The sequence below is a fragment of the Adiantum capillus-veneris genome, chromosome 5 (genome assembly GCF_014529385.1).
Source record: "Adiantum capillus-veneris isolate H3 chromosome 5, ASM1452938v2, whole genome shotgun sequence".
In the NCBI taxonomy this organism is placed as follows: Eukaryota; Viridiplantae; Streptophyta; class Polypodiopsida; order Polypodiales; family Pteridaceae; genus Adiantum; species Adiantum capillus-veneris.
In genome coordinates this window covers 150,869,661-151,013,839 of record NC_140935.1, presented here as the reverse complement: position 1 = coordinate 151,013,839, position 144,179 = coordinate 150,869,661, and the positions used below count along the sequence as shown (strand labels likewise).

General features: G+C 42.6%; 2 protein-coding genes across 2 annotated transcripts; one reads left to right on the top strand and one right to left on the bottom strand.

Moving 5' to 3' along the window:
* Positions 1–46,079: 46,079 nt before the first annotated feature.
* Positions 46,080–47,034, top strand: LOC147458290 (uncharacterized). Its single transcript, XM_086511799.1, has one exon. It carries the CDS (start codon positions 46,177–46,179, stop codon positions 46,858–46,860), a length of 684 nt encoding a protein of 227 aa, XP_086367925.1. The 5' UTR covers positions 46,080–46,176; the 3' UTR covers positions 46,861–47,034.
* An 8,066-nt stretch (positions 47,035–55,100) lies between these two features.
* Positions 55,101–123,948, bottom strand: LOC147458289 (uncharacterized). Its single transcript, XM_086512957.1, has 5 exons — positions 123,517–123,948; positions 122,997–123,297; positions 122,760–122,918; positions 122,321–122,619; positions 55,101–55,628 (listed from the first exon to the last, which is right to left on the bottom strand). The coding sequence occupies exons 1-5, from the start codon at positions 123,703–123,705 to the stop codon at positions 55,425–55,427; spliced, it is 1,152 nt and encodes a 383-aa protein (XP_086369083.1). The 5' UTR covers positions 123,706–123,948; the 3' UTR covers positions 55,101–55,424.
* Positions 123,949–144,179: the final 20,231 nt, after the last annotated feature.

The following is a 144,179-nucleotide window of genomic DNA, read 5'->3' as shown; positions in this document are numbered from 1 at the left end:
CATGTACCAGAGACAGTAATGTAAGCTCACAGGACACTTATGACACTTTGTTGCCTCTTTTCAATGGTGGAAATACCAATGTAAGTTCCAATGAGGCAAATGTACAACCTATGGGGGTTTCTGAAAATGTTCTAGATCAGCCTATTACTCATGCAGATGTACATGATGTACTTGATGAGGAAAGGGCTGAAAATGAGCAGGCTAGAGGTATGCCAAAATGGCTGGTGCACACTTTGCGTGACAGTGAATTGGATGCACCTTTGTCTAGTCGTACTCGTTCAGGCTCTCGCCATGCATCTTATGCATCAGATTGTTATGCTTTGGCTGTGTCTAGTTTACATGATGTTGAGGAGCCTCTATCTTTTGATGAAGCACAGAATTCAGAAAATTGGATGGCTGCCATGCAATCAAAATATGATGCACTTATAGAGAATGACACATGGACTTTATGTGATTTGCCTCCTGGCAAAAAGGCCATTGGTACGAAGTGGGTTTACAAGTTGAAACGCAAGCCGGATGGTGAGATCGATCGCCATAAGGCTCGACTTGTTGCAAAGGGTTATGCACAACAAAAAGGCATAGATTATGAAGAGACTTTTGCTCCCACTTGTCGTATGACTACTGTGCGTTTTCTATGTGCATTGGCAGCTCATTTTGGTTGGGATGTATATCAATCAGACATTGTTACTGCTTTCTTGAATGGTGACATATTTGAGGAAGTTTATGTAACGCAGCCTCGCGGTTTTGTCATAAAAGGACAAGAGGACAAAGTGTGAAAATGTAACAAGGCTTTGTATGGGTTGAAGCAATCTCCTCGTGCTTGGTATGAGAAAGCTGACACTCATTTGGTCAAACAAGGCTTTCGTAACAGTCCAACAGAAAGCACATTGTATGTAAAGCGTCAGGGTGATGTACTTCTCATCGTGGTTCTTTATGTTGATGATTTGCTGATCACTGGACCAAATGAGAGACATATTGCTGAATTTAAGGCTGATTTGAATGCTACTTTCAAGATGAAAGATTTGGGGCTATTGCATCATTATTTGGGTATACAGTTTAAGCAGTGTGATGGTGGTATTGCCTTGTGTCGTAAAAGTTACATAGAGACATTGCTATGTAAGTTTGGACTTGAGGATTGCAAACCTATTGCCACTCCCATGGAAACAGGTTTGAAGTTGAGTCTACATAATGCTGGTGATCCTGCTAATGTCACTCTTTACCAAACTGCTGTTGGCTGCCTCATTTATGTATGCAACACGAGGCCGGATATTCAGTTTGCAGTCTCACAGGTCAGCAGATTTATGCATAGCCCAGGGTCTAAGCATTGGCAGGTTGTCAAGAGGATTTTCCACTACCTGAGTGGCACTTTACATCTTGGCTTGTTTTATCCCAAGGGGGATCATTGCCGCCAGACTTACATGCTTTTTCAGACTCAGATTGGGCTGGTTGTTTTGACACACGAGTGTCCACAAGTGGTTTTTGTTTCATGCTTGGCAGTTCATGTATATCATGGTTGAGCAAGAAGCAACCTACTGTGGCCACTTCGAGTTGTGAGGCTGAGTACAGGGCAGTCTTCATAGCTACGGTTGAGTGTGTGTGGCTCAGACGCCTTATGGCTGATTTGGGTGTTGGACAGGACACTGCCAACACTATCTACACTGACAGCCAGAGCGCATTGGCAGTTGCGAGGAACCCAGTTTTTCATGCTCGCACAAAGCACATTGAGGTGCATTACCACTATTTCAGGGATAGGCTCTCAGCAAGAGAGATCAGCTTGGCTTATGTGCGAACACAGGACAACCTTGCAGATCTTTTCACAAAGGCATTGTCTCGTGAGAAGCTTGAAGCTTTCCGTAAAGCTTTGGGCTTATTCCCCTTTGTGGACTGATCCTGTCCTCAGGGCATGGCACTTCCCTTTACTCATGTGCCAGCTCTCGTTCACCGCATCACTCTAGGGGGGATTTGTTACCATATACATGTGGTAGTGACGTGTGTGAACACACTAGGACCGCCGGGGCATTTTTTCCCTCTTTAGGAGGTTTTTTCCCCCGTGCATTGTATATACGCCCATCACGCTAGGGCTATCTATCTTTCCATTGCACAATAAGTAACACACTCTCTATTGTGTGCCTTGAGCATCCTTCGTCTTCTCCAAGCTGTGTGTGTTTCTCGGCAACCCTAATTCCAACACTTAACACAATAGCGGTCCATTCCATCCTCATAGATTTTGTCCTTAAGCACATTTTCAAATTGAAACTTCAACTACAAATTTTTTATGTCAGATGCAGCTTGAGAAGGACCCACCCCCATGGAATCTATTTCCTGAGGGTTCAACTTGTTGGAGTCCTCAATCATTAGGCTGTATGATCTTTCTGACGAGGTGTCAAAAAAGCTTTCCTCTACAATGGGTTCTAAAGGATGCAGTGGTCTTTGATTCACGCTACCTTGGTCTATGATGTTGGGATTCCTATTCTAGTGCAATCTTCCTAATCACAAAATCATGAAGAATTGGTATTGCAAATCCAAACTAGACTACCTCATTAGCTAGCGTGAATTCCCCATTTTAATCTTACTTGTTGGGTAGTATTCTCTAGTATCTGCAATCTGTCAAAAAATGCTTGATAGCTTTGATTTTATAGCCATTCTTATCAGTTCTAGCTTTCAATTGACAAAATTTAATGAGGTTTTTCAATAGCACACAATTTTACTCACAACATCAACAATTCAAGTCTAATTTCAATTTTGAAAAAGCCACCAGGTTCCTATGGACTAGCTCTCTATGTGGTAAAATTCTGCTTTTATTCTGATTCAGAGGAACATGGATCACGATCCATGTTTGGAAGCCAAATTGACTTTTGTTTATACCATCAGATTTAGCATGATTAGTAGGTACTATGGCATCTTTTTTTTTGTAAATGGACCTTTGGATTAGAAATTAGGTCAATTCTGACACTTTGCCAGATTTCTTGACAAGTTTGGGCTTTTGGTCTGGTTTTTATATCCAAATTTAGTTTTGAAAAGGCCACTAGACTCCCTGTGATGTCCTCTAGCTATGGTGCAAATTTTGTATCAAATTGTGTCACAGGAACATGGATCGCGATCCATGTACCTCAGTGCCAGAATGTATTGAAACTTGACACACAACTAATCCTTGGTCTACTGATGCTGGCTATATGGTTTTTGAGTGTTTTGGAGTTTTTTAGGTCATCTAAAAATCAAATTTTGGGTCTATTTCAGTGGTTTCCCCTTTGATCTGTTTCTTGCCCCTTTGGCCCACCATTTGATCTTTTTTTTATAAGAGTTCTTTGGAAGAAAGTACTTCAAATGTTATCACTTTTCTACCTGTCAAATATCAGCTCAAAATTCCAAAAAGGTACATGGATCGCGATCCATGTTTGCCAAATTTTGGCATGACCTTTGGTGAGTTTGTGATAGAGGATATGGTGATGCTCTTCCCTGAATCTTTTTGGATTTGACCCACTTTCTCCAAGTCGGAAGCAAGATTTTGTGTCTGCTTTGCGGTTTTTTGCAAACAACTCCTTTTTTGGTATTTTGATCAGGTTTTTTCACTTTTTTGTTGTGGCTCCTTTTGGAAAAGTTGTTCCCTTGGTAATCAGGAGTGCACAGGTCAAATTTTCCTTACAAATGTCTACCAAGTACATGGATCGCGATCCATGTTGGGTACCATCTGGTCATGATTTTTTGTCATGCTGGTTCCCTGCTTCTAGTTGATCCCAATTCTCACCCCTTTTTGAATTTGGATAAGTTCAGTTTCTCCAAATTTTCAAGATTTCCTCTGCTTAACCCAATTTCTTGATTTAAATGATCTTTTAGCACTCTACTTCTGGCCAAACTCAAGGTTGTGATGCATGAGAGTCTATTCTAAACAAAGGAAACAATTTCTACTCATTTCGCTAGAAAGGTACATGGATCGCGATCTATGTAGGACAGACAAACTGAAAAAATTCTACACAGTCTCTGTCTCTAGCAAGCTTTTATATCCCCTTTTTGCAAGTTTTGTTGGGTTTGATTCAGCTTTGAGGCTCTGACCATCAATTTTTCAACTTTTCAGAGTTATGGCCTTCAACACCAAAATAAGGTTTTGGACAGCTTTTCCCTGATCCTTTTGGCCCAAATTGATGGTGGAAATTGTTAACCTACTCTTATAAATTGAAATAGATGCACAAACATAAATGAATTTAACAGTACAGAAACGACAACGAGGTGTGTGGTGAAATAGTCCTTTCCAAGCATGAGAAAATCAAAGAACAAAATGCTCTTTTGTACTTCACTCACAGCTTTCTTTGCTCATAAGGAGTAGCACTGGCTAGTCTCGGACTCAAGTCTCTACTAAGCACTAAACCTACGTCTAGATGCTTTATTGTCTATGTATAAACAGAATGGGTGTCAAAAGCTTTGAAAGGGATTTTTTGTACAACTGAGTCACTCACCACCTAAGAATCGACTTCCTCGACAGCGGCAATAAGAGTGTCAATCTCACCAAAGTGAACTCAGAGGGCTATTCATACTATGACAAAAGCAGTGGGCGTGGGAACCCATCTCTATCAAGAAACAGGCATCACTATCGACCACCACAAAAACGAGCGAGACTACCATCTCAGTAGTCGCCCTGGCCTTGGGAGCGAGTTTGTCTCCTTGGGGGCAGGCCGAAACGGCCACCATCAGTCGCCATCTCCCCAAACTCATGCTCGGTGATGTCTTCTTCGCTGTCTACACGCTACCATGCGTTATTGCATGAGGTTTACACACTCAAGCTAATAGAAGGTGAGGCTTTTTAAAAAAGAAGGAAGGCCGACCGCCCATTGTCCAAGGGTTTATAAAAAACCTATTAAAAACTAGTTCACACCCTTCCTCTCCTTAAAGCTCCTTAGGCTCGACCATCAGCCGCCCTTTAACCTCCATACCATTTCAAAGGCATCCCTTCCGGACCTTAAAAAAGGATAAGGGTTTGAACTCTCACCTTGGCAAGATTAATCTTGGAACGGCTTCCTTAACCACTCTAGCAGGAAGGTCTCATTGGGATCCGAACCCAGGTCGTTGTATTCAAAGTCCAAAGTGCTAACCACTACACCACAAAACCACTAAAAAATAAAAAATAAAAAAATCTATAAATATCATTCTCATTGGATCTCTTACAACCTTGTTTGTGCAAGTTTTGTCGAGCTAAGCCGCTTGTAACTACCTCTGTTTCTACCAATTCAATTTTACGGTGAACAATAACATAAATTGCCGATTGTATTGCCATTATTTTTGAGATACGAGAGATTGGATGCCGCGAACTCGACCGACTCACAGACCAACCATCTAGCCGCTCACTTTTTCAGCAATTTCCTCGCACATCGCCATTCTGGACTAAACGCCAACGTAATCTCTCTCACTTTTTTTGCATATTGCATCTATAAAATCTCCATATAGCCATTTTAAATTTCAAAACGCATATTTTTTTTATAAAAAAAAGAAAATCAAGCAATCATGGCACGCCTTCCACAAGCACCCACAATTGTTGAGCAGCTTGCCAATCTGTAGCAATCTCTCACATATGAACGAATGCGAAGGCAAGAGCTTGAAGATAAATTATTGCATTTTGCACGCATAGAATTTGCATTGGCACCCTAGCAAAACAAAATTAGCACAAAAGCCTTCACTTTCAAGGATTTTGATCTTACCCGAACGTGAAATGACAGATGTGCATCAAATCATCTCACCAGTAGCGCTGCACTATGGTGGAACGTCACCAAACAACAGGGGAAAATACCATGTAACTGGCATGCATTCAAAAAGCTATTTTTACCTCAATTTTTTCCCACATAGTATAAAGCTAAAGCACAACGCTAGTGGGATTTAATCCGACAGGGTCGAAATAAAGATGTTCAAGGCCATACTAATCATTTTTGGAACTGTTTAATTCAATTGCAAGCTATTGAACATGTCAGTCATAGGAAAATAAAGCGTAAATATATCTTTGGCTTAGCACTACAAATTGGTGTTGAGGTCTGTATGTTTGAACCGGATTCACTGTCAAAGGATATTAATTTGTCCCTTAATGCAGAGAAGAAGAAAGGTGGACAACCCTCTCACACCAAACAAACTGCTAACACTAACCGTAACAAGAGAGCTTCTTTCTCTCCTAACTTTGACAGGAACAAACTTCAAAGCCGTACCTTTTTCAAGAGATGCAGATTTGATAATTCTTCTACAACTTCCCAACCTCATAGCAACAGCAACAACAACACGCAACAACAAGGCAACCAAAATTCTTTCAACCAACATCCTCGTCAAAACTCTAATGGTAATAAAAAGGTGAAGTGTTTCAAATGTTTTCAATATGGTCACTATGCAAATAAGTGCCCAAAAAAAATCCTAAGAGCAATGGCCAATCCAATGGAGTTAACCGAAATCCAAGCCAAAACCCTTCAGCAAAAATCGCCCCAACGGTGCTACTCTTAACCTCATCGAAGATGCTAATCCTGACGACAATGAAGTGGAAGCTAATTACGGTGACGAATATGATCTTGAGTATGATCACGATGACAACCCATCTTCAGGTACTCATATATCTCCTCACACTTTGTTTAAAGTCTAAGGCACAGTCAAGGGTGAAAGTGTCACCATTCTTTTAGACGATGGCAGTAGCCATGATTTTATTTCTACACGATTGGCACAACAACTCTCTCTCTCTTTGAAATTTCTTCACCTCACAAAGTCAAAACTATTTTTAATAATCAACATTTTAATTGAAAAACCCAAGTCATTGTTGAAGTTTGCATTGGTGAATTTACACAAGTGACGTACATTTTTGGTAGCACCATTGCAGGGTCTTGATATGATTTTGGGAATGCCATTTTGTCATGAATTTGATCCGCTGATTAATTATAACACAAGTACCATGTCTCTCACTCATAATAATAAAAATTCCTCCATCTAAGCAACACTAGGACATAAAAAATTTCCACTCCTTTCTTACTCTCAAGCCAAAAGAGCCATTCAAAAAAACAAGGAAAAACATATCTAGTGTTGGTAAATCAAATGTTTGCTGAAATCAAAACCTCACATAACTCTTCATATGATGATTTTATCTCACAAGTTCACAAATGTTTCATGCATGATCTACCACTTGGAATACCCCCTTCACGCCCAGAAGATCACAAAATAGATATTATATTGGGGAGTGAACCTCCTTGTAGAGCACCTTATTGTGTAAATCCAACTGCACACAGGGAGATACAAACTCAAATCGTTGACTTGCTTAATCAAGGACTTATAAGACCTAGTAGTTCACCATATGGAGCTCCAGTACTTCTTGTTAAAAAGAAAAATGAGACTTTTCGTATGTGTATTGACTACAGGGCTTTAAACAAGATCACCATCAAGAATAGGTTTCCTATTCTTAGAGTGGATGATCTATTAGACAAACTAAAAGAGGCAAACATCTTTAGTAAAACTGACCTCAAATCAAGGTATCACCAAGTCAAAATGTTTGATTAAGATGTATACAAAATTGCTTTCAAAACACAAATGGGATACTATTAATATCTTGTCACGCCATTTGGTTTGACAAATGCACCAGCCACATTTACACGCATGATGAACATAATTTTCATTGACCATCAAGATTTTGTGATTGTATTCTTTAATGACATTTTTTGTATTCAGTAAATCAGAACAAGAACATAAAGAACATTTAACACGTGTATTTGTACTACTTACACACAACCACTTGTATCTGAATCCTGAAAAGAGTTCATTTTTCCAATTTGAAATTGAATATTTGGGACACATTGTATCGGGCAAGGGAATCCATGTAGACCGTAAGAAAACTGAAGCCATTCAATCATGGCCTAGGCCCAAAAATTTGCATGAACTTTGTTCTTTTATTGGTGTATGCAGTTATTATATGAAGTTTGTATGTAACTTTGCTTACAAATCTCATTACCTCACTCTCCTGTTAAAGAAAAATTCTCCTTATGTATGGACTGATTTGCAAAAAAGTTCCATTAACGCACTCAAGAATGCTATGATAAATACACCAGTACTGCAGTTGCCTATTCTTTGTCGTTGTCACTGATGCTAGTGAAAAAGGTATTGATGCAGTCCTTATGCAAGATAACCATCCACTCACATTTGAAAGTCGTAAGTTTAAACTATCTGAAGCAAAATTTAGTACATATGACAAAGAGTTGATTGTTGTTGTAGATGCTTTGAAAATTTGGAAACACTATTTAATGGGTGTTGATTTAATCATCAAAATTGATCAACAAAGTATCAAGTATTTAATGTCTCAACCCTTAATAGATGATAGACATATGAAGTGGGTTGCCTTCATCCAAAGTTTTCAACCCAACGTGATAAGGAGAATGTTGTAGCTAATGCTTTGAGTCGAATACCCTCTTTTAATAATCTATCAACCATTACGTGTACTTCATTTGATTCAGTGCCTGACACTTATGCACAAGATGATGATTTTAAAACCACATGGTTGCATATAACTGAGATCTCTGTCGACACATTTTTAGAATACACTATGCAAGAAAACTTTCTTTATTTCAGACAAAACTTGTGTGTAACTAAACCTTTTTGTACATTGATCATTGAAGAGTTGTACAAACCACCCATGCTAGACATAGAGAATTTGATGCTACTTTTTAAAACTTATGTTGTGATTTCTTTTGGCCTACTATGAAAATTGATGTTAAACAGTATGTTTCAACTTGTTTAATTTGTCAAAATGTCAAAGTAGCAACATGTAAGAAATTGGGACTTTTACACCCTCTCCCTATTCCTGAAAAACCTTGGGAACATATTTCAATGGATTTTGTCACTGGATTTCAGCTTACTACTCACAAACATGATATGATTTGGACTATCATTGACCATTTTTCCAAACAAGCATACTTCATTCCTTGTAAGAAAACACTCACAGCACATCAAGCTACCTTCTATTTCTTAAATTTGTCTTTCCACATCATGGTTTACCTAAAGTTATAATATCTGATCAAGATTTCAATGATTGTAGTGCTTTTTAGACTACTGTTTTTGGAAATCTTGGAACCACACTTGATTTTACTTTTGCATTCCATCCTGAGTCTAATGATCAAAGCGAAGTTACTAATCGCACCATCATTGACTTTTTTAAAGCTTATGTTTCTTTTCAACCCAAGAAATGGGATAATTACCTGCATATTCTATAGTTTGCATATAACAACACCACTCACACTGCCACATGTAAATCTCCATTTGAAATTGTTTATGGTCATTCTTTGCCTGCTCCTACTTCCCGTCTTTCCAATATTGTGCCTGCCCCCGCTGATGATTTTACTGTCAATTTTCATGATATTTATACAAGTGTGCATTCTGCCACTCACAAGAACTTTACACTAAGCATGCTGACAAGCACCGCAAGGCACACCACTTCAAAAAAGGTGATTATGTTATGCTTCACATTGAAAAATGAAGGATCAAAAGTGTTGATACTAATGTTTTTGTGAACTTGCTCCTTGTTTTTACAATCCTTTCAAAAAATTTGTTGTGATCAATGCTGTTTCATTTTGTTTAGACCTACCTTCACATTGGCACATTCACAATGCTTTCCACATTAGTCTTTTAAGACCTTTCAGAGGACCCCTACCTACACATCACATTTGTGAGGATCCACCTTCACTTGTGGATCAAGAAGAACAACTCATCCCTGCACAAATAGTTGATCACAAAACCACTACCACACGCACTGGCATGGTTTATAATCGCTATCTTTTCACCTTTAAAGGCCACCCTTGAGAGGATGCCAAATGGATGCCTGAATTTTTTTTTGGCAACTTCCCAAACCTTCTCCACACTTTCCATCACTCACGGTCCAGTTGATTCTTTAGTGAGAAACTAAGGACAATTGCTATCCCTGGTGGGAGGGATGTTAGGAGACAGGCAACTCACGGTCCAGTTGATTCTTTAGTGAGCAACTGAGGACAGTTGCTATCCCTGGTGGGAGGGATGTTACAAGACTGGGCACCCTCCTATTGCATGTGGTTAATTGCAATTGGGATAGCTAGCTTAATGGTTCATTATGTGTTGTCTATTTAAATTTTACTAACAGTGAGTGCATTGGTTTGTAGATTGGAACTCTGGGAGTTGACGAGGAGGCATCGGCAAATAATAATTCTCTATCATTTTATCCTAGCACGGTATTTTAGAAAATAAGCCACTATGGCTCCTTTGTAAGTAGGACAATGAGAACCCACCCTAATAGGGACATGCAATAACTAGTGTGTACCAATCATAACTAAAGTGGAACTAAAGTTTAAAAGAGGGACCTCCATTTTGGTACCAATAATCAATCAAAATAGCAAATACCAACTCCACAAGAGAGGTGCCTTGGAGTTTTGGGCTATGATTTTAGGCCTGTCTTGTGTAGATGTTCTCAATTTTCCATTTCGCCTCTCTTAAGCTATTGTGTGTTGTTGTGTACTCCTTAATTAAGTCTACATCTTCTCTTCCATGTTCTTACACCCTCTTACAGCTTGTCTCTATCAATTCTATGCTTTTAGTGTGTGTGTGTGTGTGTGTGTGTGTGTGTGAGAGAGAGAGAGAGAGAGAGAGAGAGAGAGAGAGAGAGAGAGAGAGAGAGAGAGAGAGAGATAGTCTAGGTGTGTGTGTGTGTGTGTGTGCTTGGAAATTGAGAAAAGAAGATGGCAGGTTGATGGTGATGTTTGTGAGCAAGTGTTGAATTGTTTTAAGCAACTAGTCTCCCCACTTTCTCCCAACACATACAAAGTATGTTAATTAGCATACTAGTTAGCAATCCAAGTATGCTAGTTAGCATACCCAATATGGTAGTTAGCATACCCAATATACCTGCAAGCATGCTTAGCTGGCACGCCAGATATGCTATCTTGTATGTACAATATGATAACTAGCATACCCAGTATGTTAGTTATCATACCCAGCGTGCTAGCTAACATGCTAGTTAGCAAACCCTATATGCTAGTTAGCACACCTAGTATGCTAGCCACCAGACCTTGTTTACCTCAAAGCATGCTAAGTTGGGACACCAAATATGCTAGTTAGTATGTTCAATATGCTTACTAGCATACCCAGTATGCTATGTAGCATACTACTACTATGCTTTGAATGCTTATTATAATTCTATGTATGCTAGCTAGCAAACCCAATATGCTAGTTATCATACCATATGTGCTAGTTAGCATACCGTGTATACCTCAAAGCATGCTTAGTTGACACACCAAATATGTTTGTCAGAATGTTCAATATGCTAATTGGCATACCCAGAATGCTATGTAGCATACTAATACTATGCTCATAATGCTTATTTAATTATATGTATGCTAGCTAGCATACCCAACATGCTAGTTAGCATACCTAGTATGCTAGTTAGCATACCTAGTATGCTAGTTAGCATATCCTATATACCTCAAAGCATGCTTAGTTGGCACACCAAATATGCTAGTTAGTATGTTTAATATCATAACTAGCATACCTTGTATGCTATGTAGCATACTTCTACTATGCTCAGAATGCTTATTATAATTATATGTATGCTAGCTATCATACCCAATATGTTAGTTAGCGTACCCAGTATGCTAGCTAACATGCTAGTTAGCATACCCAATATGCTAGTTATCGTACCCAGTATTCTAGTTAGCATATTCGATATGGTAGTTAGCATACCCATTTTGCTAGCACATAGAACCCCCCCCCCCCCCCCCCCCCTGTTTTGGTCACAAAAGAATCGAATACCACAAAATTTGTTTCTTAACATCTCAAATTTAAGTCAGGACAACTTTGGACATTGAAATAGTGATCCGGATCCCTCGTGAATTTTACAACGAGTGTGATGTTTCTAACTCCATAAAGTTACATCACAAAAGAATACACCTAAAGGACATTCTACTACTGAGCCTTTTAATCGTGGCCAAGGCGCTTGTATTTATGATTCACTCATTTTGCTTTTGCTCAACCTCTTCTTTTTGCATCTGCTTCTCTACTCTTTCCCTGTCCAGCCTTTCCCTCTCATGCCGCTCAGCTTCTAGGTTAGCCTCCCTTTGTTTCTGACGCAGCTCATCCTTTCACGTGGCTTCATCCCTGGCTCCATAAAAAGAGCCAATCAATCAAAGTGCATCCCAAAAACTGTTGTCGATGCTCAACAGTCTCGTGCTCGAACTTGGGACTAATAAGCCTAGTTCCTTCATCATTCTAGCACACTTTGTATGTACTATCATAAATGATAATAGTGTTTTGGGCCCGAAATCTGGATCGTTCTTCCAAAAGAGCTATAAATTCTTGAAGACCGTAGGCTTATCCCTAATATTCCACTCGGGATAGTGCAATGGTACTGTGCAAAACCACCTGCCAGCCTTGACTTCTGCTCTTTGAATACACTATCTAGAATTGCATTCACCTTACTCGGCATGCTGGTGCTCCATATAAAAACATGGAAAAACCAGAGGCACCAATTCAAAACTTTGTGGCTATCTTTGCGACAAAACACTGTTCATTGAGTATCGTGACTTTGTATTAACCATTTCCTTTGCATATACAAAGGGCTTTTCACCATACTCGCCTTCTACAACACTGACTAGTAGGCCATTCAAATCAAGTATGATAGCCCGCTTATCATTTCCAAAGGCTTTGGCGCCCATATTGGGTCCGGTAGAGGATACCACTCAGCATATATAACCTCCCCAAAGGGATGAACATAATTCAAGTACTCCATAAATTTTGAGAGTCGTAGATCGTAGCGGTTTAGGTGCCTCTCAATCTCAAGTTTTTCTCTTTTAAGCCGCCTAGCCTTGGCAATTTTCCTTTTTTGTAGATTTTTGCAGTCAAGGGAAAAATTTAAATCATGCAGGGCATTTTATGCCTTATTCTCTTCCCCTACAAGACAACTCAAGTATCGAATGAGAAAGCTTAAAGGACAGGAAAAATATATTGGATTGTTGGACACATATATTTACTCCCAAAGACCTTCTTCATTATAAATTTTGAAACAATTCCATGATGCCACAAGAGGTGAAGTAAGCTACATATGAGGGTATGGGCATAATGATGATAGGAATGGGCACACTCAATAAGGACATAATAGTTACGGGCACAATAGCTTGCTAGTATTATAGATTTTGGGCAGGATAGATCAGGTTCAAAAAAATTTCTTGCAAGCTCGTGAGGAGGGGGCTTCTAGGGCACACTCAATAAGGACATAATAGTTACGGGCACAATAGCTTTCTAGTATTATAGATTTTGGGCAGGATAGATCACGTTCAAAAAAGTTTCTTGCAAGCTCGTGAGGAGGGGGCTTCTTTTCACCTTTTGTGCTTTGCATTATGTCTTCCACAATCCTCTTAGGGGCAGCAAAAGTGTCCATTGTACCCTCTCCTGGTACCATTTCAACACCAGCATTCCTCTTCGACTTTGCAATTTTCACAAAACTCCCCAAGGGGCTGTTGTCACCAGCATCCTGCGCATTGCTTGGGTTGTCAGTCCTCACGATTTCCTCTAAAACACTACCCACTGTTTTCTCTGAGGTGCTCACTGTTTGAGCTGCAGTAGAGCAGGCTTAGCACCCTGACAACAAACCATGACAAAGTCATCATCTTGCTTTGATGGTTGATTGTCTACAGCACTACCGAGATTCTCCGCATGCTCCACTACAACATCCACCCCTTCATTCATGTTGTCCTGCTCATCAAGCTCCTCAACAAAGGGCTTGTCTTGTTCAGTCATTTCTTTGCCAAGTTTCTTGTCACGCGCGTGGCCCACATCATTGAAAGGCTTTGACAAACCTGCAAAAAAGGTACCTTTTATTAAAACCTCTGAGATCACCCAAAATGCTAAAAACTACTTTAATGATAAGAAAAATAAATTATTTCAAAGAAGATAAGACCTTTATATGCTAACTAGCCTAGAGAGTATGCTACTGAGAATTATTAGCAATGAAGATGCTTGACCCTAGTAAACATACTAGTGATTGTCAGTACTATGTATGGTAGGTATTTATACAGTGTATGCAATCCCAAAACTAGTATGCTAGTTAGCATACCGATTTTGCTAGCTAGCATATTAAGTATGCTTGTTGAGTATGCTAATTAGCATATATGGAATCCTCGTAAGCATTCCAAATGTGCTAGCTAACATATTCAATAGGATACTTAACATACCTAATATGCTAGTTAGCATACACAATATACCTGCAAGCATGCTAAGTTGGCACACACCAAATATGTTAGAAAGTATGTAAAATATGCTAACTATCATACCCAATATGCTATGTAGCATACTACTACAATGCTGTGAATGCTAATTATAATTCCATGTATGCTAGTTAGCATACCTTGTATAACTACAAGCATGCTTAGTTGGCACAACAAATATGCTAAATAGTATGTTCAATATGCTAACTAGCATACCCAAAATGCTACGTAGCCTAGTACGACTCTGCTCAGTACCCAATATGCTAGTAAGCATCCTAGTTAGTAAACCTAGTATGCCTTTTATGTTAGGTAGCACACCCAGTATGCTACTTTGCATGCTAGTTAGCATACCTAGTATGCTTGTAAGCATGCCCGATATACCTCCAAGCATGCTTAGTTGGCACACCAAATATTCTAGTAAGTATGTTAAATATTCTAACTAGCATACTCTATATTCTATGTAGCATACTACTGCTATGATCATAATGTTTAATATAATTTCATGTATGCTAGTTATCATACCCAATATGTTAGTTAGCATAACAAGTATGCTAGTTAGCATGCCCTGTTTACCTCCAAACATGCTTAGTTGGCACACCAAATATCGTAGTTCGTATGTTCAAATATGTTAACTAGCAACCCTGTATGCTATGTAGCATACTTCCAGTATTCTCAGGATGCTAATTAGAATTCCATGTATGCTAGTTAGCATACTCAATATGTTAGTCAGCATACCCAGTATTATGTTAGTTAGCATGCCCTGTATACCCCAAGCAAGCTTAGTTCGCACACTAAATATGGTAGTTAGTATTTTCAATATGCTAACTAGCATACCTTGTATCTATGTAGCATACTTCTACTATTCTCAGGATGCTTATAATGATTCCATGTATGCTAGTTAGCATACCCACTATGTTAGTTAGCATATATTGTATGCTAGTTAGCATACCCAATATAGTTAGCATACCTAATATGCCAGTTAGCATGCTAGTTAGCATACCTTGCATACGTGCATGTATGCTTAGTTGGCACACCAAATATTCTAGTTAGTATGTTCAATATACTAACTAGCATACCCAGTATGCTCTATAGCATTCTACTTCTATGCTCAAAATACTTATTATAATTCCATGTATGCTAGTTAGCATACCAAATATGCTAGCTAGAATGCTTAGTTGGCACACCAAATATGCTAGTTAGTATGTTCAATATTCTAACTAGCATACCCAGTATTCTATTTAGCATACTACTACTATGCTTTGGATGCTAATGATAATTCCATGTATGCTAGTTAGTATACCCATTATACTAGTTAGCATACCCTATATACCTCCAAGCATGTTTGTTTGTCACACCAAATATGCTAGTTAGTATGTTCAATATGCTAACTAGCATACCCAGTATGCTATGTAGCATACTACTACTATGCTCATTAAAATTATATTTATGCTAGCTAGCATACCCATTGTGCTAGTTATCATACCATATGTGCTAGTTAACCTTATCACTATGTTGGTTAGCATTTTGAACATGTTGATTAGCATACATAGCATTTATGATTATCTTATCAGTGTTTGGTGGGATTGGATGTTCTTTCCCTACATTCTTGCACAACCACTATGCTGGTATCCTCTACTGGCACGTGGAAGCCCTACATTCAGTCTGAAGGGAGCAGGCACCTGCAAAGCAGAGCAGGTGATAGCTATGTTCACAAGGCAGCTTGACCATTGCAACAAGGATTTCCTATACTTCAAGCGGCATACCATAGCCAGTACACTGGTCCTTCCTAGCATCATCATGCACCCCTCTATCTGTTGTAAATTTGGCAATGGAAAAATTACATAAAGTAGTGGCAACAAAAAAAGCCTTGTAGCCTAGATTGCATATGCACCCGAAAAGTGCAGTAGACTTTCACTCGCCTGCACTTTGGATTCCTTGACCTCCACCTTAGTCTACAAAAAAGGTAAAAAGAGCATCGTAAGTCATAGGTTAGCTATGCACAAAACCAAACATAAAGTGCTAGTTTGAAAATCATGAACATTTACCAGATAAGAGGTTATGTCAATGTAACTATCAAAACAAGGGTGTCCTCATAGTGAGGAAACTCCAAATCATCGAGTGTCTCTTTCATTGTTTTTATTTTCATGCATTCAGATCACAGCTCTATGTTAAAGTCTGCAGATCATTGGCAGCATCATGCACCTTCGGTCGCATCACCGCGGCAACTATGACTGGCCTTCGCATTGCTTGCTTGCAATACCCTTGTGGCTTCTAGCTCCTATTGTGCATTTTCTGAGATTCTTTTTAGCATCTTGCAATTGTGTTCTTAGATGAAGCACAATTGATGCTATGTGTTGCATATCCTCTAAGCCAAAAAATGAAAAGCTTTCCGCCTCTTGCTTAGTGCTACAATGACACAATGGTGTGCCCTTGGAAGCTGACCTATTGCTCATACCTACCTGACCCGAGTTGTCCTCCCTCATTTCAGCTAATTCATCCTCATGTTTTGGAACTTGATGTAGGGAATTACACATCCTCCACTTGTTGACATGGCCCTTGTAGTAGCCCTTCTCAGCAAATATTGCACAACGAACTCAGCCCAATTGAACTTCATGGTTGTATCGTCTACAATCAACACAACACTAAATTATTTGACAAATCCCTTTGCAAATGCGGATTTGATCTCCATGTTTGTTGGACCCTTCTTATAGTGTAACTGCATCACATGCTCATACATGTCGTTGCAGATGCAGCTGCATTTAATGTGGTACTGGCTAGGATCCTTCATCTGTTTGAGCACACTGAATCATTCCACATCATTGAGCTGCTCCCACCTCACCAATTTGGGATCCAAACCAGTCATGGAGAGGCTATAAGCAACATTAAAATCTTCCACAATTACATAGAATTTCTCCTACAATGGGATATCCACCTTGGGATCTTTCCATCAAACTGCACGCATGCAATAGGAACCTTAGCAAAAACCAAAAGGCTACATGATCAAGAGAGTAGAATATGAAAAAATACATTCCATGTACATATGTAATGCCCGTCTCTCTCTAGCTTGTGAATGGTAAATCCACTTCTCATTGAGGAGCTGATCTAGGATTACATGTAGGGACACTGAACAAAGGAATACACACACATAGGGAGAGAGGGAGAGAGAGAGAGAGGGGGGGGGGGGGGGGGGGGGGGGGGGGGGAGGGGAGAACCTGAGTTGTGAATTCCTCCCTTTTCCTGCATGCGTGAATTGTGACATTGGGGATCCCTGGGAATCAGGCAACTTCACTCTTTTGCGAGGTGGAGGAGAAGCAGTAGTAGACTTGCTCTGCTATGTTTCTTAGTTGGTAGATGGTCGGACGAGTCCTCGGAGGTCTCTCATTGGTAGTCGGAGCCCTCTCTCTCCCTTATAGCATGTTGAGCAGCAATTGCTTTGGCAGAGCCCCCAGGTCTCTTGCATGTGGCCCCCATGCCCTGCTTCCGTGTGTGCTTCACCAATACACTTCATTCAATAACATCCCTACCGAAAATAACTGCTGAGAATGGAAAAAGGGAGCTTTGGGTCACCAAGTTAAAATTTGAGCTCGAAAAATGTCCCACCGCTCAACCTTACATGATTGCACCCCACTCATTTTATACTTATCCTAAATATTGTCCTTATGCTTTGCACATGCTAACTAGCACAAAAAGCACGACACGTTAACATGCTTACACCCTTTCTTGACTTTGTCGTCACCATCCAGCAAAAAAGGTCAAACCTCAAGGAAGCTAATCTCGGTTGCAATCAGTGAGGGGGTTATTCCATTTGCTTGTTGCATATTCTTGTCTACACCTTCTTAAAGAACTTTCAAATTTTCTAGCCTCCCCCATTCAATCGCAACAGGCTCAGGCGTCTCTCCTTGATGCTCCGCTCTCAAGATCTGCTCCGCTTGCAATCAAAGTGTTGATGAGTTCTGTGCTCACAAAAGTGGTTGCTATATGGATGGGAGCTGCAAAACCTTTTGTCTAAGCTTCGTCTGCTTCAATATGTGCTCCAATTTTTAGTAGCTCTTTAACCACATTGCCTTGTCCTTTGGCTACAGCCTCCCATAATGGTGTTTTTCCATTCACGTGCACTGCGTTTATTTTTGCTCCATATTCCAACAATATTTCTACTCCGCATTCCATCTTATAGTTACCTATGGATGTGGCAATGTGCAATGTAGTCAAAGAGATACTAAACAAAGCATTTCAAAATGCTTTTCATAACATATGTATGTATCAAAGACACCTTGCTAAGGATATCCTTTAATGAAGAACATCCATGCAAGCAACAATGGATAAGGTTCTCTCCTCAAAATTCTACTCTTTGAAAATTTACCTCTCAATGTTCAGCATTGTCATCCATGTTCATGTTCCAAACTGAAATCATGACAAAGAGACGTCTAATGAATAATGATATGTTGCATGGTGCAAACCAAACACTACATTGCCACCACAAAAAAACTAAGACATGGCTATGCATTTCACTAGGAAGGCACTATAAAGTGGGGGGATAATTAGCTCTTGAACATTGGGACCCAACCCCTTCCTTCTCTCATACAAAATTTGGCATGTTGTATCAATTTATTTGGCCCTATTAAAAAGAGAAGGATATCACCTTCTGGCTCAGTTAGATGAATTTGCACAATAGTAATAAGTGTAGCACCATGATAGGCACTCTCTGGTTTCTTTGCATACAAAATCTTCATAGGAAAGTGAAAAGGCTAGTAAACGTACCCAAAAAGTTTCTCAGAATCAAGTGTAGCTGAGGTGACTATAAGACTCAAACCCTTTCACCAGCTTACTAGATCCTTTAGTAGCCTAAACAAGACATCGATTCATGTGCTTCATTAAGCATGATAGCAAAATACACTAAGCTGGCTATCCAGAAGCACTTCTCACAAGAGCATTCCATCTTTCGTATCATTTGCAATCCTCAATCGCATAAGAAGGATATCACCTTTTGGCTCAGTTAAATGTATCTGGATAACATGCATAACTATAATAAGTTCACATGCAGCATCTAGATAGTAAGTCTCTGGTGGATTTCCACATAAAATTGTGATTTAAAAAATTCTTCCAGAATAGTGAAAAAATTACAATAAAAAACTCAAAAACATTCTCAGCATCAAGTATAGCAGAGGTGACTATAAGTTGCAAACCTTTTCACTGCGGTACTAGTTCCTTCACCAACCCAAAGAGGACATCAATGTGTGTGTGTGTGTGTGTGTGTGTGTGTGGGTGTGTGTGTTTGAATTCAAAGTCCCATCATTCAGAATCATATACTGAGAGACTTAAGTACTATTTGCAAAAGCATATTGGGTAAAGAACAAAACAAAGAAGAATTTCTTGATATATAAAATTCATTAGAAGATACTTTGATACATGACAAAGTAGGAGTTTAAGCCAGAACTCCTACCAGGTGAGAGCAGGTATCTTTACCTGCCAACCAACCACAAGTACAATTAATTAGAATTAATTTGTACTAAATGGGTGACAGGTATATCAAGCAATCCCCACTGCTTGTTATCGATGTCACACCCAGACCCCAACCTTACTCCTAAACATATATTATGTTTTCTTTTGCTCGTCTATGTAAGTAAGGTCTATTGCGGTCTTTGAAAGATTATATGGGTTTACATGGTTTGGAGATAGGGTCCCTAATTGCTACTGGCTTGGTTTTCTTTTGCCCATTATGTGCAGCCAATGAGCTTGTCCCGAATCTGTTGTAGCTTAAAAATGTCCCGAGTGTGATGCTCATCCTAGCCGTCTGCCTGTATCCCTGTTTGTCAGCAATAATTTCACACATGTAGTTAATATTCTTATGTACTATACCTGATTGTTGCCCCAAATACTTGTGTATGAATCCCTCCTTCTATGGTATATACAGTTACCTTTCAAACCCATATCTTTATAAGTGTCTTTGATTTGTGAAAATTTTGGCAACATTTTGTTTGTAATATCTTTCTTTAAAAAAAAAAAAACAGTTGTACTCATTGACTTATGCCCTCACAGGAGGTTGTCATACAAAATCTTTCATATCTTGATACATATTTATACCACTGAGTAAACTTTAAATGGAAATCTTTACATTCAAGAAAAACCTCCAAAGGAACATTATATCCTAACACCTTTGTGTTAGTACTTTGAAAAAGAAAACTTGTAAGCAAAGCCTTATGTACAAATTTCCCTGGTTATTGTTTGACATCACCATTTGTGTTATTCCTCTTGTATATGCTTATTATCCAAGGTAATGCACACCGTCACTATTACGCCCTTCAATGGACACATTTTTTTGCTGGATATTAGCTTTATAATGCTGCCTTTTATCATGCATGTTTTATTTTTAATGTTACACTACTCATATTCCCTTTTGCATATACATATGTGAAAAATCTCAAGTGTGTTATTTGTATATGTGTGTGTACACACGCCTACGTATATATGGACTCCCAAAAAAATGCTTTTTTTGTATATTTATGACTATGACCAACACTGTTTTTCATTTCTATTTGTGTTACCTTGTGATGGTGGTTCATGTTGGAATTAGGGTTGTAGAGAAGCACACACAGCTTGGAGAAGACGAAGGAAGCTCAAGGCACACAATAGAGAGTGTATAACTTAGTGTGCAATGGAAAGATAGATAGCCCTAGAGTGATGGGTGTATATACAATGCACGGGGGAAAAAACCTCCTAAAGAGGGAAAAAATGCCCCTGCGGTCCTAGTGTGTTCACACACATCACTACCACATGTATATGGTAACAAATCCCCCCTGGAGTGATGCGGTGAACGAGAGCTGGCACATGAGTAAAGGGAAGTGCCATGCCCTGAGGATAGGATCAGTCCACAAAGGGTAGTAAGCCCAAAGCTTTGCGGAAAGCTTCAAGCTTCTCACGAGACAATGCCTTTGTGAAAAGATTTGCAAGGTTGTCCTGTGTTGGCACATAAGCCAAGCTGATCTCTCCTGCTGAGAGCCTCTCCCTGACATAGTGGTAATGCACCTCAATGTGCTTTGTGCGAGCATGAAAAACTGGGTTCCTCGCAACTGCCAATGCGCTCTGACTGTCAGTGTAGATAGTGTTGGCAGTGTCCTATCCAACACCCAAATCAGCCATAAGGCATCTGAGCCATACACACTCAACCGTAGCTGTGAAGACTGCCCTGTACTCAGCCTCACAACTCGAAGTGGCCACAGTAGGTTGCTTCTTTCTCAACCATGATATACATGAACTGCCAAGCACGAAACAAAAACCACTTGTGGACACTAGCGTGTCAAAACAACCAGCCCAATCTGAGTCCGAAAAAGCATGTAAGTTTGGCGGCAATGGTCCCCCCTTGGGATAAAACAAGCCAAGATGTAAAGTGCCACTAAGGTAGCGGAAAATCCTCTTGACAGCCTGCCAATGCTTAGACCCTGGGCTATGCATAAATCTGCTGACCTGTGAGACTGCAAACTGAATATCCGGCCTCGTGTTGCATACATAAATGAGGTAGCCAACAGCAGTTTGGTAAAGAGTGACATCAGCAGGATCGCCAGCATCATGTAGACTCAACTTCAATCCTGTTTCCATGTGAGTGGCAATAGGTTTGCAATCCTCAAGTCCAAACTTACATAGCAATGTCTCTATGTAACTTTTCTGACACAAGGCAATACCACCATCACACTGCTTAAACTGTATGCCCAAATAATGATGCAACATCCCCAAATCTTTCATCTTGAAAGTAGCATTCAAATCAGCCTTAAATTCAGCAATATGTCTCTCATTTGGTCCAGTGATCAGCAAATCATCAACATAAAGAACTACTATGAGAAATACATCACCCTCACGCTTTACATACAATGTGCTTTCTGTTGGACTGTTACGAAAGCCTTGTTTGACCAAATGAGTGTCAGCTTTCTCATACCAAGCACGAGGAGATTGCTTCAACCCATACAAAGCCTTGTTACATTTGCACACTTTGTCCTCTTGTCCTTTTATGACAAAACCACGAGGCTGCGTTACATAAACTTCCTCAAATATGTCACCATTCAAGAAAGCAGTAACAATGTCTGATTGATGTACATCCCAACCAAAATGAGCTGCCAATGCACATAGAAAACGCACAGTAGTCATACGACAAGTGGGAGAAAAAGTCTCTTCATAATCTATGCCTTTTTGCTGTGCATAACCCTTTGCAACAAGTCGAGCCTTATGGCGATCAATCTCACCATCCGGCTTACGTTTCAACTTGTAAACCCACTTCGTACCAATGGCCTTTTTGCCAGGAGGCAAATCACATAAAGTCCATGTGTCATTCTCTATAAGTGCATCATATTCTGATTGCATGGCAGCCATCCAATTTTCTGAATTCTGTGCTTCATCAAAAGATAGAGGCTCCTCAACATCATGTAAACTAGACACAGCCAAAGCATAACAATCTGATGCATAAGATGCATGGCGAGAGCCTGGACGAGTACGACTAGACAAAGGTGCATCCAATTCACTGTCACGCAAAGTGTGCACCAGCCATTTTGGCATACCTCTAGCCTGCTCATTTTCAGCCCTTTCCTCATCAAGTACATCATGTACATCTGCATGAGTAATAGGCTGATCTAGAACATTTTCAGAAACCCCCATAGGCTGTACATTTGCCTCATTGGAACTTACATTGGTATTTCCACCATTGAAAAGAGGCAACAAAGTGTCATAAGTGTCCTGTGAGCTTACATTACTGTCTCTGGTACATGACAGCAAGGGCTGAACAGAATCTTCCACAAACACTACATCCCGTGAAACCAGAATACGTTTTGTTTGCGGATGATACAACCTGTAACCTTTGCTTTCAGCACTATAACCAACAAAAATACATTTGACAGCCTTATCATCCAATTTTCTGCGCTACACTTGTGGCACCAAAGTCCATGTGTCATTTTCTATAAGTGCATCATATTCTGATTGCATGGCAGCCATCCAATTTTCTGAATTCTGTGCTTCATCAAAAGACAGAGGCTCCTCAACATAATGTAAACTAGACACAGCCAAAGCATAACAATCTGATGCATAAGATGCATAGCGAGAGCCTGAACGAGTACGACTAGACAAAGGTGCATCCAATTTACTGTCACGCAAAGTGTGCACCAGCCATTTTGGCATACCTCTAGCCTGCTCATTTTCAGCCCTTTCCTCATCAAGTACATCATGTACATCTGCATCAGTAATAGGCTGATCTAAAACATTTTCAGAAACCCCCATAGGCTGTACATTTGCCTCATTGGAACTTACATTCGTATTTCTACCACTGAAAAGAGGCAACAGAGTGTCATAAATGTCCTGTGAGCTTACATTACTGTCTCTAGTACATGACAGCAAGGGTTGAACAAAATCTTCCACAAACACTACATCCCGAGAAACCAGAATACGTTTTGTTTGCGGATGATACAACCTGTAACCTTTGCTTTCAGCACTATAACCAACAAAAATACATTTGATAGCCTTATTATCCAATTTTCTGCGCTGCACTTGTGGCACCAAAGCATATGCCAAACAGCCCAAAACACACATGTGCTCAATAGAAGGCTTTCTATCATGCCACGCTTCATATGGAGTAATAGACTGCAAAGCTTTTGTAGGACACCTGTTAAGTACATAAATGGCACACATGATGGCCTCAAGCCAAAAAGAATGCGGTAAAGCTTGACTTTTGACCATACATCGTGCCATTTCCGTCAGTGACCTGTTTTTCCTCTCAGCAACACCATTTTGCGGAGGCGTATAAGGCACTGTACATTGGTGTTTTATCCCACGACTAGCCAGAAATGCATTAAATTCATGAGACATATACTCCCCCCCTCGATCGGAACGGAGGGTGCCCATAGTACATTTCGAGATATTTTCAGCCATAGCCAGAAATTGTTTGAAGCACATAAAAACTTCGGACTTCACTTTAAGCGGAAATACCCATGCATGCCTGGAGTAATCATCAATGAAAGTCACGAAGTACAGGTAATTGCCCAAGGACGGAGTTTGCATGGGCCCACAAACATCACTATGCACAAGCTGCAACCTGCATGTGTCCCGAACTGAACCATCCTTTGGAAATTTAGAACGCTGCATCTTACCCAAAATACAACCTTCACAAGCATGTTTGACAGGTGCTTCAAGAGGTGGCAAAGAAGCAACCATATCAGATTTTCGTAAACGCAGCAAACTGGCAAAATTCAGATGACCAAAACGTGCATGCCAAAGTTTTGCATCTGAAATAGCCCTTGAATCTACAACAGCATTTGCAAAATTTTGTCCACACTTGTCATACAAAGTGAGCTTATACAGCCCACGACACAAAAGCCCAGATGCAACAATTTCATCACCAAAACTGAGATCATGAACTGTACATCTGTCATCCACAAATTTGACTACAAGTCCAAGTCTAGCATTGCGGATACAGACAAGAGATTCTTCTTGATCCCAGGTACATAAAGTGCATCAACAAGTGTGAAGGAACTGCCATTAGCAGCAGTGAGCACAATCTTTCCAACTCCCTGAACTGGATAAGAGGCGTTGTTGGCACAAGTGACTGAATTCCCATGAGGGACAGACTCGAGAGAGGTAAACAATTCACGATGTGAGGTAATGTGCTTTGTAGCACCACTGTCGAAATACCACACATGTGAATTTGCAGCAACTGACAAGCATGCATCATGGACAGCAGGATTGTAAGTGCACTCTGCGCTAAAAGCCCATTCTGCATCAACATCAGCATTACAGTCTCCTTTCACAGAAGACTCAACAATGGCTGCATTTGTAGTGGAACCAGCATTTGCAGTGGAACCACCCTCTTTCTTCTTAGCCTCTTTGGCCTTCAACTTAGGACACGACTTGATCAAGTGATCATTGGCTTTACAATAATGGCAACGCATCTTCTTTTTGCCCTTATCACCAGAATTACCAGACAAAGTGCTGCCAGCAGAAGCATTAGGAACATAATTTTTGCCACTCGCAGCAGAACCATAAGAAGTGGCTGCATTACTGTTACCACCCATTCTTTGAGAAGCAATAAAAGCCTGTTCAACTGCACGCTGTCTAATCCTGTTTTTTCTGGACAGTGACTCTTGCAACAGAAATGTGCATAATGAATCAAACTTGACAACTTCAGGATTTCCTTGGGTCATCAGTCTCCAAGTACTAGCAAAAGTCTGGTAGGAATCTGGTAAGGCATCAAGAACAGTCTGCACTAGGGAACTGTCTGAAATGACTTCACCTGCAGAAATGAGTTGCTCATTGATATCCTTGACACTAGCAAGGAAAGTGTCCATATCATCTTCCTCATGCATAATCTTCGACTCCAGCTCTTTACGCAGCAAAGCAATTTTAGCCTCATTGCGGCTTGCATAAAGACCTGCTAAAATATCCCAAGCCTATTTTGCAGATTTTGCTGAACGGATGTGAGGAACAATGGTGCGCTTCACAGACAACGCAATCAATGCATGAGCCTACGCATCCTTAACATCCCAACGAGCTTGTTCTACCGTAGGCAAAACAACTCTAACAGCTGCAATTCTTGCAGCAAGACCTGCAACATCCTCAACATCGCCTACATCCTCAGAACCAGGAAGTACATCAATGCCCTGCACAATGTTCCAGACACCCTTTGACACAAGAACATGTTGCATCATATAATCCCACATAGGGTAGTTGTCCCCATCCAACCTGTCCTCAGCAGCAAACATCTTGAACACATCTGTATTGTTGTTGTCAGCAATGGTAAATGCTGCACCTGATGTGAAAACTACCCGAAAATAGGAGAAATGGAGCGGGAACAACCTGTGCTATATAGCACAAACCGTAGAAGACTATAAGGCACATGTTATGCAAAAAACGACACTGACAGAAATTCTGCACAAAATGGCGAAATAGCCTGTGCAGTACTGCCTGTAGTGGAAACGAAGGCCGAAATGAGCCCAAATCAAAATTCTGAGCAAAGCACACTCTTCGAGCTCACCCAAAATATTTGTCGGCCTGCGAACGCTTGCCAAAGCTCACTGAAATCGGAGAAAGTGAGCAGGTGTGTGTTGGAGCAGCTGGCGACTAACCCCGGGAGGACATGACCTGCTCTGATACCAATTGTTGGAATTAGGGTTGCAGAGAAGCACACGCAGCTTGGAGAAGACGAAGGAAGCTCAAGGCACACAATAGAGAGTGTATAACTTAGTGTGCAATGGAAAGATAGATAGCCCTTGCGTGATGGGCGTATATACAATGCACGGGGGAAAAAACCTCCTAAAGAGGGAAAAAATGCCCCAGCGGTCCTAGTGTGTTCACACACATCACTACCACATGTATATGGTAACAGTTCATAACGTATTGTTTTTACCTCTTACGTGCGCGTCCATGTTTCCGGAGCTACTTCTTTGTGTACCACAACTGTGTATGTGATTATGAAAGATTCTATCACTTATCCTTATTCATGTTATGCAAATGGAAATCACCTACCCTCAGCACTAAAGGGCACGGGCACTTTAATGAAGCCCAAGCGGTGGGATCCACGGCAGTGAAGTTCGGACACGGAGATCGAGACGCGAGCAGTTGTAGGATGCCAGGGTAAACTAGGACACCAAAAGGTAAACTTGGACAAGCAGGGGGGGCTGTCCAAGTTTATTTATCATTTGCCGGTTTGCCCATATGTCAACTTCCCCGCCGCGGGCGTAGCGGTTAGTGCATTGGGCTTTCATGGTGGTGGCGAGGGTTTGAGTCTCCATGCCCGCGATGGGCACCCATTTTTTTCCACCCTCAATCCCCCTCGAGATTCCCCCTTTCGACCTGCGCCACCGATCCCATCTCTTTCTACCCGTGCCCTTTAGTGCTGTGGATCACCTACACTAAGCATACAAATGCTTTATGTGCTCTACTCAATTGTGTACGTGATACTGATAAAAAACATGAATTATCGTCCGTTTTATGATGTATTCCGTGTAGTCGGAGGTATTCGTGTTTCCCTTTGTCTTCTCGGTTGGTGTTTCCACCAGTCGCAAAGCATTTGAGGTGGTCTAATATTGCACAACAAGTAGCAAAACCCAATCCTTGCAATGGCGTTTTCGTATGCTAGGTGTGTTTGCTACACAATTGTAGGCTATTGTTAGCGTTAGATAGCAGTACTGTAGTGCTACGCAATTGCAGGCTTTTGTTAGTGTTAGATAGCAGTATTGTAGTGCTAGCATTTAGATAAATGTATTGTATTGATTATCAAAAGCATAAGGTGTATTCGGTACTTTGCGATAGCACGTAGTGCGCAGTTTAGATGCTCAAGGTGAGCCCTAGTGCATGCGCTCCAGAAATATCTTAGCCTTTCATTTCAAAGCTTCTACGCAAGCCAATATATAACCATAGTAGGGATTCGGTGCCTTTACTGCTCTTTGCTAACCTCTTTTGTTTATTCTGGGCAAGTTGCACTGCTCACTGGGTATGCCGTAATTTTTGGCTTGACCTTACCAGATTATCACCCCTAAAAAACACTACAATATCATTGAAACTATGGAAAAAAATAAAAAGGTACTTAATTTTACAATTTACTCAGGGCAAGCTGTCCCATTTGGAATTTTATAGCAAGACTTTCTATTAAATTTTGAAAAACCGCATATTGTACATTAACTCGGAATTTCCAAGTTTTTTTTCTTTGGGCTATTATGTCCATCGATTAAAAATACCCTGCTATTTTAAAATTTCATTTGTTACTATGAACGAGGATTTTTATTTACTCAAAAGTTTGTACATTTTTTTGTTGTCTTCCACTGAAGCATTAAAAATACAAAAACAACTGTTCCAAGCCGGAAAAAAACCATCCGGCTTGTTTACTTATCACAAATTTCAATTGTGTACTACTTGGAGCCATACTTTGCTTTCACTTCCGTCCATGAATCTTCTGCTATTGACGTAGTTGCATGTGCCATGTTAAAAGATAATTATTTCTCTAGTGTCATGTCATCAATATTTGTGTCCTTCCTAAAAAATAAGTAGTGCTATATTTTGTGCATGTGTGTGCGTGTGCTTGGTACAATGGGTTGATTATGGTAATTGTCCAATATATTGTGTAGTGTGTGTGTGTGTGTGTGTGTGTGTGTGTGTGTGTGAGAGAGAGAGAGAGAGAGAGAGAGAGAGAGAGAGAGAGTGTTTTGTGTGTGCATGCATGCTTTACGTGCACGAGGACTTGATCAAGCTAGAGTGCTACCGAGCAATTTTAGCACATGAAAATTCAATACATGCAAGGATTCAGAGTCCCTGGTGAAGACGTACCATATTGAAGACACCACAACAGTCGCACAGGTAAACGTCCCCCAAGCTTGCTTCAGAGAAGAGGGGAAACTCCCATGGTTTGAAGAATACATGCACCACCACGGCATTGTCATCGTCAACATGTCTTTGTTTTGAATCTTGCCAAATCATGTGTGATTGCTCACACCCAAAATCCCAGATAGTGCCTATCTATTGCGAGATCACTCATGCTCAGCTATTACAGATTTGTTGCGTGCTTGCCAAAAAAATCCATATGCAATTCAATTTGCCACCCAAAACAAAGAAAAGGGGGGGAAATTGAGCAAAAGAGTGCAACACATAGAGATCTAGCGAGTCTTCAACTCAAGGGGCCTACGGCTGGGTTCACATGATCCTGGAGGTAGAGAAGTGTGGTTGAAGTTTACCACCACCTCGTCTGAGCAACGTTGCGGGTGGAAGAGCAATAAAGAGAGAGGTGTGAGAGAGAGGTGAGAAATTATTCCGAGAGGGGGTTGAAACAACTTTGGTGATCTTAGAGGAAAAGAAGCTCACATTGCTTCCAACCAACTCCAGCCACACAAAAATCACACCCCTATGTGCAAGTTTTCCACTGCATGGTCTAGCATAAGAGCGGGTTCAAGCTACTCACGGGTTTTAAATCTCTCTATCATGTTCCTGTTTTTCCTACTCGCGTTGCTCTTGAAGCTTGATACTTGGATCATGTGATGACAAGTGGATATAAGCAAAGCTTGGGATTATAGACATTCTACTTAGCACAACCTAGATCTACTGCATAGTATTCCACCAATGGTTAAAGATGCCTCTACATTTTTGGGTTGCAACAACCACCACTTTCCTTGCTCAAAATCTGGCCAAAAGAATGTAATTTTAGCCAATTACAAAAAGACCTGATTTTTACAAGAAATGCATGGTAAAATCCCAGTTTTCAAGAAAAGGAAGATATGGGCCTTGCCCAAAAAAAAAAAAAAGATATAGAAGACACACTTAAAACTCTCCCAGTCTTTAAGATCAAATGTGAGAGATTTGCCAGTTGCCTTTTGAGATTTGATAATTGCCCCCTTCCAAACCACCCCCCGCTCCCCACTCTCTACCTATGGTAGCTATCGAACATAAGTGGGGGTTACCCCTATTGTATACGCTTATGTTGCTCCTATTAAAAACCCCTCTTCCTTACACTCATGTGATACCATACGAAATTACATAGTCAATCCCCTAGGATTATCTCCTAAGGAGGAATCTCTATGGACCCTAAAAAGTTGGAGGTATTAAAAGGATGGCCTATACCAATGAATCTAAGAAGCTTTAAAGGCATGTGTGCATACTATAGATGCTTCATTAAAAAATTATTGTTCATAGCACGGACATTGCATGACTTAACTAAAAAGAACGTTAAATATGTATGGACTGCAAAAGAGAATGAATCTTTTGAAAATCTTAAAGTAAAGCTTATCTTTCAACATGTATTAATATTTCCAGACCTCTCAAAGCCTTTTGAAGTCCAATGTGATGCTTGTGGCAATTGCATTGGAGCTATGTTGCTTAAAGAAGGGCATGGCATAGCATATAAAAGTAGGAGATTGAATGACAAAAAGAAGGACATATCTGCAAAAGAGATGTTAGTTGATTGTATGACTTAGATTCATGGAAATGTTATTTCCTAAGCACTCCTTTTATTTTGCACACAGATCATCAAAGTCTTAAGTGCCGCTCGGATTGGGCCTTTGTGTGCCTCCAGGTCGATACTACGCTTGGAAGCATTTTCTCGTCCCCACACACACACACACACACACACACACATATACACACACAATCCCCCCTAGATGACTCGTAAAGGAGCAATGGTGTAGCTTATTTGCATGGGAGGAGTGAAGAAGCACACTAAAGTGTTTTGACTAGATCCATTATGAGGGTGTCTCCCCCGATGCAGTGAGCTTCATGCTTGTTTTGAAAGCGTGTGGTAGCAAAAGAGCAAGTGTTAAGGGTGAAGAAATCCATGCTAAAATGGTGAGAGAGGGGTTGTTGGAAAAGGTTGGTATCCTTGGTTGTGTTCTAGTAGACATGTAAGCAAAATGTGGTGCACTTAGCAAGGCAGAAGACGTGTTTGAGGAGCTTCTTAAATGGGATGTGGTTTCTTGGACTGCAAGAAATTGGCAGCCATGACTTTGTTTTTCGTTTGCTCAAGAAAATGATAGAAGAAGGTATAGAGCCAAACATCGTGACACTTCTTGTTGTGCTTAGTGCGTGTAGCTACTCTGGTCTAGAGGATCGTGGGCAAATGTTTTTTGAGAATATGAAAATGTCTAGTACGGGACCCACCTTCAAGCATTATATTTGCATTTTGGACCTTTTTTGGCCTAGAGTCAAGAAGTTAAGCAAGGTAATGGACATGATTAAGAAGATACTGTTGTCATCTGATCATCTCCCCATGTCGTTTGCTTTGTTGGGTGTTAGTCCCTTGATCCCATTTGTTTTGATCATTGGTGCCTAAAGTGGGCTGTGGCATCGAACCCTCTCATTAAGGGTCGAGTGGGCATTGTTGACAACTAATACGCAACAAGCCTGGTTACTTGTCGGGTTTCAACGAGCAGGTTCAAATCTCTACTCATTTGCTTTGAGATTTGGTGCCCGTAGCGGGCTGTGGTTTTTCTCCCTCGCATTGGGGGCTGATTGGATCTTTTGGGCAGAGAATCAAGGCTGATTATTACAGGGATCTGTGAGCAGGCTTTTGAGCCATTCGATACACCTGCGGGGTGTTCTACAGGTGCCCTGATCGGCTATTGTGTGTGACGCCGCCTGGACTTTGAATAGGCAGCGTGTACTGATGCTTATTTGGGAGTGTTGAGGCAGTTGGCTGAGAAGCGTCGAATCCCTTTACATATGCCAGTTGCTGTGTATTTTGTACGAGCTAGAGAGCTCCTGCTTGCATTTCGTTTGGTGATAGAGCCCTGCATTGGCTCCGCTAGTTGAGATGGCTAGACTCTCTCTCATCTTCTATAGCATTGTATTTGGTTTCAAGTGTTGCCAGCCACTATAGACCCAACCATAGATTTGTGTTTGGGATTGAAGGGGTCAATATTATGGGAATGGTCAATATTATTGACCATTCCCGACCTTCAAGAGTCGGGCGGAGGGGGACCAAACACTGCAGCAAAGCCACACAGAAGTAATACACTGCAGCAAAGCGACACACATCACAACACAGTGGAGGAGCACTGCAACGACGCACATAGAGCCATGCACAATTGCAGGCGCACAAAATTCCGACAGCTACGTGTCAGTGCCTCTTTGCATTCCATGTGCTGATATGGAAGCGTATTATTGGTTGTTGACATTGAAAATTATGCAAGCTGACGTGTCAATCATCAAATAATTGTTGCATTCGATTACTGTCAGGAATGTGAGGGGATTGAATGGTGGAGATCTCCTGCCCCCTGACGCCCGACCTTGACGGGCCCTTCATGTATTGTTTTGATCAGAGGAACCATCGTTTTTCTCATGCTTAAAGCGCCCATCAATGTTGGTGATGTTTCCATGGGTGGATGGCTCCATGATGATTCTGAAGCTCTCTCGGATGAGTTGGACGAAGAGTCTCTCATCCTCGGAGACCTCCATTGCATCAAATCAACACTAGCGGATGAAGACCAAGTACGTGTATCACTTGTGCATGTTTTCAAGCTTGCTTTCTTGATGTGTTCAACTTATGATATGTGACAAACCATGTGATAGACCATGTGACAACTTCTAATGTGCAATAAACCTACTTGGATACCTCTGTGATATCATAACCTGTGTAGCAAAGATGTTTAGTTCAATTGAGGCTATAAAGTGAGCTTGTGTATACACTCAATAATAAACCCCCAATAATCATAGTCTGCTTATGCAATGCTCTTTTATGCATTGAACATCTAAGTGGGATATATCATCCCTATTCTACTAATTATGCAATTACAATGAACGCTTCATTGGCTAATCCACCTTAGTCTTTTCACTTGTCTCCCCATTTTTGTTCACTGTGAGTTGCGAGAGGGTGTTAAAGTTTGTGCTATCTCAAGTGAAAAGCCCAATGTGATCCCAATATTTATTTTGGCTTTAGGTATTTATTTTACTTGTCTGCCAAGGGTAATTTACTAAGGTGAGTATATAAATACACCTAGTCTCCCATTGTAAATTATGTTAATTTCATTGCCAAGGTTGGTTGGTTGGTTGAGAACTCTCTCTCTCTCTCTCTCTCTCTCTCTCTCTCTCTCTCTCTCTCTCTCTCTCTCTCTCGTGCTTAGAGAAGAGAGAAGAAGAGGAGATGTAGCTTGTCGACTCCTATCACAATTGTGTGATAAGGGTTATGAGTCTTTATTATTTTATGTACAATGAATGGTCAGTGTTAGTTCCTAGTTAGTGTTCAGCCACCCAACACTTTGGCATGGCACATTGGGCTTTATCACCCCAACAACCTCCCACTTAAAGAACAATGTGCCTTTAAGTTGGGATGACAATGTATATATACATACAATTTAGGTAGACAATGATCATAATCATCTACCCAATGCCCATGAGTGTGCGACAATGTGCAAACCGCTTTGAAGGTAATCCCTTTGTTAGAAGATCGGCAAGATTCTCACTGGCACTAACTTTGGCAAGTTGCAATTGATTTTCCTCAAGCACCTCGTGAATGAAGTGATACTTCACATTCACATGCTTTGTCTTTGCATGAAAAACCGGGTCCTTTGCCAATTTTATAGCACTTTGGCTATCACAATGTAACACAGGTATCTCAACGTTGATTCCCAAGTCTCCCACTAGATGACCAAGCCATATAGCTTTCTTGCAAGCTTTCAAAGTTGCAACATATTTAGCCTATGTAGTAGACAAGGTAATGAAATTTTGCAAACAAGATCCCCATGAACTGCACCTTTAGTGAGTCCAAAGATATAACCTAAAATCAACCTTCTCTTTATTAAGTCTCATACATAATCTACATCTATGTAACCTATTATACATGTAACAGACTTGGACACTCCAAGTCGAGATTCTACCGCGACACCACAAGAATTCACTTCAAAACACTTCACAGTTTGCAATTGATTCGACACTAGCTCGGCGGAGTTTCGTGCCTAGAGATATTGGCCCCAAAGACTGGCGTCCCTTTCGGTATTTCTTTTTGTATTAATCTGCAACTCAAAGTACAAGGGAGTGGTCGAGACTCACTCTCAGACTTTGTGTCCAGATGCTCTGAGAAGTGAGAGGCCTGTCCACTTATTTAAAGGTTACAAGGGATGCCAAAAGAAGAGCCCCAAAAGCTGTGAAATCAAAAGCTCTTCAAAAAATAAAGCAAGGCTCTCTCTCACACACACAAGCTCTTGCAAATTGCGTAGCCAGAAAAGTATATCCAAAGCTGTCGTAAAAACTGCAAGCTGGTTTCCATAAAAAGCACCACAAAAAGCGGGCATCCGTACGGCAGGCCACGTCAGCATTCCGGATTCCTCGGCGTGAAATGTGGTGACTGTACGGATAGTGCCACTTCAGCAGTCCGTCAGTTCTTCCCCAAGATTGCAAGCCAGAAGGAGTGTGTGTGTGTATGTATCGGGAAGCCAGCAACCACGTCACCAGTTTGTGACATACCCCCCTCTTGAAAGCATTGTAATGGCCCTAGATTATGCCTGCAAAACAAACAGAATCCATAAAACGACTTAGCAGACACTGATTGTTAGTACCGACGCACTAGGAACACACATCTAGTACATGTACCAATCGACAGTCACATCACACGACATCACATGGAAAATCACATTCAACATTCATTCGGATCTCAGACCATGATTTATCGGCAATGCAATTAGCAATCGCATCTAGATCCACTCAGGACCTCAAAGATGCCTGATTGATTAATCCCTATTGCAACCATGTCTATCGAGATCATTCAGACCAAAATGCTACTGTCATTTTTTTTATCAATTCCTACACTTAAACAAGTCAAGAACAAGTCAGTGTCATGTTCGAGAATTCCAATTCATAAAGTCATACAACAGAATACTGTCAGCTCTCAGTATCCCTGAAGCTCAAAGAGACATCAGTGACTCTAGTACCAAAAATCGAGGCATCTGTTGACAAAGGAGCGGAGTAACTCCCCTCTTGTGCATACCCACTGCACCAGATATCCCGCCAAGCTGAATTCGGGGTTCCATTTGAAATAGATTATGGTAAACCAAAAGCTTCAAGGTAAAGTTTAACAATCTGGGGAGTATCTGTTAGATCCTCCTCCTCCATCCACTTCGCATCCAATGCAGGATAGTTCTTGAATTTAACCAAAAACCACCTTTTCACTTTACCCTTAATCTTTATGTCCTTATGTGCCAATATCTGTTCTGGAACAATGATCTCCTCGTTTTCTTCCACTTCGGGTTGCTCATCAGGCTCTGCATCTTCGGGCGCATCACCTTTAAAAGGATTTAGGAGACTCACATGAAAAGCATTGTGAATCCTCTAAGTTTCGGGCAGCTTCAGTCGAAGGAGACATCATTTATCTTTTTGGAGATCTGGAAAGGTCCATAGTATCGCATACTAAGCTTTGGAAAAAGCCTCTTCTTTCCCTTTTTCTTTCTCAGGCGTGCCTTCTCAAACCGTAAGAGCACTGAATCGTCCTCCTTCAATTTCAAATCGCGATGATGGCGATTTGCTGCCTTTTTTTGTCTTTCTTGAGATTTTTGCAAAGCCTCGTGGACCTTGGCAAAAGCCGTGTCCAAGTCGCGCGTGTATTCATCCGCTTCAAAAATCGTATCTTTTGTGCTTAGGAAGGGTGGAATCTTCGTAGCACCTTCAATAATCTCAAATGGCGCCTTCCTTGTCGAAGAGTGTATCGTGTTGTCGTAGGAAAATTCCACCAAAAGTAAATACTTTTCCCATTGAGTCTTCTAATCCGAGATGTAAGACTTCAATAAATCTAGTACCACTGAATTGGCAATCTCAGATTGCCCGTCAGTCTACGGGTGGAAAGATGACGAGAACTGCAACCGCGTGCCAATGTTCTCCCAAATAGCCTTCCAAAACAAACTCCTGAATCTGGGGTCCCTGTCGGAGAAAATCGTCTCGGGCATGCCATGTAATGTAAAGATCTGGGCCACAAACAGTCTCGCTAAGTGATCTGGCTTGATTGTTTTCTTCACTAGAATGAAATGAGCTTGCTTGCTGAATCTATCAATAGCAGTCCATATACCATCTTGACCACTATGCTCTCGGGAAATCAAAAATGCAATCCATTGCAATACTTTCCTAGGGGCGGGTGGGTATGGGCAAAGGCTGTAACAATCCCTGTGCTTTATGCCTGTCAAACTAGACCTTCTGGCATACCAAGCACTATGCACAAACTCGTCCACATCCTTCTTGAGTCTCGGCCAAAAGAAGTATCTCTCTACCCCTTTCAAGGTGGTAGCAATTCCATGGTGACCCATAAAAGGTGGACAGTGGCATTCGGTCATAACCTTTTCCCACAACGGCTGTGTAACGCCCAACATGGTTTTCCTCATCAAGTAGCCATCCCGAATGGAATATCCCGCTATTGTCTCCCCATCCCGTATCCGTGTTAAAATGTCTACAAAATCTGTATCTGTGGCATACTAATCGACCATATACTTAAATCTTTTATGATGTATCGCGGAAATAGCCAGAATAAACGTCTTCCGAGTCAAAGCATCTGCAACCAAATTCTTATGTCCCTGCACATGGACAATTTGGAAGTGAAATTGTGACAAGATGTTCGCCCACCGCATCTGCCTTTCCGATAGCTGCTTCTATGACAAGAAGTAGCGTAAACTCTGATGGTTTGTGAAGATAGTAAAATCCGCTCCAAGTAGTTAATACTGCCACCACTGAGTAAGAGCATGGATAACCGCCAAAATCTCCTTCTCATAAATCTGTGCTGTCAATTTCGGCCTTAGAAAAATCGGCTCTCTCGTAGGCAATGACATGGCCTTCCTGCATTAAGACCGCACCCAGACTATGACCACAAGTATCACAATATACTTCAAACGACTTCTGCAAATTCGGCAAAGTAAAAAAGTGGTCCTATAGTCAAATTCTATTTCAATTCCTGAAAGGTAGTCCCTTCTGTGGATCCCAACGAGAAAAGGACTCCTTTCTATGTCGACAAATGCAAAGGGGTAAACAACCTCTGCAAACTTTCTGATGAACCGTCGGTAGTAAGAACATAAGCCAAAGAAGCTTTCAACTTCATGGACATTCTTCAAATCGGGCCAATCACAGATAATCTCTATCTTGGCCTTGTCCATCTGTACTCCAGCTGCTGAGACAATGAGTCACAAACAAGTGTATCTTTGGGCTCGGCTCACACGGTAAGGTGGCCGGTTCGGTGATGTGATTCCAAGTATCATATCAATGGTATGATCCTCAGGACAAACTGGTGGCAACTCGCTTGGCAAGCCTTCTGAAAAGCAATCGGCATGAGTGTGGAGAAAAATCTTGGTGTTCTTTGTTCGGGTCAAAACATATTTGACCTTCATTCATCGTTTAGTTCTTTCCAAAAAAAATGAGTAAAGAAACCGAAGTTCATCAAGTACAATCTCTGAGCCCTTCTTTTGTCAAAGTCGCTTTCTTGGCCCGGTAGTCAACCACGGCATTGTTCTTGTGGTACCAAAGGATTTCGAGTAGGACGTCACAACCTCCCAAGGAAATTAGGTAGAAATCCTCGTGCCCTAAACACTCCTGTCATTGCAAACGAAGTTTGCCAATGATCGGTGTAATGGCAACATCCCGTTGTCTGGGTGCCGCTAGAACTACCTCCGCCTGTGGCCTCAGCCTATCGCGTGTAATTCCAAATCGAGCCGCCAATTCAAGTGAAAAGAAGTTGGCCTTGGCTCCTTCAAAAGAGCTTCCTGATCTTTCCCTTTGCTCTAAAAATGGCAAAGTTTGTACTTTCATTCATTTGATTCGGTTAGGGTTCCACGCAATGTGATACTAGTTCTGTATTTTTATCTGCCTTTTCTGCCACGTCCCTCAGCTGCTTTGTAACTTTCTGGCCTTTCTTCATCCTGTTCATTCGGTGCTTGGTTAGGGCACTTCACGGAGATATGCCAATTTTCTCCGCATCCAAAGCACTTCCCCTCTTTGATGTAAAAAGCTCTCTCTTGAGGAGTGAGTTTGGGTCGTGCAACCTTTTCTTTCTTTTCTGGGTTGCTCTTCCTCTTTCTACTTTCATTTTTCGAAGACCGTTTGGTCCTTTGCGTCATGATTTCATATGTGGGGTTCGTCAAACTGCCTGAGTGAATGGCAAAACCCCGTTTCGCATGATTCATCAGTTCCTGTATGGAATCTGACTTTTGCTCTAAGCAGTGATCTCGGATCTCTATAGGAAGTCCCAAGGTGAACGCTCAATCTGTTCTTTGAACGAGATCTTCTTAATGAAGAGGCGGGTAGAAAAGAGCTCCAGAATCTCTCACAATAAGCATCCATTGTATCCTTCTTGGTCATCCGAAGATGGTTCCAAGCAGTTTGTATGTCTCGTTCGTACTCTCGAGTTAGCCAAGAAGAAATAAAAATCCTTTTGAATTTCAGCCATTTAATTGGCGCCATCTTATTTAATAGAAGCATGGACCACCAAGTTCGAGCATTTCCCTTGAAGAAAGAGGTAGCCCTCCGAATATTAGAGTGCTCTGAGTAACAGCCTCCAGAGAAAGCTATGTCAAACTATTGTATGAAAGAAAAAGCCTTCGAAGCATCTCTATAACCAAAAACGTGTCAAATTTAATTGATTGTCCACCTTCTTTAAACTTTCTTGCTTTTATCTTCCAAAAAGTCATACTGAATGGCTTTATAAAAATTCTTCTTCTTTGCATAAAAACTGTTGTCGTCAGAGTCCAAACTATTCGAAGACGAGTCCTTCGTAAAATTGTCAACAATTGGGCGAGATTTAGACTTCTTTGCCTTTTTCTTGTCCTTTCCGAAGCTTTGCTTTTTGCTTCGCTTTTTGCCCTTTCTGTCTTCTTTGCTCGAGTCAGAGGAGCTAGAAGAACTCTCTAAAGAAGATGAAGAAGAAGAACTAGGTACTCCTTCAAATCGAACACGCTTCTTCTGCTTTCTTGCCGATACAAATGTGGACTGACGGCCCAAATAACCCAGGAAGTCAATTTCTTTCTTCTGCTTTTTGTCGTACTTTTCTGCTTTGTTCTGCGCGTCAAAAAGCTAGGCAATTTGTGCATCAACCACCTCTTCTTGCTCTGTATACATCCTTGGAGTAGGAGGTTTATTCAGTGCTGGTTTGAGGGGTGGTTTTGTGGTCCGCCACTATGCACCTCGTCAAAGCAGGTCTGGCTCATAAATTCTGCAAATTTCGGGTCCTTCGCAAAATTTAGCATCATCTTTGTTGCATCGTCGATCAATCGTCGACGCTCCATCTCTTGAAGCTCCGCCTAAGTAGGCCGAGGCAAGCCATACTTCTTGCATGAATCTTCATCATAATCTCTTCCCGCATTTCTGGATGCAGAGGAAGTCGACTGATCTCTGTCTGAAGTCATAATTGTCACGTAAAAAGGATTCAAAGGTGAAGATGATGTTATTGTATTTGGGGATATGAATGCTCACAGAAAAACATCGCAACATGGTACTCAACAATTTGATATGCCATACATTTCAAGGGAGTTGGAGGAAGTTCACTTGTATGATCGTTCTTCAATGGATGAGAAAGAGACGGATCACTATGGAAAGTTACTTTTACACATGTGTAATAGCACGGGTATGCTTATTGCCAATGGTGTATCTTTGTGGAGTGGAACCAATGGATTTACATATAGGAGACATAATGGGGATAGTGTGATTGACTATATGCTACTCTCGGAAGCTATCATGTATCACATAAAGAGTTTTATGTTTGACCAATGGACCCCAGAATCTGACCATCGCACCTTATGTATTGACCTTTCATGTGGAAAAGCAACTAAGCAGGATAATCTCAGCCAAAGGAAAGAGAAATTATCACTATGTATGGATTTCAAACAGGCACCAATGTACATTGAAATGTTTGAGCAAAAATTATGGATGAAGAAGCTACAATATAATGAACCATTGAAAACTAAATGGGAAGCTTTCAAGAAAGTTATTTGCTCTTGTGCCGAAGAATACTTTGCTATAAAGCATCTCCATGGTATCAACAAAGATAGATCACGCAAAAGGTGGTTTGATAAAGAATGTCAAGATGCTCGAAAGTCCTTGATAAAGCTTGACGCAACTATGGTCAAAGACAACTATCAAAGTCATTTGCATAGATACAAGGCATTGATTCAAAAGAAGAGAAGAAGATGGGAAGTAAAGCAACAACTTTTTCAAGTCCAAGAAAAGACACCTGCACGTGGAAGATTTTGGAGAAACTTGAGGGGCAAGCGGGTTGAGAATTTTGGTAACTTGAGTCTTGTGGATATGTACGCACATTGTAGGCAATTATATGAGCAAGCAAATGTTGAAAAAATGTCATTTTATGGTTCACTCCCATGTATGCCCTCTTTTTTTACTATTGAGGATGTATGCGGTGGGCTTGAAAAGTTGGCCACTCTCAATGCGGGAGATCTTCAAGGTATTAAGCCAGAGATGATCAAATGGACGGGAGATTTTACCCATGAGTTGATGTGTGATATGTTCAACCTTGCACTTCAATATGATATGCCTTATGATTAAAGTACTAATTGGGAACTAAGCCTTTGCATAAAGGAGGGGATGTAAAGAATGTAAACAACTACCGGACTATAATGATTGGATCTCTTATGGCAAAGTTGTTTGGGTGCAAAAATCATGGATATGTTAGGTATAGGTCCACACACATCATTATGCACTATCTTCAACAGAAACATTGTTGATCTCTTAAATCTTCACATTGCTTCCTTTCGTCTCGCCTTCTTCCTGCTTCGTGTCTTTTCCTTTCGACAATCTTTCTTCATGTGGCCCTTTTTGTGACAATGATAGCACTTGATTTCTTTTCAGCCACATGATTTTCTATGAGATTTTACTCTCTAATTCTACTTGCCATTCTACCACAAACAAAGAGATCATTGCTACTACCACCAGAAGCATCAAGATTCTTCCTTTAACTTCTTGAGTATGCAAAATGCCCTCAACATCAACACGTGTTAAATTATCAACACGTGTTGAGTTACTTATGGTTGTGCAAAAAGTATCTCAACTTTCTAGCAACATAACTAGCAAGAACATTGCTTTGATAGAATCTTTAAAATTGACTCCCTACATAGAAAGCTGACTGAAAATTGTGTTGAACTTATTGAGATGGTTTCACATAGGTGTGCCCTCATCCATCTTCAAATCAACCAACTCTTTCAATCAATAAACCTATGATGCTACACTTTGCTTCTCATACAAGTCGTGTACAAGTCACATAGCTTTTCCACATCTCATAGCTAGTCTTTTCCTTGTTTACATTGAAGTATACATTCCTTGACAAACTCAACATGATGGTGGACCTAACAAGTTCATCCAATGCATGCCAATCTTACTCTTCTATATCCTCGGGCTTTAGCACGTTCATCTTTATGAGTCGCATCTGCTTTTTCTACACTAAAACATTGTGAATTTGTTCCTTTCAAAATGGGAAGTTAGTGACATCTAACTTCTCAATGTTGAACAAAGAGTTGTATCATGATGAAGCCATCATTTGACAAGGAAAAAGTGCTAAACTAAACAAAATGATAGAAGTGGTTTGTTTGATTTAACTGGCCCACAAGATGTTACATCAAATACGCATGTATGATAGAAATTGCAGCAAAAGTCTATAATGAAAACCTATAGGCACAATATGCAAAAGAACCTACAAAAGTAGACATTCAAGATGTGTACTATACGTCCATGCTTATCATTATTGTGAGTCTCATTGAAAACATTGCCATGTTGCGGATTATCGTGGAGAGATAAGGTAAGACGTTTTGTAGGGAGTTGTAGGGGGGCCTTCCGATGTTGTCACAAGGAAGAGCTTGGTGAGGATGGGTTGCTCTACCAGGTGCAAGATGAGGGGCATCTAGAGCCAAGACAGAAGTGGGCTACTTGTCTGCATGAGAATAGGACAAAAAGGAGAGTCTATAGTTTTCCAGGCTAATGAGAGAGAATCTCAAGGACTAATGAATTGGGTACTAGTAATGTTTCCAAAGCAACATATAACATTATGTGGAGATGTAGCTTTATCTTTTTTTTTTGTAGTTGTATCTTTTAAAGATGACTAGAGATGAGTTGCATATTATCGTGATTACAAACAATTTGTTGGGGTTGTAAAGCCCAATGGTTGGGCCTTGAGCGGCCAGACACTAACTAGAAACGAGCACTAATCATTCATTCTACATAAAACAATAAGGGCTCATAATCCTAGTAGCGTTGGGCGGCCTTAGGACAGGTTAGGGGGATAGCCAATTTGAAGGTTTTCATTCTTCATTTATGTTTTTAAGATTTGCTGATCTTAAATATTTGTATCAATAGGTAATAGGTAATAGGTAATAGGTATTAATAGTGTTGGGCGGTCTTAGGACAGGTTAGGGGAATAGCCAATTTGAAGGTTTTTAGATTTTATACTAAGATGTAAGTTTTAAACCCAAGGGGTCCACCTTTCAAAAATACCTATAGCAAGTGCGTACACGAGGTATTCATATACCCCTCTACACACACCTAGATTAAAAGACCACATGTAGAAGTCCATTGTTCCTAGCCTTCTAGACCTGTTTGAAGCAGCAGAATCTGACAATATGTGTTGCAATAAGCAATGCATAAGACATGTTCTTTGGTAGTATCGTCCCCTCAAGGCACAAGTTGTGCTTAAAGTTCCTTGTACATTTTTTGCAAAGTTAATATAACATTTGTACTCACAATTGTGAGTATGGCCCCCAAAAAACCAAAGAAAAAGGTGAAAATTCACTATGGCCTACATAAAGCTATTGAAAAGAATTTCATAATAAAATGCTTCTTTGTGAAAGAAAAAAACGTGACATTAGTATTTCCGAACATGTGGTATCACAATAAATATTATGTTTTTTGAAACAAAAGTGTGACAACAATAAACTATTTAATTTACAATATATTACAAAAGCATAAAAAATAAATGTTTTGACACAATACTCAATGCCCCTATTTAAAGAGAGGTACAACAGCCTCTCACAAGTGCTTAAAATAAATAATTAAAAAATTTATTATCATTAACTTGCCATGTGGCATTAATCAAAAAGCTTTAACCAATGGTTTAGATATGCACCCAAAAATCCACCCTTCACTAAGAACTACCTATGTAGTCCAAAAACATGTTCTTTACTTAGTGGGGTGCAGTGAAAAGATGAGCATGACGGCCATCAAAAGTAAACCGATGTACATGGTTGCATTCGTTGTCTATCACTCTCCTCATGATTTTATATCAGCCCTAAAGTGTGTGACCAAATAATACCAAACCATGAAGTTGGGTATTGACAACCTGAAGCGTCTTCTTTTTCAAGTGGAGCACCTAAAAGATACCATCCAAGAAAAGGAAAGAACCCACATCATAGCAATGGGCAAACCCAAGCTCACCTTGCTCATCTTTGCCAAGGAAAACAAGGTGAAAGTTCACTATGGCTTACATAAGGCTATCGAGAGGGCTTTAATAATTATAAAAGAGTTTTTAAAAGTGATACTAGCATTTTAAAACATTTTTTGTCACAACCAAAGTATTAGATTATTGAAAAGAAATGTAACAATGAACTATTAAAATTATAATATATTCAAAAGGATGAAAAAATGATAGATGGAAAAACACTCGGAGGCATTGTTAAAAAATTGAGAAAAAAACAAAAGTGAAATTGGATGGAAAAGATTTGTGCGTGACCCAATACCAGAGGGAGGTAAACAAATGTCAACACCCTCTTCCAAGGACCTAAAAAAAAATGGTAAAAAAAAGAAAGTTTATCATTATTAGCTTGGCATGTGGCACTAATCCACAAGCTTTATCCAATGGTCGAGAGATGCACCCAAAATCCAACCTTTTATTAAGTACTACTGATGTAGTCCAAAAACATCAAAAGACAACAAAGCAAGAAAAGAAAAGTCCATAGACATCTTTTTATCAAGATGTACTCCAAAGAGTACTCTTGGTTGGTTATCCACCTTCACCCACTTGAGTTAACAGATATGCAATACACAAACAAGAGATAACTACAGTAGGCTCTTAGCATGGGGTTGTGGATGTATTTGATACTTTTATATATATATATATATATATATATATATATATATATATATATATATATATATATATATATATATATATATATGCTCTCATATAATGTGAGAATTGCTATTAAAAAAATCAATATGCAATACAAATCTTACATCTTGATTTTTCTTTTTTCCTCTCTATCCTTGAGAACGTTCATTTTTTTAAAAATGTGACCTTATCGTTCATTTGAAGGGCAAATTTTAACGTACCTTTCATTAAGCTATATTCACGCAAAAAATTAGAAGGGCTACTTGAAGATTTTTCAATATCCTATCCATGTTTTGAAGGATATAATCATTTTAACTATACGTTGAAGGGTAAAAGTGCTTCTGAAAGGTGCCGAAGCTTTAAAAAATGAGCCCTAAGTTAAACGTTGATGTGTCTAAGTGGAAGCTCAATTCAAACCACATTTTATTACAAACTAGTACAACCGACGGGCTTTTCTCTCTCTCTCTCTCTCTCTCTCTCTCTCTCTCTCTCTGCATCACTGTGCTCTCGGAGCTGCAGGCCACACCCGCCGTTTGAAGGATGTTCTAACGCGTGACAATGAAGGGAAACCGGAATTCCCTCCCCCATTATCCCTACTATAGATAAACCATGTTGATGGTTGATTGTGAAGTGTGTATTGCTGTGATGATAAGTGTAAAAGATTATCGGCCAATACCTAAGGACATGAAAGTGAAGGCAAACTTTTTGGTAGAGAGATAGCCCATGTGTCCATTCCTACTTCTCAAAATACACCTAAAAAGAAAAGGAAAGAAACCGACTTCAACTTCCCACTATAGAACAATCAACACTAAGCCTAAGGATAATCTTGCATCCAAAACAACAAAAGCCCCGCCCCCCAAAAAATAAAAATAAAAACCCTCCAAAACCTTAAGGGAAAACTTGCAAAGAAGAGGAGGTCGAACACACGTACTTAAATAATTATAATGATAAAAAAAATTGTAAATATATTGAAACTTAGATTGTATTATCTAAACAAGGTGAATAGTCACAATTGTCTACGTATTATATTGGGAAAGTTTATGGCCTCCAACTTAATCACCATTGTGACCGAATATGTACGCCACTATGACTATTGTTATTCAGTCACAGTGGCCCACGTTTTATACTAAGAGAGTATTTATGGCCTCCAACTTAATACCCCTCTTCAATAGTAAATAAGATGGTGAGAGGCACAAAACTCACCTGCCACATGCAATCACTTCTGTTATGGAGTACTCCTTCATTTCCTTTTGGTTCATTATGCACGATAGCTCCCTTGTCAGCCAGGGTTTGATGATTTATGCTAGGCTTCTTTTTGGTTGGGGTGGCTCCCGTATCAGTCTGGTCTGTTTTGTGGGGTCTTTTCAACCTTAGAGGTTGCCAATGGTTGTACAGGTTTTGAGCTTTCCGGGCTGATGGATATGTGGTTGGTTGTATGCCATGGCCCAGTTTGGGATGCAGGTGTTTGAGACAAAGGCTCTTCACAACAACTACCAAAACTTTGAAACATGTGAGAATGGTCCCATTTTAGGGTCAAGAGCTAGAGGTGCACTCTTTGGACCATCTTGGATGTTGAGATATCAAAGAGATCCCTCATAGAACTTAGCCTAGAGGGCAACCTCATAGGCTCTCTATTATCTAGCCCATACAATGTGTATTGCCCCACATAAAATAGAACACGATCACATAGGTTGCTATTAGGCAAGGCCATGAATAGGCAAAAAAATAGATTCAAAAATGGTGTGGAGACTCAAGACTACGATGCATGTCGATCTTGGATCCCAGGAGCTAGTGAAGATGTGCACTCTGCCTTTGGGGAGTGGGTTGAACCACCCACTAGACCAATGGCATGAGTCTCAATAGCGCATCTTGCTAGCTTGGATTTGTTTGGTCTATGTGCATGGTACTGCAGTTTTAAGTACAAGATAGCAGTGGTTTAAATCGGGTGTATGTGAAGGCCATCTTCTGTGCTCTTTGGTGATCCACGGTCACCATGGGCCTAAACCACCACCCCCCCCCCCCCTTTTCTCTCCTTCTTCTTTTTCGTTCCTTATGTGTGTATTTTGTATTGTGTGTACACACACATTTACACATGTTATATATTTGTGGTAGTAACTTTGGTACTTTGGTAAGGTTAAGGACTCACTTTTTGTGGGAACAAGAATTGAATTTTGTGCTGCCTGCATATGGATTTGGTAAAAGTGTCGTGGTTTTCACTCTTGGAATCCTCGTGTGAGTGTTGGCAAAAGAATGGTTGGGTTCTGGCTTTTGAGGAGCCTTTGTAAGGTCAAAAGAGGGCGGGGGACCTATTATATCTACAGGGGCCAAAGGGGAAAGATTAAAAGGCGCATGTTATACCTAGCGTAACAAAGAGGAGTAGCGTGTCCCTCCCTCTCTCTCTCTCTCTCTCTCACACACACACACACACACCCACACACCCAGGGAGCAATGGGGCAAGAGTACAGGCCTCTCTTCGAGTTGATCATCGAAGAGTCGCGCAGGAAAGCGTGGGAGAGCGACAGCGGCCGTGTGGCTGCATTCAGTCCTCCCTCTTCCACAACAACAGCACATGAACATGCAGAAGCAGCAGCTGCAGGAGCTCTCATGAATATGGCGCGCAGCTGCAAGCAGCAGCTAAATAAGAAGAAGCAGCAGCAGAAGAAGAAACCCAAATTCTTAGTAGTGGGCCGATGGCTCACAGCTCGCGCAAGGCCACAACCCACAACCAAGGCAGTCTTCACAGCATCCTCATTATCATCATCACCATCCCCCATCAGCACCCTCTATGAGAGTGCCCATGACACCACCTCCCTTTGGAATGCATGCCATGACCCCCTCAACATGCCCTCCTCCTCCTCCACCGACAACGACGACACCGAAGACCACCACCACCTCTGCCTTTCCCTTCCTTGCTTGCAAGATGATGGCGACAAATATCTCGAACTTGCCGTCGCCCTCGACATGATGGAGTTGTGCGCCACACAAGCCCGCATTGAGAGAGATGCTGCAATTGCACAAGCCTCTGACCTCCGCTTCGCCATCGACACCATGCGCTCTACACTCCACAAGGTAGAGCAACATTGTCTTCACCTCAACTATCAACTCTTCATGAACACTACAAGTACATCATGAGAGGAACTCTCCTTTCTCTTTGTTGAGTTACAAGTAACAATTTGTAGAGCTTCTGATGTAAATAGTTCATTAGGCAACAAATGACTAATTAGAGATGGGTTTGCTCCAGTATTGCTTAAGTTGCAAGCCCCTTTAGATTGACTATAAGAGAAGCAAAAGCTGCTAGGAGAATGTCGCCACCATCGGGTCTGGTTCATCCTTTTAACTTTGATCCACATGGTCTTCTCCCAATTATGGTGAAGGTTCATTTGTTGTGTCAAGCACATGAGTGCTTCAACTCTTCAGAACCTAATAGGATTCGGCAATCCCTGTTGAACATCGTTGTACATTGTGATTTGCATACATGTTCAACTAAGTACTTTGATGAGTGTAAGTCTATGTCTCTTTCGAAGAGTTCTTGCGAGGTGTGCTTCAAATGTGGTTTACATACACGAACATCTTCCCTCGTATTTCATGATTCATTGATGTTTTCACCTAAAGCATAGTATGCCATACTATCCATGTCATACATACTATGATGAACAAGCATAAAAAGTAATAACAAAGAGAGCAATTTAGTCATTACATGGTTAATTTGACTTGGAGAATTATTTGTCATGTTTCATAGAGGTACATAGGCAATTATGCAGAAAGTTTACAGACGCCAAACATCAATAGTGCTACCCACAGTATGTCTTCATAGTCCCAAAATGTGAGACCAAACCAAAACCAGATAGTTTTGAGCTCTCATTATGGATAAATCTTAGTGATCACCCTAGGAAGGGGGAGCTGCAAACTCATCAAGCTTAGCTCTTATATCAAGAAATACAACACCAATGGTTAGCAGTTTGAAATGTTCGATATATGAAAAACTACTATATCACGTGCATTTAAGTCATCACATGGTTCAAAGGTATCAATGCAATGGTTAGCAGGTTGAAATGTTCGATATATGAAAAACTACTATATCACGTTCACAATATCTACTGTTGCTATGTAATTACTTTATGAAATGCATTACTCTAGTGTTAATATGCCCAAGTTTCAAGCTTCTTAAAGAGGTAACATTGATGAACTACAAAATTGCCCACATCATTCCTACCATCCTTTGGTCCTATTATCCACATGGATTTATTTTCTTGGTTTTGATCCCTTATAAGGTTGCAATTGCCCACCTTTGGTCCTATTATCTGCATAAATGTTCTCTTTTAATGATCTTGACCCACACAAGGTCACAAAGCTGTCTAATTAGCTTAGTAGCACTTTTTAGTTCAAGTAAACATGCAAGTTCTCGAGAGCTACTACAAATTATTAAAGTGTCTAAAAAGCTAGAATACACCATTATTGTCGATGCCTCCATTTATCTACGTGGATATCTTTTTGGTGAGTCATCATATGCAAATAAAAGATCATACCACTAAGTTTGCATAGCATTTTAAATACGCGTGTCAATAGTTAAAAATTTCATATTAATGTGAATGCTTTTACCTAGTCCTTATAAGTTAGGATGAGGTTAAAACTCTCCTATTTTTGTAAGGAGGAGGGTGTATATTAGGCCTCAAAAAAGGATGTCTTCGTTGAAATGAGTACTCACTATGGGTTTGTGGGAGCTCCCCTATTGCTCCTCTGCAGTTTGCAAGGATCGGGTGGGCGAGGAGGCCCTTGTCGACCTATGGCAAGGTAGAAGGGTGTTGGGACGAGCTGGTGTCAATGTCGTGCTTGGTTGGCTTCCATCCGTAGCGCGACTGGGTGTCCTTGGGAGGTAGGTCCCGGCAACTCCAACCACGTTGTCTCTGCTCCCACCGAGATTGCTCCCTCTCTTTTTGGCCATGGTGTCAACGTCGTGCTTGGTTGGCTTCCATCCGTAGCGCGACTGGGTGTCCTTGGGAGGTAGGTCCCAGCAACTCCAACCACGTTGTCTCTGCTCCCACCGAGATTGCTCCCTCTCTTTTTGGCCATGGTGGATTTTGCCCCTCCAAGGTCCCCTTGTGAGCTAAAACAGCGGTTGAGTGCTACTCCTTTGTGGTGCCTGCAAAGCGGTGGTGCCCTTGAAGAGGGGGAGGGAACGGGGCAAAGTCCCCTCTTCTTGTGGCAATCAAGGTTGCCCCGATCTTATGGTTGCAAGTGCTTGGATCACCCTTAATAGCCTTAAGGGTTTGGCTAAGTTTGCTCGTGCTTTGTGCTGATCCCGAAGCGACATGAGTCAAGGTGTTCTTCACTTTTTTTTGCGCTCGATCCTCGGGAGTCATGGAGATTGTTGGTGGCAGCAACGAGATGTCCCTGTGGGCGATGCGGACTGTGGGCCTTGCCCCCTTACTTGCCTTTATGATGTGTTTCCTTATGTTGAGTGTGGCACCCATTAGGAAAGAAATGGACTCATTTTTTGGGCCATTTAGGTCTAGTGAGAGAATGCTCCTTAGCCAATAGGAAGAACGCTAACGTTACGTAGAAAAGCTTTTTTTCTCATTTTTAAAAATGTCCATGAAAACCATTTTGGTGAAATTTTCATTGTCACCAGAAAAGTAAGGCGCTTGATAGTGACATCTTGCACAAGCGTTGAGTGCCTTTTTATGACCCGTTGTTGCTATCTCGCATAAGCATCAATCACCTTTTTATGAGGTACTCGCAATTCAAATTCGAACGGGTCGTACTTGTAATTGATAAGTACTATTTAAAACTATGAAAGGGTTAGAATCAAGCAAATAAAGGTCCTTGAGGAGTCTCTGGGGCCTCTACTCACTTGGTTCTGACCTCATGAGGCCCTATGCTTAAAAATGTTGTACTTGAGCTAGAGACACCGGATTTTAGTGTTTTAAAGTGCTATCTTAGGGTTTTTGGACGTTCCGGATGCATCCGGGGTGTTCTTTTCGTTTTTTGAAAGCATATCTTATGTGTTTTCTCTCATCGCACATCACATCACTCATTAAGATTGACGGAGATGGATTTTTGTGCACGCTTAAGTTGGGCTCTCGAAAAGCATTTTGTACGAGCATGCATTCAAGTGATCGAGCAAACTTTTATGTATGCACTATGAAAAATAGAATTTCAAAAAACTACTTTTGTATTTTTCAAGATTACCTCTCTCTATGTTGAGTTGACGTTTCTTACAGGGCCCAAAATTGATCCAAGTTTCTCCTAATGCTAATCAACCGATGTATGGTTGGAATTGTCTCGTTGAACCTTGGCTCGCGATTTGGGCATGGCTTTGCTATGTAATTTTTTAAATTTTCCTAATATACTTTTACTCACTATTGTGAGTTCTGGAAAAAAAAGGAGCACTCACTATGCCATATGTGATGTGAAGAACAACATCCCATATCTACATATTAGCTTTTATCCCTTGCTTATTGGACCATAATATGTTTTTGGAGAGGAGACCAAGTCTCTCTCTCTCTCTCTCTCTCTCTCTCTCTCTCTCTCTCTCTCTCTCTCTCTCTCGGACATGTGAACAATTGTTGCATTATAAGGCTTGGATCTTTGGATCTCTTATGGAAAACCTATTTGGAGTTGTAGGTGATTGCACAAGCTACACAAAATGGCCAACGCGCTTACAAGCAAGGACGCTTTTGACAAGCCCATAGCACCATTGATTATTTTGCTATTATCCAAAGTTTGCATAGACAAACGTTGAGTGAAGAGATGGGTTTGAATTGCACCTGCTATGGTTCAACCCCTGCAACATGTAGGTGTGGCTGTATGGGTGAAATCGCGTAAAACTTGTCATTGAGAAGCATCATATTGCAAAAAAACAAAAGATACAGGTATGTGATGTTGCTTTGGGGATTTCATAAGGCTTTTGATAGGTCCTAATGTGTATCTTTGAAAATGTATGGAATACCACTTCACATTTAACAAAAGAAATTTCAAAACTTTTCTCAAAAAATAATGGTGTTAAGGGCTCCGACTTTAAGTAGGCTCCTTGGACTATGCATTGACAAATTGGAGCACATGGTTCTTGATTGTATGCGGACACAGGTGCAGGTTGTTCAAAGACTATTTTGGGATGGTATATATAGCCGTTTTATGGCTATAATGTGTTATTGAGATGGTGTTTATGGGCTGATTAGGAGCACTTTTCGGCATTGACATTGTCTAGGGGTTTTCAAGCATTCATCTCCTCACAGGTTCTTGCATACATACAGGACATCCAGGTTTCTTACAAGTTGCAGTGTTTAGCATCAGCACAGGTTTCAGTGGGAGTACTTGATGCGGATATGCATTGTTTTGGCACTTTTGATAGTGCTTGAGCTCTTTTGAGAGCGGTTTTACTCCCCACAGGGATTTGTTTACTGCTTGCACATTTTGTTTGGTGCCTGTTTCAGCGTGTATATTGCACCTTGCAGTATTGTTGACAGTAGATGTACGTTGAGTTGCGGAAACTGCCATATGTACCTTTTGTGGAGCCGATTTGGCTTTTTTTTTTTACAGTCCCGACCGTTTCTGAGACTCGGTTCGGAGGCCCTTTCTGAGACTGGGCTGGTTTCTTGTCTGCATAACCTTTTGTGAGGGTCAATAGCGTGAGGTTCTCTTGAGCTAGGGGATTCTCAAATGTTGAGATCCTTTTGGTGATACAGGTTGCTGGAGTACCCCTTTTTCATGGCCTCGCCATAGGACATGTATAGAGAGGGCTAGCATTTGACGCCGTGTTGGCAGTCTTGGGTCAGCTTTTGCCCTTTTATGCGCAGTTAGTGGTTGATGCACCTGTCTTATGCTCTGAGAGCATTACTTTTGATGCGTTACTGATCTCTTGTGACAATTTTAGATTGAGATTCTGTCAATTTTTTTGGGGAAACTCTGTCAAATTTTTCCTAGAATTACCAGTGTTTATTGGCATATTATCTTTAGCTTGCAGCCATGTCATCTAGTGGTGAAAAGGATATTTACAATATCCGAAAATTTGATGGGACGAATTTTGCTATCTGAAAAGAGCAGATTCAAGATGTTCTTATACAAAAAGGCCAGTTGGATCCTGTCATGGAGCGCCCAAAGGGCGAGTATACAGATATTGAGTGGGAGAAACTTGATGCTAAGGACAAATCTACCCTCCATTTGCATTTGGCCGAATCTGTGTACTTTGCTATAGTTGGAGAAAGGACTGCTAGAGATGTATGGGATAGGTTGTGTTCCAGTTATGAGAACAAAAGTGCCACTAATAAGGTTTTCTTGATGAAGAAGCTGTTTGACCTTTGTATAAAGGAAGAGGGCACTATTTCTACTCACACTAATGATTTCAATATCATTTTCATGCAGGTAACCACTCAGGGTTTGGTCTTCGATGAGAAAATCAATTGTATATTCTTGCTATGCAGTTTACCCTCGTCTTGGGATACGTTCTGTACTACGATTAGCAACTCAGCACTTCGTACCGGTCTAGTGTACAATGACGTCCTTGGGAGTCTGTTTACCCAGGAGATTCGCAGGAAATCTCTCGAAGGTAAGAAGGATGGTGATGCGTATGTTGCTAGTGATAGACAGAGGGGTCGCATTCAAAGTCGTGCCAAAAGCAAGGAACGTGGGGGCTCATGCAGTAAGTCTCGGGGTTCTATGCGTAATGTTGAGTGCCATCACTGCCATAAAAAAGGGCATGTGAAGAAGGATTGCACGAAATAGCAGCAAAGCAAGAAGGATAAACAATCCGGTGACACTTCTAAGTCTGATGATTCAAACAAGGGCAAAGCAAAGTTAGAGGAGATCAATGTACTAGAGTCTTCAAATTCTCCTATTGTAGAGACTCTTCCAGCGGTTGTTATGCCACTTACCTCTGACGTATTGGTCTTCACAGTAGATCTACCTGTCGAGGCTCTTGTTACAGAAGATGCACAGTATGCGCGGAATTGGATAGTAGATTCTAACGCGAGTTTCCATGTGACACCACATAGAGAGTGGTTCTCTACTTATTAAAGAATTTATTTTTGGTATTGATGTCACAATACGCAAATGATGTTGTGCTTTTGGCTTATACTTTTAAAGATGCAAAAATCTTAATGATTGTACTTAAAACCTTTTCTTACATAGTGGTTTGATGGTAAATGCCTTGAAAACATTGTTATCTTTGTCACCCAAAGTGGTAAGGTAGTCCCAAGTACCTTGGCCATTGGGTTTGGCCAATTACAAATGGCCCAAATGTGCTAAGCATCACTCTAAAGTTAGGAAGTTAGCTTATGCCATCAAAGAGATATGAAATGTAGAATTCTCAAACAATATCTCGACACCTTGTTACACTTTCACTTCTTATGATGGATGGTAGAATTTGTAACTTCACTTGGAAAGAGTTTCAAAAACGTCGTGACCGTTTTCTTTAGCAAGTGAAGATACAAAAATCATACAAGCTCCTTTATCTCGTGACAATATCATTTTCCATTGAGCTAATGAGTATGGAGAGAATTGTGGAGTACATGATAAAGCATTGGCTTCCTGAATTGCATGAGAGACGAATAACAAAGTTCAAAAGATTCATAGAAGCAACATATTGAGCACAGGACATCAAGAAGAGGTTCGGAAGATAGAATGCAATATACTTACTTCATGATGCATCACAACATATGAGGCTTCCCTACAATGCCTATTTATTTCAATAAGAAATCAAAACTTTGGTCCAACAATTATAGTTCTATTGAGCGATTAGCGCAATACATTAGGATCAAAACATAGCAAAGAATCCGATGATCTTGAAAAGAGTACTTATATGAAGATGTGATAATCAACTTGGATTGTTAAAAAGAAAAAATCCAACTATCAAACAGTCCCACTACTCAATTAATCAAGCAAAAAAATCCAAGATCCAAGCTAACTTGTAGCTTATTGTGGAAAAAGTGTGAGGGATGCCCAAAAGGCTCTAGATTTAGTGAGAGTCTAGCTATAAATTTGAAAAGTACCTCTTTTAAAGCTTTCAAAGGTACCAAATTTATCTCTAAATTATGTATGAGTCAATGGAGGCACTTTTACCCTCAAGTGGAGATGTAAAATGATTCGAATTTAAAAGTAAGATATTGAGTTCAGATACCCTTTAAAGGTGAGGGTTTGATAATTCTAAACTTGGCTAATAGAAACGTTAATCAAAGATTAGTGTCTTGCCCCTACGCAGCAGCCACTAAGACTCCAAAGTATGCCTTTTCAGTGTCCTCCAAACTTAGTTGCAACCACCTATTGCAATTGAAGGAAAAGCTCTCGAATTCCAGGAAGTCCAATGTGGCTAATCAAATCTCTTGCGACAACAGGGTTGTATCTGATCCTTCTAGTTGTCATAATTAAGTAGCGGGGCATTTCCACCCGTGGAGGCACAAGTTGCAACCACCTATTGCAATTGAAGGAAAAGCTCTCGAATTCCAGGAAGTCCAATGTGGATAATTAAATCTCTTGCGACAGCAGGGTTGTATTTGATCCTTCTAATCGTCATAATTAAGTAGCGAGGCACTTCCGCCCGTGGAGGCACATCTTTAATGGCTATGGATGTGGAAGAAATGTTGATGGCTTTGAGTGCTTTAGTATTATTTCTGGAATGCACACCCCAAGTAAGAGACGAGATACATTGCTGATTATTACCCACTGGGAAGCACATGAAAGAGAGAGAGGTATGAACTAAAACAATGTGACCTCAACCATGCGACAACACATCCCAACGAATACCTTGCATGAACCATGTGCAGTAATTTCAACATTTGCAGACCAATGCATTGACACAGTACCCAGCTCTTTCTTAAGAAACAGTAGACGGTTGCATAAGCCCCATAGAAGCGTAAACTGAGTCAACTCTGTAATTAACAAAACAGCTCTATCCGTCTGGCCGACACCCTGCAAGCACCATCTGGCATGGTGGTGCTGCGCTCGCAGCACCTACTTAAAGAGGGGGAGGGGAGGGAACTCTTCCAAAGCGAGAGTCCTCAAAAAAGTGCTGTACTCATCACCGGTGGTTATTTTTTACCATTGTTTTAAAAAAAAACATTGTAATTAAAAGCGAAGCAACTGAAATATATTTCATGTGAGGCAGTCAACTATCATTATTTGTCACAGATACATTCAGAAATTGACTGAGGCCTTCATGATAGACATGCAATGAGGGTAAAGCCATCGATCTTTACAAAAGCTCAAAAAGTAAAAAATGAGCTTCTTCTGCCCAAAGCAGTTACCAGATTATGGCAAGTTGCTGTCGTAAGAAGAGCGACACAAGCGCCTACACTAACCAAATTCATGCGAACAAAACCACCGAATGTTTGAATCTCAAATTTCAATAATTTTTAACTTGTACCAAGCTTAACACAAAGTGCAGCAACAAGAAGCAAGCATCTTCTGACTTGAAAACTATCCCAACATCTATTCACCTACCTGTAAATACTATACAAACCGTCTTCAACTCCTGATCAAAGGGTAAAGAAGACAAAAGGCTCCTGCCAGTAACAACAGAAGTAATGTGACGACTCCTAGGCAGCTCCGGAAAACCCTGCCTCAGCATGCTTCCAAGTTTATACATTCGCTTGATGCTTTCTTATAAAAAAAAGCACCTAAGCAGGTACAACGTAGGGATGTTTCTGAAAATCATCCCCATCAATATTGAGCCTCCATTACAAAAATTATGATGCATACAAATTTTATATGTCCGCTCCGTTCCGCCTGTTTGCTCCCATTGAAATTGCCAAAAGCTTCATGAAATCTGTCATGCTTACTTCTACCTGCTCCCCAGTCTTCTGTCCATCACAGTGCCTTTTAGCATTGTACTCCATTGCAGCAACCTTGGAGGTACAAGAGGTTGACAGAACCTGCTCAAAATCCGCCTGTTGTAATGGCCTTGGAACCTACACACACAACACTTCGTCAGAACAAATTGAAGAAACAATACAGACTTTGACCTCGACAGCCAGCCGGTTACAATAGGGAAAGAAATGTCAGGCCTGAAATATCTTATGTTAATAATATCTACACAGCTGATCACTTTAATTTGAATAATAGGAGGAGAGTAGACCAGTTTGCAAAAAGCTGTACAACTATTTCCAAGGCCAGGCACATTTTGTTATAGAGATAATGCCCCATCCTCTTGAAGTTCCGATGCACACGAGTTGCACAAGGAAGGACATTCACTGACATACTGCAAAGTGATTTGGCTGGTAAACTTTCAAATAAGGAGTTTGATGTGGGTACCATCTTATTCACATATGAGATAAACATCGACACACAAGAAATATCTACTGGACCCAATCAAACTACAATACTTGAGCTGAGAGCTACACAATGAACTCATGCATGCAAAGCAGCACATACAACAAATATAAGAGCATATCGACATCAGAGGAAAGCAAGCAGCACCATAGAAACATCTCAAGAGCATATTGTCAAAGCAGTCATCTCAGAAATCAATGAGAACAGGAATCAGAGCTAGATGAACAGTGAGATTAGAAATAGAGGCTCAACAAAAGGTTGGCAAGGAGGCTCCAAACATTGGAGCATGAGATCTTGGAGAGTAAGTTGAAGCGGGTGATACCATTCACATCGACGTCCAAGAGACAAGGATCCAAATCAAACCAAAGAAAGTAGTGCTTGATATTCAAATCTGAAAGACAAAATCAAAGTCATGAAGCCAACTTGCTCACTACATGCTACTAAGATATGGATAGCAGACGAGCTCACAACTCTTCAGCTCCAGTCCACAAAGTAAGAATTGGCCAAGGTCTCCAGGAAACAAGGAATACGAAATGTCTAACGACATGGCAAAGTGGAGTTTTGGACATCTAAGATGGGCAAAAACTGACTTTTTATACATGTAACTAGGTGATCTCACTAAGACCTTCCAATGTAATCCTCAGTTTTAAAGAGTTATGGGATATCTCTCGATTTGTCCTATCGGTCCTAGTTTCTCCTAGGAACAGGTGTTAGGGAGTGTGGGCTGTTTTGTGGCTGTGCACAGCCGTAGTGAGGTTGTTTTCTAAATTCTCATGTCGGGATGTGTCTAGCCATGTTTAGCTCGGGGTTTTGGCGTTGTTCCATGCCTACTAGGCTGGGAGTATTTGTCCCGGCCATGGCCGGGGAAGAGAGGATGCTGGCGTTTTCAGCAGTCTTCTCCAACGTTTTTCCTGGCAGCCCTAGCTCTCTTCATTCCCAGCAGTAGGGAAGCACACATTACCCTACAGATGAGCGATCACATGTAGAGGCAGGGCATCTTTGATGCAAGCCTAGGAGAGAAGAGGATTCCCTTTCCTCTAGAAGACAGCATACGACAGCAGCCTTGAGTCTTGTTTCCTCTCTCTCCACATCCATCTTGTTGCCAGGAGGAGATGCAGTTCGCCATCTTGAGGCCATGTCAATGGTCTCATGTGCAAGAGCAGATAGCATTAGTAATCGTAGTTGTGTGTACCTCGGTGTTAGGTGCAGCGGAATGAATGTTTGCGCCTTGCTCAAGATGAGTGCTCCAAACTGTGTTCAAGGTTCCTTTTGTTCTTATGGAAGGTAGAGCCTTCCGTTCTTAATGAGAGAATGCTATGATCACAAACAAAGTGAATGGACACTGTGCGTGCAAGTGTATGAGACTGAGAGATAGAGAGAGAAGAGAGATACGACACCAGAGACGTAAAACCCTCCTCCGAAGGCCCCACTCTCGCCGACGAGAGAGGTCTACTTATGATTGCACAATCTGGTACAAATGGAATGCATGGGACTGATGCAAGTCTAGGCTATGTCGACGATGATGACGGTGATGACGAAGTCGACCTAAGGGCTGCAATCTGCAATCTTTCTACTGCTGTCCAAAAACGCTATGAGTTGAAATCTGCGAATCTTGTATCTGCTGAATTCTGACTCTATGTCGGTGACGATGTCGATGGCGACGATGCGACGACGACGCGCTGAAAACGCAGATGTTGAAATCTGCGTTTTCCGGGCTGAAACTGTAAACGTGGCGGAAACTGACAGTGCGGCAAGGAACTGCCAGGAAGGTGAGATCTGCGAGGTTCGGGACTTGATCTACGATGTCTAACTGCTGAAAACTGAAAATGCTGATGGTACTTGACTTTCCGTCGCGATGATCTGCATGCAAATCAAAAATGCTAGGCTGATCTGCTGTGGTCTTGTCGCCAGGGATCTGCAAGAGCAAAACGCTGGCTGATCTGCGGTGGTCTTTTCCGAAAACGCTAGCCAAGCTGTTGTGAAGCAAAAACGCTAGAAGTCCTTGGGTTCTACTGAGAAGTTGCCTATTGAGCAAGGTGCTCCTGCTGCCTCTTCTCCCATTTGGTACTAACTTGGGTTTGCTTATATATTTTCTTAGCAAAATTACCCTACCTACTTTTGTTGGGAAGTCACTTAAATTAATAAGTGAAAATGTCAAAAATAGAAAAAATAGGCTAAAATCACTGGAAATAACTGATTCTAATGGATTCTGATGGGAATACTGATGATCATGCTGTGTGCAACCAGAGGATATGCATCTATACTAAGTGACTGGGCATGCACGGTCTACGAATAGACTCACAAAAGTGCCAGATCACTTCTAATCTAGACTGACTGGACTGACTGAACCCTGTTATGTTGTAGCTTGTCCACGGACACATAGGGTTGGATGTGTCACGTGACATCCCCTCCTTTTCAAAGTGAGGTACTAGTACCGAACTGTATGGCGTCATGGGAGATCGCCAACAACATCCGGAATCCTGGAAGGGACTCTTCGCGGTCCACTCTACTGTGTGGGTCGTGCGGTACTTTAACTTCATAAAGGTCTGCAACGCTTGCTTCTTTGGGCCGCGCCGAAAGCGACACAAAGTCTCCTGTGGTTCCTTCGATGCTTCAACTTCGTCTAGAGTCCTACTTCTTTCTTCAAGAATCTCCATGGCTGAAAATTCCTGAACCCATTTCCAACACAAAACCATGAACATACCCATTCCATGTGAAGTGAGTGGAAAAAATCTTGTCTTCGCTAAAGACTGTGTATGCAATGTAGATGAACATAGAGACAGAGTGACAACCCGTTCATCAGACACATGCAAACAATGAGATCCAATCTTTCTCTGATGATCTAGAGCAATCAACTGTGGCAATTCACAACGGAAATGCGCATGCTTGGTGCTCATACTTTCATGTGCTCTTTCGGAAACTATGTCATGCCAAGGAAGAGACATGGAATGTGACTTCCTTACATACATACTTTTCAGCTTTTCATGAAAAATCCGCATACATTCGTGCTCATCCATGAGAGAAACGTGCTCAACATACAGTATGTCATGCCTAGGAAAAGGGATCAATAAAGATGTTGACTAAAATACAAGAAACGATCACAAATAAAACACTCGAACAATGCGTGCGTATCAATCATGCGAACACATAATACTCCCGTGAGAGATCTTTGGACCTAGGCTCGAGAGCCAAGATCGCTTCTTCTTGAGGGGGTTCTTTGGTCCTAGGCTCGAGAGCCAAGATTGATTCTTCGTGACTGATCGAATCTGCAATGAGGTTAGCTTCGCTAGAAAAAGCACCAACTAACACATCATCCTTGTGAACAATCACATCATCTTCATGCAACTCATCATGCTTGTAAGAAATCACATCTGATCATGTAAACCATCATGCTTGTGAGAAATCACATCTTGATCATGCAAATCATCATGCTCATCATTATCATCCAAATCATCATGCTTATCATTGTCATTCAAATCATCATCATGCTTCACACAATCATGCAAATCCTGTGTATCATGCTTTGGAGAAGAAGAGACTGAGAGGGTCTCCTTTCCCCAAATCTCTTGCATCTGTGCCTAAACTTGAGAATAGAGTCGCCAGAACTCTTTGTTGTGTTGGTCTCTCTTTTCTTTGAGGGCTTTGTTCTCGCGATCAAATTCTGCTTGTCTTGCTTTGTTCTCGCTATCAAATTTGGCTTGACTTTCTTTTTCTTCCAAGTCGTACTTACGCTCTATGGCTGCCATTCCTTCTTTGTATTCACGATCTATGGCTGCCCTTCGTTCTTCGTAGGCCTTTCTTTCTGCTTCTCTTTCTGCTTTTCTTTCTTCGCGTTCTAAGTGTCTTTCCTTAAACAACTGCTTCAACTCCTCCATAGAAGTTAGTGCAATCTTTGTCGTAGATGGTGAAGGGGGAGGGTCGGAAAAACCTCCTGGTGGGGAAAATTCTTCTTCGCCTCTCTCATGCTCATCACCTCCAAGCGAAGTATCCATTCTGCTTCGAGTGATGACCATTTTGAAGTCGTGGGTTCTTGTGGGTTCTTGTGGTCTTCGGTTCTTAAGTTCACGAGGAGCTTGGGTTCTTGGGTTCTTGAGGGTCTTGAGGTTCTTGAGGTTTTCTTTCGCTTGCAAACCGTGTTTGAGAAGGATCTTCTCTTCACCTAAGTTCTACTCCTTTCTGTGGGCGCACCCCTTGGCGGCCTTGCGCTCACACCAAGGTTGCCATTTCCCACCTCACATCGAGTGGCCGGCCGCTAAGTGCACGGTCCGCTCTCAATGAATGAAAAGAGACACAAGGGGAGGCTGGACAAGCCCTTCTTTCTTGGGATTCCTGTCACTCTTCAAAAAACACGATTAGGAATCGACATGCCTAAGCGAACTTGGGTGTGTGCGACCGCAACAAGCAAAAAATTCTTGTGATTCTTGTGGTTCTTTCCTTGAGTGATACACAACACTGCCAAAGCTCTGATACCAATGTTAGGTGCAACGGAATGAATGTTTGCGCTTTGCTCAGGATGAGTGCTCCGAACTGTGCTCAAGGTTCCTTTTGTTCTTATGGAAGGTAGAGCCTTCCGTTCTTAATGAGAGAATGCTATGATCACAAACAAAGTGAATGGACACTGTGCGTGCAAGTGTATGAGACTGAGAGATAGAGAGAGAAGAGAGATACGACACCAAAGACGTTGTAAAACCCTCCTCCGAAGGCCCCACTCGTCGGCGAAAGTGGTCTACTTATGATTGCACAATCTGGTACAAATGGAATGCATGAGACTGATGCAAGTCTAGGCTATGTCGACGATAACGACGGTGATGACGAAGTCCACCTAAGAGCTGAAATCTGCAATCTTTCTACTGCTGTCCAAAAACGCTATGGGCTGAAATCTATGAAACTTGTATCTGCTGAATTCTAACTCTATGTCGGTGACGATGTCATTGGCGACAATGCGACGACGGCGCGCTGAAAATGCAGATGCTGAAAACCTGCGTTTTCCGGGCTGAAACTGTAAACCTGGCGGAAACTGACCGTGCGGCGAGGAACTGCTGCGGGAAGGTGAGATCTGCGAGGTTCGGGACTTGATCTGCGATGTCTAACTGCTGAAAACTGAAAACGCTGATGGTACTAGACTTTCCGTCGCGATGATCTGCAAAAACGCTGAGGTGGTGCTGCAAATCAAAGATGATAGGCTGATCTGCCGTGGTCTTATCGCCAGGGATCTACAAGAGCAAAACGCTGGCTGATCTGCGGTGATCTTGGCCAAGCTGTTGTGAAGCAAAAACGATAGAAGTCCTTGGGTTCTACTGAGAAGTTGCCTATTGAGCAAGGTGCTCCTGCTGCCTCTTCTGCCATTTAGTGCTAACTTGGGTTTGCTTATATATTTTCTTAGCAAAATTGCCCTACCTACTTTTGTTGGGAAGTCACTTAAATTAATAAGTGAAAAATGTCAAAAATAGGGAAAATAGGCTAAAATCACTGGAAAAATCCCCTAACTGATTCTAATGGATTCTGATGGGAATATTGATGATCATGCTGTGTGCAACCAGCGGATATGCATCTATACTAAGTGACTGGGCATGCACGGTCTACGAATAGACTCACAAAAGTGCCAAATCACTTCTAATCTAGACTGACTGAACCCTGTTATGCTATAGCTTGTCCACGAACAAATAGGGTTGGATGTGTCACGTGACACTCGGTCTATCCATCGGGGCATATTAGATCTATGTCGGACCACCCTTGGTCACTTGTATGAGCAGTTTGTTATTAGCATGGCGAGCCTTTCTAAAACAGACTTGGACACTCCAAGTCAAGAATCAATCACGACAGCACCAAATAACCACTTCAAAACAGTTCACGGTTCACAACAGATTTGCACTGGCCCGGTGGATTTCCGTGCCTAGAGATATTGGCCCCAAAGATTGGCGCCCCTTTCGGTATTTCTTTATGTATTAATCAGTTCAAAGTACAAGAGTGGGTCGGGTTCTCACTCTCAGACTCTACGTCCAGATGCTCTGCAGAGTGTGAGCCCTCACCACTCATTTAAATTACAAGGGTTGCCAAAAGCAAAGCCCCAAAAGCTTCAGATCAAAAGCAAAGTCTCTCCCTCTCTCTCTCTTCACAAGCTCTCTTGAGCTTTTGTCAAATAAAAGCACCAGTATTCTCTCTCTCTTTTTCGCTAGTTGCGTAGGAAAATAAAGCAACAGTATTCTCTCTCTCTCCATCTCCAATTGCATGGGAACATAAAGCAAACTGCCGCAAAAAGCTGGAAAGCTTCTGGACATACGGCGCCACGTCAACATGTGCCCATTTCACATGTTTTCAGCCTTGCTGCCTATTAGGGTTAGGGTTTTCTGACAGGTTTTAGGGTTAGGTCAGAATTTAGGGTTAGGGTTTCTGGCAAGTTTTTTAGGGTTAGGGTAAGGGTTAGGGTTTGCATGTTTTAGGGTTTTCAGTAGCAATCAGGGTTTCCTCTCGGGCAGCCACGTCATCATTTTGTGACACCCCCGTCTTGAAAGCATTGTAATCGCCCTCGATTACGCCTGCCAAACAGACAGAGGCCATAAACCGTCTTAGCAGACAATGACTATTAGTACCTACGTACTAGGAACACACATCTAGCACATGTACCAATCGACAGTCACATCACACGACATCACAGGACATCACTAGACATCACAGACATCACATGACATTCAACATTCATTCGGATCTTAGACCATGATTTATCAGCAATGTAGGCTAGCAGTCGCATATAGATCTAATCGGGACGTCATCGATGTTCGATTGACTAACCCCTATTGCAACCATGTCTATTCGACATCAATCAGACCAAAATGCTGCAGTCATTTCGTCTATTCGTTCTTGCACTTAAAAGAGGTCAAGAACGAATCAGTATCATAATCAAGAATTCCATTTCATAAAGTCATACAACAGAATATTGTCAGCTTTCAGTATCCCTAAAGCTCAGAGAGACATCAGTGACTAGTATCTAAATCAAGGCATTTGTTGACAAAGGAGCAGAGTGACTCCCCTCTTGTGCATCCCATTGCACCAGATCTCCGGCCAAGCTGAATTCTAGGTTCTATTTGGAGTAGACTATGCTAAACCAAAAGCATAGAGGTAAAGTTTCACAATCTTAGGAGTATCTGCTAGGTTCTCCTCCTCCATCCACTTCGCATCCAATGCAGGATAGTTCTTGAACTTAACCAAGAACCGCCTTCGGACTTTACCTTTATTCTTCATATCCTTATGTGCCAAAATCTGTTCAGGAACAAGGATCTCCTCGGTTTCTTCCACTTCGGGTTGCTCATCAAGCACATCACCTTTAAAAGGTCTCAAGAGACTCACATGAAATGCATTGTGAATCCTCCAAGTATCAGGCAGTTTCAGTCGGAAGGAGACATCATTTATCTTTTCAGTGATCTGGAAAGGTCCGTAGTATCGCATACTAAGCTTTGGAAAAAGCCTCTCCTTTCCCTTTTCCTTTCTCAGGCGTGACTTCTCAAAACGTAAGAGCACCCAATCATCCTCCTTCAACTTCAAGTCGCCACGATGGCGATCCGCTGCCTTTTTCTGTCGTTCTTGAGATTTCTGCAAAGTCTCGCGAACCTTGGCAAAAGCTGTATCTAAGTCTCGCGTATATTCATCCGCTTCAAAAATCTTATCTTTCGTGCTTAGGAAGGGTGAAACCTTCGCAGCACCTTCAACAATCTCAAATGGTGCCTTCCCCGTCGAAGAGTGTATCGTGTTATTGTAGGCAAATTCCACCAAAGGTAAGTACTTTTCCATTGAGTCTTCTTATCTGAGATATAAGACTTCAATAAATCTAAAACCACTGAATTGGCAATCTCAGATTGCCCGTCAGTCTGTGGGTGGAACGATGACGAGACTGCAACCGCGTGCCAATGTTCTCCCAAATTGCCTTCCAAAACAAACTCGTAAATCTGAGGTCTCTGTAGGAGACAATCGTCTCAAGCATGCCATGTAATCTGAAAATCTCGGCCACAAACAGTCTCGCTAAGTGATCGGGCTTGACTGTTTTCTTCACTGTTTTCTTCACTGGAATGAAATGAGCATGTTTGCTAAATCTGTCAATAAGTCAAGATACCATCGTGACCACTCTGTGTTCTCGGGAGATCAAAAATCAAATCCATTGCAATACTTTCCCAGGGGCAGGTGGGTATGGGTAAAGGCTGTAACAATCCCTGTGCTTTATGCCTGTCAAACTTGACCTTCTAGCATACTAAGCAATTGCACACAAACTCTTCCACATCCTTTTTGAGTCTCGGCCAAAAGAAGTATCTCTCTGCCCCTTTCATGGTGGTAGCAATGCCGCTGTGACCCGTATAAGGTGGACAGTGGCATTCAATCATAACCTTTTCCCTCAACGGCTATGTAACGCACACCATGGTTTTTCTCATCATGTAGCCATCCCGAATGGAATATCCCGCTACTGTCTCCCCATCCCGTATCCATGTGAAAACGTCTGCAAAATGTGTATCTGTGGCATACCGATCGACCATATCCTCGAAGCTCCTATGATGTATCGCGGAAATAACCAGAACCAACGGCTTCCGAGACAAAGCATCTGCCACCACATTCTTCTGTCCCTGCACATGGACAATCTCGAAGTGAAACTATGACAAAAAGTAGCGCATACTCTGATGGTCTGTAAAGACAGTAAAATCCGCTCCGAGTAGGTAGTGCCGCCACTGAGTAAGAGCATGGATAACCGCCAAAAGCTCTTTCTCATAAATCTGTGTTGTCATCTCCGGCCTTGAGGACAATCGACTCTCGAAAGCAATGACATGGCCTTCTTGCATTAAGACCGCACCCAGACTACGACCAGAAGCATCGCAATATACTTCAAATGACTTTTGCAAGTCCGGCAAAGTCAAAACTGGTCCGGTAGTCAATTTCTCTTTCAATGTCTGAAAGGCAGTCACCTCTGTGGATCCCCACGAGAAAGGGACTCCTTTCTGTGTCAAGATATGCAAAGGGGAAGCAACCTCTGCAAACTTTCGAACGAACCGCCTGTAGTACGAAGACGGTCCCAAGAAGCTTCTAACTTCATGGACATTCTTCAAATCGGGCCAATCACGGATAGTCTCTATCTTGGCCGGATCCATTTGCACTCTTGCTGTTGTCCCAGAAGTGTATCTCTAGTAGGAAAAATTCGTTGTTCTTTGCATTAATCACTAACTTGTGATCTCGTAATGCCTAAAAGACCTGAAGCAGATGATCTCTGTGTTCTGCCTCCTTCTTGGAGAAAACAATGATATCATCAAAGAAAGTGCCAACAAATAGCTTATACTCTTGAAAAATCATGTCCATCATCCGGTTAAATGTTGTAGGAGCATTGGTTAAGCCAAAAGGCAATCACCAAAAACTCAAATAACCCAAAAGTCGTCCAAAAAGCTGTCTTGTAGACGTCTCCCGACGCGATTCTGATCTGATGATATCCACTCTTCAAATCAATCCTGCTAAAGCACGAGGATCCCTGTAATCTGTCGAGTATATCATCGATCCTAGGAATCGGAAATTTGTTCTTGATAGTGATTGTGTTGAGAGCTCTATAATCGATGCACATTCTCCAAGATCCGTCTTTCTTTAAAACCAACAACACTAGAGAGCAATACGGTGAAGTACTAGGCTAGACAAGACCCCTTTCCAAGAGGTCTTTCACTTGGTTCATAATCTCTTCATTCTGTGCTCGTCTCACACGGTAAGGTGGCCACTTCGGTGGTGTGCTTGCAGGTATCAGATCAATGGTATGATCTTCAGGACGAGCAGGTGGTAACTCGCCTGGTAGGCCCTGTGAGAAGCAATCGACGTGAGAATGGAGAAAATCTTGGCGTTCTTTATCGAGTTTGAACATATTTGTCCTATCCTTATCGCTCATTTCTTTCATAAAGACCGAGTAAAAAAACAGACTGGATTTCATTAATTTAGAAATGGCCGAAGCCGATACAAAAGGGACAGACTCGCCCTTCAGTTTAATATCAAGTACAATGGTTCTGCCCTTCTCTGTAGTCAATGTCGCTTTCATCGCCTGCCAATCGACCACGGCGTTGTTCTTGTGGTACCAGGGAATCCCTAAGAGAACATCACAACCTTCCAAAGGCATTATGAAAAAGTCCTCATGCCCCAAATACCCCTGACAATGCAACCGAAGTTTGCCACTGACAGATGTAATGGCTACGTCCCTGCCGCATGCCGCTAGAACAGCCTCCGCAAGTGGTCCCATCTAATCGGAAATGATCTCGAGCCGTCCCGCCAATTCCGGTAAAATGAAGTTGTCCTTGGCTCCTCCATCAAAGAAGATCAGGGCCTCTTGGTCTTTCACTTTGCCCCAAGCTCGACAAAGTTCTGTACTCTCGTCCATGGTGTTGGGATCGGTACCCACACAATCTGGAACCAGTCCTGTTTTCATCTTGCCTTTTCTTCCACATTCCTCAGCTGCTCTCAAACTTTCAAGTTTGTCGTCGTCCTTGTCATTCTGTTCTTTATGTGCCTTTTTAGGGCACTTCGCGGAGATATGTCCATGTTCCCCACATCCAAAGCACTTCCCCTCCCTCATGAAGCGAGCTCTCTCCTGAGGAGTAAGCTTGGGTCATGCATCCTTCTTCTCTAGGTTGCTCTTTCTCTTTCTACTTTCATTCCCTGAAGTCTGTTCGACTCGTTTAGACGAGTCCTCTGTAGAACTGTCACTCACTGGGCGAGATTTAGACTTCTTTGCCTTTTTCTTGCCCTTTCCAAGCGTTGTTTCTTGCTTCGCTTTTTGCCTTTTCTCTCTTCTTCGCTCGAATCTGAAGAGCTAGAAGAACTGTCAAAAGAAGAAGAAGAAGAACTGGGTACTTCTTCAAATCAAACACGCTTCTTCTGTTTCTTTGCTTTGTCAAATGTCGACTGACGACCCAATATCTCGAGAAGTCAGTGCCTTTCTTCTGCTTTTTGCCGTGCTTTTTTGCTTTGTTCTGCGCGTCAAAAAGCTGAGCAATCCGTGCATCAACGACCTCTTCTAATTCCTTCTCTGAATATTGCTTATGAGCAGAAGGTTTCTTGAGAACGGGTTTCGGGGGTGGTGGTGTGGTTTTCTGCCACTGCTCGTGCACTTCCTGAAAAGAAGTCTCGCTCATATATTTTGCCAATTTCAGGTCCTTCGCAAAACTGAGCATCATCTTTGTTGCATCGCCGATCAATTGACGACACTTCATCTCTCGTTGCTCTGCCTGAGTAGGCCGAGGCGGGCCATACTCTCCGCCGGAATCTTCGTTGTGATCCCTGCCCGCATCTCCGGATGCAGAGCGAGTCGACTGATCCTTGCGTAAAGCCATAGGTGCCGCCGAAAAAAAATTGGGGATCGGATTTCTCGTAGAAGAGAAATTGGCCGTGCTCTGATACCACTGTTAACAGACTTGGACACTCCAAGTCAAGAATCAATCACGACAGCACCAAATAACCACTTCAAAACAGTTCACGGTTCACAATAGATTTGCACTGGCTCGGCGGAGTTCCGTGCCTAGAGATATTGGCCCCAAAGACTAGCGCCCCTTTCGGTATTTCTTTATGTATTAATCAGTTCAAAGTACAAGAGTGGGTCAGGTTCTCACTCTCAGACTCTGCGTCCAGATGCTCTGCAGACTGTGAGCCCTCACCACTTATTTAAATTACAAGGGTTGCCAAAAGCAGAGCCCCAAAAGCTTCAGATCAAAAGCAAAGTCTCTCTCTCTCTATCTTCACAAGCTCTCTTGAGCTTTTGTCAAATAAAAGCAACAGTATTCTCTCTCTCTTTTTGTCCAGTTGCGTAGGAAAATAAAGCAACAGTATTCTCTCTCTCTCTCTCTATCTCCAATTGTGTAGGAAAATAAAGCAAACTGCCGCAAAAAGCTGGAAAGCTGCCGGACGTACGGTGCCACGTCAGCATGTGCGCATTTCACGGGTTTTCAGCCATGCTGCCTATTAGGGTTAGGGTTTTCTGGCAGGTTTTAGGGTTAGGTCAGAATTTAGGGTTAGGGTTTTTGGCAGGTTTTAGGGTTAGATTTGCAGGTTTTAGGGTTTTCAGCAGCAGTCGGGGTTTCCTCTCGGGCAGCCACGTCATCCCTTTGTGACACTTTCCCAAGTCTCTCTCTCTCTCTTGCCCGACATGCACGCCGCCCGATCAGACTACTGACCATGAGGAGATTGATGAGATCTAAAGCGACCGATGATGGGTCTCCTGTGACTTAGCTTTTTCGAGAATACACCAACATTGTGTTGTAGTAGCCCTCATTCACTACTTTCACCACCCTACTCATATCGAGCTCATATCCTACACATCGCCAACTAGCTGCTTAGCTCACATACAACAGTTTGGGATTCTATAGTACCCCTTTTTTTCAATGCCTTTTTATCTTTGGTATTCGGTCATTGAATCAAATTCACCGCGTTGTAATTGTTTGTCTCATAGGTTATTTTGGCCTTTTGAAGACGTTAATATAATATTTTATTTCATTTCTCAGATGTCCTATCTCTTTCTAACTCAACAATCTTTCTTCTCCACACATGCCTTGTTCATTCATGTGGCATTGTAGGTGTTCTCTAGTGTCAGAGGATCTTATCAAAGCCGAGCCAGATCCAATTTGTGGTGTCCACCGGATCGGAGGCCAGCATCTTCCGCTATCTATTTCAACATAGTACCAGAGCCCTAGCTGGCACGACCACCTTGGTTGCTCAGTATTGGCTGATCCAGTGCCCTTTTGGACTTGATTGAGTGACAAGAAGCTTGTTGTTTTCTCTGGTTTTCCTCCAGTTTGGGGCTGATCCCCATGTGACTATGGGATCCCTTCCTTCTAGAAGGAGAAAATGTTCTTTGACTTTTGTCTTTTCCATCCAAGGATGGAATCTCCATGCTAGCTTCAGTAGTCTCTCGTTCATTTGGTATGCAGAAGATCAAGTGCATGTTCCAGTGCATGTGTTGGAGTTGGCTTTGACAGCCATAGGGGGATACTTCTACCTCCAGATCCACTTCTTCTTTGATCATCAAGCTTCAATGGATGAGTTTTAGAGGTGGAGCATGAGGTGCCACATGCTTAGCTGACAATGAAAACAATTCGAGGAGGTTTTGTTGAAGTATTGACTACTCCTATCTCCATGTTCTCTCTTCCCCAATGGTAGTGTGGCCCTACAAATTTGGTCATTCCTTTCCCCTATGTGAGTTTGTCACTACCAGTGGTGGGACAGGTTTCTAATCCTTTGGGATGGTATTCTTGGTGATTGACAAGAGATTTGCCAAGATCCTTTGGATGACAGATTTGCACACAGTGTCAGAAGTTGGTGTGAATATCTAGTTCCTACTTCCGCAATCAACATCATCTCCCATACATCCCTTTGGAGAGTTCCAACCTTGGGGCGGCCCATTGTGATCTTCGTGGGCATCGCGGTTCCTTTACTCTCCCTTTTAAGTATTGGTGTTATGTTGTGTAGTCTATATTGATTACACACTTGAATGGTGAGTATATTCTCTTCAGCACAAATGGTAAGGACAGTTTTGGGGAAGATGTTAAGGAAGTAAATTACAACAATTTGGAGTATATGTGCTCTTTCGAGTTTGTATGGAGTTTGGCATTTTGTATTGGATTGTTTCTAAAGGGATTTTGGCAGATGCAAAGGAGCGGCAGACATTTGGTTTGATATCAGGGAGTTTTCTTACTTCTCTTTCATAGGGGACTTATCTTCACTTGACTACCAGTGCTTCATTCAAAAAAGTACCATATACGGTGTATTCTAGTCCTTCATTGCCTTGCCCATTTCTTGTGGCTTTGGATGGTGTGCTTCAACCCATAGTGCAGTTAGTATCTTGGTGAATATTCTTCTTGAGCCACTCCGGTAGTTGCTTCATCATTCAGATTTATGGTGTGATCGTTGCTCTTCCCAGGGCATTCAAGCAATAGTTCATATGTTTTGTTTCCAGATTGATCCTCACAGACTGTACCATTCATGACACACCTACGTCCCTTATCCTTACACTAGAATGTTGCTTCACTGCAAGCACACAACCAAGCTAACCTCACCACGAAGAAGCCGCTGCCGCCGCCACAATGTTCCTCTCTCTCTCTCTCTCTCTCTCTCTCTCTCTCTCTCTCTCTCTCTCTCTCTCTCTCTCTCTCTCTCTCTCTCTCTCTCTCTCTCTCTCTCTCTCTCTTTTTTGGAAAAATCAGGGCTGTATATTACTAAGTACAATAGAATCCCCAACGGATGCCAAAATAGCCTGTCACGTGGGGTGTACAAGCTGAATGTAAGGATGAGAGCCACTATAGTGACAACTCGACTAGTACAATCTAATGGTGGTCTGTGTGATGAGTGGAGGAGAAACCACTGAGGAGGCGCATAATGCCATGTAATCTGTCCACCTGTAAGTGTGAAGAAGAGTGGAGATGTTGCCCAACGCCGAAGGAAATCAAATCGACGAGTCTCGGCTGCTCTAGATGTGCCTGAGGAAGAATCCCACTGCCAGATGAGGGTGTGAATGATGTCCAGCCAAATGACAGTGAGGGTATCCTGAAGGAGCTGCGGTGCCGCACTGAGAATATGAAGACAACGAGCTCTCCAAACATTCCAGAGTGCAATGCTGGTGATTACTGAGAAGATTTCATCACGTGTTTGAGGATCTCCCTGCCAAGCAATCTGTGGTAACATAGCCAAAGTCCCTCGTCTGTAACCAGTCGCGGTAAGCATAAGAGCTGGATCTGTGTCTGAGCCCTCGTAGAAAAGATGCGGTCCGGGCATCAGCATCAACCAGGAAACAGATCCCCAAGTGAGAAATCCATGCTGAACTCCAGCTCTGCTAAGTAAAAAACCAACTGCTAGCCAAATTGCATGAGAAGACGAGCATGACCAAAGGCAATGCGCAGGTGACTCAGGTAGGCGCAAAGAACATCGAGTACATAACGGATCGTGACCCATAGAAGCTAACCAAGTCCCAACTGGAAGTCCTGCATGTGCAATCATCCAAAGGAAAAAGGAAATACGACGAGCCACATGTAAATCCCAGATGGCTGACCAAAATTGCCGTAGATAGGCGTGTGAGAGACCTGAATGTAACCAGAAACGCATACGAGTGGGCTGCTCTGGGTGCTGTCATGAGATGGGACACTTGGCACGCGATTGCCCCACTCAACCACGCCATCGGCGACAACAACAGACAGCTCGTGGCACCCACACTCAGTCACGTGGTCAGCCACAGCCGGCTCCTACTACTACTACTCGAGCACCTCAGCAGCCTAAGGGTGCTCCCAGAGCTTCAATCGTTCATGTTTCTCCCTCTGCTTCAGTTCCTACTGAGACTGCATGGCAGACAGTAGGTCGTAACCATTCCTTCCGTCCTCGTCAGCAACCCACCCCGCAAGCAACCCCCAATGTTTAACTCTCCTGCTCAAGCGCGCGCACGCACACACACACACACACACACACTCGTGAGCACACAATGGAGAAGGAGATGGAGATAGGGCAAGAGCACTCCCTTCACAATAAGGGATTTAGGTCACAATGGCCCTTTTATATTGGTTTGGCCCATTCACACATGGGCGCCTAAACTCACCCTGATTTGGTTCCAGGTTCCACACATATATTTTCTTTCGGATTCACCTACCTTGGGTGATCCAGTTGCACGAGTAAAGATCGTTGGACATTTATGACACTAATCCATGGTTTGGGTGTTCTCCCTTAAGAGGGGGAGTTAGTTCTCTGACTGCTTCCTTTCAGTTCTTGTGGTTCCATTTGTAACGGCCATTTGTAACAGACAAGATTGACAATCTATACGGTGGCTTTTCATAGCACCTTGTTCTTCTCTCAGAGCTTGGGTGCAAGGTCTCTTGAACTTGCCATATTAGTCACATCTCAATATTGATGTGTGTTCCTTTTTGCTGAATGTTCACAATTCACTCTGAGAGAGGGGTGATCTGGGAATGTTTTCCAAACAAATGAAGATCACTAGCAGTGTAATGTGCAACGGAAGTGATTTAATAGTGATTTAACTCAGGATGAGTACTCAGTGTGTACGCAAGGTTCCCTTTACTTCATGAGAGAGATGTGCAATAGAGTATGGAGAGATTGATTCTGTGAGTGAAGGTTCTATGAGAGAGAGAATAAGACCAGCACCGATGGAATCCCAAACCCCCCTCCAAGGGCCCCCCTCTCTATCACTAGAGACGTACTTGCTTTAGATTGCACAAATGATGATACAATGGCCCTAGCTGCTGAGATGTTGATGAGATCTTGCTACTGATGCTTAGATCTATGAGGCTAATGGCTGAAAATGCAAAATGCTAGTGTATTCGACTCGATCTACAAACTCATGAGGCTATGGGCTGATCTACTATGGCGGATGTCGAGGATGCTAATGATGATGAGGAAAATGGGCTGAAAACTGAAAACGCTTGTGGAACTGGCTTGATATGCGACGGTGCAGTGAGATTAGGACTGAAAACTGAAAACGCTGGTGCTGAATGAGGGCTGAATGCTGTGCTGATCTGGCGAGGGATGGCTGACGAATCTTTTGCAGATGGGCTTGTTTTTTTGTTGCACACTTACTACATAGGAAAAGTAGTTTCCAATATGAGGCAATTAATGTCCCACGCTAGAGTTGGTTATAACATCATAAGGAAGGAATTAGTCTTCCAAACTACATCACCACCACGGATGCCAATTCCCGCAATAACACGACTTTTGCTCAGTAACAACCATCTTCGGGCTCTTCCTAGACCTCCAATCATCGTTTTCAATAACTCCTCAACAGATGGCCGAATACAAGACTCTAGGCCGATGTTATAAATGTCACCGCATAGACCACAACTTTAGGGATTGTAACCAAAGAAACCCTCTTACCCCACTGAATAATATTCCTGTCAAACAACCAAACCCTCAAGACAACACTACCAACACCACCACCAACAACAACAATAACAAGAGGCATCGGCCTTCTGTAAAATTGATTCCAGATCTAATTGGAGAGCCTAGACATGATACATCTGGGGAACCTTACAGAGCATGGGGGCAAGTTCACAACAAAGACGTACTTATTTTCTTGGACCCTGGATCCGCTAAAAATTTCATTTCCATAGACATGGCCACCCGCCTTGGCATTGACGAATACGCAAGGGCAATTCTATTGAAGCCCAAATGGCGAATGGCACTTATGGATCTACGACACCGCTAGTGGGCTCACTCCGAGTCCACGTCCAAGGATTTGTCTACACTGGATTTCTTCATCATGGACTTAGCAAGATGTGATGTTTTGTTAGGAATAACCTGGTTCCATAAGTATGATGCCCTTCTGCACGCCCATGACTGAGAGATTCTTTTTACCCATAGAGACAAACTATCACGTCACACATCCAACCCTATGTGTCCGTGGACAAGCTACAGCATGACCAGGGTTGAATTCAGTCAAGTCAGTCTAGAATAGGAAGTGATATGGCACTTTTGTGAGTCTGTTCGCAGACCGTGAATGTTCAGACACTTAGATTAGATGCATATCCTCTGGTTGCACACAGCATGGACATCAGAACCCATCAGATTCCATCAGGAGCATTTTTACAGTGCATAGACCTATTTTCCCTATTTTGGACATTTTTCACTTATTATTTTTAAGTGACTTTTGTTAGAAAGTAGGTAGGGCAAATTTAGTAAGTTTGTATAAGAAGAAACCTAGCGCTAGCACTTCCTTACAAAGAGGCAGCACGAGCACTCGCTCAACAGGTAACTTCTCAGTAGAACCCCCAAGAACCCTAGCGTTTTTGCTCCCTGGCAGATGGACTAGCGTTTTTGGACAAAACCTCAGATCAGCTAGCGTTTTTGCTTTGACGACAGCTTGGCGACAGCAAGAAGCAGTAGACTCCCCAGCGAGACCATTTTCAGCCCTAGCGTTTTTGCGTCTCCAGACATTTCAGCATTTTGCAGATCTACCGCAACGGAACCAACACAAGCACTAGCGTTTTCAGTTTTCCCGAACCTCGCAGATCTCACCTTCCCACAACAGTTCCTCGTTGCACGGTGGGATCCATCGAAGTTTACAGATTCAGCCCGGAAAATGCAGATTTCAGCATCTGTGTTTTCAGCGCGTCGTCGTTGCATCATCGTGATCGCCGTCGTCATCGACATAGAGTCAAAATTCAACAAATAAAGATTTGCAGATTTCAGCCATCTCGTCATTGCCCTCATCGTCGGCAAGTCCAAGCATTGTAGAGATTTGTGTAATCATAAGTAAACCGCTCTCACCATAGAGAGTGGGGCCTTCGGAGGAGGGTTTGACAACATTCTGGTGTCGTATTCTTCTCTCTATCTCTCAGTCTTAGTACCTTCATTCACAGTGTTCATCCACTTTGTTTGTGTCCATTGCACTCTCTCTCTCTAAAGGAATGGAAGGCTCTCCCTTCCGTAAGTAAAAGGAACCTTGAGCACAGTTTGGAGCACTCATCTTGAGCAAAGTTCAACATTCATTTCCATTGCACCGAACATTGGTATCAGAGCTTTGGCAGTGTTCTGTATCACTCAAGGAAAGAACCACAAGAGCCACAGAATTTTTTTTGCTTGTTGAGGTCGCACAAACCCAAGTTCACTTGGGTGTGTCGATTGCTGATCATGTTTTTGAAGAGTGACAGCAAACCCAAGACAGAAGGGCTTGTCCAGCCTCCCCTTGTGCCTCTTTTCACTCATTGAGAGCGGACCGTGCACTTAGCGGCCGGCCAATCGACGTGAGGTGGGAAAAAGCAACCTTGGTGTGAGCGCAAGGCCACCAAGGGGTGCGCCCGCGGAAAAGAGCAGAACTCGAGTGAAGAGAAGATCCTTCTCTAACACAGATTGCAAGCGAAAGAAGAACCTCAAGAACTCAAGAACCTCGAGAACCCCAAGATCCTCAAGAACCTCAAGCACCTCAAGACCCTAGAGAACCCAAGACCCCAAGAACCAAGACCCCCAAGAACCAAGACCCCCAAGAACCCAAGTTCCTAGTGAACTTAAGAAGCCAAGACCACAAGAACCCAAGACTTCAGTGGATGGTCATCACCCAAGCGGAATGGATACTTCACTTGGAGGTGATGAGCATGAGAGAGGCGAAGAAGAATTTTCCCCACCACGAGGTTTTTCCGACCCTCCCACTTCCCCATCTACGCCAAGGATTGCACTAACTCCTATGGAGGAGTTGGAGCAGATGTTTATGGACACGAAGTTGGAACGCGAAGCAAGAAGAGTAGAAAGAATGGCAGCATTTGATCGTGAATGCGCAGAAAGAAGAGCTGAAATAGAGCGTGAGCACGAAGAAAGAAAAGCAGAAATGGATCGCGAGAACAAAGCAAGAAAAGCAATGAACGACCGACACATGCAGGAGATGTTGCGATTCTTTTCTCAAGTGCAGGCACAGATGCAAGAGATTCGCGAAAAGGAGACTCTCTCAGTCTCTTCTTCTCCAAAGCATGACACACAGGATTTGCATGATGAATGGCATGATAATGATGAGCATGATGATGTGAATGATAATGATAAGCATGATGATTTGGATGACATTGACAAGCATGATGATTTGCATGAGGATCAAGAGGTGATTTCTCACAAGCATGATGATTTGCATAAAGATGATGTGATTGTTCACAAGGATGATGTGTTAGTTGATACTTTCTCCAGTGAAGCTAACCACATTGCAGATTCGATCAATCACAAAGAACCGATCTTGGCTCTCGAGCCGAAGTCCAAAGAACCCCCTCACGAAGGACCGATCTTGGCTCTCGAGTCGAGGTCCACAGAACCCCCCCAGGAAGATTCGATCAAACACGACGAACCGATCTTGGCTCTCGAGCCTAGGTCCAAAGAACCCCAATAACCCTAGCGTTTTTGCTCCCTGGCAAATGGGCTAGCGTTTTTGGACAAACCCTCAGATCAGCCAGCATTTTTGCTTTGACAACAGCCTGGCGATAGCAAGAAATAGCAGACTGTCACAGCAGAAACCCTAATTTCTGCCAAAAACCCTAATTTCCGAAAATCGCGGAGGCTAAAAAAATTATAATAATAATAATTATTTTTATTTTTATTTTTAATGATGAGCGACACGAATCTTGCTTTTTTCTCCATGCCATGAGAAAGAGAGAGAACTTGCTTTTTTTTTTTAAGAAACTCTCTAAGAGAGAGAGAGAACTGATGCTTTTATTTTTAAAAGCTTTTGGGGCTCTGCTTTTGGGCATCCCTTGTACCTTTAAATACGTGGTGAAGGCTTCACTTCTCAGAGCATCTGGACGCAGAGTCTGAGAGTGAAACCCTAACCGCTCTCTTGTACTTTGATGAGAGCACGACCGATTTCTCTTCTACAGGAAATCCGATCCCCAAATTTTTTTTTCCGCGGCACCTATGGCTTCACACAAGGATCAATCGACTCCCTCTGCATCTGGAGATGCGGGCTGGGATCACAACGAAGATTCAGACAGAGAGTATGGCCTGCCTAGGCCTACTCATGCGGAGCAGCAAGAGATGGAGCGTCGTCAATTGATTGGCGATGCAACAAAGATGATGCTCAATTTTGCCAAGGACCCGAAGATGGCAAAATATATAAACCAGACCTCTTTGAAAGAGGTACAAACGGAGTGGCAGAGAACCACAACACAACTCCCGAAACTCACTCTCAAGAAACCTTCTGCCTCCACGAAATATACGGAGAAGGAACTGGAGAACGTGGTTGCTGCACGGATTGCTCAGCTTTTCGACGTACAAAAGAAAGACAAAAAGCACGGCAAAAGAGAAGAAGAAAGGCACTGACTTCCGGGGATATTTGGGTTGTCGGTCGACATTCGACAAGGCAAAGAAACAGAAGAAGCGTGTCAAGTTTGAAGGCTTACCCAGTTCTTCTTCTTCTTCTGACAGTTCTTCTAGCTCTTCAGACTCGAGCGAAGAAGACAGAAAAAGCAAAAAAAAGCAAAGCAAGAAACAAAGCTTCGGAAAGGGCAAGAAAAAGGCAAAGAAGGCTACATCTCACCCAGAAACTGACAGTTCTATTGAGGACTCATCTACATACAGCTCAGATTCTGATGACGGAAACTTTTATGCGAACAAGAAGAATTTTTACAAAGCTAACCAGTATGACTTTCTCGAAGATAAAAGCAAGAAAGTCCGAGAGTTTAAGGAAGGTGGCCACTCGATCAAGTTTGATACTTTTTCAAGATACTCAGATGCTTCGAAGGCTTTGTCTTTTATACAGCAGTTTGACATCGATTTCGCGGGAGGACGCTATTCAGAGCACTCCAAGATTCGGAGAGCTGCCTCTTACTTTAAGAGAAATGCTCGTACTTGGTGGTCCACTCTTCTTTTAAACAAGACTGCGTCAGTTAAATGGCTGAAATATAAGAATCTTTTTATTTCTTCTTGGTTGACGCAAGAATATGAACGAGATGTACGAGCTGCTTGGAACAATCTTTGGATGACCAAGAAAGATACAATCAATGCTTATTGTGAAAGATTCTGGAGCTCTTTTCTACCCGCCTCTTCATTCAAGAAGATCTCGTTCAGAGAACAGATTGAGCGGTTTACCTTGGGTCTACCTACAGAGATCCGAGACCACTGCTTGGAACAGAAGTCGGCTTCTATTCACGAGTTGATGAGTCATGCGAAACGGAGCTTTGCCATTCACTCTGGCAGTCTAACCTACCCCACAGATGAGGCCATGACACAACGAGCCGAACAGACTTCTGGCAATGAAAGTAGAAGGAAAAAGAGCAACCCGGAGAAGAAGGATGCACGACCCAAGCTTACTCCTCAGGAGAAACCTCGCTTCATCAGGGAAGGGAAGTGCTTTGGATGCGGGGAACATGGACATATCTCCGTGAAGTGCCCTAAACAGGCACCGAAAGAACACAATGATAAGAACGACGACAGGCCTGAGAGTTCGAGAGCAGCAAAGGAACGTGGCAGAAAAGGCAGATAGAAAAGCAAAACTGGTACCACATGGCGTGGGACCTGCATCGAATCTAATGAATGAAAGTACAAACTTTGCCGCTTTTGGGGCAAAGTGAAGGATAAGGAAGGCTCTTTTGAAGATGCCAAGGCCAACTTCTTTTCACTTGGAATTGGCAGCTCGATTTGGAATTACGCCCGACAGACTGACGCCACAGGCGGAGGTAGTTCGACTGGCACCCGGATGGGATGTTGCCATTACACCGAGCATTGGCAAATTTCGTTTGCAATGACAGGGGTGTTTAGGGCACGCGACTGACGTTCTACTCAGGATCCCTTGGTACCACAAGAACTACGCCGTGGTTGACTACCGGGCCGAGAAAGCGACTTTGATAAATGAAGGGCTTAGAGATTGTACTTGATGAACTTCAGTTTCTTGCTCATTCTTTTGGGAGAGAACTGAACGATGGATAAAGGTTGAATATGTTTTGAACTGATCAAAGAACGCCAAGATTTTTCTCCACACTCATGCCGATTGCTTTTCAGAGGGCCTGAAGATCGAACCATTGATTTGATACCTGGAAGCACGCCACCCAACCGGCCACCTTACCGTGTGAGCAGAGTACAGAATGAAAAGATTATAAATCCAGCGAAAGACCTCTTGGAAAAGGGTCTTGTCCAACCTAGTTGGTTTTGAAGAAAGACAGATCTTGGAGAATGTGTATCGATTATAACGCTCTCAACGAAATCACCATTAAGAACAGATTTCCGATTCCTAGGATCGATGATATACTCGACAGGTTACAGGGATCCTCGTGCTTTAGTAGGATTGACTTGAAGAGTGGATATCATCAGATCGGGATAGCCAGGAGATGTCAATAAGACAGCTTTTCGGACGACTTTTGGGTTATTTGAGTTTTTGGTGATGCCTTTTGGCTTAACCAATGCTCCTGCGACATTTAATCGGATGATGGACAAGATTTTTCGAGAGTACAGGCTATTTGTTGGCACTTTCTTTGACGACATCATTGTTTTCTTCGAGAGTGAGGAAGAACACAGAGATCATCTGCTTCAAGTCTTTCAGGCATTACGCGATCACACGATAGTGATTAATGCAAAGAAAAGTGAATTTTTCCTACCAGAGATACACTTTTTGGGACACATTGTGTCAGCAACAGGAGTGCAAATGAACCCGGCCAAGATAGAGACTATCCGTGATTGGCCCGATTTGAGGAATGTCCATGAAGGAAGCTTCTTGGGACTGTGTTCGTACTAAAGGCGGTTCATACGAAAGTTTGCAGAGGTTGCTTCCCCTTTGCATATCTTGACACAGAAAGGAGTACCTTTCTCGTGGGGATCCACAGAGGTGACTGCCTTTCAGACATTGAAAGAGAAATTTGACTACAGGACCAGATTTGACTTTGCCGGACTTGCAGGCAGAAGTCATTTGAAGTATTTTGTGATGCTTATGGTCATAGTCTGGGTGCGGTCTTGATGCAAGAAGGCCATGTCATTGCTTACAAGAGCCGATTGTTCTCTAGGCCGGAGATGACAACACAGATTTATGAGAAAGAGGTTTTGGTGGTTATCCATGCTCTTACTCAGTGGCGGCACTACCTACTCGGAGCGGATTTTACTGTCTTTACAGACCATCAGAGTTTGCGCTACTTCTTGTCACAAAAGTAGCTTTCGGAAAAGCAGATGCGGTGGGGTGGGCGAACATCTTGTCACAATTCCACTTCCAGATTGTCCATGTGCAGGGACAGAAGAATGTGGTGGCAGATGCTTTGTCTCGGAAACCCTTGGTTCTGGCTATTTCCACGATACATCATAGGAGCTTCGAGGATATGGTCGATCAATATGCCACAGATACAGATTTTGCAGATATTTTCACACGGATACGGGATGGGGAGACAGTAGTTGGATACTCCCTTCGGGAAGGCTACTTGAGGAAAAACACTATGTTGTGTGTTACACAACCGTTGAAGAGAAAGGTTATGACTGAATGCCACTATCCACTTTTTTTCGGGTCACCGCGGCATTGCTACCACCATGAAAGGGGTAGAGAGATACTTCTTTTGGCCGAGACTCAAAAAGGATGTGGAAGAGTTTGTGCGCAGTTGCTTTGTATGCCAGAAGGTCAAGTTTGACAGGCATAAGGCACAAGAATTGTTACAACCTTTACCCATACCCACCCGCCCCTGGGAAAATATTGAAATGGATTTCATTTTTGATCTCCCGAGAACACAGAATGATCACGATAATTTTTTGATTACATGGCTCGTCTGAGACGATTGTCTCCGACAGAGACCCCAAATTTATGAGTTTGTTTTGAAGGCAATTTGGGAGAACATTGGCACGCAGTTGCAGTTCTCGTCATCATTCCACTTGCAGACTGACGGGCACTTTGAGATTGCCAATTCAGTGGTTTTAGATTTATTGAAGTCTTGTATCTCGGATCAGAAGACTCAATGGGAAAAGAACTTACCTTTGGTGGAATTTGCCTACAATAACACGATACACTCTTCGACAAGGAAGACGCCATTTGAGATTGTTGAAAGTGCTGCGAAGGTTCCATCCTTCCTGAGCACGAAAGATTAGATATTTGAAGCGGATGAATATTCGCGAGATTTGGATACGGCTTTTGCCAAGGTTCGCGAGACTTTGCAGAAGTCTCAAGAACGACAGAAAAAGACAATGGATCGCCATCGTCGCGACTTGAAATTGAAGGAGGATGATTGGGTGCTCTTACGTTTTGAGAAGGCACGCCTACGAAAGAACAAGGGAAAGGAGAGGCTTTTTCCAAAGCTTAGTATGCGATACTACGGACCTTTCCAGATCACTGATAAGATAAATGATGTCTCCTTCCGATTGAAACTGCCAGATACTTCGAGGATTCACAATGCATTGCATGTGAGTCTCTTGAAACCTGTTAAGGGTGATGTGCCTGATGATGGGGAGCCTGATGAGCAACCCGAAGTGGAAGAAAACGAGGAGATCCTTGTTCATGAACAGATTTTGGCACATAACGATACGAAGAAAGGTAAAGTCAGAAGGCGGTTCTTGGTTAAGTTCAAGAACTTTCGTGCATTTGATGCGAAGTGGATGGAGGAGGAGGACCTAGCAGATACTCCTCGGATTGTGAAACTTTACCTCGATGTTTTGGTTTAGCATAGTCTACTCCAAACGGAACGCAGAATTCAGCTTGGCCGAAGATCTGGTGCAGTGGGATGCACAAGAGAGGAGTCACTCCGCTCCTTTGTCAACAGATGCCTTGATTTTGATACTAAAGTCACTGATGTCTTTTTGAGCTTCAGGGATACTAAGAGCTGGCAGTATTCTGCTGGATGACTTTATGAAATGGAATTCCTGATTATGATACTGATTTGTTCTTGACTTCTTGTGAGTGCAAGAACTGATAGATGAAATGACTGCAGCATTTTGGTCTACTTGATCTCGAATAGACATGGTTGCAATAGGAGTTAGTCAATCGGACATCGATGAGGTCTCGATTGGACCTAGATGTGATTGCTAGCTACATAGCCGATAAATCATGGTCTAAGATCCGAATGAATGTTGAATGTCATGATGTCTCGTGATGTCCTGTGATGTCGTGTGATGTGACTGTCGATTTTGTACATGTGCTAGATGTGTGTTCCTAGTACGTAGGTACTAACAATCAGTGTCTGCTAAGATGGTTTATGGCTTTTGTCGGTTTTGCGAGCGTAATCGCGGTCGATTACAATGCTTTCAAGAGGGGGGGTATGTCACAAAGTGATGACGTGGCGGACAGCAAAAACCCTAATTTCTGCCAAAAACCCTAAAATTCCTGCAAACCCTAATTTCTGCCAAAAACCCTAATTTCCGAAAATCGCGGAGGCTAAAAAAATAATAATAATAATTTATTTTTATTTTTATTTTTTTAATGATGAGCGACGCGAATCTTGCTTTTTCTCCATGCCATGAGAAAGAGAGAGAACTTGCTTTTTTTTTTGAACTCTCTAAGAGAGAGAGAGAACTGATGCTTTTATTTTTAAAAGCTTTTGGGGGCTCTGCTTTTGGGCATCCCTTGTACCTTTAAATACATGGTGAGGGCTTCACTTCTCATAGCATCTGGACGCAGAGTCTAAGAGAGAAACCCTAACCGCTCTCTTGTACTTTGATGATTGGTTAATACAAAAAGAAATACCGAAAGGGCGCCAGGCTTTGGGGCCAATATCTCTAGGCACGGAACTCCGCCGGGCCAGTGCAAATCTATTGTGATCTGTGAATTGTTTGAAGTGGTTATTTGGTGCTGTCCTGATTGATTCTTGACTTGGAGTGTCCAAGTTTGTTACACAGACTCCCCAGCGTTAGCAGATCTGTGAATTGTTTGAAGTGGTTATTTGATGCTGTCGTGATTGATTCTTGACTTGGAGTGTCCAAGTTTGTTACACAGACTCCCCAGCGTTAGCAGATTCTCCACAGCAAGACAAAGATCAGCCCTAGCGTTTTTGCATCTGCATCACACTTCAGCGTTTTGCAGATTCATCGCGACGGAACCTCATTAAGCACCAGCGTTTTCAGTTTTCAGCAGCCAGACATCACAGTAGAACCCCAGAACCTCGCAAATCTCACCTTCCCGTAGCAGATCCTCGCCGCACGGTCAGACCCCGCAAAGTTCGCAGTTTCAGCCCGAAAAACGCAGATTTCAGCATCTGCGTTTTCAGCGCGTCGTCGGCGGATCGTCGCCAGGGACATTGTCACCGACATAGAGTCAAAATTCAGCAGATAAAAATTTGCATATTTCAGCCCTTAGCATTCTCAGATTTCAGCCCGTCTCGTCGTCAACATCGCCGGCAAGTCCAAGCATTGTGGAGATTTGTGCAATCATAAGTAGACCGCTCTCGCCATAGAGAGCGGGGCCTTCGGAGGAGGGTTTGACAACTTCCTGGTGTCGTATTCTCTTCTCTCTCTATCTCTCAGTCTCAGCACCTTCACTCACAGTGTCCATTCACTTTGTTGTGCCCATTGCACTCTCTCCCTAAAGGAACAGAAGGCTCTCCCTTCCGTAAGTAAAAGGAACCTTGAGCACAGTTCGGAGCACTCATCTTGAGCAAAATTCAACATTCATTCCGCTACACCTAACACAAACAAATCAAACATGGTGTAAAATTTTGGGGCGAATCTCTACCCAATGTATCTACATGTACTGTCAAGAAATTAATAAACGGCCCTCGTTTTGCTTACATGATCTATGCACATTGTAACTCCGACCATGAATTTGTTTCTCTGTCCTCTCAAGATTAAAGTCATTTACATCTCTTACATTAGTTCCCCTGATTATTTTGAAGAACCTCCACCTGGGGTATTGCCCCAGGTACGCCCTAAAGATCATGCAATCACCCTTATTCCTCGGTCTGCCCCTCCCACTCGCGCACCATACCGCTACAGTAAAGCACAACAAGATGAAATTTTCAGTCAGATCACTGAGTTATTGAACAAGGGATATATTCAACCAAGCTTGTCGCCTTATAGTTCCCCAATCCTATTAGTAAAGAAAAAGGATGGTTCTTGGTATATGTGCATAAATTACCGTGCCTCAAACAAGCTCACAATTAAAAACCATTTCCCTATACCACGTATTGATAATATTTTGGATTGACGATAGGGATTAGCTTACTTCAGTCGTATAGATATGAAAAGTGGCTATCATTAGATTCGCATCAAGCCAGCCAATGTACCAAAGTCAGCTTTTCGTACCACTTTCGAGCTCTACGAATTTTTGCCACTTGATCATGCCTTTTGGATTGACCAATGCCCCCGCCACCTTCAACCACATGATGGAGCGTATTTTCATGAAGCATCGTGACTTCGTGGGCACCTTCTTCGACGACTTCATTATCTTCTCCGAGAATGCGGACGACCATCGCAGACATCTCACTATGGTATCTGAAGAATTTCGCAATCATCAATTAGTTATCAACCAGAAGAAAAGTGACTTTTTTATGATGCACATCCACTATGTCAAACATATCATATCAACAAACGGAGTTGGAATGGATCCCAAGAAAATTAAGGCAATACGTGAATGGCCACACGTCACCTCCGTTCATGAGGTTCGCAGTTTCTTGGGCCTTGCTTCTTATTATCGACGATTTATAAAACTTTGCATCTATTGCCGTCCCACTTCATGACTTAACCAAGAAAGGAGCTATTTTCAAAAAGACTCCTACAAAAATTACGGCTTTCCACACATTAGAGGACAAACTCTTGTTTTACTTTTATGTTTCGGGAGTTGGGTTGGGCACTCCCGGCCACTCCCCTCATACACCAAAAAAGTACACAAGAACGACCAGGACTATGCACCCAGAATCCTAGGGTAGACGCTTTTGTCACTAGTTTCCTCTGGACTACGAGAGGCCAAAATTATCTACACTCTTAGAGCCATGCCCTTGAGAGACCCATTTCACTGACTAGTTATGGGCATGACAGCGACCAAGTACCTCTGTTCAGAGGCCCAGGTAATGCGGAACTTGCTTCGGTCTTCCCTTTGGAGTTGCCTCCTCCAAGTAACTTATCGCTCACCTCACTAAACTGCCCTTGTAACCCGACGGTTTTCCCCTAGGAAATGACATACCCGCTTGGAAGGGCGTCGGCTGAGAGAGAGAGAGAGAGAGAGAGAGAGAGAGAGAGAGAGAGAGAGAGAGAGAGAGAGAGAGAGAGAGAGAGAGAGAGAACAAACTATCCACTAATCCCGTATTGGTTTTTCCAGATTTAAAGAAATCTTTTATAGTAAAGTGCGACGCCTATGGCTCTAGTTTGGGAGCAATACTTGAACAAGACGGACATGTTGCGGTTGTCACAAACTGCTGACATGTCAAGCCACTGAAGAACAAAGCCAACTTGCAGATCTTGGGCGAGGGGCCTAAACCCTAGAAGAATCAGAAGCAGAAGCAGCAGACGAAGTTTTACCAACTTGCAAAGTCTTGCCGAGTGGCCCATTTTTAACAAGAAGTTCCCACCAACTTATGGGACCTCCTCCGATGGGGCCCAAGTCACCTAAAGAGATTAAAGCAGGACCACACACACTCAATCTCTACACCAAAATGTGCTGACATGGCAGTTGTACAGACACCCGTAATTTGCGTTGATAACGTGGGAGGTTGTACGAATGCATTTAGTATTGGCTGCTCAAGTGGCACCTGAATGGATTTCCGTAATTTGCGCTGGCTAATTTCAACGGTTCGAGACAGCATAGCCTCGGTTTTGTTGTTGGCATGCTTTGAGCGAGAGACGAGACGTGTCTCCTTCACGAGGAACTCCACCGTGCTCACGATACAGAGCATTTAGCTCTACAGGACGTGCTACTAGATTCTATCGAGAGAGAGGTAGAGCGGCAATGCTCTAGTGAGACACAACAGGTGTTGTCAGACTATGTGCAGACAGAGATAGAGTGAGCCTGCTCCTTAGAGACACAGACAGAGATGAGAGATATGGAGTTCTTTGATATGCTCATGCGGGAGGCTGATGAGTTGGTGCCAGGATGCACAGTTCCGCCATGAGAGACGTAGCCATCCCCGTGTCGGCGTTGACACATACATACACGATGGGTAGTCTTGATGATGCAGTGATTGCAGATAGCACAGGGGACACGAGTACAACCAGGTTTGTGCAGATTTCGTCAGCGTTCGAACATTTCATGTACGACCTACTAGTGTCGAGGCCCGACCTAGCAGTTGCAGTGAAAGCATTTGCAATAGGGATTGTCAGTCATACGATGACTGACACTAGCATGATGCATAGTGGAGTTTTACAGACCATACAGAGTAGTCTGCGAGATTTATATGCAGGTTCTAGCGTGGGTACGCACGCTCGCCTACCACGAGAGCCGATACGACTGCATGTAGATCGACTGAGCGAGCCAGTGGGCATAGGTTGAGAGAGTCTCTCGCATGTTTTCTTGTATATACTAGTAGTTTAGCTAGTAGGACCCACTTATCGGCGCGTTCGCCCTTAAGTGGAAGATTGTTGGGATAAAGGCGTTGTGCCTTACCCGATTGCCCAAGTTATGGGCGCCCGCCCACTGACACCACCTTATTCTTGTACATATACCAAGAATAAGGAGCTCTTCACTTAAGGTTAACTCCACCCACACACACTCTACTCTCTCCTTCTCCCCTTCCGGCATGCACACCGCACCGCACACACACACCCTTCATGCCTTTCTTTTTTTGTAGATGTGCTTTCTCGAAATGAAGTAACACACCAACATTACTGTTTCATTGTTCCCTATGTTTGTCGATAGCCCGCTTTTGCTTATCTTGAGACTTTTGTAAGGCTTCTTTGACTTTTGAATAGGCACTGTTTAAATCTTGTACAAAATTGTCGGCCTCAAAAATCTTATCCTATGTGAGTAAAATCGATGGGACTTTACGAGTTCTTTGTTCGATCTCAAAGGGTGTTTTGCCAGTTAAAGAATGTGTCGAACCATTGTAGGCAAATTCAATGAGTGGCATGCCATAAGTGTTTTTGATCGAAAACATACGTTTTGAGGAGGTTTAGAATTGTTGAGTTGGCATTCTCGCATTGCCCATCCATTTGTGGATAAAAGCACAATGAGAACTTCAATGTGGTGTTAATGTTGTCGAAGAAAGCTCGCAAAAAGAGGCTTGCCATCCACAGGTCTTGGTCGTTAACTAAGGATTGCGGCATCCCATGAAGGGGGAAAATATGTTGTAAGAATAGGGTTGCCATGCAATCCGCTTTAATAGCTTTCTCGATGGGAATGAAATGGGCTTGTTTGCTAAATCCGTCTATAATGGTCCAGATGCCATTACAACTCGACAATGTAGTAGGCATGTCACAAGACGGGCACCACGTGCCAATAGAAAAGAACAGACTTTTAGCACTTCAATAACAACTGAACTGAAAGAGAGAGACGACACGCACATGGGGTGGCGGAATTCCACCCCACAGAGTATTGGCCCCAAACCTTGGCGCCCCTTTCTGTATTTCTTTATATTGCATCAACACAGTACAAGCCGGTACTCAAGACTCTGCACCTTCTCCAAGAAGCATGCCTGAGAATGAGCCCTAACCTCATATTTGAAGGCCCTAGGCCCCAAAAGCAGTTTTACATGAAAAGCCTTCAAACTTAAAAGCTTCTGGTCCAAAAGCAATGTCAAAAGTGCCAACGTAAATCACGGAATTCCGTACAACTGGTCAACACAAAACGCGAAAATCCGTACAGTCTGCCACATCATCATGTCAGTGCAATTTTCGGCTTTTTTCGTACAACTGCCACGTCATCAATTGCTACGCAAGACTTACAGTGTGTGTGTGTGGGTCCTTCTTTATTTTAATCCTTTAAGTCACTTGGGGCCCCATCGGACGAGGTCCCATAAGTTGGTACGACTTCTTCTTCTGTTACTTGTTCTTCTTAGGGCTTAGGCCCCTCGGCCGGTATCTGTAAGTTGGCTCCATTCTTCAGGGCTTTGACACGTCAGCAGTTTGTGGCATCTCCCCTTCTTGAAAGAGAGTAATCGTCCGCGATTATTGCATATCTGCAAAACAACTCAAGTTAGCTCAAAAATTTCTGAGGGTCATTCCGAGGGACAATCAATTTGCTCTTTTTGTTAAGGAGTTAGCTTCTTCTTTCGGCTCTTTTGATCTCGACTCTTTTAATCAAGGAGTTGGCTTCTCCTTTCGTCCAGATCAGAACTCTTGATATTCTGGCGTAGTAAAATTAGCCATCAAACCCAGACCGCACTGATCTTCCACGGGTGTCTTGATGCATTACATACCCATACAATCTCATCCAATTACGAATGTTGGCACATCACAATGCAACACAAATGCTCACATATGCATGTTACAAGACATAGAAACATAAAGCCGCCGATGAACACTCCTCCTTCATAACCTAACAAGCTCCGGGCTAGGAGATATTCAACGACTCCCTCATCACTCCTCCTGCATAACCTAAAAAGGTCCGGGCCGGGAGATATAGAGGCCTTTACAACCAAACGCTCCCCAAACCGCAACATGCGTCGTTTGGAGGTGCTGAGAATAACCACTGCTCAGACTTCTTAATACCTCCCCGCATAACCATCCAGGTCCGGGTGGGTAGTCACAACAACAATTATTTTACAAGCATACAACCAAACGCTCTGTAGGCATCGGCCTACATCGTTTGGAGGTTTTCTAGCATACAACAGAACCCCCGTGCATTGGCCTGCGTCGTTTCGAGGTTTTCAAACATACAACGAAACGCTCCCCTAGCATCGGCCTACATCGCTCCGAGGTTCAAACAATACCAAAACAATAATTCTCACTTCTCCACCCGGGAGTAAAATCACCAATCAATGAAAACAGTATTAAAACCAGAGTCAAAAATTTCAAATCGGCACCAAGACAGGTTCAAAACAGATACCATCCATTTCAAACAAATTCCAAACAGGATCACTAAACAAGTTGTGGTGCGCATGCGAGAGAGTAGTTGACTTGGTGTGAGTGCTCGACCACCTCGACATAAAGAAATCCTAGCATGCATATTAGCAGTCCTAAAGTCTTCGACGTCACAGATCACGTCGTTGAAGACATGCACAAGAAACATGAAGATGTTTATTGCGAGTACCAGGATTTGTTAGCGGCCTATGACGACAAAGGAAGGCGCCATCGAGATCAACCTGTTAGGCTATTAGCTTTGGAGTCTTGGCATTGTTTGAAGAACCATCTCTCCCATCTGCTTGGAGAATTCCATCATTCCAAAGGAGGCATTGCATTGTCACCGATCTGTGCACATCTTTGACAGCACATCGGGTCCACATCATCTGCATCTTCTTAGCAATCAGTAGCCATCAATCCGGAGCCAAAGGGTTCCAATTCGAGGGAACCACCACGAGAGTTCGCAGGCATCGTGAACCTACATTTGCAGCAACATCCGTTGCAAAGAGGAAGACTCATCTAGAGCTTCCATCATACGGCAATCTAATCGAAGCCGCAAGAGGAACCTCTTTGAGGAGTTACTTGGCGGTTTCATAAGACATCATCCAGAGGACTTGCCATGGTTCGTGGGCATTCCAAAGGACATATCTATCTTCATCTCCCATTTGGCATTGCTGTCGCAAATCTTCCCCCATAGGGCCAGCATAGGCTAGCCGGTAGCCTTTGTGGACATCAGCGTTTGCATATCCAGCCATTCGCTCTTTGAGCATCCATCCGGTTTGCAGTTTGGTTCACACCATCCGATTTGGGGTAGCAAAGGGTATTGTTGGCCAGTAACCAAGAAGGGCATCGTTGATCAAGAGGCAATCCATTGTTTGCGAATAAATGCATCATCACCATCCTTGTGTTTCGGACATTTCCACATCACCTGGGGGAGCCTCTCTCAAAAATCGCCATGGAGGACATCATCTAGAAGGAACTTAATTCGAGACCATCTTATGGCGTGCATGGAGTTCGGTACCCCACATGGCTCTGTGTGCCACGTGGACATGCTCTATTGACTTCCAAAGCCAATTTTCCCCCTTTTCCTAGATAGGAATGTCTAGAATCCTATGAGGATTAGTACCAGCAATTTTGTGAGCCTATTCGCAGGACCTGCATGTCCGGACAAGTCCATTACATTAGGTTTTCCAGTTTTGGAACCCTCTTGCATAAATGGTTTGTATACGCGTTTTGATAGATGTTATTACACTACGGTCTGTATCTGGCATGACATGCATGTAGGTCTAAGATAGAGGAATCTGACGAGCCATTCCCCCCGTCAATCGGATTCTTGGGTGGGCGGATGTGCGACAATTTCACCCAATCTAGACCCCCTCGCTCAATTTTTAATAAATCATTTTTATGATTATTTGTTTTGGTGGACACTTGCTGTCACAAACGGGAGCGCATAGCAATATAAAATATACTCGGATAAATAAAATTTATCACTTAATATTGAAGCCAAAGGATATAGAGAGAAATAGAGAGAGAGAGAGAGAGAGAGAGAGAGACAGATAAAGTGAGAAGATCGACACAGTACTGGGGACCAGAAGATGGGCTGGTCCCCCCCCCCCCCCCCCCCCCTCCCTAATAGTATCTTTATTACTGAGGAGAAGTCTATACAAGCACTTGAACCGAACATATTACCACGTTCGTTCTAGAATAAGACTTGATGGTTCCCAGAAGCCTCGGCTTCCGAATCCTAGGGCAAAACCCTATTCCAAGGAACTTCCGTTCCTTATTCCAAATCCTTGAGAACCAAGGTTCTCGCCTCTGGATCTCACCTTCCAGACTCGGGGCATGACATCCCTGCAACTCTCTTTTAGAACTCTATTTCCAGAGTCCTCTTCCCGCAGAACAACTCTGCTTTCCCGGACACGAAGTCCTTTACTTGGGAATCCCAACTTCTGGATCGCAACTTGAGAGACTAACTCTCTCCGATCCGTGGATCTACTTCCCAAACTCCGGTACGAAACCCCTGGGCTGATCTGGCTCTAGTTCCTCAGAGCACTTTTCTCCTACAGAGGCTCATACCTTCCTCTGCTCCTACTCCCTCACTAAGAGGAAGTACACCTCCAAACAAATACTCAGAGTTCATAACATGAAAATCGTTACCTTCAAAGTCTGGACGCTCGAAACGCAACTCCGTTCTCAAAAAGCAATTCCCCGGAAGAGATCTCTCCTTAGAAAATCCTCTCTTCCAATCCTACACACAAAAGAGGAGTGTTCCCCGGTTCCTTCTCATAAATCAGCCCCGTCTACGACGTTTAGGGGCTGAAAACAGAGAAACACGGCAGCTTGTCGCGATGGAAACACGCTCCGTAGGCACTTCTTCGCGAGGGAACTCGCGCACTGGGTCTTGGCGACATCTGGTACACTTGGGGCAGCCATGGGCATCACCTCCAACGTCTTCTTTATGGCTGAAATTTTCAGCAGCATCTCCTCCTTGCAAAGATTGGTCCTCCTCTCTGAGTAAGGGCATGTGATGCTTTTATAGCTCCTAGCCACGGGCACGAATAGCTGCTCGCGTAGAGATCGCGGCCGTTATTTTTTCTTCTTTTTTTTTCGATACTCTGCCAGAAAAGGAGAGAGAAAACGCTGGCTGATCTGTTGCCTTATTTATCAGATGGCTGCCCACTTATTAAGTGGGCGGTCGGTCACCTTTAAAAATGGTATGAATCTGTCCAAAAACTCAATAAAACCTTACAAGTTAAAAACAATGCTTTCACAGCACTTCCTAGGCGTCCCTGGATGCAATCACATGCATAGTTGCAATGCAGACATAGACTTCCTCGCGAGAAAGCATCTGCTTTCCCGAAAGGCAATCCCGCTTTCTCAAAAAGCATCTGTTTTTCCTCAAAGTTTCCTATGAACCCCTCTTCATTCAAGTGCTTGCTTTTTCCTTGTGCACAATTCTAATACAGTTCGGAATTTCCTCCCGACTATGGATATTCCCTTTCCGATGCACCCATCACCCACCTTGTGACGCATCAAGAATACCCATCACCTAGTCCTTTCCTACCAAACTTACGGTACAATCTCCTTCGCGATGCTCTATGTCACCCATCCTATGACGCATCAGAGATGTCCGTTCCCAGATGGTAGAATACTTCTTCCCGATGCTCCCCGTCACCCATCCGATGTGGCGCATCAGAAGTACCCGTTCCTGGTGGCCTTACAGATATTCCCGTTCTTAGTGCTCCCGTCATTACTTTGACTAACGCACTAGGAATACTCTGTACTCAGATGTCTCCAGTGAGAAAACCCCTCTCACTTAAAATTCCAATAATTCATTTAGAATTATTTTTCCTAATGTTCCAAGCGAGAAAACCCTCACTTATAAATCCAATAATTCATTTAGAATTATTTTTATGTCAAATAAAGTCAATTTAGCAACATCCCTCTCACTTATAAACAGTTGTCCTCAATTGTAGAGGTCCAATTGAACTGCCGAGGAGAAACCGGAAAAAAATCCAAATCTTGCTCAATGGTGAGTTGAGCTGGTCCTTTCTCAGTAGAGAACTTAAAAGTAAAGTAAAGAAAAAAAAAATCATAATTCAATACTTACCTTACCGGTTCATGTCCTTCCTCTAGTACCTCGAGGATATCCTTCACCAATCATCAAACTTACAAGCCATGTAAGAACTCGTCATTCGCGTCTTTCGAGAATCTGTTAACTCAATTCCACGTTCTCAATCCCGAGAAGAATAATCCTCTTAGAAATCAATCTAGGTCTTTGTCCTTGCACATAACCTTGCGCTATTAGTCCTCAGGATATTAAACCTCTTGTGTCCTCCCACATAGGGAATGCCCAAGTCATAGAGCATTAAGCTCGATATCTTTCTTTTACAATTCACGATCACCTTAAAGAAGGTTCTTGTTCCAGGCCGTCGCTCAACGTAGGCGGACGGTTCCAATCCGAAGATTCCTTGTGCACGGCGGCACTTCCTTTCATTCTTATTCTCCTGCGAGTTATTACCACTAGCAATGTTTTCCCGACGCCCATTAGCGTCTCTTTCTTGCAAAATCATAAAAAATGATTCACCTTGCAAGCATCAATGACAACTTGCAATATCTCAGGCAGATAGGATTCTAGCCATAGCATTTTCTGAACGTACGTTAAAACCCGGTTCACAATAGAGCGAACCCTCTTTAATTCTCAGGGATGTTCTCGAATATGTAATTCTTACCATTTTGAAACGGTTTGCGAACTATATTCTTGCGAACATAATAATTCGAATTTATTCCAGCAACGTGTAAATGCTACTTGAGCGTGTAAATGCTACTTGACCTGCTCATGGAGAAACATATACTGCAACCAAAAGTTGCTACTGTAATGGTAAAAGCACATAGCGTACTCAATGATCAACGACCATCCAAAAACCTCTTCTTCGTAGAGAAACTCAAATTCCTTCTACCGAACACATCTCAAATAGAGATTCTCGTGTCGGAATATCCTTGCGCGTAAAAAGGCGCTCAAGAGAGTATAACAAACTATCATCCAGTTCCTTGGCATAGGTCTGCATCTTCGTTGTTATCCCATGTACTCAAAAGTGTACATAATTCTTAAGCTGTGTTAGAGCTTGGGTGAACATGGGAAATTACCTTCCCTTCGTAAGATCCTTAGAGCGAAGACGGTCAACTTGAGGATCCCTTGGCTAGATCTTAGAGCAAAACCCGCTCATAAATAATCTAGGATTTTAATCCTTGGATTCCTCAAGCACAGGCCGTAGTCGTCGCTTGTTCCTTCCCTCGTAAAGAGAGTTCATTCACTTGTGTGAAAAGCACTACCATATCTTCCCTTACCGGGTAGGGGTGTTGGTTCATAAGGTACTCAAGCTTAATGAAAGCTTTTCTTTGATGGAAAGCTCAGAATGGTTCCTTCATAATTTTCTACCCGCAGTAGCAGGTAATCTGTTCGAGAATTACCGGATACTAGATCAATAGTCGACCTTCCGGCTAGTTAGGCAAACCAATTCATCTCAAAAAACAGTGTTTCAATTTCATCCTGCTCTCATAAACACTCGAGAGTGAGTAGTCTCGGTTAGACATAACCATACCTCGTGCAAAAGAGGAAACAAGCACAATGCACTTTATGATTTCCGCAAAGATGTAACTTTGATTGAAAACCTGCCCTCTCACTTAAAGTTCGAGGGTCTTCTATTCAAGAACCCAGGAGTTAGATTGAATTCCCTTACTCCAAACTTCTTGTGTTCAATGGTTCCCTTCCCACTACGGGGATTGGATTCTATGTACACTACGGTATACACTTTCAGCTTTTATTGCTGACTCTACCATCTGCATCCTACACATACAACACTCTGGAAGGCCAACTAAACCACAATCAAGAACCTCATTGCTCTCAACTACATCACCTAGCCACATACACACATACGGAAGGTAACTCACCTAATCATGCCAGATTCGTACGAAACTTAAGGAACACCATCCCCTCACTAGGATACACCTGTCCCTAAGCTTCTACACTCAAAACCCTCACTCTAAACCCATCTGCGGAAAACCCGTAGGATGACAGAGCAGAATTTCGAAAGTGCCCGAAACTGAAATTTATGAGTACCAATGCGTAGCTTATGTCGCCACGATTCTATAGACTACTAGCACGCAGAAAACAGACATCGTTTGATACACTTACGGCCACAAATAGCTCGTAGATGCGTCGGCGTGTGCGCTTCGTCTCGCGTGGAAAATGCTGGCTGATCTGTTGCCTTATTTATCAGATGGCTGCCCACTTATTAAGTGGGCGGTCGGTCACCTTTAAAAATGGTATGAATCTGTCCAAAAACTCAATAAAACCTTATAAGTTAAAAACAATGCTTTCACAGCACTTCCTAGGCGTCCCTGGATGCAATCACATGCACAGTTGCAATGCAGACATAGACTTCCTCGCGAGAAAGCATCTGCTTTCCCGAAAGGCAATCCCGCTTTCTCAAAAAGCATCTGTTTTTCCTCAAAGTTTCCTCTGAACCCCTCTTCATTCAAGTGCTTGCTTTTTCCTTGTGCACAATTCTAACACAGTTCGGAATTTCCTCCCGACAATGGATATTCCCTTTCCGATGCACCCATCACCCACCTTGTGACGCATCAAGAATAGCCATCACCTAGTCCTTTCCTACCAAACTTACGATACAATCTCCTTCGCGACGCTCTATGTCACCCATCCTATGATGCATCAGAGATGTCCGTTCCTGGATGGTAGAATACTTCTTCCCGATGCTCCCCGTCACCCATCCGATGTGACGCTGTAACAAACTTGGACACTCCAAGTCAAGAATCAACCGCGACAGCACCAAATAACCACTTCAAAACAATTTACAGATCACAATAGATTTGCACTGGCCCGGCGGAGTTCCGTGCCTAGAGATATTGGCCCCAAAGACTGGCGCCCCTTTCGGTATTTCTTTTTGTATTAATCAATCATCAAAGTACAAGAGAGCGGTTAGGGTTTCACTCTCAGACACTGCGTCCAGATGCTCTCAGAAGTGAGGCCCTCACCACTAATTTAAAGGTTACAAGGGATGCCCAAAAGCAAAGCCCCAAAAGCTTCAAATCAAAAGCAATTGCTCTCTCTCTCTCACAGAGAGTCAAAACATGAAAGCAAAAGCATTCTCTCTCTCTTTCTCATTTAAGTAGAGAAAAAGCGAAATTTGTGTCGCTCATCATTTTCCAAAAAAAAAAAAATTTAATAATCGACCTCCGCGATTTCCGAAAATTAGGGTTTCTGGCAGAAATTAGGGTTTGCAGGAATTTTAGGGTTTCTGCTGTCCGCCACGTCATCACTTTGTGACATACCCCCCTCTTGAAAGCATTGTAATCGACCGCGATTACGCCTGCAAAACCGACAAAAGCCATAAACTGTCTTAGCAGACACTGACTGTTAGTACCTACGTACTAGGAACGCACATCCAGCACATGTACATAATCGACAGTCACATCACACGACATCACAGGACATCACATGACATTCAACATTCATTCGGATCTTAGACCATGATTTATCGGCAATGTAGCTAGCAATCACATCTAGGTTCAATCGGGACCTCATCGATGTCCGATTGACTAACCCCTATTGTAACCATGTCTTTTTGAGATCAATCAGACCAAAATGCTGCAGTCATTTCGGCTATCAGTTCCTGCACTCACAAGAAGTCAAGAACAAATCAGTATCATAATTAGGAATTCCATTTCATAAAGTCATCCAGCAGAATATTGTCACCTCCCAGTATCCCTGAAGCTCAAAGAGACATCAGTGACTTTAGTATCAAAATCGAGGCATCTGTTGACAAAGGAGTGGAGTCACTCCCCTCTTGTGCATCCCACTGCACCAGATCTTCGGCCAAGCTGAAATCTGGGTTCCATTTGGAGTAGACTATGCTAAACCAAAAGCATCGAGGTAAAGTTTCACAATCTGAGGAGTATCTGCTAGGTCCTCCTCCTCCATCCACTTCGCATCAAGTGCAGGATAATTCTTGAACTTAACCAAGAACCGCCTTCGGACTTTACCCTTATTCTTCGTATCCTTATGTGCCAAAATCTGTTCAGGAACAAGGATCTTCTCGTTTTCTTCCACTTCGGGTTGCTCATCAGGCTCCCCATCATCAGGCACATCACCTTTAAAAGGTTTCAAGAGATTCACATGAAATGCATTGTGAATCCTCCAAGTATCTCGCAGTTTCAGTCGGAAGGAGACTTCATTTATCTTTTCAGTAATCTGGAAAGGGCCGTAGTATCGCATACTAAGCTTTGGAAAAAGCCTCTCCTTTCCCTTGTTCTTTCGTAGGCGTGCCTTCTCAAAACGTAAGAGCACCCAATCATCCTCCTTCAATTTCAAGTCGCGACGATGGCGATCCATTGTCTTTTTCTGTCGTTCTTGAGACTTCTGCAAAGTCTCGCGAACCTTGGCAAAAGCCGTATCCAGATCTCGCGTATATTCATCCGCTTCAAAGATCTTATCTTTCGTGCTCAGGAAGGGTGGAACCTTTGCAGCACCTTCAACAATCTCAAATGGCGCCTTCCCCGTCGACGAGTGTATCGTGTTATTGTAGGCAAATTCCACCAAAGGTAAATATCTTTCCCATTGAGCCTTCTGATCTGAGATATAAGACTTCAATAAATCTAGAACCACTGAATTGGCAATCTCGGATTGCCCATCAGTCTGCGGGTGGAACGATGACGAGAACTGCAACCGCGTGCCAATGTTCTCCCAAATTGCCTTCCAAAACAAACTCGTAAATCTAGGGTCTCTGTCGGAGACAATCGTCTCATACGTGCCATGTAATCAGAAAATCATCGTGATCATTCTGTATTCTCGGGAGATCAAAAAAAAAAAAATGAAATCCATTTCAATATTTTTCCAGGGGCGGGTGGGTATGTGTAAAGGCTGTAACAATCCCTGTGCCTTATGCCTGTCAAACTTGACCTTTTGGCATACCAAGCAACTGCGCATAAACTCTTCCACATCCTTCTTCAGTCTCCGCCAAGAGAAATCTCTCTCTACCCCTTTCATGGTGGTAGCAATGCCGCGGTGACCCGTAAAAGGTGGACAGTGACACTCAGTCATAACCTTTTCCCTCAACGGCTGTGTAACGCACAACATAGTCTTTTTCATCAAGTAGCCCTCCCGAAGGGAGTATCCAGCTACTGTCTCCCCATCCCGTATCCGTGTGAAAATATCTGCAAAATCTGTATCTGTGGCACACTGATCGACCATATCCTCGAAGCTCCTATGATGTATCGCGGAAATAGCAAGAACCAACGGTTTTCGAGACAAAGCATCTGCCACCACATTCTTCTGTCCCTGCACATGGACAATCCGGAAGTGGAACTGTGACAAGATGTTCACCCACCGCATCTGCTTTTCCGAAAGCTGCTTCTGTTACAAGAAGTAGCGCAAACCTTGATGGTCTATAAAGACAGTAAAATCCGCTCCGAGTAGGTAATGCCGCCACTGAGTAAGAGCGTGGATAACTGCCAAAAGCTCTTTCCCATAGATCTGTGCTGTCATCTCCGGCCTAGAGAACAAACGGCTCTCGTAAGCTATGACATGGCCTTCTTGCATCAAGACCGCACCCAGACTACGACCACAAGCATCACAAAATACTTCAAATGACTTCTGCAAGTCCGGCAAAGTCAAATCTGGTCCTGTAGTGAATTTCTCTTTCAATGTCTGAAAGGCAGTCACCTCTGTGGGTCCCCACGAAAAAGGTACTCCTTTCTGTGTCAAGGTATCCAAAGGGGAAGCAACCTCTGCAAACTTTCGTATGAACCGCCTGTAGTACGAACACAGTCCCAAGAAGCTTCTAGCTTCATGGACATTCCTCAAATCGGGCCAATCACGGATAGTCTCTATCTTGGCCGGGTTCATTTGCACTCCTGCTGTTGACACAATGTGTCCCAAAAAGTGTATCTCTGGTAGGAAAAATTCACTTTTCTTAGCATTAATCACTAATGTGTGATCTCGTAATGCCTGAAAGACTTGAAGCAGATGATCTCTGTGTTCTGTCTCATTCTTCGAGAAAACAATGATGTCGTCAAAGAAAGTGCCAACAAATAGCCTGTAATCTCGAAAAATGCTATCCATCATCCGGTTAAATGTCGCAGGAGTATTGGTTAAGCCAAAAGACATCACCAAAAACTCAAATAACCCAAAAGTCGTCCGAAAAGCTATCTTGTGGACATCTCCTAGCGCTATCCTGGTCTGATACCACTTCAAAACAATTCACAGATCACAATAGATTTGCACTGGCCCGGCGGAGTTCCGTGCCTAGAGATATTGGCACCAAAGACTGGCGCCCCTTTCGGTATTTCTTTTTATATTAATCAATCATCAGAGTACAAGAGAGCGGTTAGGGTTTCACTCTCAGACTCTGCGTCCAGATGCTCTGATGATTGATTAATATAAAAAGAAATACCAAAAGGGGCACCAGTCTTTGGGGCCAATATCTCTAGGCACGGAACTCCGCCGGGCCAGTGCAAATCTATTGTGATCTGTGAATTGTTTTGAAGTGGTTATTTGGTGCTGTCGTGGTTGATTCTTGACTTGGAGTGTCCAAGCACCAAATAACCACTTCAAAACAATTCACAGATCACAATAGATTTGCACTGGCCCGGCGGAGTTCCGTGCCTAGAGATATTGGCCCCAAAGACTGGCGCCCCTTTCGGTATTTCTTTTTGTATTAATCAATCATCAAAGTACAAGAGAGCGGTTAGGGTTTCACTCTCAGACTCTGCGTCCAGATGCTCTGAGAAGTGAGGCCCTCACCACTAATTTAAAGGTTACAAGGGATGCCCAAAAGCAAAGCCCCAAAAGCTTCAAATCAAAAGCAATTGCTCTCTCTCTCTCACAGAGAGTCAAAACATGAAAGCAAAAGCATTCTCTCTCTCTTTCTCATTTAAGTAGAGAAAAAGCGAAATTTATGTCGCTCATCATTTTCCAAAAAAAAAATAATTTTAATAATTTGCCTTCGAGATTTCCGAAAATTAGGGTTTCTGGCAGAAATTAGGGTTTTTGTTGTCCGCCACGTCATCACTTTGTGACATACCCGCCTCTTGAAAGCATTGTAATCGACCGCGATTACGCCTGCAAAACCGACAAAAGCCATAAACTGTCCTAGCAGACACTGACTGTTAGTACCTACGTACTAGGAACACACATCTAGCACATGTACAAAATCGACAGTCACATCACAGGACATCACAGGACATCACATGACATTCAACATTCATTCGGATCTTAGACCATGATTTATCGGCAATGTAGCTAGCAATCACATCTAGGTCCAATCGGGACCTCAACGATGTCCGATTGACTAACCCCTATTGTAACCATGTCTATTCGAGATCAAGTAGACCAAAATGCTGCAATCATTTCGTCTATCAGTTCCTTCACTCACAAGAAGTCAAGAACAAATCAGTATCATAATCAGGAATTCCATTTCATAAAGTCATCCAGCAGAATACTGTCAGCTCTCAGTATCCCTGAAGCTCAAAGAGACATCAATGACTTTAGTATCAAAATCAAGGCATCTGTTGACAAAGGAGTGGAGTGACTCCCCTCTTGTGCATCCCACTGCACCAGATCTTCGGCCAAGCTGAGTTCCTGGGTTCCGTTTGGAGTAGACTATGCTAAACCAAAACATCGAGGTAAAGTTTCACAATCCGAGGAGTATCAGCTAGGTCCTCCTCCTCCATCCACTTCGCATCAAATGCAGGAAAGTTCTTGAACTAAACCAAGAACCGCCTTCGGACTTTACCCTTATTCTTCGTATCCTTATGTGCCAAAATCTGTTGAGGAACAAGGATCTCCTCGTTTTCTTCCACTTCGGGTTGCTCATCAAGCTCCCCATCATCAGGCACATCACCTTTAAAAGGTTTCAAGAGATTCACATGAAATGCATTGTGAATCCTCCAAGTATCTCGCAGTTTCAGTCGGAAGGAGACTTCATTTATCTTTTCAGTAATCTGGAAAGGGCCGTAGTATCGCATACTAAGCTTTGGAAAAAGCCTCTCCTTTCCCTTGTTCTTTCGTAGGCGTGCCTTCTCAAAACGTAAGAGCACCCAATCATCCTCCTTCAATTTCATGTCGCGACGATGGCGATCCGCTGCCTTTTTCTGTCGTTCTTGAGACTTCTGCAAAGTCTCGCGAACCTTGGCAAAAGCCGTATCCAGATCTCGCGTATATTCATCCGCTTCAAAGATCTTATCTTTCGTGCTCAGGAAGGGTGGAACCTTTGCAGCACTTTCAACAATCGCAAATGGCGCCTTCCCCGTCGACGAGGGTATCGTGTTATTGTAGGCAAATTCCACCAAAGGTAAATAACTTTCCCATTGAGTCTTCTGATATGAGATATAAGACTTCAATAAATCTAGAACCACTGAATTGGCAATCTCGGATTGCCCATCAGTCTGCGGGTGGAACGATGACGAGAACTGCAACCGCGTGCCAATGTTCTCCCAAATTGCCTTCCAAAACAAACTCATAAATCTGGGGTCTCTGTCGGAGACAATCGTCTCAAGCGTGCCATGTAATCGGAAAATCATCGTGATCATTCTGTATTCTCGAGAGATCAAAAAAAATGAAATCCATTTCAATATTTTCCCAGGGGCGGCTGGGTATGGGTAAAGGCTGTAACAATCCCTGTGCCTTATGCCTGTCAAACTTGACCTACTGACATACCAAGCAACTGCGCACAAACTCTTCCACATCCTTCTTCAGTCTCCGCCAAGAGAAATCTCTCTCTACCTCTTTCATGGTGGTAGCAATGCCGCGGTGACCCGTAAAAGGTGGACAGTGGCAATCAGTCATAACCTTTTCCCTCAACGGCTGTGTAATGCACAACATAGTCTTTTTCATCAAGTAGCCTTCCCGAAGGGAGTATCCAGCTACTATCTCCCCATCCCGTATCCGTGTGAAAATATCTGCAAAATCTTTATCTGTGGCATACTGATCGACCATATCCTCGAAGCTCCTATGATGTATCGCGGAAATAGCCAGAACCAACGGTTTCCGAGACAAAGCATCTGCCACCACATTCTTCTGTCCCTGCACATGGACAATCTGGAAGTGGAACTGTGACAAGATGTTCACCCACCGCATCTGCTTTTCCGAAAGCTGCTTCTGTGACAAGAAGTAGCGCAAACTCTGATGGTCTGTAAAGACAGTTAAATCCGCTCCGAGTAGGTAATGCCGGCGCTGAGTAAGAGCATGGATAACCACCAAAAGCTCTTTCTCATAGATCTGTGCTGTCATCTGCGGCCTAGAGAACAAACGGCTCTCGTAAGCTATGACATGGCCTTCTTGCAGCAAGACCGCACCCAGACTACGACCACAAGCATCACAATATACTTCAAATGACTTCTGCAAGTCCGACAAAGTCAAAATAGGTCCCGTAGTCAATTTCTCTTTCAATGTCCGAAAGGCAGTCACCTCTGTGGGTCCCCACAAAAAAGGTACTCCTTTCTATGTCAAGGTATGCAAAGGGGAAGCAACCTCTGCAAACTTTCGTATGAACCGCCTGTAGTACGAACATAGTCCCAAGAAGCTTCTAACTTCATGGACATTCCTCAAATCGGGCCAATCACGGGTAGTCTCTATCTTGGCCGGGTCCATTTGCACTCCTGCTGTGTTGCTGACACAATGTGTCCCAAAAAGTGTATCTCTGGTAGGAAAAATTCACTTTTCTTAGCATTAATCACTAATTTGTGATCTCATAATGCCTGAAAGACTTGAAGCAGATGATCTCTGTGTTCCGCCTCATTCTTGGAGAAAACAATGATGTCGTCAAAGAAAGTGCCAACAAATAGCCTGTACTCTCGAAAAATCCTATCCATCATCCGGTTAAATGTCGCAGGAGCATTGGTTAAGCCAAAAGGCATCACCAAAAACTCAAATAACCCAAAAGTCATCCGAAAAGCTGTCTTGCAGACATCTCCTGGTGCTATCCTGATCTGATGATATCCACTCTTCAAGTCAATCCTGCTAAAGCACGAGGAGCCCTGTAACCTGTCGAGTATATCATCGATCCTAGGAATCGGAAATCTGTTCTTGATGGTGATTTCGTTGAGAGTGCTATAATCGATGCACATTCTCCAAGATCCGTCTTTCTTCAAAACCAACAACACTGGAGAGCAATACGGTGAAGTACTAGGCTGGACAAGACCCTTTTCCAAGAGGTCTTTCACTGAGTTCATAATCTTTTCATTCTGTACTCGGCTCACACGATAAGGTGGCCAATTTGGTGGCGTGCTTCCAGATATCAGATCAATGGTATGATCTTCAGGCCCTCTCAAAAGCAATCGGCATGAGCGTGGAGAAAAAAAATCTTGGCGTTCTTTTCTTCAGGTCAAAACATATTCAACCTTTATCCATCGTTCAGATCTCCCAAAAGAATGAGTAAGAAAACTGAAGTTCATCAAGTACAATCTCTAAGCCCTTCATTTTTCAAAGTCGCTTTCTCGGCCCGATAGTCAACCACGGCGTAGTTCTTGTGGTACCAAGGGATCCCAAGTAGAACGTCACTCGCGTGCCCTGAACACCCCTGTCATTGCAAACGAAGGTGAGCCTTTACCCATACTCACCCGCCCCTGGGAAAATATTGAAATGGATTTCATTTTTTTTTATCTCCCGAGAATACAGAATGATCACGATGATTTTCCGATTACATGGCACGCCTGAGACGATTGTCTCCGACAGAGACCCCAGATTTATGAGTCTGTTTTGGAAGGCAATTTGGGAGAACATTGGCACGCGGTTGCAGTTCTCGTCATCGTTCCACTTGCAGACTGACGGGCAATCTGAGATTGCCAATTCAGTGATTTTAGATTTATTGAAGTCTTGTATCTCGCATCAGAAGACTCAATGGGAAAAGAAGTTACCTTTGGTGGAATTTGCCTACAATAACACGATACACTCTTCGACGGGGAAGACGCCATGTGAGATTGTTGAAACTGCTGCGAAGGTTCCATCCTTCCTGAGCAAAAAAGATTAGAAATTTGAAGCGGATGAATATTCGCGAGATTTGGATACGGCTTTTGCCAAGGTTCGCGAGACTTTGCAGGAGTCTCAAGAACGACAGAAAAAGGCAGTGGATCGCCATCGTCGCGACTGGAAACTGAAGGAGGATGATTGGGTGCTCTTACTTTTGAGAAGGCACGCCTAAGAAAGAAACAGGGAAAGGAGAGGCTTTTTCCAAAGCTTAGTATGTGATACTACGGACATTTCCAGATTACTGACAAGATAAATGATGTCTCCTTCCGATTGAAACTGCCAGATACTTGGAGGATTCACAATGCATTGCATGTGAGTCTCTTGAAACCTATTAAGGGTGATGTGCCTGATGATGGGGAGCTTGATGAGCAACCCAACGTGGAAGAAAACGAGGAGATCCTTGTTCCTGAACAGATTTTGGCACATAATGATACGAAGAAAGGTAAAGTCCGAAGGCGGTTCTTGGTTAAGTTCAAGAACTTTCTTGCATTTGATGCGAAGTGGATGGAGGAGGAGGACCTAGCAGATACTCCTCGGATTGTGAAACTTTACCTCGATGTTTTGGTTTAGCATAGTCTACTCCAAACGGAACCCAGAATTCAGCTTGGCCGGAGATCTGGTGCAGTGGGATGCACAAGAGGGGAGTCACTCCACTCCTTTGTCAACAGATGCCTCGATTTTGATACTAAAGTCACTGATGTCTCTTTGAGCTTCAGGGATACTGAGAGTTGACAGTATTTTGCTGGATGACTTTATGAAATGGAATTCCTGATAATGATACTGATTTGTTCTTGACTTCTTGTGAGTGCAGGAACTGATTGCCGAAATGACTGCAGCATTTTGGTCTGATTGATCTCGAATAGACATGGTTGCAATAGGGGCTAGTCAATCGGACATCGATGAGGTCCCGATTGGACCTAGATGTGATTGCTAGCTACATTGCCGATAAATCATGGTCTAAGATCCGAATGAATGTTGAATGTCATGTGATGTCCTGTGATGTCTGGTGATGTCCTGTGATGTCGTGTGATGTGACTGTCGATTTTGTACATGTGCTAGATGTGTGTTCCTAGTACGTAGGTACTAACAGTCAGTGTCTGCTAAGACAGTTTATGGCTTTTGTCGGTTTTGCAGGCGTAATCGCGGTCGATTACAATGCTTTCAAGAGGGGGGTATGTCACAAAGTGATGACGTGGCGGATAGCAGAAACCCTAATTTCTGCCAAAAACCCTAAAATTCCTGCAAACCCTGATTTCTGCCAGAAACCCTAATTTCCGGAAATCGCGCCAGGAGATGTCTACAAGACAGCTTTTCGGACGACTGTAACAAACTTGGACACTCCAAGTCAAGAATCAACCGCGACAGCACCAAATAACCACTTCAAAACAATTTACAGATCACAATAGATTTGCATTGGCCCGGCGGAGTTCCGTGCCTAGAGATATTGGCCCCAAAGACTGGCGCCCCTTTCGGTATTTCTTTTTGTATTAATCAATCATCAAAGTACAAGAGAGCGGTTAGGGTTTCACTCTCAGACTCTGCGTCCAGATGCTCTTAGAAGTGAGGCCCTCACCACTAATTTAAAGGTTACAAGGGATGCCCAAAAGCAGAGCCCCAAAAGCTTCAAATCAAAAGCAATTGCTCTCTCTCTCACAGAGAGTCAAAACATGAAAGCAAAAGCATTCTCTCTCTCTTTCTCATTTAAGTAGAGAAAAAGCGAAATTTGCGTAGCTCATCATTTTCCAAAAAAAAAATTAATAATCCGCCATCGCGATTTCTGGAAATTAGGGTTTCTGGCAGAAATTAGGGTTTCTGCTGTCCGCCACGTCATCACTTTGTGACAGACGCATCAGAAGTACCCGTTCCTGGTGGCCTTATAGATATTCCCGTTCTTAGTGCTCCCGTCATTACTTTGACTGACGCACTAGGAATACTCTGTAATGGGATGTCTCCAGTGAGAAAAACCCTCTCACTTAAAATTCCAATAATTCATTTAGAATTATTTTTCAATTATTTTTCCTAATGTTCCAAGCGAGAAAACCCTCTCACTTATAAATCCAATAATTCATTTAGAATTATTTTTATGTCAGATAAAGCCAATTTAGCAACACTTGCCCTACCTAGGCCTTAATAAATACTTAAGGCCTATACCTCACCTATAAAGGGAGCACGAGAGCTCCCATTCTTCAGTTAAAAGTTGCAAATTGCAGTAGCGCTAGCAGTGGAGCAAGGATCAGCCCAGCGTTTTCAGCCAACAGCCCTAGTGTTTTTCAGCCTGCTGCAGCCAGCCTTGGCAGTTTTGCTTTCCGTCGCCCGATGAGCCTAGCGCCAGTCCCTTTGAGCAAATCAGGCCAGCGTTTTCAGATTTCAGAGTCACGGAAACTAGAAAAGATATGCAATTCCCGGCCATCCCGTTGCGGTCCGGTGCTTCAGCAGCCCATTGAGCCTCCCCTCCGCCATTCCCTCGCCGGAATTGAGTGTTCCATTGCTGTCCATCGTCGGCCTTGTCAAGATCTGCGTTTTCAGCCCTTCATTCCTCTCACATCGGGAGTGCAAATCAACCCGTGGTGGTCATCCGTCATTCCCACATCCAGGAGGATACAAGGCGCATCAAATCAACCCCGGAGGTGCCTCTTTCGGAGGAGTTACCGCGGCGACAGTCATCCCTTAAGTCTATAGAGTCTGCATTGAGGTATTGCATTGTGTATACATTCCATTTACCAATCTAAAGCAAATACCAAATCGGCAACGGTGTGGGGAGCCCTTGAGAGGGTTGCTTGGGACCCCATCGGGTGCTCTCTTCTTCTCTCTCTTTCTCTCTCCCTCTACACATCTCTATTGCATTCTCTCAGCCCCTCTCTTCAAGGAACAATAAAAGGAACCATCATCTAAGCAAAAAGGAATCACTAATGCAAGGAAAGAAGTAGAAGGATTTTGTGGAAGTGAAAAACCAGATCTTCACCATAATCAATTCCGCTGCACCTGACAGTTCCTATGGCAATGATGGTAGTCCCAAGACATAACAATCACACTGGACCTCCAAGGTTATCAGTTCAAGAAGAGACACCTATTGCGATGCCCAAAAATTTCAAGTTGTGATCTGCTAGGGTTTCCGTGGCAAGCATTTCAAGATACCCCCCTCTGCCAAAAGCTGCACTGCGAAGAAAGATGTCTGAAGGCATGTAACTTTGGGTAAAAATTTTCTTGAAAGCTTGCGAAGTCCTCGGAGTGTACGGCTTGGTAGCTACAGACATCCACCACTGCATGGCACTGCCTCTGAGACAAACAACGGCTTGAAAAATCCTTGATGCTTCTCTTGCAGGTGATCTTTATGGCTTATGTCCCGTAAGACAGAGCAATGAAGACAGGAGCGTGCTCGATGCCTAATGGAGTAAGGGTGGAAGTGGCGAATAAGTCCGGGGTCGGGACACGCAAATTCTTTAATAAAATTCCCGATGTCACAAATTGTTGACGTGGCAAGCCACTGATGAACAAAGCCGACTTGCAAATCCTGGCCGAGGGGGCTTGAACCCTAAGAAGAGCAAGCAACAACACAAGAAGAAGTCCTACCAACTTATGGGGACCACGTTCGATAAAGCCATAAAGCAGGACCACCACACACACACGCGCGCGTGGACTAATGACATGGCAACTGTACGAACAACCCTGAAATTCTGCTGACAGTGTTGACATGGCAGATTTCCACAAAATGCCCTGACAGTGCTGACGTGGCAGTTATACGGATTTTCGCAAAACGCGCTGACAGATTTTGGCGCTAGTACTTTTTGGACCAGTTGCTTTTGAGTTTGAAGCTTTTTACTGTAACTGCTTTTCAGGCCAAGGGCCTTTAAATATGAGGTTAGGGCTCATTCTCTAGCATGCTTCATGATGAAGGTGCAAAGTCTGGAGTACCGGCTTGTACTGTGTTGATGCAATATAAAGAAATACCGAAAGGGACGCCAAGGTTTGGGGCCAATACTCTCTGGGGTGGAATTCCGCCACTCCGTGTCGCGTGTCTCTTTCAGTTCGGTTGTTATTGAAGTACTAAAAGTCTGTTCAGTCTGTTCTTTTCTAGTGGCACATGGTGCCCGTCTTCTGACAGTGGTATTGGAGCATCAGGCGTGTGCTTTTCTGAAAGCATACCGGTCCTACAAAAGAGGAGACAGAGACTAATGGAATTTTATTTGAAAGAATCTTCGTGCCCCGCGACCCCGGACTTATTAGGCACTCCCACCCTTACTTCATCGCGCATCGAGAGCGCTCCGTCTTCACCGCTCATGTCTTACAAGGCATAAGCCAAAAAGATCACTTGCAAGAGAAGAATCCAAGATTTGTTTAGAGTCAATGTTTTTCTCAAAAGCAATGCCATGCAGATATTGATGGCTATAGCTACCAAGCCGCACACTCCAAGGACTTGGCAAGCTTTCAAGAAAAAAAATTTGCCCGACGTTATATGGCTTTTGACATCTAACTTCGTAGTGCAACTTCTGGCAGAGTGGGGTATCCTGAAATGCTTGCCATGGAAACTCTAGTAGATTATAACTTGACATTTCTAGACATCCCTCAGCACGTGTCTCTTGTTGATAACCTCGGAGGTCGGGTGTAATTGCTATGTCTTGGGACTACCATCACCGCCAGAGGAACATTGTCTGTCCAAGAGCTGATGAACCATGCTGTGATCAACTATGACGTTATGGAAGGAACCTAACCCTAATTTTTGGTGCAGGTTTTTGGATGGAAAGTCGGTCGACTTTTCGAGCTCGAGTGATGTCGAGATTGCTTTTTAAGTTTGAAATCTGTTTAAGAACTTGTTTGGTGATTCTATTTAAAATTTGTTTGAAATGGAGAGTATCTGTTTTGAACTTGTCTTGGTGCTAATTTGAATTGTTTGACTCTGGATTTAATACTGGTTTCAATGATTGGTGATTTTACTCCCAGTTGGAGTAGTGAGAAATGATGTTTGAGAATGCTTGGCCCGGACCCTTGTGGTTATTTGCGGGGGGGGGTATTGAATGATTGAGAAGTGTTGTTTTTACTCATGGCCCGGACCCTTGTGGTTATTTACACGGGGAATATTGTTGTTGTTACCCATAGCCTGGAACCTTGTGATTATTTACGGGGGGAGTATTAAAGTCTGAGCAATGGTTACTCTCAGCACCTCCAAACGACGCATGCTGCAGTTTGGGGGGGCGTTTGGTTGTAAAAGGCCTCTCTCTCTCTCATGGCCCGGACCTTTTTAGGTTATTTGTGGGAGGAGTGATGAGGGAGTTGTTGAACAACTCATAGCCCGGACCTGGATGATTATTTGTGAGGGAAGTGTTCATCGGTGACTTTATGTTTCTATGTCTTGTAACATGCATATGTGAGCATTTGTGTTGCATTGTAATGTGCCAACCACTAAATATTCCTAATTGGATGATATTGCCCGGGTATGTAATTTTAGTGCATCAAGACACCGTGGAAGATCAGTGCGGTCAAGGTGTGATGGCTAATTTTACTATGCCGGAATATCGAGAGTTCCGATCTGGACGAAAGGAGAAGCCAACTCCTTAACAAAAGAACCAAAAGGAGAAGCCAACTCCTCAATAAAAGAGCCGAGAGGAGAAGGCAACTCCTTAATGATGAGCGTGCGGCGGTGTGTGCAAGTGATAGAGCACCTGAAGATGTGCAGTGTGTGTGCAGAGAGGGGTGGCGAAAGCCAGCAGCAGAGGAAGCGCTAGCAGAACGAAGAGGGAGAGACAGAGAGAGAGCTCATGTAACAGACTTGGACACTCCAAGTCAAGAATCAACCGCGCCAGCACCAAATAACCACTTCAAAACAATTCACAGATCACAATAGATTTGCACTAGCCCGGCGGAGTTCCGTGCCTAGAGATATTGGCCCCAAAGACTGGCGTCCCTTTCGGTATTTCTTTTTGTATTAATCAATCATCAAAGTACAAGAGAGCGGTTAGGGTTTCACTCTCAGACTCTGCGTCCAGATGCCCTGAGAAGTGAGGCCCTCACCACTAATTTAAAGGTTACAAGGGATGCCCAAAAGCAGAGCCCCAAAAGCTTCAAATCAAAAGCAATTGCTCTCTCTCTCTCACAGAGAGTCAAAACATGAAAGCAAAAGCATTCTCTCTCTCTTTTCTTCAGGTCAAAACATATTCAACTTTTATCCATCGTTCAGTTCTCCCAAAAGAATGAGTAAGAAAACTGAAGTTCATCAAGTACAATCTCTAAGCCCTTCATTTATCAAAGTCGCTTTCTCGGCCAGGTAGTCAACCACGGCGTAGTTCTTGTGGTACCAAGGGATCCCGAGTAGAACGTCACTCGCGTGCCCTGAACACCCCTGTCATTGCAAACAAAGTTTGCCAATGCTCGGTGTAATGGCAACATCCCATCCGGGTGCCAGTCGAACTACCTCCGCCTGTGGCGTCAATCTGTCGGGCGTAGTTCCAAATTGAGCCGCCAATTCCAAGTGAAAAGAAGTTGGCCTTGGCTCCTTCAAAAGAGCTTCCTGATCCTTCACTTTGCCCCGAAAGCGGCAAAGTTTGTACTTTCATTCATTTGATTCGGTGCAAGTCCCACGCCATGTGGTACCAGTTCTACTTTTCTATCTGCCTTTTTTGCCACATTCCTCAGCTGCTCTCAAACTCTTAGGCTTGTCGTCGTCTTTATCATTCTGTTCTTTCTGTGCCTTTTTTAGGGCACTTCGCGGAGATATGTCCATGTTCCCCGCATCCAAAGTACTTCCCCTCTCTGATGAAGCGAGCTCTCTCCTCAGGAGTAAGCTTGGGTTGTGCATCCTTTTTCTTTGGCTTGCTCTTTTTCTTTCTACTTTCATTCCCAGAAGTCTGTTCGGCTCGTTGTGTCATGGCCTTATCTGTGGGGTAGGTCAAACTGCTAGAGTGAATGGCAAAGCCCCGCTTCGCATGACTCATCAACTCCTGAATAGAAGCTGACTTCTGTTCCAAGCAGTGATCTCGGATCTCTGTAGGTAGACCCAAGGTAAACCGCTCAATCTGTTCTCTGAACGAGATCTTCTTGAATGAAGAGGCGGGTAGAAAAGAGCTCCAGAATCTTTCACAATAAGAATTCACTGTATCGCTCTTGGTCATCCGGAGATGGTTCCAAGCAGCTCGTATATCTCGCTCAAACTCTTGAGTCAACCAAGAAGAAATAAAAAGCCTCTTGAATTTCAGCCATGTAACTGGCACAGTCTTGCTTAATAGAAGCGTGGACCACCAAGTACGAGCATTCCCCTTAAAGTAAGAGGCAGCTCTCCGAATCTTGGAGTGCTCTGAATAGCGTCCTCCAGCGAAAGCGATGTCAAACTGCTGTATAAAAGACAAAGCCTTCGAAGCATCTGAGTATCCTGAAAAGTATCAAACTTGATCGAGTGGCCACCTTCCCTAAACTCTCGGACTTTCTTGCTTTTATCTTCGAGAAAGTCATACTGGTTGGCTTTGTAAAAATTCTTCTTGTTCGCATAAAACTTTCCGTCATCAGAATCTGAGTTGTCTGTAGACGAGTCCTCAGTAGAACTGTCAGTCTCTGGGCGAGATGTAGCCTTCTTTGCCTTTTTCTTGCCCTTTCCGAAGCTTTGTGTCTTGTTTCGCTTTTTGCTTTTTCTGTCTTCTTCGCTCTAATCCGAGGAGCTAGAAGAACTGTCAGAAGAAGAAGAAGAAGAACTGGGTACTCCTTCAAATCGAACACGCTTCTTCCGTTTCTTTGCCTTGTCAAATGTCAATCGACGACCCAAATATCCCGGGAAGTCAGTGCCTTTCTTCTGCTTTTTGCCGTGCTTTTTGTCTTTCTTTTGCACGTCGAAAAGCTGAGCAATCCATGCATCAACCACGTTCTCCAGTTCCTGCTCCGTATATTTTCTTGGAGGCAGAAGGTTTCTTGAGAGCGGGTTTCGGGAGTGGTGTTGTGGTTCTCTGCCACTCCATCTGTACCTCTTCCAAAGAGGTCTGGTTCATATATTTTGCCATCTTTGGATCCTTGGCAAAATTGAGCATCATCTTTGTTGCATCGCCAATCAATTGACGACGCTCCATCTCTCTTTGCTCCGCCTGAGTAGGCCGAGGCAGGCCATACTCTCTGTCTGAATCTTCGTTGTGATCCCAGCCCGCATCTCCAGATGCAAAAGGAGTCGACTGATCATTGCCTGAAGCCATAGGTGCCGCGGAAAAAAAAAAATCGGAGATCGGATTTCCCGTAGAAGAGAAATCGGCCGTGCTTTGAAACCACTGTAACAGACTTGGACACTCCAAGTCAAGAATCAACCGCGACAGCACCAAATAACCACTTCAAAACAATTCACAGATCACAATAGATTTGCACTGGCCCGGCGGAGTTCTGTGCCTAGAGATATTGGCCCCAAAGACTGGCGCCCCTTTCGGTATTTCTTTTTGTATTAATCAATCATCAAAGTACAAGAGAGCGGTTAGGGTTTCACTCTCAGACTCTGCGTCCAGATGCCCTGAGAAGTGAGGCCCTCACCACTAATTTAAAAGTTACAAGGGATGCCCAAAAGCAGAGCCCCAAAAGCTTCAAATCAAAAGCAATTGCTCTCTCTCTCTCACAGAGAGTCAAAACATGAAAGCAAAAGCATTCTCTCTCTCTTTCTCATTTAAGTAGAGAAAAAGCGAAATTTGCGTCGCTCATCATTTTCCAAAAAAAAAAAATTAATAATCCGCCTCCGCGATTTCCGGAAATTAGGGTTTCTGGCAAAAATTAGGATTTGCAGGAATTTTAGGGTTTCTGGCAGAAATTAGGGTTTTTGCTATCCGCCACGTCATCACTTCGTGACAGCTCACGTTTTTGGGGAAAACTCAATAAGTGAGTTTTGGGTTTTCCCACTTTTATTATAAGTGACCTTTAAAAAATGTGTCCAGGTTCAATATGAACCTAGACAAAGTATAAAAATGTACAAAAAGGGGTTATTTAGGCCTTTAACCCAACAACCTCATCGTCTGATGCCAAGAGCTTGATGGAAATCAAGCGATTTGACGGTACAGGTTTCGACCTATGGCAAGACAGGATGCAAGGGATTTTGTTCTGCCATAGGTCGAAACCTGTACCGTCAAATCGCTTGATTTCCATCAAGCTCTTGGCATCAGATGACGAGAGCGCTAGCAGAACGAAGAGGGAGAGAGAGAGCTCACGTTTTTGGGGAAAACTCAATAAGTGAGTTATGGGTTTTCCCACTTTTATTATAAGTGACCTTTAAAAAAAGTGTCCAGGTTCAATATGAACCTGGACAAAGTATAAAAATGTACAAAAAGGGGTTATTTAGGCCTTTAACCCAACAACCTCCCACTTAAAGGCATAAATGACGCCTTTAAATTAACCAACTCCCACCAGCTGCATGCAATGCTCATGTTGAGCCTTAGCAAGACTCTTGGTGAGAACATCTACAGGGTTATCCTGTGTGTGAATCTTAGTCAAGGTGATTAGACTATCCTCCAATACCTGTCGTATGAAGTGGTATCGCACATCAATGTGCTTTGTCCATGCATGAAACATGGCATTCTTGGCCAAATAGACAGCACTTTGGCTATCACATCCCAAGACAGGAGTACTAGCAGGCATACCAAGCTCTTTGACAAGTCTGCCCAACCATATGGCCTCTTTAGAAGCCTCAGTGGCTGAAATATATTCAGCCTCAGTAGTACTCAATGCCACAATTTTCTGCAGTCGTGAACACCAAGAGACAGCACCACCAGCAATAGCAAACACATAGCCACTAGTGGACTTCATGGTATCCAAGTCACCTGCCATATCTGCATCATAATAGCCCTGCAACTTCAGGTCACTTTTGCCATAGCATATACACCTACCTAGATTGTGTACATGACAAGTATCTTAGAATGCATTTCACAGCTTCCCAATGTGCTTTGCCCGGATTGGACATGTATCTACTAACAACTCCCACCGCATGGGCAATGTTAGGACGAGTGGCAACCATAGCATACATAAGAGAACCACAAGCTGATACATAAGGGATTCCCTTCATAGCATTCACTGCCACGTCATCCTTTGGGCAATCGGCTTTGCTAAGTTTTGTGTGTGGAGGTAAAGGTACTCCAAGTGACTTAGCTTCAGCCATGTTAAACATGTCAAGTACTTTAGCAATGTACTTTTCTTGAGATAAGAAGAGCAATTTCAGCTTTCTATCTCTCTTGATTCTCATGCCCAAGATGTGCTCAGCATCACCTAAATCCTTCATTGCAAAAGCTGAATTCAGCTGACGTTTAAGAGCATCAATGGTAGACTTATGCTTCCCAGCAATCAACATATCATCTACATATAGCACAAGGATTATAGGACTTCCATCATTATCCTTCTTTGTATACAAACAATGGTCTGAATGGCTGCGTTTAAAGCCTTGAGACAGCATAAAAGTATCAAACTTTTTGTACCACTGACGTGATGACTGCCTCAAACCATACAGTGCCCTTCTTAGTTTGCATACAAGTTCCTTTCTATTAGGAACTACAAAACCCTCAGGTTGCTTCATGTAGATATCTTCATCAATGTCACCATGAAGAAAAGCTGTTTTTACATCCATTTGATTCAATTCTAAGTCAAGCACTGCAACGAGAGCAAAAAGGACACGCAATGTCGTAAGCTTTACAACAGGAGAAAAGATCTCTTGAAAGTCAATCCCCTCTTTCTGTGCATACCCTTTGGCAACTAACCTTGCTTTAAACTTGGGCTTTCCATCAACACATTTGACCTTGTAAACCCATTTGTTAGGAAGAGCCTTTCTTCCTTTAGGCAATGGCACAAGATCCCAAGTATTGTTTGCATGCAAAGATTTGATTTCCTCTTGCATCGCAAGCTCCCACTTACTGCTTAACTCACATGATTTTGCCTCTTTATGTGTAAGAGGCTCACCCTCATATGTCAACATAACATGATGCAAAGAGGGGTCAAAGCGTTGTATCAACCTTCTGACACGAGTAGACCTGCGTACCCAATGATCTACATTCTCAGGCACAGGTTCTACATCAGGAGGCAACTCATTTTCAGCATGCTCATGCTGCTGAAAATCATTTTCAGCCATGACAGGTGGCTGTCCATCCTCATTTGGAACATCTAAATCATGTCCTACCTCTTCTGGCTCAAGGTTAATCGGCTGATTATCAATTTCAGCTTGCGGTAATGCATCCTAAGGCTCTTTTTCAACATCAATAGGTGGCATGAGAGGCTGAAATTTGACCGATTTCTTGTCAATTTCAGAAGATGTAGCATTTTTCAGCAATTTAGCCTCATTGAACACTACATCTCGGCTGCGTACAACCCTCTTAAACTGAGGCAACCATATCTTGTAGCCCATTTCACCCTCTTTCCCATAACCTAGGAAGAGTCCTTGGATGGACTTGGCATCTAGCTTTGTCCTCAAGTCATTACGAACATGGACAAAAGCCTCGCAGCCAAACACTCTCAAATGATCATAAGAGGCAGGTTTGCCAGACCAAACCTCCTCTGGAATGTCATTTTTCAGCGTACTATTAGGAGAGCGATTGCATACATGAACTGCAATTTTCAAAGCCTCTCCCCAAAACCCACGAGGGAGATTAGCCGTGGACAACATGCAACGCACTCTCTCACATAAAGTACGGTTATACCTCTCAGCCACACCATTAGAAGATGGATTATAAGGGGCTGTCAACTCCCTTTTAATCCCATATTCTTCGCAATAACGTTGAAATTCAGCAGATGTGTACTCCCCCCATTGTCAGATCTCAGACATTTAAGCTTACTACCCTTTTGCGTCGTCACAAAAGCATGAAACCTCTTAAATGCATTAAATGTCTCACTCTTATTCTTTAACAAATATGCCCAGCCTTTCCTAGTGCAATCATCAATGAATGTAACAAAGTATGATGCACCACCAAAAGACTTAACAGGCATTGAACATACATCAGAGTGAATTAAATCAAGAGCATTAGCTTTGCGCGAGACACCAAAATAATAAGAAGACTTCTTTTGTTTACCATACAAACATTCATTACAAAAATCTAACTTGGTACCTTTACATCAACCCTCTTCAAAGAGAAGAGCACATCAAGTCCCTTCTGGCTCATATGGCCAAGTCTTTTGTGCCACAACTCCAAATGAGAAGCAACTTCGGCCACTGCAAGAAACTTGCCATGTAAATAGTACAATGTACCACTCTTGCATCCCTTGTCAATGAGCATTGATCCCTTAAGCAACTTCCATGATCCCCCAGCAAAAATGGTTGTATAACCCTGTGCATCCATCTGGCCAACAGACAATAGACTCTTCTCGATGCCTGGTACATACCTTACATCTTTAAGCATAAACTCTTGGCCATTGTTTAATGCCAAGCGCACAGTGCCCATTCCTTCAATGTCACAAGCATGGTTATCCCCAAGGTAAACCTTGCCATACTTGCTTGCATGATAAAAAGCAAAACACTCCACAGATGGAGTCACATGAAATGAGGCACCCGAGTCTACTATCCAAGACTGTGTAAGGCCATCATCTGCACTTAGCAATGCATCAATGACATCTCTACGTGAGATAAGCATGTCTTCTGCATTTGCTACAACAAAATCTGAGGGGCATGAAGCTGCAACCAAGATTTCCTCACTGTCGGATAACTCTGTGATAACCACACTAGAGGATACATTGACAGTCTCCGAATCCTTGGAGGAGGTACCTGCTGATTTTTTCCCTTTCTTATCCTCTGTCTTCTTCTTCTCCTATGATTCCTTCTTTCTTTCCTGCTCTTTCTTGAAATACCTGCAATCTCGCTTCTTATTCTTATGGCCTTTTCTGCCACACTGGTAACAAGTCACATCCTTATCCCTAGACTTGCTTTTGCTCCTGTTTTGGTCTTGGTACCTGTATTTTGCTTTTGACTTCTGCCTCTCGCATTGTAAGCAGAACTGCCACCTTCCCCATCACTAGACTTGAGTCTAATTTCCTCATTTAAGATGGAGCCTCGCACTCCATCATATATGAGGTTGGGGCTATTACTCAAAGAAACCACAAGCGTTTCCCAAGAGTCTGGCAAAGTCATCAACAAAAATATGGCTTTCAACTTGTCATCAAAAGGTTGAAGCCCAGTATCCTGTAGCTGACTCATAACACTGGTGAAAGCACTTTAAGTGCTCAGAAGCCGACTTGGCTTCGTCAAGCATCATGTTCACCAGTTTGCGCATCAAATGCACCTGATTCACAGGGGTGGAATTCTCATAAGTGGCCTTCAACTTATGCCAAATTGCATGTGCAGTGTCCAAGCCCTTTATGTCCACCAGAATGTCATCGGTCACAGCCATTTTGATATAGGCCTTTGCCCTCTTGTTGAGCTTGGCCCAATCCTCATCCGGCATATCCTCAGGCTTTACAGCCAAAAGGGCGTCCTCACAATCCTTGAGGAACAAAATCCCCTGCATCCTGTCCTGCCATAGGTCGAAACCTGTACCGTCAAATCGCTTGATTTCCATCAAGCTCTTAGCATCAGACGACGAGGAAGTAGAGGCCATTTGCACGGATAAAAATGCAGCAAAAAGTGTCTACACAAAATCTGAAATGTACCGCACGTTGCATACAATGTGCTGAAAATTTCAGCAATTAGCAAGTATCCCCAATGCGTACTTGCATAAACCCACAAAAGGCGTACATAAACCTCAATTTGTGTACATAAAAACAGTCCAATTCTGAATTTTCTGCAAATTTACTGTTTTGGCGCATCAATTTGCATAAAATGGACCTGTTTTGAGTGGGAAAAGCAAGGGGCATTCACAGGAATCGATTTAGAACACCTGCGTTTTGCTGTTTTGACCTGTAATTTTCTGCTTTATACCTGTTTTGACCTAATTTCAGCCTGTTTTAGGCTGTTTTGGAAACCCTAATCACCCTAGGTGACACCGGAAGCAAGGGGCTTTGCGATGAAAGCGGAAATTTGACGCGAGAGAAGCCTTTCGTCTGTTGTCCAGCCTCCTGCGCAAAGCTTCTGAAACCCTAATCTGGCTTTGATACCAGTTGATGAGCGCGCGGCGGTGTGTGCAAGTGACGCGAAGATGTGCAGTGTGTGTACAGAGGGGTGGCGAAAGCCAGCAGGAGAGGAAGCGCTAGCAGAACGAAGAGGGAGAGAGAGAGAGAGCTCACGTTTTTGGGGAAAACTCAATAAGTGAGGTTTTGGGTTTTCCCACTTTTATTATAAGTGACCTTTAAAAAATGTGTCCAGGTTCATATTGAACATGGACAAAGTATAAAAATGTACAAAAAGGGGTTATTTAGGCCTTTAACCCAACACTTAACAAAAGAGCCGAGAGGAGAAGCTAACTCCTTAACAAAAAAAGAGCAAACTGATTGTCCCTTGGAATGTCCCTTGGAATGACCCTCGGAAATTTTTGAGCTAACTTGAGTTGTTTTGCAGATATGTTGTAATTGCGGACAATTACTCTCTTTCGAGAAGGGGGGATGTCACAAATTGCTGACGTGTCAAGCCACTGAAGAATAGATCCAACTTGCAGATCCCGACCGAGGGAGCCTAAACCCTAAGAAGAACAAGCAAAAGCACAAGAAGAAGTCCTACCAACTTATGAGGAACCCGTCTGATGGGGTCCAAGTGACAAAGACATTAAAATAAAGCAGGACCCACACACACGCGCATGGACTAATGACGTGGCAACTGTACGGGCAGCCCTCAAATTCCACTGACAGTGCTGACGTGGAAGATCTCTGAAAAACGCACTGACAATGTTGACGTGGCAGTTGTACAAATTTCCACAAAACGCGCTGGCAGATTTTGGCGCTAGTACTTTTTGGACCAGTTGCTTTTGAGTTTGAAGCTTTTTACTGTAACTGATTTTCAGGCTAAATATGAGGTTAGGACTCATTCTCTGGCATGCTTCCTGGTGAAGGTGTAGAGTCTGGAGTACCGGCTTGGATACTGTGTTGATGCAATATAAAGAAATACTGACAGGGGCGCCAAGGTTTGGGGCCAATACTCTTTGGGGTGGAATTATGCCACTTCGTGTCACGTGTCATCTCTCTCTTTCAGTTCGGTCATTATTGAAGTGTTAAAAGTCTGTTTAGTCTGTTATTTTCTATTGACACGTGGTGCCTGTCTTGTGACACCCGATGAAACTTAGAACCGTCATCTTGCTTTGTCTCTGTCACGTGACACATCCAACCCTACGTGTACGTGGACAAGCTACTTCATGACATGGGTTCAGTTCAGTTCACTTCAGCCAGTCTAGAATAGGAAGTGATCTGGCACTTTTGTGAGTTTGTTCACAGACCGTGCATGTCCAAACACTTAAGAGTAGATGCATATCCTCTGGTTGCACACAGCATGATCATCAGATTTCCATCAGGGCATTTTTACAGTGCATAGACCTATTTTCCCTATTTTTGACATTTTTCACTTATTATTTTTAAGTGACTTTTGTTGGGAACTAGGTAGGGCAATTTTGCCAAGGATGTATAAATAGAAACCTAGCGCTAGCACTTTCTGGCAGAAGAGGCAGCAGGAGCACCTTGCTCAACAGGCAACTTCTCAGCAAGACTCACTCCATGCTCTGGCAAGGCCTAGCATTTTTGGACAGGATCAGCCCCTAGCGTTTTTGCACAGCACATCAGCCCGGCGACCACAAGACGCAGCAGATCACCTCTAGCATTAGCAAATTCCAACAGCAGATAGCAGATTTTCCCGCAAGATCATTTTCAGCCCTAGCGTTTTTGCATCTGCAAGACACCTCAGCGTTTTTGCATTTCTTCGCGACAGAATCAGCCCTAGACTCAGCATTTTCAGTTTTCAGCAGTCAGTACCCAGAGTAGAACCCCCAAACCTCGCAGATCTCACCTTCCCACATCAGATCCTCGCCGCATGGTCAGATCCCACGTGGTTTGCAGTTTCAGCCCGGAAACGCAGATTTCAGCATCTGTGTTTTCAGCGCGTCGTCATCGCATCGTCGCCATTGACATCGTCACCGACATAAAGTCGAAATTCAGCAGATAAAGATTTGCAGATTTCAGCCATAAGTGTTTTCAGATTTCAGCCCGTCTCGTCGTCATCCTCGTCGTCGTCGGCAAGTCCAAGCATTGTAGAGATTTGTCAATCAATAGTAGACCGCTCTCACCATAGAGAGTGGGGCCTTCGAAGGAGGGTTTGACAACAATCTGGTGTCGTATTCTTCTCTCTCTGTCTCTCAGTCTCAGTACTTTCATTCAAAGTGTTCATCCACTTTGTTTGTGATCACTTGCACTCTCATTAAAGAACGGAAGGCTCTCCCTTCCCTAAGTAAAAGGAACCTTGAGCACAGTTCGGAGCACTCATCTTGAGCAAAGTTCAACATTCATTCCATTGCACCATACAGTCTCCTCTTTGGTAGGACTCGTATGCTTTCAAAAAAGCACACGCCTGAAGCTCTGATGCCACCGTCACATGGGCACCACGTGCCAACGGGGTAAAAAACAGATTAAACAACTTTAAACACTTCAAATAACAATTAAACTAAGAGAGAGAGAGAGTGCACGACGCGGGGAGTGGCGAAGTTCCACCCCAAGAGAACGCTAGCTCCAAACCTTGGTGCCCCTTTCGGTATTTCTTTATATTGCTTGAGCTCACTACAATGCGGGTACTCGTGCTTTGCACCTTCACCCGGAAGAGTGCAAGGGACAGCCCTCTGCACATATATAGGCCCTTGGCCTATGAAAAGGAGTTTACATGAAAAGCTTCAAGTTCTAAAAGCATTTGGTCCCAAAAGCTGGCACCCAGAGCTGCCAACGCAAAATACATAAATCCGTACACCTACCATGTCAACAAAGTAAAACGCGGAAATGCGTATAGTCAGCCATGTGGCACTGCAACGCGAAATGCGGGCGTCCATACAATTGCCACGTCTTCATGCTCCACGCAAATATGTGTGGGTCTTGCTTTATTTAATCTCTTTAGGTCACTTAGGCCCCCATCGAACGGGGTCCCATAAGTTGGTGGGAACTCCTCTTTGAAAATAGGCCACTCGTCAAGACTTTGCCTATTGATGAAACTTCTTCTGCCGCTTCTGCTTATCTGTTGTTTCCTGTAGAGTTTAGGTCCCTCGATTGGGATCTGCAGGTTGGCTTTGTTCTTCGATGGCTTGACACGTCAGTAGTTTGTGACATTATATGCATTGTAATGGTGTACACCCATGACATACTTCCCATATTTTGGAAGTCTGTTGTTTTTGGCCAATTAAAAGATTATTGTTTATGCACAAAAGTCATCATTGCACTAGTACGCATGATTGCTTGATAAATGTAAAAGTTCTCCCTTTTATTGTTTCCTGCAACAATCGAGGACGATTATTTTGGTTTTAGAAGGCGATATGAGACAGTTTTTTCTGTATTGAGGTCATAAGCACATCTGATCACTACATTGTTTGGCCAATCACAGATTCACTCACCCCAGAGAAGTGGTCCATACCAATCTCTATCCACTTCCATACCAATCTCTATGTCAAAGCAAAAATCCCCTAAACCGTTTCTCCATGTGGTATTTGGATATGTGCATGACAGTAGGAACAGCACTTTTAGAGGCACTGCTTTTGGACCAAATGCTTTTAGAGGCACTGCTTTTCAAGTGACTACTTTTGTACAAGCCAAGAACCTTTAAATACGTGTTGTGGGCTCTCTCTCTAACATATTCTACTGCATAGAGAAGCAAAGCAGAACCACAGAGTTGTACCCAGTTGAAGCAATATAAAGAAATACCGAAAGGGACACCATCGTTTGAGGCAATTGCAGTATGGGAGTGGAGCTCCACCACTCCATGTCTCGTGTGGATTCTCTGTGTCTTTCTGTTTAGTTGTTTAAAGTGTTAAACATCTATTTCAGTATGTTCTTTTTAGTTGGCACGTGGTGCTATCTCGTTACAGTGGTATCAGAGCTTCATGCGTGTGCTTTTCTAAAAGCATACCAATCCTTTAAGAGGAGACAAAACAAGATGGCACTTCCACATTCTACAGAAATTTATTTCCCTTTTCTCGAGAGAACCGGACCTGCATGAACCTACAGCTGGAAGCTATGGGGTTAAATAAAGAAGAAACGACAAGAGAAGAAGGAGAACAATCTACTGGAAATTTTGCTTGAGAATATTGTTCGGAATTTGTTCAGAATGGGTTTTATCTTTTTTGAGCCTCTCTTTGGTACCGATTGAGATTGCTTGGATTCTCGTTTTGATGTTATACTTTTGGAACACCTTTGAATACTCATGGCTCGGGCTTTCCTGGGAAGGATTTAAGAGGAAATTGTGATTGTAAAGATGTGCATTGAAGAGCAAATTGGTTGCGGTATGGGGAGCATTTACTTGTACTCTTGGAACATCTAAGCGAGGCAGGTTGTGGTCTGGGGAGCGTATGGTTGTAAAAGGCCTCTTAGCACGAGCACAACTGCTCCAGCCAGCCAGCCGAATGGAGGTCTGCAAGGTCGTGTGCTAACGTGGCAAGCCCTTTTCATGGTCGGAGCATCGCTGGCTGGCCGGTGTAGCTCAAGCCTGACATTTCCCAGCCAGCTCGCTACCTGCTTCGCCTAAGCTTCCCGCCTATTTCCCACCTAGCTGGCACGTTCTGCACCTTTGATCCTCCGGCCAGCTCTCCTGTTGTGCTCAAGACCTCGAAGCTCACCGGCATGCCATTTTCTCCAACCTGCTGCTGTTGGCTGGCTGGCCGTGCCCCTCGTTGTGCTAGGGCTATCTGTATCTCATGGCCTGGACCTTTTTGAGTCATTTGTGGAGGAGTGATGAGAGAATCGTTGAATATCTTATGGCCCGAATTTTCTTGGTTATTTGCAGGAGGAGTGTTCATCGGTGACTGTATGTTTCTATCTTCTGTAACATGCATCTACACTTGTAATCATCTGTGTTGCATTGTGATGTGTCAACCACTTAATATTCCTGATTGAGTGAGATACCCTCGGTATCTAACTTTAGTGCATCGAGACATCGGTCTCGATGTGATGGCTAATTTTGCTATGCCAAAATATCAAGAGCTCCGTATGGAATAAAACAACCGATTGACCCTCAAAATGACTCGGATATTAAGAATTACGCCTGTAAAAACTTTTCCTGGAACATACACTGTCATCATTGCGTCCATTTCCATAAAGTCTGCTTATTCATTGCCATGAGCTCAAAGTTGTTGCTAGTAAATGCCTTTTGTGGACCAAGACCTATGAAATAACTTAAACTCACAATTTAAGACAATAAGCCCTTGTGTTTCTCAACCTTTCTTATCCCAATCTTTCTATATAACATTCATCAACACTTCTTGGTTTTAAGCCTTTTGGGTCTAGCTACATGGACCATGTTATCAACAAGATACTCTCCTGTTTTGGCACCCTACTGATCCTACTGAACATACTCTCAACAAGGACAAAGCACATTTGAAATAAAACCACAAACAACAGATGCCCCTAACAGAAATTAGCAAGAACACCAACCTCGCAAGTAATTTTCCCACTTTTCTCCTGCTCCAACAAGTCCCTGATTGGGAAATAGGCTGCCTGCTTGCAAACTTCTTTTAGATCAGACCCGCTGTAGTTATCGCACAAAGCTGCTAAGCGATCAAAATCAACGTCAGGATGCACTCTTTCATCTTGTAATATAACCCGGAGTATGTTGGCTCGTTCCTTCACATTCGGCATGCCAACCTCAAAGGCACGAGGTAGCCTTCGAAGAATTGCCTCATCCAGCTCCCATGGCCTGTTGGTTGCAGCTAAAACCATGACACGCGCATTTTCTGCAGACATAAAATAAACAAGTGAGTGCTTGGGGAATTCGGAGCAATGCAGGCAGAGTCAGACTTGCGTTTGCTACACCAGAGTATAAGAGAGTATGAGTGAGGCAATGGCATAATGTAGGTGGTTACATGTGACTTACGATCAGTGGTGAAACCATCCCACAAAGCCATAAACTCCGTTTTCATGTTTGTAACAACTTCATGCTCTGTCGCCTTGCGTTGTCCCAAAAAGCTGTCAACCTCGTCCACAAAGATAATTGCTGGCTGAAGCTTGTATGCCAGCGTGAAAATAGCCGTGACTGCAGGAAAAAAGTAGGGTTGCCCTTAAAAAAGTAAAGACAAAATTTTAAAAACAAAAAAATGTACACATGCATTACCTAATTTTTGTGCATCACCAAACCATTTGCTCACTATCGTTGAGATTTTGACATTAATGAACACAGCACCCGACTCTTTTGCGATGGCCTTCGCTAGTAAAGTTTTGCCAGTCCCAGGAGGTCCATAGAGTAAGACACCTTTCTGAGGGCCTAGTAACTTGCCATGAGCAAACAAATCAGGCCGCTGCAATGGCAGAATTACCAATTCTTGCAATGACTCTTTTACAGCCTCAAGCCCCCCAATTGATTCAAAGGTGACATCGATATGGTCTGGATTGATAACATCACAAGCGATTATATCCTGGAGCAAAACAACCACCAATTTGTTATACAACCACAATGTCTAACATGTCTGCGGCTTCAAGAACAACAAAAATTGTAGGAATTACATGATTCTTTCAAAAACCAAAAACAAAAATAAAGGGTTAAGAACGCAGATTTCATGTATGAGGGTTGCTGTATGCATCAATATGTCCTAACACACATCTAAAGGTTGCACATCATCAAACTGCGATCTTACCTCATAAATGTTGGTCTGCACAAGTGGACGGCCAAGACGTTTGGCAATCTCCTTCTTATGCTTGGCAGCCTTTTTCTCATGGGCTCTGTTGGGGTCAAGTTGGCGGAGTCCTATGACGAGGACCAGACAGCTCAGTGCAGCACTCAAGGCATAGCGAAACAAGTCCTGCATGGCTTGACTTGTTTCCATGGGAGCACGGGAGGGCACGCACCTCCGGTTGGCTTTGCGAGCGTACACAATGAAGACGTGAATTGTGCCTACCGATTCGATTCAGAAAACCTTCGCCGCCTTGAGGAAAAACCTCACTGTGGGAGGCACAGAACGAACAATGGGATTTTGCCTTCCAAGCCACGCTTCGCTTCAACACTCTCGCCTTCTCATCCACTCACCCCATAATACATGAGGTGCATTAGGTGTCTATTGGGCCCTCTCATTATGTGTCGGCTTATTTGCTTTTGCAGCCCATATCCGGCAGTGCCATTCGTCCTTGGGATGTCTTGTTCGTGTAAACACCACAATTAGGGTGTTTACAAACTGCCATATGCAACATGAATGCCCAATACATAGCATCGAGCTTAGTAATGGCGAACTCATTTTATAAAGTATTCTAGAAATTGTCGTTTCATAAATTTGTTTGAGACCAAACGCGTCTCCAAATATCATCAACTAAGATAAGACGTCCAAAACGCTCTTAATTATGGTGTCAAGATGGAAACCAGATATGATATGGCACTCATCAAATTTATTGACGCCCATGACATGCGTGTAGGCTTTCTATTAGCTAATTTTGAACAAAAAAAGGGCACAACATAGATGTGTAGCTAGCCTTAGGCATGGTTCAAACTGCATGGACTTTGAGTGTGTGCAAGGGCATGCAACTCTATTTGCTTGCATGATTTGGTCAAGGAATCAACACACATTCACTATTGAACCATCCTTCTTTTACACTAAAAGCATTGGAGAACATAAAGGAGATGAACTTGTTCTAATCATACCCTTTTTCAATAGTTCATTAGCTTGTGTCATAATCTCTTCTTGTTGTGCATAAGAGACTCAATAAGGGGGTTTGTTAGGAGGAGAGCGTCCAGGAAAAAGTTCAATCTCATTGTCATTGTCCCCTCTAAAAGGAGAAAATTCCCTTAGAACAGAATCAGTAAACAGAGAAGCTCACAAGAAATGCTTTTAAAGACATTCCTTCTTTAGACGAGTTAAAGTTACGAGGAGAGAGCAACTTGCCATTAGTTGTAGACTCCTTAACATAAACCTATATGCAAAAAAATTATTTCATTGATTTATGAAAAGCTTTTTGAGATACAACTAGAATTGTGCTACCCTTGTTATTTTCTTGAATAAGTATCTCCCTATTTCCATACTAAAATTCAATAACTTTATTAGCAAATTGTAAATTCATTGACATGCGTGTAGACCAAGGTGATCTTGACAAAACATCTTCATGCTTCAAAGGAGAGATGTAGAACTCATCTTTACCGACACACTCTTGGATGTGAACTTGAGCTTCTCAAAAGAGTGGATCCCCAACTTAATAGCCATATCTCAAGAGTTGCAGTTATGGATAGAGCCATGATCCTCAAACTTTTTCATGAGCATAACACAAAGGATATTTTTATGGGCTTGTGCTATTGAGTAGCTTGTGGGCTATACTTTTTGGCTCCATTTTTAGGCCATGCACCATAGATGTGGCTAGTTTTTCCATATATGGAAACATTTATGCTTTTTTTTGCCTCTCTCTAAGAGAGATTTTGACGTTATCTTTGTAGGCTCCCTTCTCCTTCTTTTTATAGTTGTTGTTGTTTTGGTTCTTGCCTTGAAGAATCTAGAGTAGACTTTTCTCCTACTTGAGACTTGTCTCCCTTCTTAGAAAACTTTTGAATTTTTTTCCCAAAAGGAGGGAAGATCCTTGAGGCAACCACAATGTGATGAACATTTTCTTATGGTCTTTGACCTTTGCGCATTGACATATGCTGGCATATCTTAAGAGGGCCAGCACAAAAATGTTGGTGTTATTCAGAGAATTTTTTCTTTTGAAAATAGTGGCTTTGAGATGTAAATATCAAATATCCACAAACTTTTGAATAGTTTTTTCTTTTTCCAATTTGAAGCTTCTCCAAGCAATGAGAATGTCATCCTTTGCTTTCTTGGTGAGAGATACCCCTCCCAGGGGTCTATGCGGAAAATATATAATTTACACTTTTATACAATTTCAATGTACATCGGAGTTGTGGAAGCATTTGCATAGGGGAGGAGTTCTCAGCCATGGACTTTAGGCCATGAGTCGGAGTGCATCCAGACGCACCTAGTGACTGGTGCTACCTCTGAATGGGTGATATGATTGAAACCTTAGGAAAAACAATAATGTGGAGGGTAAGTGTACACAGCGTTGCAGGATATAGAGAGAGAGAGAGAGAGAGAGAGTGCGCAGAGACACAGGAGAATGACGAAAGAGAATCTTTAAATGCCCCATCCAAATGATACAAAAAACCATGTATTAATGTAATTAAAAAATTTGGGTATACCATAACATCAAGATATAAAATGACTAGTACAACACCGGACCCTATGTAGGGATCGACCGGCCTACCTATTCACTTCCTCTCTACTACGGACATAGATAATTTCACTTTGTCGAGAGCGAGCCAGAACACCTCCAATCTACCTGAGCCAGACATAGGCTGAGGCCGCTTCACCTCCCTCCATGAACCTGAGCTCTAAATGGATCCCAAATACCAGTAGTAGGTGGTAAAGGTATCAACACCAGCCATACCAATTTAGGTATCATGCCTCTTCAATGTCCAGCATCGAGTGTTAGGCAAAGCCAAGGCAAGATCCCTGATGCATTATCTGTGTAGTTCATTCAACCCCCAACACACTAATTGTGTAGATGAGCTTAACGAAAAAAGAAGACCTAGGCAACACCCCTGATCCAGGAAAGTCCTAGGTGATCGATCCTTTTGTCTAAGGCTAAGCGATGTAGGTGATCCTAGTCTTGTAGCGATGTTGCTATGATAAACATAACACGCGAGTCCAATCACGATAGCATCTTCTATATGCACAAACAATCTTTTCTAAGGAGTCAGACTATACAGGGTCTGTACCCTTACACGTCCATCATAAACCATCAAAACCACTTCATGATTCAATCCAAAACTATAAACTATAATCCAATCTCATCACATGGGTGAGCACTCCACCCAACTCAGGGTGATGCATATCCAATCCTACAAAACCACTTTAGTACATAACATGGCTGCACAAATTTTGGCAGCATTTTGGTAGCACATCCATATCCCAAAAAAAAAGATCCAAGAGCCACATCGGCTTCCACAATCAAAATCACAACCACAATCCATGAGGGATCTCAACCCTTGACCATAAACCATATTCCATACCCAAATGAAACTGAGCCCACACACAAGACCCTTAAGGCATGAACTTTTTATGTATAAAAGAAGTACTATCAATGACTAAACATGACTTCAAAATCCAATTTTGACAATCTCTAACCATGCATAATTTATGCACTATGACCGCACCTCACACCCCTAACACATAGAGCTAGTCCGGACCTTGAAAAGGTGAAAAATAATATACACATGCACATGAGGTGTTCAAATCCATCCATGAGGTTCCATACATCACATGACATCATTCAATCACCTCACATATATGTGAAAAATAACTTTTTGCCATTTTCAGGTGCATGCATAACACGTAAATGAAAGTATTCGACCTCAAACAATGCTCAAGCTCAGCCCCATAATATAGACTAATACCTTATTACATCACTTTACCCATACAAAACTTGTGCAACAAACGATAACACAAAAAGAAAGCCACCTGACTCACATTTGCCCGTAAGGTTCGAGTTGACTAACCATATATCCCCATATAAGTTTATAAATATCAAACACTTGAAATCAACTCAACAAAACAGCCCATAAAACATATATGAACAACTCATCCAACTCACGACGTCATATGAGTACCACCCCTATACATGTATGTAACCCCGTGCATGGAACGTGTAATAACTCGCACTCACAAAGTGATCTCAGAGACTTAAATACATGTATCAGCAAGTTTAATCAATCTTTTGATTTGGCTAAGTGAATTCGCTTATCCGATGAGTTTATATAGTGGTTCTCCAACAAGCCTAGCGTCCAAAATTTTGACTGCAATGGACAGCAAGCTGTTTTTTGACCATAACTCTTTTGCTCATGCGGAATTTTCACGTGACACCCAAGAGAGAAAATTTTTCTAGATGATTTGATATTTGGTTTGAATGGTTTGATCTGATTCATGGCAGTTTAAGAGATATGTGCAAAACAGTGTTCCTATCGCCTACTTGACGTGAAATGAAAAGCGTTTTTTATATACATACATGACCATAAACACACCATGTGCATAAATCAGCATGCTAAACATGATTAAACAAACATGGAGCATCCTCATACACATTGGCAAGTCCATGCACGCCCTCGTATTTAAAAAAAGCAACCATCGAGAGGATAGTTACTCAAAAAACGGAGTAGAGAGAGAGAGATGACGGCTATAGAATTTAGAGCTACTCACCGTGGTTTGGGAGTGATTACAAGTTGTCCAAAGGCTTCTTGATCTGCCGCAAGAGAGTGGTGATGAGAGCTATGTAGAGGTTTTCACCACAAAGTTGTTGAAGGATGCATACACCGTGAAAAGAGAAGAGAAAATAGTAAGCAAATAGAGAGAGAATCTTCTTCTTCTTCTTCTTCCCCCGAACGAGAGAGGATCTTATGGAGATGGTGATGGAAAGCTTACCCTACTCTGTATAATACGTACGTATCATCGTACGATAGTAGATGCAATGGTCAGCACCTAAAATTAAGCATTAGAAGTTGCTTTTATAGGCTCCTAGCAGGTTGGAGTGTGCCCCAAGCTGCAGATGGTGGCCCCTCTTCTCCTGGAATAGCTAATGCTTTTTGGGAGCTTCGCTAAAAACATGGCATAACTTTTGGCAATCAACTCTCCCACTTATCATTCAATTTTTACAGTAAAAGTTGACTAATTGGACAATATCCCGACAACTAATGTGCATCGTGATGCCCCGACATAATTATGACTCTCGTATTGTTCCAACATATTTACGGTGTCATTTTTTATAAGAATAATTCCCATAAAATCTCGTTTCTTCATCGGATGGTCGTTTTTATACTCGAGGGTAATTAAACATAATATTTTTATATGTAGGTCATCCTAAAAAGCACGTCGCTTTTAAAAAACGTGAAAAGCGAAAAATAATGTAAAAAGGATATAAAAAAGAACAAATTTTCCAAAATTGAATCACGAGTTTCCCTCGTCCACCAAAACAAGAAAGTCGGCTTGCTTTTCACTAAAAAGCACTAAAAATTGTGAAAAGCTAAAAATAGCGTGAAAAGCGCCCGAAAATCAGATTTTATAAAATTGAACCATAGCTTCCTCGAGACTCGTAGATTAAGGAACCAGTCTTTCTTTTTGCAAAAAAAAACACAAAAAGAATTTAAATTTTTTTAACAAATAGGTTTTTTAAAATTGAACCAAACGTCCGTCTGACCTATCGAAACATGAAAACGACCTTGCTTTTTACTTTAAAACCTTACAACATTACCAAACAAGCATTCTAAGCAAAATTTCATGAAGCAGGTATTAGAATCTATTTTTATTATTTTTGAAAGAGACCCGAAAACCAGGGATCTTATATCCTCCCACACTTGAAAAATTCGAGGTGTCCTCACCTCGACATGAAGTCTAGATAATTTAGTCTCATTACATCATCACGTTCCCAAGTAGCATCTTCTTCGAAATACGTTGACCATTTGGCAAGATGTTCAAGGATGTTACAAAGAGGTTTAGCTCTATTTTGAAGAGTAGCTTCAGGGTATGCTTCAAAAGTTCCATAGGTGGAAGGAGAGTCGAGAATCATAAGAAACGTGATTTGGATCATGTACATATCTGTTGAGTAAGCTGACGTAAAAACATCATGTACCTTGATATGCGGTGGTAATAAGAGTCTGTAAGATTGATCATTGATTCCCTTTGTGATGACAAAAGGTCCACAATATCTAGCACTGAGCTTCTTACATTTACCCAAGGATAAAGAGATATGTTTAGGTTTCACTCTAAAAAATACCATAGCTCCTTCTTCAAAGAGTCGCATAGATTGTTTAGGGTCAACATAACTCTTTTGTCTATTTTTAGCAGTCTTTATGTCTTGGAGTATGAGGTCCTATAATGGAATTGGCCTATTTAACTTGAGAGTAACGTAAATCAATGAGAGTACTTTTGAGAAATGACTTTGTGAGCATAGCGGGTGAACATAATTGAAGATAACAGCATAATCATAGCAATTAGTTAACTTGGCATGAACAATACTTTTACAAGAGAGAGAATTTAGAGAACATGACAATAGTCGAGGATCGGATTTATGTGGAGCCGGTCCCCCCTCCAATAGGCATCTGTATTATAATTTCTCCCATTAAGAGAGACTAGTTACAATACAATCTTTGTGTTCCTTGTAACCTAGGTGATGCAATGAAGATGGAAAGCTTCATGCATTACAAGCATAACATAAACTTGAAGAAAGCTTTAACTATCCCAAGCCTCAGTGCCAAGACCTCAAACACCTTCGAAGGTGGAGAGAGCTAGCAGGGAATGAGGGTAGGGAAGAGGAAGAAGAAACATTTCATAGGAGAAAGAATTAGTTCCTCACTTATCATAACTCTTCTTGCTAGCATACATAATAGCATAGTAATGAAGAAGAAGGAGATGGCAAGCTTAAGCATTGAAGCATGGCTCTTGGTTGGATTTGCACTCCATACCAAGAGTGTTGGTGTAGGCTCTCAACCTCTACTTGCTTGGAGAAGGAGAGGGAGCTCTTGCACTTTGCATAGCACACAATGAGAGTGTTTGTGAGTGTGTGTGGGTGAGTATACCCCCTAAGAAACCCCCTAGCTTGCTTGGGTCGACCCCCCCTTGTAGCTCATGCTTGAAGCTCATGGGACCCCTCCAGGCCTATAGCCAATCACAAGCTGGAGGCATTACAAGCAGCAAGGGTAGCCTTGGGACAAGTGTCCCCATTTTCCCTTTGAGAGAGAGGACTTGATAAATACAAAATCAATTAATTAAATCTCCTAAATTATCATTGGACCCCTTGGGTGGCCAACCAATAGGCTTTAGGCACACCATGAGGGCAACATGAGGAGGAACTTGACAAGTGTCCCTTTTGATTTCTTTGTACCATGCATGCCTTGTGTGAGTGTGTGGGTGTTCTCTCTCATCCCCCCTCTTTTAGGGCTTGCCCCTTCCTTGTAGGGATTGAATCTTGACCTTTTGACACCTCAAGCCCCTCATGCATAGGCCCAGTTCCCACCACAAGCTTGGCCCTTAATAAGCACTTTAAGCTTGGGTTGTTGGGTTCTCACCTCAAGTGCAACCCTAGCATCTCAAGCATGTCAAGCACCCCAAGCATCTCAATCATCAAGCACCTCAAGCATCTCAAGCACCTCGATCACCTCAGTCATCAAGCATGACAAGCAGGACTAGCACCTCGAGCTGGGCCAGGTTCCCGCCTCAAGCTTAGCCCTAGCTTACCTAAGGTCAAAGGACTTTTACACACATTATTGGAGGTCTTCAATGAAGCTAACCCTAAGGTCTTATGCTCCATTGGTTAGCCTTGCTCTTTGATAGACCAACTCTCATTTGGGCCCCTTTACCATTGGCCCCGTGTTGAGATAGATCTATAAGCACATGTCTATATCTTAACCCTTGTTCCCGTTTATTCTCCCACATTAAGTGATCAGTTTAATATGAGAAAATCATTTGGGTTGGTTAATATTAGATATTAGATTTTATGACAGGTCCCGTCTGCAATTGCATTTCATCCAACCTGTCCTTAGATGCTTGAATCCTTATGAGAGGGTCTGTCCATTTTATGGAGTAAGACACTCTTTTCCATATAACACTTGAAAATGAGACATTCTAATTGAGTGTTGGAATGAGGAATTATACGCAACAAATATCTGATCCTTTTACTCTACTTATGCATACAATAAGCTCTCAACATATCCTCAATGATTTGGTTGGCTCTCTCTGTTTTCCCATCCAGTTTAAGGATGATAAGCATTACTAAAGGCCAATTGGGTTCCTGTAGATAAGAATAAGGCTTTCCAAAAATTTGAGGTGAACTTTGTGAGACCGTGTGTGCATGGATGCGTGTGTGCATGCGCGATGCAAGGGAGGGAATAAGCACGAGAGGGTGTGGGTGGAGCAACCTCTCCAAAACTAAGTAAGTGAGGATCTCCTTATTCTTCATATAGAAAGAATAAGGGTATGTACACACAATGGGCGGGCATGCGAACACTGGACATTCGGCCCTGGGCAAAGGCGAAACGCCTTTACCCCAACAAACTCCCACTTAAAGGCGATGCACCAATAAGTGAGGCCTACTAGCTAAACTACTAGTATGTACAAGAAACTAAGTGAGAGTCTCTCTCAATCTATGCCCATTGGCTCACCCTGTCGATCTACATGCAATCGTATTGGCTCTGGTGGTAGACAAGCATGTGTGCCCACGCTAGATCTTGCATGTAAATGCTACAGACTACTCTGTATGGTCTACAAAACTCCACTATACATCATGCTAGTGTCATTCATTGCACGACTGACAACCCTTGCTGCAAATGCTCCCACTACAGTTGCTAGGTTGGGCCTCGACACTAACAAGTTGAACATGAGATGCCCGAAAGCTGATGAAATTTATGTAAACCTGGCTATACTCACCTCCCATGCACTATCTACAATCACTGCATCATCAGGACTACTCATCGCGTATGGATGTGTCCACACCGACACTGGGAAACCTTCGTCCCCGTCACCCATAGGAAATATTGTGCGTTCTAGCACCAACTCATCAGCCTCTAACATGAGCATATCAAAGAAATCCATGTCTGTCATCTCTGTTTGTGTCTCTAGGGAGCAGACCTACTCTACCTCTGCTTGCACAAGAGTGGAAATGTTTGATGTGTTACTATTGCGTGGATGGAGAATTCTTTATTACTATGAGTGAGAGACATAATACGTGTTTTATAAATAATCATCGGGTCATATTCATGACGAAATGGCATTCCCAAAATCATATCAAGACCATGCAATGGTGCTACCAAAAATGTACGGCTTATAAAAATAATATAGTGTGTTGTGTTTCATTTTTTGTCAACTCTCTCTCTCTCTCTCTCTCTCTCTCTCTCTCTCTCTCTCTCTCTCTCTCTCTCTCTCTCTCTCTCTTTTTGCTTTTTCTACCCGCTCCAAACTTTGCATGCCATCACCCTCCATAGCTTTGCTTCCCCTACAATTGCCTCTCAATTTAGACAGCGCGCATGTGTGTGTGTACCGACCTGCTACCCCGACTCTCCAATTTAGTGTGTGTGTGTGTGTGGGTGTGTGTGTGTCGTATGCACACACCCTTCGATTCTTGCTTAAGCCTGTTCGACCTGCTTGCTGTCAATTTGCCCACTGGCTGCTCGACTTGTTCACACTCTCTCTCCTATGAGCTTCCAAACTGCTTGAAAGCTTCAAACCTCCAAGGCTTTCCTTGCTAGGCCCTGTACTGCCTCTAAGCTCCAAAATTCTATGAGCTCTCACAACTGTTTTGCTTGATTGCCCGAGTTACTGCCCCTGATCAAGGATCAATTGCTTTTCAAGCTCCTCCTCAAGCTCGATTTACCGGTTGCCCGACTTCAAAGCCTTCGACTCTCCTCCAAGCCAAGCTTTGCACACAAGCTTCAAGGCTGATTTCTTGTAGAATCTTGCCTTCCCTCGTTTCTTGCAGAGATACTCCAAATCCCTCAAGATTCTTCACATGCCTGAGAGGGGCTGTGTGCGCCAGGACTCCAAGATCTACCCGATTTCCTACAATCGGTGCCGGATCCACCCCGAATCAACCAGATCCGGTGCTGCGAAGTGCCGAGCTCCGTGGGAGCTCCATTGCCGTTGAGAGATCGTCGCTGCCGTCCAGCCATAGCTCTGATACCACTTGTGAGTGCACGTGTGCACAGATGCATACGTGCGTGCACAGTGCGATGCGTGCAGGGAAGGAGAGAATCACGAGACGGTGTGGGTGGAGCAACCTCTCAGAAACTAAGTAAGTGAGGAGCCGATGTTGTCGCTCTAACTCTCTCTTTCCCGGGGTGTGTGAGAGCGGAGTCGGAGAGTCGGAAGAGGGGGGGGGGGGGGGGGGGGTAGTGATGGCCATTTTTTCGGCTCTCAAATTATGCCATAGTAAGCCTCTTCACTCAACAAAATCACCTTAATACTATGGCTATCTTCACTCTTATATTATACATAAGCGTGTGTGAGTTAGGGGACTTTCCCAATATCTCTTTGAAAACCCTCAATTAGCTAGTCATTGTGCTCGTTGAGCCAAAAAAATAAAAAATAAAAAAAATGAATGGTATACATAATGGCTTCAAAAAAATTAAAAGGTATTCCTAATTCAAAGATTCCCTCAGCAACAAGAAAAATGATGTGTTAGTCTATAGCACGTAACAATAGGCAACGATGAAGCACATAGATTTGCAAAAATATTAGTTGGGAAGGATGGATACAACATATATATATATATATATATATATATATATATATATATATATATATATATATATATATATATATATATATATATATATAGAGAGAGAGAGAGAGAGAGAGAGAGAGAGGGGGGGGGGGGGGAGGAAAGAAAACGCTAAAGATAAGAGACAAAAATGCTAAAGAAAAAACTAGTTTGCCTTGATTGACTCACTGTGCAGATGGTGAGAAGTAAAATAACGATAGTGGTGTGGATTTTACCGCCTAGCATAGCTCGTGATGATGGCTCCATATCATTTCTCCTTGAAGCTTTCGCCAAAAGCTCTATGACCTCGCATCACAAATGAGATTTTGCATGAAAAGATGTATGAATGTAAACAGTTTCACATTATAATAAAAACAAAACGAGATGCATTTCGTGCATTTACGATGCTCGTGCCCATGAAAAAAAGAAAAAACCATACATATGTATGGTGTGGAGTTGGCATCGTTCTCCACATTTATAATAATTCCGTAGGGAACGTGCCCTTCCCCCGCCACTTTTATCCCCTTCAGTGTTGAAGGGGGACTTATGCTTCTCTTCCAGTGTTGGAGGGACGTTCTTATTGTAAAAATACTACAGCTTTACAAGGAAGAACTCACTACCGATGGTTTATGAAGACATGTATTATTCCACGTTGCCTTGCCGTGGCGTATTGTCTATGTGTTCCTTTGTTGGGCATCACAAAAATTCTTCAGCCTTTGTCACCTTCATCTACAATCTTTTGAATAAAAATGATGTAAATTTATTGCTTAAATGTGTACATGATTTAATCTAAGTACTTTTGAGATCACACAAAAGAAACCAAAATACGGAATATAAGTGTAACTTTGGTATTGGTCCTACGGATCAACGCACAATCTTGGATGGAGCCGCTTCTAAACCTTCCTTACATTGTTCCGCCACCTTCCCACGAGTATACGTTCTACCATCGTAATCCATTCTGCGACTTCTTCAAACATGTCGATTGATGTTGAGTCCGTCGTATCGTTCGTCGGTAGGATCACATGCACATATACACAAATTTGTAGTCTTTGGGGCACCCCATTTGACATACATATTGATCAAAATACGGCCAAGGCATGACATCTTTCTCCAAGATTCCTTGCTTCGCATATGTTGAAAACAGCCTAGAGCTTTCTGGCCGTGCCCTTTTGGAGCAAATCTTGCAATCATGAGGGAGGCCATGACTTCGAATCAGTTGAAAACAGACTAGAGCTATCACTTCAAATATGTCTAAAATAGACTAGAGCTTTCTAGCCTGCCCCCTGTGGGGTGAATCCTGCAATCAATGCATTCCAAGAGTCCACACTCTAGATAGAAAGCTTTTCAAGAAGTTCTGGTGCTCTCTGAAGTGTAAGTGTGGCTCTCTACTACATGAGCTGTAGGTTGCTCTTTTGCTTCCTCAAGTTGAATGTTGTTTTAGCCCAATGCTAGTGTAGAGGGGTGATCTTACAGGCATGCGTATGCAACAAGTATGATGTTACGACTCCAGCAAGGCCCTCCTCCCTTCTGCTTACTACTTGCTAGCATGTCAACATATTTAAGGTTTTTGATAGCCTCGTTGATAGTACATATGGGATGAAGTTGGAAAAGCCATGGAGAGAGAGATAAGATGTTGCTACAGCTTGAACAAGAATGCCTCGAAGTATATCAAAAGAAAGTTGACCGAGCAAGCCATTCCAGGGCTCCCCTGCAGTAGTTGACTGAATGGTGAGAGATACACTCGCTTTGCATCCGCTGAAAACAACCTAGAGTTTTTTGTCCCTGCTCCTGTTGCGCATATCCCGTAATCAGTGCGTTCCAAGAGACGACATTCCGGAGAAGAAGTTCCTCAAGCACTTTTTATGATTTCTGACGCGTACCACATTTGACATACATATCGACCAAGGGAGTGCCAACCACGAACTCTATTTTCAAAAGCCTCACACAAACAAAGAAATTGTGTGCCCATATCAACGTCTTACGTAGAGCCACATGCCTTCAAGATGCATACGCAGGTGATTGCATCTGGACAAAGGCTCTCACTGTGCATCTGCTGAAAATATCCTAGAGCTTTCTAGCCCTACTCCTGTTGTGCGTATCCCGCAATTAGTGCATTCCAAGAGATGATGTTCCGAACAAAAAGCTCCTCGAGCACTAATTGTGCTTTCTCAAGTGCACCACATTTGGCATACACATCGACCAAGGGAGTGTCAGCATGGCATCTCTTTTCAATAGCATGTGAGTAACAATATCATCATGAATTTCTGTGTCCATATCAACATCTTGCGTAGAGCTATATGCCTTTAAGATATACACGTAGGCGATTGCATCTGGAGATATCTCTCGCTTCACATCTGCTGAAAACAGTCCACAGGTTCTCTTATGCATATCCTGCATTCAGTGCATTCCAAGAGATGCCACTCCAAATACTAAGCTCCTCAAGCACTTTTTGTGCTTTTTGAAGTGCACCACATTTGGTATACATGCCAAGACAGTGCCAAGTACCTTGTTTTTTTCCGACAACCTCTGGCTAACAATATCATCGTGAATTCTTTTGCCCATATCAGCATCTGCATAATGCCACATGCCTTGAAGATACAAGCGTAGGTGATTGCATTTAGGAGAGCTGCCCTCTCTTTGCATCTGCTGAAAATAGCCCAGTGCTAGGACCCTGTTTGGCATATCTTGCAATCACAGCATTCCACAAGACGACATCCCGCATAGTAAGCTCGCCAAAGACTTGTTGGGCATCGACAGGAGCATGATGCGAGATGCCTTCAACCCACACGTGTAGGTGATTGCATCCGGAGCTTGAGGCCCTCTCTTCGCATATGTTGAAAACAGTCCAGAGGTTCCTGGCCCTACCCCTATTGGGCATATTCCACAATCAATGCACTCAAAGAGACAAGATTCTGGAGAGGAAGCTAGTTCAACCATTGCTGATATACTCTCTCTCCCCGGCTGCGGTGTGCTCTGACTAACAAGATCATCGTAAACTCAATTTTGCAATCAATGCATTCTAGCTCCGGGCAGGAAGCTTTGCGATAAGTTCTAGTGCTCTCTAAATTGCACCACATTTAGCAAACATGTCAATCAAGGCATTGCCAAGCACAACAACTTTTTCAACAACCCCTGACTAACAATATCAGAGTGAATTTTTATGCCCATACCAACATCTTGCATAGAGCTACATGCTTTCAAGATACACGTGTACATGATTTCATTAGGAGAGAGGCCCTGGATTTGCATCTGCTGAGAACAACCTAAAGAATTATGCCATGCTCCTCTTGTGCATATCCCGCAATCAATACACTCCAAGAGACGACGTTCCGGATAGGAAGCTCCTCATGCACTTTCTGTGCTTTCTGAAGTGCACCACATTTGGCATACATATCAACCAAGGCATTTCCAAGCACGACAGTTTTTGCAACAACCCTTGAACTAATAATATCAGAAGTGAATTTTTAAAGTGCACCGCATCTAGCAACACATACTGGTGGGAAGATGCAACAACATCAACCAAGGCATTCCCAAGCACGACATCTTTTTCAAAATTCCTTGACTAACAATATCGGTGTGAATTTTTATGCACATATTAGCATCTTGCGTAGAGCAACATGCCTTCAAGATGCACGCGCGTATGTGATTGCATCAGGAGAGAGGCCATAGCTTTGCATCCGCTAAAAATAGCGTAAAGATTTTTGGTCCTGCTCATGTTGCACATATCCCATAATCAATGCACTCCAAAACAAGACATTCCAGATCAAGAATGTCCTCAAGCACTTTCTGTGCTCCCTAAAGTACACCAAATTTGGCCTACATATTGACCAAGGCATTGCGAAGCACGACAGTTTTTTGCAACAACCTGAGACTAACCATATCGAAGTGAATTTTGATATCGGCCCCCTGCATAGAGCCACATGCCGTCAAGATGCACGCGTAGGTGATTTCATCTGGAAAGAGGCCCTCACTTTGCATCCGCTGAAAACAGCCTAGAGCTTTCTGGTTTTGCTCTTGTTGTGCATATCCCACAATCAGTGCTTGGCATACATATCGACCAAGGCAGTGTGAAGTATGACATCTTTTTGGCCTGCCCCAAAGGGGGGAGGCCTTAGCGGTCGTTTCCCTTTTTGCTAATGAAAAAGGAAGTGTTTTTTTTAAAAAAACTAGAAAATAAAATGGTTGCAAGATAGAAGGGGTATCGTGTTCCTATTGAACGCTAGAAATTTCGTGTGGGTGAGCTAGGGCTAGAAGCATTATATGATTGAGCGCTCATTGCGATGCGAGAGTCGAGGTAGTGGTGGGGCGGCTCTCTTGATGTGGCTAGGTCTTGGCTACAGCTCTCCCCCTCCTCCACAACTAGAGACACACACACACACACACACGGATTCACTCACCCACCCTTCCTGCGTGCTCTACACCTTCCCTCCGCGCCTGCACTTGAGCGGAGCTATGAGTTCCCATGGGATCAAGTAGGTCTCATCTGCGCTGCCATGGGACGTGCACCTCGAGTCGCAACAGGTCGCCCTATGCGGCCTGTCTCGCAATGAGTCTGCGTTCTTTACACCTTCCCGCCGCGCCTGCAGAGAGGTCGCAGTCCGATTTACTGCATTTTGGCAGAGAGATTCATTGTGTGTCACGACGGGAGAGAGAGAGAGAGAGAGAGAGAGAGAGAGAGAGAGAGAGAGAGAGAGAGAGAGAGAGAGAGAGAGAGAGAGAGAGAGAGAGAGAGAGAGAGAGAGAGAGAGAGAGAGAGAGAGAGTGTTGCTGTTGTGTGCCAGCCTGCATGAATGCGATTTACTGCTTTGTTTCAGATAAATTCGGGCTGTGTTTACTGTTGTGTGCTGGCTGTTTTGAATGCTATGTACTGCATTATGTGCAGAAAAATTCGGCTGTCTTGATTCCGCCTCTGTCTTGACTGTCGTGTGCCGGCTGTCTTGAATGCAAATACTGCTTTATGCGCAAAGAAATTTGGTTGTGTTGAATCCGATTTACTGCATAATACGGAGAGAAATCCATTGTGTGTCGCGTGGAGAGAGAGAGAGAGAGAGAGAGAGAGAGAGAGAGAGAGAGAGAGAGAGAGAGAGAGAGAGAGAGAGAGAGTTTGCGAGTCTAAATCATTTGCGGCCTACGGCCCTGTCGTGAGTCTAATTCCTTCAGTGGTAGGCAAGAGGTGCTCAGGAAAGTTCTCAAGATGGACCAATTCCGTGCTCGATCAGGTATGGAATCTTTGGATGTTTGTCTGGTGATTTTGAATCCGCCATAGAGGTGCAGATGCAAGTAGCAATGGGGATGTTTTTATGAAGCATGCTTTCTGCAACTGCAAGGAAAGACTATTTAGGATTTTCAATTCAATGCATGTGCTTGGTGCATGGTTGATGCTACCGAAGTGTCTCAAAATGCTCTTCTCAATCTTATGGAGGTCTTCACATATGTTCTATTGTCAGTATTATCAGTTGCTGCTGAAGCGATGTACCTCGTGGACAAGGGCATGTTGAAGACTAGATGGGAGGCATTGTGCCCTACATATGGCTTTTCCTGCCACATGTTCTCGCCTCGGCTGGAGAGAGAGAGAGAGAGAGAGAGAGAGAGAGAGAGAGAGAGAGAGAGAGAGAGAGAGAGAGAGAGAGAGAGAGAGAGAGAGAGAGAGAGATGCCCTGCTAGCCTTTACTCTCGTGCAAGAGAATGTACATCTTCTCTTTTGCCTAACTTTATTGATGCTAATGTGTCTCCTTCCTGTCTGCCATTAGATGTTATATCCATTTTGAAGTATTTTGGATTTTCTCAATCTTTTGATGGTTCATTTGGTATAATTAGTTGGCTTTGAAAAATGAGTGTCGGTGCAGCAGCTGAATGATGATGGTGTGGTCACGTTTATCAAGAAATACATAAGGCTCTGCTATGATGGGTGTACATGACTTTGGATATTTCCAAAGCCTATGTTTCACAGTGTGTTTACACACTGCCTGAGCAAGCCTTGGGATTGGGAGTGCATAACTGTCTGGGCGTGAGTATATTTTGTAAGTTCGTTTTTTCTTTCTTTTAAAGAAACTGACTTTATAAATTTAAATATCAACTCATTAAAATTATTCTTTGAAATTTTATTTTGAAAAGAGGCTATAAACTTTGTTAATCCCTTATAAATGAATAAAAAAGAAATTTGAGGTTCTTATTGATCATTTTTATCTTAAGTTCAATGCAACCAAGTAGGGAAGAGAGTGGAACTACATCATTGTGGAGATCAAAGGCAGTCAAGAAGGCTCTCCTAAGAATATTACAGATATTATTTAACATTTAATATTTTATTGATATAAATTTATGCAGAGAGTGGAACTACAACATTGTGGAGATCAAAGGCATTCAATAAGGGACTCCTAAGAATATTACGGATATTATTTAACATTTAATATTATATTGATATAAAATTATGCATATATTGTCTTGAAACCCATTAAAGATTTCTGTTTGTGAGAAATAAATTTATTCCATTTGTTAACTCCTTTTATTAAAATTCCAGATTTAGTAGCTAAAAGTGGGTGTAAAAAGAACTCTTCCCCTACTTTCCTCTTGAGTTTATAAAGAGGTAGAAGTCTCTGTCTTCCTTACAATTGTTGCCTGTTTTTCCTTTGCCAGTACTTTGCTTAGTACTTTTTGGCGCTCAGTTACCCCCATAGCTCTTCCTCTTTAGTTGGGCATTAGCCTTCCTAGTGAATCTCTACTAAATAGCCATTGCAATCTCTTGCAAGGTTGTTGGTGCATATTAATCCCTTATTACAACTTCTAAACATCTTCCAATAACCTTCCAATGGATTCTGCCATGAATGGTTGGCACCTTGCTCATTTTATCTAAAAGTTCAAAAATTTTAGACCTAGACCGTTTGTTGCTCAACAGAACTTCACTCAGCAAAACTTCAACCAAAATCAAAGACCTCCTCAAAATCAAGGGAACTTTAGACCAAGAAACCCACCTTATGTGTGAAATGGACCACCCAACAACAACAACAACAACAACAACAACAACAACAACAATGGGAATAATTTCAACCGTCAACCTTGTCCAAGAGGAGGAGGAGGAGATCAAAGACCTCAGGGAAGAGCCCAAGCCAATAGAGCTTAACATGCTAGAGGCAAAGGGGATCAAGAAAATGCATATGTTTATGCTGTGATCAAACATCAAGGAGTGAATGAACAATTTTCATTAATTCAAACTCCAGGAGAATAATAACCATTTTACCTTACTAGGTGATTCTGAGAGTACACATTATTTCATCTCTCCTAGATGCATTAGAAACCTCATTCTACCTTAACACTTTGACTAAGTCCTCACAGTGGAATTAGCTATGGGTAGGAAAGTTAAGTGTTCTACTGCAGTGGGTAACTTAAATTTTGTTTTGGATGATCACAACACTTCATTTCACTTTAGAGTCTTACCCATAGGAATATATGGTGGAATTTTAAAGGTGGATTGGCTTAAGGCCAATTGTTCTCACATACATTGTAAAAATGATTCATTGACTTTCATAAATGACCAAAACTCCAAAGTTACAGTTATCAACGAGAAGCAAGGGAAAGTTAAACTTCAACTAGTGAACTTTACCAACTAATGAAGAGCTACAGTGAAATGATTTCTGCAATAAAGCTTAACCCTCCAAAGAAAAAGCCAAACATGCCTGAACCCGAATGGCTAACAAAATTTGATGATGTATTTCTTGTAGAACTTTCATAATTACCACCCAAGCGTGAAGTTGATCATGCAATAGAGCTTATTCTAGGCGTTGAACTAGTTGCTAGTAGACCGTACAAGATCTCGGTGCTTGAGTCTTCAAAACTCAAAGAGCAACTTACTCAACTTCTTCAATAATGCTTCATTTGACCTAGTGTTTTTCCATGGAGTACTCCCATTCTTTTTAATCAAAAGAATGATGGTACTCTATGTCTTTGTATTGATTATCGTGGATTGGATTAGATAACAGTCAAGAATAAGTATGCAATACCAAGAATTGATGATTTACTTGATCGATTACATGGGGCTTCTATTTTTACAAAAATTGATCTTAAGTCTGGGTATTATCAAATCCGAATCAAGGAGGAGGATATACCAAAGACAGGATTCAATATTCGATTTGGACACTATGAATTTACAGTCATGCCTTTTGGATTTACAAATGCTCTAGCAACTTTCATTCTCCTTATGATTGATGTATTTAGAGAGCACCTTGATGATTTTGTTCTTGTCTTCTTTGATGATACTTTGGTTTATTCGAAAAAAAAAAGGAGGAACATGAACAACATGTGCGACGAGTACTTGAACTTCTATGTCAGAATTAGCTTTATGCTAAGCGTAGCAATGCACCTTCTTTATTGACAAATCTGATTATATTAGGATTTATTGTATCCAAGGATGGCGTTTCTACTGATACAAGTAAGATTGAAGCTGTCGTAGCTTGGCCTACACCCAACTCGGTGAAAGAAGTACATGGCTTTCTTGGCTTAACATGATGGTATTGTACTTTTATTGAAGGCTATGCTAAGATTACATCTCCATTCACTAATACCCACTTGGAATGAACGTGCTCAAGCTAACTTTGAGAAACTCAAAGAAGCTTTGGTGAATGCTCCAATACTACGGCTTCCAGACTTCTCAAAGACATTCATTGTGCTCACTGGTGCAAGTGGACAAGCAATTGGTAATGTTCTATCTTAAGAAGGAAGGCCGGTAGCTTCTGAATCTCATAAGTTACGTACTCATGAATTAAATTACCCTACCCATGAATTGGAATTGTTGGCCATTGCACATGCTCTTAAAGTATGGTGGCATTATCTTCTTGGAAAGAGATTTGAATTACATACAAATTATAAAAGCCTCAAGTGGATTACACTCAACCTTATCTTAATCTCCACCAACAAATATGGATGGAGTTATTATGTGAATATGATTTTGGAATTGAATATAAACCTGGAAAGGAAAACCTACAGCCTGATGTTTTGAGCAGGAAGAGTACTATAACGACTATTACAACCTCTAATACCTCTTTAATTGACCTTATTCATGAAGGTATGCCTCAGGATCCATATTACACAAAGACTCTGTATTTAATAGACTTGGGTAATCGCACAGAGAAGCAAGAAAGGAAATCAAAGGCTTTCGTGTTGAAGAAAACGATCTCTATTTTAATAATCTTCTTTAGATCCCAAACAATGGTGGGATCAAACTTCAAATAGTACAAGGAGCTCACGATATACCTTTTGCAGGGCATCCATGATACATTAAAACTTACATTTCCGTAAGAAAGAGTTTCTTTTGACCAAGATTAAAGTGTGATGTGTTGAATTATATTACGAGATATTTAACATGTCAACGTATTAAAGTTTGACAAGTTCAATACCCTGGTAAGCTTCAACCCATTGATGCACCACAAAAAAATTGGAATGCATATCCATGGATTTCATTACAAGGCTTCCTACATCTCTGGGATATGACTCTATTTTTGTCGTTGTTGATATGTTTAAAAAAATGATCCATTTGTTCCCTGTCAAGACAACATTTATAGCTAACGATATAGCTCAAGTTTTCATGAAAGGTGTGTGTAGGAGGACTTACCTCGTCGTATAATTTCAGATCATGATGCAAAGTTTGTTAGGGTAAGGGTGATGAGCCTTTGTCCAGTGCCGAACGCTCGATGTCCGACCGCTCACCCACCGTGTGTACATACCCTTATTCTTTCTATATGAAGAATAAGGAGCTCCTCACTTACTTAGTTCATGAGAGGTTTCTCCATCCACACCGTCTCGTGCTCCTCTCCTTCCTCGCATGCACCGTGCATGCACGCACGCACTCACAAGTGGTACCAAAGCTATGGCTCAACGACGACGGTGGTATCGAACAGAGCTCGGCCCTTTGCGGCACCGGATCAGAGTGATTCGGGGCGGATCTGGCACGAAACAGGAGATATCGGGTGGATCCCGGCACCCCGGCGTGCGCAGCCCCTCCCGGACGTGTGAGGAATCTTGAGGGGAATTTGAGAAT

Bases quoted from the DNA above. Each gene is read 5' to 3' on its own strand.
- LOC147458289 (XM_086512957.1), bottom strand. From the start codon at position 123,705: ATGGAAACAAGTCAAGCCATGCAGGACTTGTTTCGCTATGCCTTGAGT. The intron at 122,919-122,996 runs GTAATGCATGTG...TTTTTCCTGCAG, and splicing joins TGGTGATGCACAAAAATTAG to TCACGGCTATTTTCACGCTG. The intron at 55,629-122,320 runs GTTGGTGTTCTT...TTGTGTGTGTAG, and splicing joins GTGGGAAAATTACTTGCGAG to GTTCCAAGGCCATTACAACA.
- LOC147458290 (XM_086511799.1), top strand. From the start codon at position 46,177: ATGGGGCAAGAGTACAGGCCTCTCTTCGAGTTGATCATCGAAGAGTCG.